The sequence below is a fragment of the Hypanus sabinus genome, chromosome 15 (assembly GCF_030144855.1).
Source record: "Hypanus sabinus isolate sHypSab1 chromosome 15, sHypSab1.hap1, whole genome shotgun sequence".
NCBI classification, from domain to species: domain Eukaryota; kingdom Metazoa; phylum Chordata; class Chondrichthyes; order Myliobatiformes; family Dasyatidae; genus Hypanus; species Hypanus sabinus.
In genome coordinates, this window is record NC_082720.1 from 55,085,646 (window position 1) to 55,229,824 (window position 144,179).

Genomic DNA, 144,179 nt, shown 5'->3' on the forward strand with positions numbered 1-144,179 from the left:
AAGAATTGTGTGGAAGTTCAGAAGATGGGCTAAGTTTGGAAAACATTGTTGATAAAATAACTCCTATGAAAGGAGCATGCAAAAGCCTATTCCACACTGGTAAGCAAGCTAACCACGTGGGAGTTAAATGGAAAAGGGGTGAGGGTTGACGGGATGCCACTTTAAATAACAGGATCCAGTTTTAAGGGATTTCGACAAAGCATGTAAGTAATAAAGACAACACCATGGAAAATTAACTGTTAAGTTTGAAAGTAAAATAAAGATTAGTATTTGCATAAACTTTTGTAATATACACGTAAGCTAAGATCAGAACTCTTTAGTTTTGTTTTGCTGAAGAAAAGGAATAAAAATAGGTGGTTATTAAATTGAAGTCTGATGCTACAGGAATTTATTAAGGTACAAGATCTTAAGATATTAAAGGAAGTGACAATATAATCGTTAACTGTTTAGATGCTGAATGGAATGTATAACTGTATTACTCTGTAGTGGGAGAAAAAACTCTTTTGTATTGTGTTAGATTCTGAAATCCTGTAAGACTCTGTATTAGTTAATTTTTACCTGTGGTAAAAATCCTTAGGAGGATGGGGGTGTTACGAATGTGGAGCAACTCTGATGGGCCAAAGGGTGCAAAGCCGCCCCTCCTTTTTGAGAATCGCAAGATCACTATTATTTCGGTTCTGAGACCCAGGAAATGAGAGAGATACACAGCATGTCAGGAAATGAGAGAAAGAGACGCAGAATACACAACAAGGTGGAATGTCTCCAAACAAAGTGGAACGGAACCATTGATTACTGCTATTGTCTCTTGGAGAAGGAATTGTGTATTGAGTACTGTACTATTCCTTGAAACCCCTCGGGACAACCAGAGTGGTCTGGTTGAGGGATTGCATCATCCCAACCTGATTGACATCTGAGACCCAGTGAGTGAGGATAAAAGTCGGGTCTGGGGAACACACCTCAGACACACCAGGAGGAACGTACGAGACCGGTGAGGGGCTTGTGTGTGTGTCCATCCTTGCCTGGGTGGCGAGTCCTCCATGGAACGGTCTAGCTAAAGGACGGATATGGATCAAGAATTGTAACAAGGAAAGTCGGCAAGTTTTTCTCTTTCTCTCTCTCTCTCCCACAGCAACAAACAAACGATGGCAGCCTGTGTGAACTGAAACGAACTTTATATTTCCATCGGACAATTCATTATCCCCTAGACAACGATAGAGCTTATTTCTTATTGATTATTATTATACCCGCACTTTTAGGTTTAGTATTGATGACGTATATTATCTGTATATTTGCATTGATATTATTTTTGTGTATTTTTGCTAATAAATACTGTTAAAAGTAGTACCACCAGACTCCAACGGACGAGTCTATCTTTGCTGGTAGGTAACCCAGTTACGGGGTTTGTAACAATAAAGATACTCATTTTCTTCGCTCAGTATTCCAATTTCACTACCCAGCTTTTGAATATTATGGCCACAAGTCAGTAACATGCAGAGTTCTGATGCAGAGTTTCGATTTGAAACATTAGCAATTCTCCCATAGATGCTGATTGATTCACTGAGTTCCTCTGGCAGATTGCTTGTTGCTCCAGATTCCAGCATCTGCTGACTCTTGTGCCCCACATATTTTTCTACCCTTCCCTTCACCTGTAGCTTTATGCATTTCTCTGCACCAGAGGAACCTGAAATGAGATCTGACAGAAGTTCATAAGAGGAAAGGCATAGTTTGTTCGTTCATTATGTGCTGTGTTGTATGACATGGATGATCATGGTCTTTCATTCTATTAGGTGAAATCTAACATAAACGGCTGTGATACTTCACTCCAGATGAGCTCAGAGTCTTTTAGCACACTTTGAAAGGGAGAATAAAACTACAGCTATGAAGATTCCTGCAGCACCCAGTGACACTGATCTCCATTTCAGAGTCTGATGTCAAGCTATCTTCCAAGAGGGTGAACTTTGAAAGGCGTAAGGCCCTGATGCTGTACCTGTTGGGCACTGAAAACCTGTGCCAACTAACTGGCAGGATTGTTCAAAGACTTCAATCTCTTACTGCTCCAATCAGAGGTTCCCACCTGCTTCAAAAGGGTGGCAATCATACCATTTTCCAAAAAGAGCAGGGTAGACCTGATTCTGATTTTGTTATTGGCCTGCTTTTTATAACTGCAAACTTGTGTTTTAAAGTTTAATGACTAGTGTTCCTGTTCTCCAGGGTCCCTTAGTGGGGTTGAGGGGCATAATAAATCAGCCGTGATGGAATGGTGGAATCGTCTTGATGAACTGAATGGCCTAATTCTGCTCCTATGTCTTATGGTGAGTGGAGATTCATCTCTACCAAAAGGAGTTAATGTGCTCCTTTCTGTGGCTAGCCTGCAGGTCACCCTTGGGCAAAGTGTAGCCCCTCCCCTGGATCAGGGTCATGTGAAACCATGGGAGCAGGTGGTGGATGGTCATATTGGATGGTGCACATCACAAATCCTGGTTATGTGACTACTGATGCCAGACAGACAGTCTCTGAAAAATACTGATAATGACTGGGGTCACCTGTCTTGTCAAGACACTGCCCAGAAGAAGGCAATGGCAAATCGTTTCTGTAGGAAAGATTTGCCAAGAACAATCATGGTCATGGAGACCATGATCACCTACATCATAGGACATGGCTCAATAAATTAATTAATACATCATATTTTTAATTCATCGGTTCCTTGTAGTCTAAGTAATCAGTGACCATTTTATTCCCAGTAAAGGTCAGCACAACATTCACACTGCCCACTACCACTACTTCACCACAGTCACCTTGTCTACAGACACTTCTGTGTCCAGTATCACTTTATGGACGTACAGGGAGAAAACAGGAGAATGAGACTGAGACAGAAATGAATCAACCATGATGAAATATTGGAGCAGACTCAATGGGCTGAATGGCCTAGTTCAGCTCTTGTGTCTTATGGTCTTTTTGAACAACTTGTTTAAATTCAAAGGTCAAAGTAAATTTTTAGCAAAGTAAATACATGTAGAGTACTGTGCCAAAGTCTGGGATAGAAATATATACTATATATAAAAATATATATACCTAATATCAAGACATTTGCACAGTATTTGTGGAGCAGAGAGCAAGTTTGTAAATCAGGCAGGGAGCAAAGGATGTTGGGAATGGTGAGGGCGGAATGCTCGGGAGGGGTGTGGGACAGGTGACAGAGGAGTGTGGCTGCAGACACACCTAGCCCTGAGACACCAGACAAGGGCATTTAATCCCAAAGAATTAGCTTATTGATCATTGCAGAATATCTCTCTGGCATTTCTCCTAACCTTCCCTCTCTCTTCCTCTTTCCCCAACCATAATTCCCCTGTCTCTGTTCCCTTCCCACTCTCGATCCACAACAGAGACCCATATCAGAATTAGATTTATGAACACTCACATATGTCATGAAATTTGTGGGGGTTTTTTGCACCAGCAGTACAGTGTAATAGGTATATAAAATTACTACAGTAATGTGAAACAGTCTTAGTCACCCTAGCTGCATAGTACAGTGTAGGGTAGTGCACAGTATTGAACATTCTCTATGCAATTTATAGATTTTAACATATTGCAAAGCAACAAATTTCAAGACACATGTCAGTGATATTAAACTTGATTCTGATTTCTGAATTGAATGTTTAAATTAATGCAATTAATTAAATATGCAGCCAGATGGGACTACTCAGCTGTGATTGGCAGCTTATCAAGGAGAAGAAAAACTTCATCACAAACCACTGCCTTGCAGCGATACCCACTCATGGGGAAGGCTTCGGTAGTAAAGCCTGAGGAAAAGTCCTAGGGCAGTTGAACATTGAGTTCAACGCTGACTGGCAACTCCTGCAATGCTGCTGGTGCCAAACTGTCAGTCTCTGCCATTCCTTTGGATTCATCAGCTGAGTAGAGAGGGGGAGCCTGCTGCATGGGCAACAGCTTATGAGAATGGAGTGGAACGTTAAGGCTGTGAGGTAGACGGTTTGTAAATTATATCTATTTATTGAGATACAGCACAGCCCAGCGCTGAACAGCGATCCCCTGATTTAACCCTAGCCTAATCACCCAGGACAATTTACAATGACCAATTAATCTACTAACTGAAACCTCTCTCGTCTGTGGGAGGAACAGCACGCAATCATGGGTAGAATGTACAAAATCCTTACAGAGCAGGAAATTGAACCTGGTTTGCCTGTACTGTAAAGCATTGTGCTAACCACTACACTACTGTGTTACATTCAAATTTAACTTGTTTAACCAGAAACAGATTTAAAATTGACGACAGAGATTCTTCTCTTGTAACTAAAGGGTTTCAAAGCAAATATTTTGTGGAATATTTCAAGGTATTTTAACTGTGGCCCTTTAACTTCCTTTCCCCACACTGGGTTAAAAAAAAACTGATTAGCTTTGCTGCATCGCAACAGTTTTAAAGAAAAGTTCAATGTAAATTTATTTTCAAAGCACATATACGTCACCATATACAAACCTGAGGTTCATTTTCTTGTAGGTGCTCACAGTAAATACAGGAAACACAATAGAATTAATGAAAGACTGTTCCCAGTTTGTCCTCCTTCCCTACCCCCACCTTATTATTCTCATGTCTTTTCTCTCTCCTTTCTAGATGCTGCCTGACCCCCAGCATTTTGTGTGTGTTGCTCTGAATTTCCAGCAGCTGCAGAATCTCTTGTGTTTAAGAATGTTTCTTTTCTCCTCTGCTTCATCTTAAGTTTCACAGAATAGACCAGGGTAAAACATCTTTAGAGAGTGCAGAGGAGACTTACCAGGATGCTGCCTAGACTATGTCTTACGAGGATATAACCTGTGGTATTCTTTGTCACAGATGGCCATACAGGCCAAATTATTGTGAATATGTAAGAAGGAGGTTGATAGATTTCATGATTAATCAGGATGTCAAAGGTTATAGAGAGAAGGCAGGAGAGTGGGGTTGAAGGGGATGATAATCAACATAGTGGAATGGTGGAGCAGACTTGATGGGCTGATTGGCCTAATTCTGCTCCTGTGTCTCACAAGATGGACAAACAACCATTGTGCAAATGACAATAAACTGGATAAATACAAAAAGAAACAATAAATATCGAGAACATGAGATTAAAAACTCCTTGAAAGTGAATCTATAGGTTGTGGAAACAGTTTAGTGATGGGACAAGTGAAGTCATCCTTTCTAGTTCAAGAGTCTGATGGATAAGGGGTAATAACTGTTACTGAACCTGGTGGTATGAGGCCTGATGCTCCCGTTTCTACCAGGCAGCAGTGAGAAGACAGCATGACCTGGGTGGTGGGCATCTCTGATGATGGATGCTGCTTTCTTGAAACAGTGCTCAGTGCAGATGTGCTCAATGGTTGGGAGGATGAAGGACTGGGCTGTCTCCACTACTTCTGTAGGATTTTCCCTTCAAGGGCATTGGTGTTTCCATACCAGGCTGTGATGCCCCAGTCAATATAGACAATAGGTGCAGGAGTAGGCCATTCGGCCCTTCGAGCCAGCACCGCCATTCACTGTGATCATGGCTGATCATCCACAATCAGTACCCCATTCCTGCCCTCTCCCCATATCCCTTGACTCTGCTATCTTTAATATACTCTCGATCACACATCTATAGAACTTTTCAAAGTTTTAGATGACGCGCCAAATCTTCGCAAACTTCTAAGAAAGTAGGGAAGGAGAGAGTAGTGTAAGAGTTTGTTGGGACCTTGCTGTGCATACTCTTAATGGGTTCTACCCCATTACAAATGTTCTCCCACTGATGTGGGAGGACAGAGATTTTGGCCTTGAAGAACGAGTTGCTTCCAAGTCTCCCGGGAGGTAGATCTGTGTTTCAAGGGACAAAATTTCCTGGTTTGTGTCCTATCTGCCTCACAGTATCTGATCCAATTTGGAGCGTTTGAATTTTTTTGCAAACATAGTCACCGATTTTGTTTGACAGCCCATCAAGACAGTGTGAAGATTCACTCACACCTGGAGGGGTCACTCCGAGAAGTACCCTATTGCTTCGATGCCCCACCCACCCTCGGCACGAAGGCAGATTCCCTCTTCCCCCTCACGCCCACCTCTTCCCTCCTCCCCCCCTCACCCCCATCTCCCAACCTTCATCTCTCCCTCACCCCCATCTCCCAACCTTCATCTCTCCCTCACCCCCATCTCCCAACCTTCATCTCTCCCTCACCCCCATCTCCCAACCTTCATCTCTCCCTCACCCCCATCTCACACCTGCTCCCCTCCTCCTTCCCTCTCCAACGCACCGTCTCCCCTGGGTGGGACCAGTACTGACCAATAGACCGTGGGTATACGGGGAGACACGCGGCTTTAAAGGGATGAGGGGTGTGGCTGCAGACCCCTCCCATCGCTGGGCGAATTCCTCGGCCCTGGAGCGGAGAAACTCGCTGCAGGGAGAAGGTCGTGGTTCCTTTCGGACGGTCCGGTAGGCGGGTTGACGATCACTCGTGGCGACACCCGAGTTTCTAACGTTATGAGATGTCTGCCCATGGCACAGACGACGCGCCGCGCTCCTGTCTGTGTTCGTCGTGTCTCTCATTGCGACCCAGTTCAGTGCGCTGGGCTGGGGCGGCGCCAGGGGAAGGGTTTTGAACCACCTGTTGAAGTTATTCGGGATTCCCTCAGAAACGGTATACAGGGCCGCCAAATGAGAGCAGGTAGAGATAGAAGAGGTTGGAGTAGATAAATAGTGGTCGAAAACAAGCGGAGAAGGGAGATACTGAGCGAGATAAAAAAAAAGTGAGAGGGAGGGAGAGTCAGACAGACCTCGGTGGGAGGGACTGGAATGGTGAGATAAAGATTTCAAGATTGTTTAATGTCATTTCCAGTACACAAGTTTTTTAAGGAGAACGAAATAATTGTTACTCTGGATCCGATGCAGCATCAAATAAAAACACAAAAATAAGAAAAATACAACAAACATAAATACATAAAGTAGTGAGTATAAAATAGTGAGTACATGAGGTCATAAGACGACCCTGATGATAAAGTCGTGGCGGTTGGAGGTGTTGATCAGCTCACTGGGGAAAGTTGTTTTTTCAGTCTTGTGGCCCTGGGGTGGATGTTAGGTAGCCCCCTCCCTAATGGGAGTGGGACAAACAGGCCATGAGCAGGGTGGGTGGTATTCTTTATGATGATAGTGGCCCTTTTCTGGTACCTTTCTATTTTGCAGTACTGCACACATTGAGAGTATGTCGATAAAGTGACACTAGGAACAGGAGTGTCTGTACATTTAATTACTGACATGAAATGATGTAGTGGTGGTTGGAGAGGTGGATTAGTAGGTGGAGTTGTTGATCAGGCTTGCTGTCTGGGGAAAGTATCTGTTTTTTAGTCTTGTGGTGAACAGGGAATTGGAATTGGTTTATTATTGTGTACTGTTCCTTCAGATCAATTCATTACACAGTGCATTGAGGTAGAACTAGGGAAAACAACAGAATGCAGAATGAAGTGTTTCAGTTACAGAGAAAGTGCAGTGCACGCAGACAGTAGATGTAAGGTCATAAATGAGGATTGCGAGGACACAAAATGCTGGAGGAACAGGTCAGGCAGCATCTATGGAGGGGGGATAAACAGCTGGCGTTTTATTCCTCTCCAAAGATACTGCCTGATTTGCTGAGCTCCTCCAGCATTTTGTGTGTGTTGTCCCAGATTTCTAGCATCTGCAGAATCTTTCTTGTCTCTTAAGATTGTGAGGTCAAAAATCATACGAGGGAACCATTCCATCCTCCAGGTTCATTCGGCTACTGGATGTGCAGGGTCTGAGTCAGGTGGGGAAGCCCCCTCAAAAATCTAAAGGGTGGATCATTCTGCGTGCCAATGATGCTGAAGATGTTTTTAAAAAGTATATAAGTTTGAATTTAGAGATACAGCTCGGTTACAGGCCTTTCGGGCCCAATGAGTCCATGCTATCTAATTAGACCCATGTGACCAATTAACCACTAACCTGTACATCTTTAGAATCCGGAGCACCTGGAGAAAACCCTCACTGTTACAGGGAGAATATATGAACTCCTTTCAAACAGCGGCGGGAGTTGAACCCAGGTTGCTAGTGCTGTAAAGCGTTGTGCCCACCATTATGCTACCATGCTGTTTCAGTATAAACCAATGGTTTCCAAGGGGCAGTATCACCCCCTTTGGTGGAGGTGGGAGCTTTAACTGGGGGCATGCCATCTTCTCATTAGTACCTTCAGGGAGGAGGTACAAGAGCCTGAAGACACACACTCAATGTTTCAAGAACGGCTTCTTCCCCTCCACCATCAGATTTCTGAATGGATAATGAACCTATGAACACTGCATAATTTAATATATATGTCCTCCACCATCAATGCTGCCCTCAACTGCGTCTCTTCCATTTCGTGCATGTCTGTGCTCACCCCATCCTCCGGCAGGGATAGGGTTCCTTTTGTCTTCACCTACCACTCCACCAGCCTTTGGTACAGCACATAATTCTCTATAACTTCTGCCGTACCCAAGGGGATCCCACCACCAACTTATCCCCCCCCCCCTGACTTTCTGCTTTCCACAGGCATCGCTCTCTACGCGAGCCACTTGTCCACTTGTACCTCCCCACTAATTTCCCACCTAGCACTTGTCCTTGCAAGCAGAACAAGTAATACACCTGCCCCTGCACCTCCTCCCTCACTACCCTCAGGGCCCCAAACAGTCGGTCCAGGTGAGGTGCCACTTCCTCTGTGAGTCTGTTGGGGTCAGCTATTGTACGCAGTGCTCCAGTGTAGCCTCCTGCATATCGTTACCATAGGTTGGGAGCCTGCTTCACCGAGCACCTATGCTTAGTCTGCTGGAAAAAGCGGGATTTCCCATTGGCCACCGATTTTAATTCCACTTCCCATTCTCATTCCGACATGTCAATCCATGGCCGCCTCTAATGTTGTGACATGGCAGCACAGGTTGGAGAAGCACCACCTTGTATTCCGTTCCAGTGGCCTCCAACCTGATGCTGTGAACATCGATTTCTTGAACTTCTGGTAATGAATGCACTCCCCATTCCCTTCTCCCTCTCTCACTTTACCTTCTTACCTGCCATCACCTCCCTGTGGCATTCCTCCCCCTTTTCTTTCTGCCATGGCTTCCTGTCTTCTATCAGCTTCCCCCTTCTCCAGCCTTTTATCTCTTTCACCAATCAACCTCCCAGCTCTTTACTTCACCTCTCTTCCCCTCCCGGCTTTACCTTGTGTTTCTCCCTCCCTCCCCCATCACCCTCTAGCTCTGACTCCCCACTTATTTTCCCCTCCAGTCCTGACGAAGGGTCTTGGCCTGAAACGTCGACTGTACTCTTCCTGGCATACTGAGTTCCTCCATTTTGTGTGCATTGCTCAGATTTCCAGCATCTGCAGATTTTCTCTTCTTTGTAACTTACAGCTTTTTACTTATTGCAACAAATGACTGCTGCTGCAAAACAACAGGGGTCACGATGTATAAGGTAAAACAGTAACAGAATTCAGAATAAAGTGTTACAGTTGCAGAGAGAGCACAGAGCAGGTAGACAGTAACATACAAGTCATAATCAAGATAGATAAGGTCAAGAGGTCATTGTCTGAATAAAATTGAAGTATGAGGTTTGTCCTTTGCTTCTGGCTGGAAACAATCCTGGCATTTGCATCAAGTGACAGAAGAGCTGTGCCCTGAACCTCCCCAACATGGTAATTGAGCTTTTGGCTTCAGAAACAATTGATTTTCTTTGACGTGTCGAGGTGTAAATGGAAAGAGATAGGTGTTTCAAACTCTCTCAACAAAGCGGAGAGCATCATGGTGCTTCAAAGGAGCCCTAACAATTAGAAATAAAGATTAAAGACTAGCTTTATTAGTCACATGTATAGCTTCCATCATCAGGAACCCCACCTCCCAGCATATGCTCTCTTCTCACTGCTGCCATCAGAAAGAAGGTACAGGAGCCTCAGGACTGCATGAGGTTCAGGAAGTCATTACTCCTATGTCAGGATGCAACAATAGCTCAGCATTTAACACCATCATTCCCAAATTCCTGATTGATAAGTTACAGAACCTTGGGCCTCTGTACCTCCCTCTGCAATTGGATCCTCGACTTCCTAACTGGAAGACCACAATCTGTGTGGATTGATGATAATATTTCCTCCTCGCTGACAATCAACATTGGCGCACCTCAGGGGTGTGTGCTTAGCCCACTGCTCTACTCTCTCTAAATCCACAACTGTGTGGCTAGGCATAGCTCAAATACCATCTGATGACACAACCATTGTTGGTAGAATCTCAGATGGTGATGAGAGGGCGTACGGGAACGAGGTATACCAACTGGTGGAGTGGTGTTGCAGCAACAACCTTGCACTCAACGTCAATAAGACTAAAGAGCTGATTGTGGACTTCAGGAAGGATAAGATGAAGGAACACATAACAATCCTCAGAGAGGGATCAGAAGTGGAGAGAGTGAGCATTTTCAAGTTCCTGGGTGTCAAGATCTCTGAGGTCCTAACCTGGTCTCAACATATCGAGGCAGCTATATTTCATTAGGAGTTTGGTATATCAACAAAAACACACAAAATCCTCTCTAGGTGTACAGTGGGGAGCATTCTGGTATGGGGGGGGGGGGGGGGAGATGGCTACTGCACAGGACTGAAAGAAGCTGCAGAGAGCACATTGACTCACCAAATTCCTCCTCCAGCACAAAAAAATTAGCAAAATGGACCCCCAAATCCCAACCCCCCACAAAAAAACGAACAAAAATGGGACACATCGACCCCTGAATCCCTCTTCCCTGCAAAAAAACCAAACAAAATGAGCATCTTGACCATCATGACTGTCCTCTCATGTTCTCTATTTATTGTGTAATAATTATTACTATTTTGCTTTTTTGTTTCTCTCTGTTTACTGTGAATGCACATAAAATGAATCTTGGGGTTTATATGGTGACATGCATGTACTTGTCTGTCCATGGCCTCCTCTACTGTCAAGATGAGGCCACACGCAGGTCGATGGAGCAATACCTTATCTCCTGCCTAGGTAGCCTCCTACTTGCTGGCATGAATATTCAACTCACAGACCTCCGTTGATACCCCTGCCCCCCCCTTACCCCATCCCTATCTATAATTTTAGTCTGGTTCTCTTTCTCTCTCTTTTTTCCCCTCACTATAATCCCCCCAGCCCGACCTTTCTCTTTTATTTCCCATAATTCTCCACCTTCCCCCTAGCCCTTTTCCCTCCAGCCTATCACTTCTTGGCTCTCTACTTCATCCCTCCTCCCACTTCTTATCCCCCCTCAACCATCCCATGTTACTTCACTCCTGATGAAGGGTTTCGGCCCAAAACGCCATCAATACCTCCTCCCATAGATGCTGTCTGGCCTGCTGAGTTCTGCCAGCAAATTGTGTTTTTATTTATTTCCAGCATCTGCAGATTCACTTGTGTTACTTTGATAATAAACTTACTTTGAGCTTTGTAGATCAAAACATACAGTGAAATCTCTTGTTTGCATCAAATCATTTCAGTAAGGATTATTCTGGGGGGTGGGGGGGGGTAGCCTGTCAGTGGCTACCCCCGACACCTGCATAACGTGCCCACAATTTACTTACCCTAATCAGGGTAAAATTACCCTAACCCTAATTTACTTACCCTAATCTGTATGTCTTTGGAGTGTGGGAGAAAAGCAGAGTACCCAGAGGAAACCCACATGGTAACGGGGAGAATGTACAAACTCCACACAGACAGCAGTGGGAATCAAACCCTGATCTTCAGCTAGCACTGTAGTAACTAATCACTATGCCACTGTGTCGCCTGCTGTGTTCAGCAAAAGTTGTTGCTGAACCACAAGGAGATATCAGGATATAAAGAACCAAGCAAATGGAAGCAGAGGTGTCAAACATTAAAACACTTGGAAGTTCAGGGTTTAGGCTTTGACACTTAAAGGCATAGCCTTTAAAGTTGCAGAGGTCATGAGGAAAATCGGAGGGCGATTTAGAAGAGTGTAGAGTTATTTAATAGTTGCAGGTTGAAGGTTCTGGAGAACTGTGGAGCAATTCAAAAACAAGGATGAGAGTTTTTGAACATGACATTCTACAAATGCTGGAAATCTTGAGGAACACACACAACATACTGGAGGATTAAAACTTTGATAAACTTCAATAGATGTGAGGTGGATAATCACAGCCTGGTATGGAAACACCAATACCTTTGAACAGAAAATCCTACGAAGAGTAGTGGACTTTGAACTTTGGGCTCAGCAGGTCAGGAATAAAGAGTTGATGCCTCGTACCTTCAATGTTGAAATTCTACATGTTAACTGTGCTAAATATGCTGCATTATTATTTTGCAGACGTGATGGCAAGCATCTTGTTGAACTCTGCTAATAAACTGGCACTTGAGGCCTGGATGGCAGAAACGGGCATTGACCTTGTCCAGGTCAATGGCCAACGTAAGTTTGGCGGACCCCCTCCAGGTTAGTCGTGAGAACAATGTCCAGTTTGTGTACTAAAGAGATCAACTTTATTTGTCACATACACAGTGGAACATAGTGAAATGTGTCATTTGCATCAATAGCCAACACAATCTGAGGAGCAGCCCAGAAGTATCACTACACTTCTGGCACCAACATAGCATGCCCATAACATAGAGATGGTAGTGGGAATTGAAACCTGATCACAATTGCTGGCACAGTAAAGCATTATGCTTGCAACTACTCTGCCCTACCACTCATGCTGTTTGGTGTCCAAGTGATGTTTCACTTTCCAATGTACTTCCTTTATTTCCAAATCTTTTGTGATGAGGATGCAAGCAGACGGCTTCAGAGTTCAAAATAAATTTATTACAAAGTACTCGTACGTCGTAGTGGAGCTACGTTTCCATCAAAGAAGGTGTAAAGAGGTCCTTCCTTGGGCAGGGTGTAACACTGGCCTGGACCCCCGATATAGGAGCAGGTGGTGGATGGCTGTATGAGCAGCTGGTACATATCACAAGTCCTGGTTATGGGACCACTGATGCCAAGCCGACAATCCCAGAAGAAGATTGATAATGTCGGGGGCATTATCATTATCTGTAGACTTCCTTGGGTTTCTTCACCTTGTCTGCTAAGGAATGTCATGCCTTCTTCTAACCCACCTGATTTCTTTATCAAGTGTTGGCTTGTGCTGCTTGTACTCCATAAGCACCTCATTTGTTCCTACCTGGTAAAACGTGCAATGCATCTCCAAGGCATTTCTTATCCAAGGGCTCTATCGCATGAAAACCAAGGTTCCCTACACACGTTATCGCTTTCTTTTATTCTTATGGCACAGACAAGTATTGCACTCTTAAAATTTCACTTTTGAAGGCCTCCCACTTGCCATGTACTCCTTGGTCAGAAAACAGCCTGTCCCAATCATGCCTACCTGATCCCTCCTGATACCATTAAAATGGCCCTTTCTCCAATTTAGAATCTCAACCTACAGACCCGACCTATATTTACTTTGAAACTAATGATATTGTGATCACTGGATGGAGAAGTTTTGGGCTGCGATCCTTCATCAGGAATAAATTCATCTCTCATCAGATCCTTCATGGAAAGAAAGGGGGCAGAATCCAGAAATAAGTAGTGGGGGGGGGGGAATGGGAAGGAGTACAAGATGGCAAGTGATAGGTGAGACCAGATGAGGGGGAAAGTGAGGGAGGGGATGAAGTGAGACACTGGGAAGTGACAGGTGAGACCAGGTGAGGGGCAAGGTGTGTGGGTGAGGGAGGGGGATGAAGTGAGAAGCTGGGTGGTGATAGGTGGAAGAGGTAAACGATGAAGAAGAAAGAATCAGACAGGTGAGGAGAGTGAACGATGGGAGAAAGGGAAGGAAGAGCAGCACCAGAAGGAGGTGATGGACAATTGAGGAGAAGAGAAGAGGACAGAGGACAACAGAATGGGGATTGAAAAAAGAGAGAAGGAGTGAGGGGAGAAAAATACCAGAAGTTGGAGGAATCGATGTTCATGCCATTGAGTTGGAGGCCACCCAGACAGAATATTTATTTATTTATTTATTGAGATACATCACAGAATAGGCCCTTCTGGCCCTTCCAGCTGCACTGCATGACAATCCCCTAATTTAACCCTAGCCTGCTCACACAGGATAATTTACAATAACCAATTAACCTACTAACTGGTACCTCACTGGTCTGTGGGAGAAAATTGGAGGAAACCCACGCAATCACAGTTAGAACGTACAAACTCATTACAGACAGCATTGGGAAGTTAAACCTGGTTTGCTTGTACTGTAAAGTGTTGTGTTAACCACTACTCAACCATATTGCATTCAAATTTAACTTGTTTAAATTTAAATTTGTTGTTTAAATTTAGATTTAAATTTGATGAATGGAGATTCTTGTAACTAAAGGGTTTCAAAGCAAATATTCTGTGGAATATTTCAAGGTACTGTACTTTAACTGTAGCCCTTTAATTTCCTTTCCCCACACTGGGTTAAAAAAACTAATTAGCTTTGCTGAATCACAGCAGTCTTAAAGAAAAGTTAGACCATAAGGCCATAAGATATAGGAGCAGAAATAGGCCATTCATCCCATCGAGTCTGCTCTGCCATTCAACCGTGGGCTGATACAATTCTTCCAGTCATCCCCGGACCCTTTGATGCCCTGGCTAATCGAGACCGATCTATCGCTGCCTTAATTACACCCAATGACTTGGCCTCCACAGCTGCTCATGGCAACAAATTCCACAGATTTACCACCCTCTGACTAAAGTAATTTCTCTGCATCTCTGTTCTAAATGGACGTCCTTCATCCTGAACTTCTGCCCTCTTATCCGAGACTCCCCTACCATGGGAAATAACTTCGCCACATCTAATCAGTTCAGTCCTTTTAACATTTGGAATGCTTCTATGAGATCCCCTTTCATTCTCCTGAACTCCAGGGAATACAGCCCAAGGGCTGCCAGACGTTCCTTGTGTGGTAACCCTTTAATTCCTGGAATCATTCTCTTGAATCTTCTCTGAACCCTCTCCAGTGTCAGTATAATCTTTCTAAAACTGCACATAATACTCCCAAGTGTGGTCTCACAGGTGCCTTATAGAGCCTCAACATCACATCCATGCTCTTATATTCTGTACCTCTAGAAATGAATGCCAACATTGCATTTGCCTTCTTCACCAACAACTCAACCTGGAGGTTAACCTTTAAGGTATCCTGCACAAGGACTCACAAGTCCCTTTGGACTCTGCATTTTGAATTCTCTCTCCTGCCCATTTATTTCTTCCACCTTTCATTTGCCACTTCTTTGCCCATTCCCCTAAACTATCTAAGTCTCTCTGCAGGCTCTGTTTCCTCAACACTACCCGCTCCTCCACCTATCTTTGTAATATCGGCAAATTTAGCCTCAAATCCATTAACCCCATAGTCCTGATCATTGACGTACATCGTAAAAAGCAGCGGTCCCAACACTGACCTTGTGGAACTCCACTGGTAATTGGCAGCCAGTCAGAATAGGATCAAATACCAGAATAAGATTCAATGTAAATTTATTTTCAAAGTGTATATATATGTCACCATATACAAACCTGAGGTTCATTTCCTTGCGAGCATTCACAGTAAATACAAGAAACACAATAGACTTAATGGAAGACTGTTCCCAGCTTGTCCTCTTTCCCTACCCCCACCTTATTATTCTGGTGTCTTTTCCCCCTGCTCTCTAGATGCTGCCTGACCCCCAGCATTTTGTGTGTGTTGCTCTGAATTTCCAGCAGCTGCAGAATCTCTTGTGTTTAAGAATGTTTCTTTTCTCCTCTGCTTCATCTTAAGTTTCACAGAATAGACCGGAGAGTGCAGAGGAGACTTACCAGAATGCTGCTTAGACCATATCTTTTGAGGATACAGTCTGTGGTACTCTTTATCACAGATGGTTGTAGAGGCCAAATTATTGGGTATATTTGAGATGGAGGTTGATAGGTTTGTGATTAATCAGGATGTCAAAGGTTATGGGGAGAAAGCAGGAGAATGGGGTTGAAAAGGATACTAAGTTAGCTTAATGGAATGGTGGAACAGATGTAATGGGCTGAATGGCCTAATCTGCTCCTAGGTTTATGTTCCACAGAATGAACAACCATTGTGCAAATGACAACAAACTGTGCAAATACAAAAAAAACAAACAATATTGATAAATACTCCTTGAAAGGGAGTCCATATGTTGGAGGAAGAGTTTAATGATGGGATGAGTAAAGCTGAGTGAAGATCTCCCCTCTAGTTTGAGAGCCTGATGGTTGAGCCTGACCATTCCTGCACCTGGTGATGTGGGTCCTGTAGCTCCTGCTCTTTCCCCCAATGGCAGCGGCGAGAAGAGAGCAGAAATGACCCGGGCAGTGGGTGTCACTGATGATGGATGCTGCTTTCCTGCAACATTGCTCCACGTGGATGTGCTCAGTGTTGGGGAAGATGATGGACTGGGCTGTCTCCACTACTTTTTGAGAGATTTTCCCTTCAAGATGAGATGTTTCTCCTCTAAACCTGCATTTGGTCTCAGGTTGATGATCCCCTGAACATTGATTTCTCTTAACTTCCAGTAATTTCTCCCCTCTCCACTTTTCCTTTTCCACTCGCCATTCTGGTTTCCCTCTTGCCTCTTCTTCTCACCTGCCTACCTCCACCCTCTGGTTCCCCGCCTCTGCTTTCTTCCATGGTCCACTGTCCTCTTCTATCAGATTCCTTCTTCAGCCGCTTATTTCTTCCACCTAACCCCTCCCAGTGTCAAACCTCCCCCCCCATCCACCCACTTTGCCCCTTATGTGGTCTCACCTATCACCTGCCAGATTGTACTCCTTCCCCACCGTCCCCCTCTATCATATTCTGGCATCTCCCTGCTCCCCCTTCCTTTCCAGCCCTGATGTCGAGTCTCCAGCCTGAGACATCAACTGTTTATTCCTCTCCATAGATCAGGGGTTCCCAACCTTTTTAATGCCATGCACCAATACCATTAAGCAAAGGGTCTGTGTTTGCCAGGTTGGAAAGCCCTGGTATAGATGCTACCCGAGTTCCTCCAGCATTTCTCCTCTCTTCCCTATCTTTTCCTGGCTTCTTCTCCCTTTCTTCCCAGTCCTGATGAAAAGTTTTGGCCCAAAATGCCGACAGTTTATTTCCCTCCTAACCTGATAAGTTCCTCCAACATATTCTGAATTTTCAAAGTGAAATTTATTATCAGAGTATATACACATCACTGCATACAACCCTGAGATTATTTCTCTTGCGTGCATACTCAGCAAATCTATAAAATAGTAACTGTAAACAGGATCAGTGAAAGATCAAGTAGAGCATGGAAGACAACAAACTCTGCAAATGCAAATGTAAATAAATAGCAAGGACATGAAATAACAAGATAAGGAGTCAATAAAGTGAGATTATTGATTGTGGGAACATCTTAATAGATGAGTGTGGTTAACCTCTTGTGATTGTTGAGGCATAGTAACTGTTCTTGAACCTGTGCTGTGAGTCCTGAGGCTCTTGTGCCTTGTACCTCATGGTAGAAGCAAGAAAAGAGCATGGCCTGGATGGTGAGACTCTTTGATGCTGCTCTTTTACAACAGCATTTCATGTCTATGTGCACAGTGGTTAGGGGGCTTGGCCAGTGATGTACTGGGCCAAATCCATGTTCTCTATGTTGCTCAAGATTTCCGGCTTCTGCAGAACCTCTTGTGTTTCTAGCTTTTCCGAGTGATTTTGGCTGGAGCTGTTCTTTCGTTCTGCAGGTTGGACAGGACCCCCACCCCTGAGTGGCACTGAAGTGTTCATTGGAAAGTTACCCCAGGATCTGTACGAGGACACACTGATTCCGCTGTTTCAGTCTGCCGGCACGCTGTACGAGTTCCGCCTCATGATGACGTTCAGTGGGGAGAACCGTGGCTTTGCCTACGCCAAGTTCGCCAACCGCTGCTATGCCCAGTGCGCCATCGCCATGTTCAATGGTTACCGGATTAGGGACGGCCGTCCCATCCTGGTATGCTGGAGCACCGAGAAGGACCAGCTTTGCGTTGGAGGCATTCCGTTGTGCAGGAACAGGGAGGAGGTGCTGGGCGTGCTGAGGGAGCTGACCGAGGGAGTGTCAGATTTATCACTGCACCTGAGCCCAGATCGGAAGAAGGAGATGACCAAGTTTGCCGTGGTCAAGTATGAGAGTCACCGGGCCGCAGCGTTGGCGAAGAAGAAACTGGTAGAAGGTACTGTTGGATCCTGATGTTTTAATCCAAGGTTCTTTTAGGAAAGAGGGACAAAACTTGTCACTTCACAATTATTTTACTAAGAGTTGATAGAACAAAGGTAATAGGAACAGAATGGTGATATGGGGGGGTGGGGTGTGTGTGCGTGTGTGACACACACACACACATCACGCCACACATGCACACACAGAGACACACAGTCCCTAACATAGGACAGCTATTTTTATACTACAGACAAGAAAAATTCCAATCAAATTTGTGGATGAGAGACAACCAGTTAGAAAGTACATATTTGAATACTGCAGTATCAAGTTGACCAATGAGAAAACACTTATTCAAATAATGTAGAACAAAGAAACTTGCCGCTCAACCATCAGGCCCTTGAATCGCTGTGGATAACTTCATTCACCTCAACACTGAACTGATTCCACAACCTACAGACTCACTGTCAAGGACTTTACAACTAATATCCTTGATGTTGATTACTTCAAGATCATTGCACCATACATGAATACCCATGAATACAGCCAAACAGAATGACATTATTCCAGGGCCAAGGTGCAAACCAGAATACCAGCAGTTGTACACAGCACAGGCACATATAGCACGTAAGCCAGCAGTAAACATATAGGCAAACAAAAAAAAACACAAAACATATAATAATATAGGCTAAGTCCCTGAGTGTCATTGCTTGTAGATTGTTTGTGCATGTGATGTTGTTGGCACACCCTGAGACACCAGTCCACCAGGCAAGGTTGTTTGATTCCAAACAATTGGTTTATTGATCATTACAAAATGCCTCTAGTGCTTCTTGCTCCCTCCTCTCTCTCTTCCCAGTTTCTCAACCATGATTCCCCTCTCCCTATCCCCTTCCCACTCTCAGTCCATAACAGAAACCCATATCAGAATCTGGTTTGTCATCACTCACATATATCATGGAATTTCTTCATTTTTGTGTGTGGCAGCAGAACAGTGCAATACATAAAGTTACTACAGTACTGTGCAAAAGTCTTAGGCACCCTAGATATATGTATGTGCCTAAGACTTTTGCACATTTACTGTATTTCTCATCTTTTGCATCTTGGTAGTTTGACTGTCTTTGTGTGTAGTTTTCATTGATTCGATTGTGTTTTCTATATCCACTCTTGAGTGCCTGCAAGAACATGAATCTCGGGTAGTATACGGTGATGTATATATTCTTTGATGATAAATTTACTTTCAGCTTTGAACTTATTCAGTGTGTGTTTTTTACCCTTCCAGACTGTATTGAACTCTGGGGTCAACCCATTGAAGTTAATTGGGTGAAACCAGATAGAGTGCACAAGCGTCTGTCCGACCCATCACCCAGCCTCTCGCTGCCCGTGTTGCCAGGGATGGCTGGAGAGCTTTGCTTGCCGCCAATGTGTTGTGCACCCAGCCCTTCCGCTTCCACGGTAAAGAGGGGTAAGTTGCCCCAGCAACCAGAGTCAGAGGAAAGCTCGGCTCCACTGAATGAGGGCTGTGGTCTCGTCAGCCTCCTAAACGCCTACTGCACAAAGAAGCGGCTGGGGGTCCCGAAATATCATGTGCAGCCTCTGGGATTGGATGAGCATTGCTTCTTGGTTAAGGTCTTCTTGCCAGGTCTTGATGCCCATTTCAGTTGGACAGTGATGCTCACCCCAGGAGATCGGGCCTTGGCCCAGGATGTCCTGAGGGAAGAGGCTGCCCGTCAGGTCCTGATGTTCTTGGGTGAGTGATGTTACAACTTTATAAATTTCTGGTTAATCCACATCTGGAGTATTACGTATAGTTCTGGTCACTCCATTATAGGAAGGATGTTGAGGCTTTGGAGAGGGTGCAGGAGAGGTTCATCAGGATGCTGCCTGGTTTAGAGGGCACTTGTTGTAAGGAGAGGTTAGACAAACTTGGGTTGTTTTCTTTGGAGCAGTGGAGGCTGAGGGGAGATCTGATAGAGGTTTATAAGATTATGAAAGGGATAGATAAAGTAGACAGACGGTGTCTTTTCCAGGGTAGAAATGTCTAATATCAGAGGGCATACATTGAAGTTGAGGCCAGGTAGCTTTAAGAAGGATGTGAGGGGTAAGTTTTTACTCAGAGGGTGGTGGATGCCTGCAATTCACTGCCTGGTATGGTGGTAGAGGCAAACATGCTGGAGGCTTTTAAGAAATGTTTGGATAGTCACAAGTGTGTAAGGAAGATTGAGGGATATAGACACGGTCTAGGTAGGAGGGATTAGTGTTTGGGTGTATGACTTGCTTTTTAACTGGTATGACAACAACATTGTGGGCTGAAAGGCCTTTTCTAGTGCTGGACTCTTCCAAGTTCTATCTGCAGTCTTCTTCGTCTGAGTGAATGACAGGGCACTGGGGAGTATCGGACAACAGAGATATCTGGAATTCTGGACCATAATTATGTGAAAGTGGCATCACAGGTAGGTAGTGTCGTAAAGAGAGCATTTAGCACGTTGGCCTTCATAAGACATAGACCATAAGACCATAGGATCTGAATTGGGCCATTTGGATTATGGTTTTGATAGAGGATTTGATAGAGGTATTCAAAATTATAAGGGTAAACGCAACAGGCTTTTTCCACCGAGGTTGGGTGAGACTAGAAACCAGAGGTCATAGGTAAAGGGTGAAAAGTGAAATATTTAAGTGGAACCTGAGGGGGATCTACTTCGGGGGATGTTGAGTGTGTGGAGGTGGTGGCTGTGAGTTTGATTGGAAAATTTAAGAGAAGTTCTGAAGGGCCTGTTTCTGTGCTATAGTACTCTACAATGAGCTCAATACACTGTGTAATAATGATGTTGTCTCTATCACTCTATCTGTCTCACCAGATTGCAGGTTTTATACCATCTGAAGTCTATAATGGGTAGATTTCTGATGCCCTCTGTATGGAAGAGCAGTGTGTCAGATCTCAATACAGTATTTCCTGACCCCAGTTTTAAACTCTACTCCTTCTTGACTTTCCCCACTGGAGAGATTTATTGTCCGTGACTATGTGTATGTCAAATAATGAAAGGTCTAGATAGAGTGGATGAGGAAAGGATATTTCCTATAGAAATGGTGTCTAGGACCAGAGGGCACAGCCTCAAATTAGGATGCCCATTTAGAACAGAGATGAAAAGGAATTTCTTTAGCTAGAGGGTGGTGAGACTGTGGCCACTGGTGGCTGTGGAGGCCAAGTCATCGATGATTAGGGGCATAAATTAAGTGGACAGCAGAAACTTTTTCTCAGTGGTAGGAATGGCTAATCCAAAGGGTATAATTTTAAAGTGATTGGAGGAAAGCATAAGGGAGAAGTCAGAAGTTGTTTTTTTTATATACAGAATGGTGTGTGTGGAACATGCTGCCGGGGGTGGTGGTAGAAGCAGATACATAGGGGTAATAAATCTCAAGGTAGTGTATAGTACTTTGACAATAAATGAACTTTGACACCTGCACATTAGTGTAGTAATGTGACTGCACAAATCCTCATGTTAATGCTGAGTCTATCACATCCCCATTCTTGGCAAAACTCCTCAAACCTTCCTGTGGTTCTGTCCATAAAGTATAACCCTCTTTCTTATTACCTCTCAACCTTCAGGTTCCTGAGCCAGCACGGACGTCTTTACTCACAACTCTAAACTGATTCCACAACCTATAGACCCTCTTTGAAGGACTCTACACTTTCAGGACTCTACACATGAAGGAACATGCTGTTAGGGGTCGTGGCAGAGGCAGATACATTAGGGACATTTAAGAAGCTCTTAGATAGGCACATGGATGATAGAAAAGTGTGTGGTTATGTGGGAGGGAAGGGTTAGATTGACCTTAGGGTAGGTTGAAAGATCATCCCAACATTGTGTGCAACATTGGGTAATATTCTGTGTTCTATACCGAGGCATAGTACCATCCTGTAATATTTTCTTAGTTTCTTATTTAACTAGTTCTTTATATAATCTAGCGACTTCTTATTTTATTGTTACTTATTTTGGAGCTACTGTAACAGGCCCATTCCGGGCCAATGAGCTCACTCCGCTCAATGTGACCAATTAACCTATTAAGCCGTAAGTCTGTTGGATGTGGGAGGAAACCCAAGCAGTCACGAGGAGAACGTCCAAACTCCTTACCTACAGTAGTGGGAATTGAACGCGAGTCACTGGTGCAGTAACGTTACGCTAACTGCTAATCTAGCGTGCCACCCCAATAGTAAAAAAACAGCACAAATGGGTCCTTTGGCTCCTTACTAACTAACCCTACATTAACTCCACTTCCCTTTAATTCTCTCCAGAATCCACCATTCAGCTCAACACTGGGGAATTTACAGTGGCATGTTAACCATTCAGTATTAGTTACATTACTTATGATGTATTGGATCGAATAATCACTGCAGTGCTTTTTATAAGTTTTCTGGTATGGCAACTTTTCTGTTAAAATAGATCAGCTGCCGTTGTTACTCTATGCACCATTTCAAGATTGTTTAATATTCAAGACAGTTTAATGTCATTTCCAGTATACAAGTGTAAAGGGGAATGAAGTAATTGGTACTCTGGATCCTCCGATGCTGCACAAAAATATCTCAATCGGAATCAGGTTTAATATCACCTGCATATGCTATGAAATTTGTTGTTATGTGGCCACAGTACATTGTAATATATAATAAAGATTATGAATTATTTATATATATATGTTAAATAACTAGTTAAGAAAAGAACACAGTAATAATAAAAACACGCTATAAATATAAATACAAAAGATAACTTTTGTCTGCAGATTGTACATAAGGTGACTCCAACAGAAAATGGAAGTAGTGGTGGTTGGGGGTGTGGAGGGGTGGGTTGGTGGGTGAAGGTGTTGATTGACCTTATTGCTTGGGGAAGGTAACTGTTTTTGAATCTGGTGATCCTGGGGTGGATGCTATGTAGCCTCCTCCCTGATAGGAGTGGGACAAACAGCAGGGTGGGTAGGATCCTTCAGGCTGTTACTGGCCCTTTTCCGTCACCTTTCTGTATGTATATCCTTGATGGCGGGTAGGCTTTCACATCTTTCTCTGCCTCTGCATCTGTTGTTAATGGGGTCACATTCCCCCTTTCAATCTTCTCTTGAAGCTTTTATACTCTAGGCTTTTGCTATCCATGCTCATCATTTTCCCTTATGATTTTTCTCTCTCTTTGTTGCTTTTGTTCCCCAGTTAGCTTGACTTTAGCTGTTCCTTGCATTTGTCTAAAAGCTTTTAGACCTAGTTGCATTTAAATCCTTGGGGCTGCTTATAATGGGGCTGTTTTATCCAGGGAACAGTTACATTTTCCTCTTAAGTTTCAGCATAACCCATTTGTATGGATTTGGGTCAACAATAGTTGTATCTTTTAAGCCTCATGCACTTGGGACAGAATACATTGAGTATGCTTCATACTGCTAACATGTTTTTCATTTTTGTTACAGGGTTTTGATGGCTTTAATCCGCCCCCCCCAATACTCGAGAGAGCTGAACCTGAATGACTGGTTTCTCTGAGCTACATATTTCCTGAATGCAAACTTTTGTTTTAAAGTTTTTTTGCACAAGTTTATTTATCACTGTTTAAAAATAAGTAATATAAAGATTTTAAGTTTAGTTACCATTAGTTTTCTCGAAGTTGCTTTTTGTTTTAAACACTTAAGCAGTAGTTAGTAAATTTTTTCAATTTACGTTTTTTGAGGCTCTTTATACTAGCCTCTGAATTGATCTCTGTGTCTATCTACAGTTTTACATTGTGAAGTCATAGAAAACGTTCAGCCAGAGTTAAGAGTTCGATAGTTTAGGCAATGATTTTAAAGAAAATGTTTGAGTAGGATCTTTTTTGAAGAATTTCTCATTGAAGCCTTCAGATCTAAATTAAACTCTTTGTATGTACCTAATTGTACAACTTTGGTAAGGGTAATGACTTTCAAGAACTTACAATGACTTGGAATGTCTCCCCCAACATGCAAAATACTTAATTACAGTTTATATGAACATTGTTGAATTAATAATTCCTGAAGAGCCAAAATGCTGGAGTTCTGTAGAAACACACAAAATGCTCGAGGAACTCAGCAGGCTGGGCAGCATCTATGGAGGAAAATGGAGAGTTGGTGTTCAAGACCGAGACCTGTCATCAGGACAAGGAAGGGAGATGGCCAGTATAAAAAGGTCAAGGGTGCAAATACTGATGGAAAAATCGCGACTGTCCATTTCTCTCCATAGCTGCTGCCTGATCTGCTGAGTCCCAGCATTGTGTATGTTGTCTTTGTTTTTAGTATTGTTACTTTATTGAAAGAAGTTTTTTTGGATGATTTTTGTGAAACCAGGCAACTTGCTAAATGTTCCAACTGCAAGTTTTCTTGGACATCCAAACATTGACACAGATATTGAATTGGGAATGAAAGCACACACAGGAGCAGAATTGGGCCATTCGGTTTCGACGGAAACTGTGGTACCATGCAGGAAAATACTGGTCTTGTTAGAGTCCTAATTAATCTGTTAGCTCCCATCTTGCTAATCAATAGTTTGATATGATAGACTTTCAAGTCAGGAGAGAGAATGTCTGGTTAGTATTTTGTTGAACCACTTTATACTCCAGCCCGACCGAGGTAATTACATTGGGGTAAAAGAGTTGTCTGTGAATTTTTGATATCTGAATGCCACAGTAGCATAGAGGTTATTACAATTCAGTGTTGGAATTTGCAGTTCAGTTCCAATGTCATTTGTAGTTAGTCTGTACAAACCTCCCCAGTGGAATGTATGAGTTTCCTCAGGTGCTCTGGTTTCCTCTCACAGTCTGAAGATGTACGGGTTGGTAGCTTACTTGGCTAATGTAAGTTGTGCTGTTATTTGGCTGGTGTTAAATCGGGGGTTGCTGGGCTGGTGTGGCTCGAAGGGTCTGAATAGCCTCTTCCGTGCTGTATCTCTAGATACAACAAATAACTGCCCATCAGCCTTTGCCAATTCTCCCACAATTTGATAATCTCTTCTGTTGTTTAGACCTTTGCAACCGAGAGGCAATGGTTTGCAGTCGCAACATGCATTTGCCTTTCAGGATTTCTTGCTGAGTAAATGCTCAGACTTCCCTGCCCTCACCAACACCCAGACTCTGCAGCCTTGTTTCTATGCTCTTCCTCTGGACATGTGCAGGTTATTCTGTCCCGTGTGCCAATCCTGTTTCTCCTGTTAATGACCCAATTCTGTTCCCACATAGAAACCACTTGTTGGGCTGAGAAAATTCAGCAGGCAAGTGACTTCTTTATCATTTGACCAACACCTCTACATCTTAATACATTTAATACATGGCATACACAAAATGTATTGAACGTCATCCCAATTAGTTGCCGCTCTAGTTCTTTCCAGCTTTGTGAAACTGTGAGTTGATTTTATTTGCAAATTCCGTTTTCCTGTTTTTTACCATATTTTTGGTATTGTCTTTATTTGCAATGCTATAAGGTGAAGATTGAGGTTTGAATGTTCTAGTTAATTTTTTTTCTTTTGTGAAATTTTGTTTAGAAGAATGTTTCCTTTTAATTTATTAAAAGAATGTTTCAGAGATGACGGGTTTCGTATGTGTGTGTCCACTTGAGTCTCTTATGTTTTTGTACCAGCAGGACGTTGTGTATTAGTGTCTATGAATTAAGAGGAAATGGAGAAGATAGCGGAGTAGCCAGCATGGTGGCTCAGTATTGTCACCCTCAGTCTCTCGGTTCTCACTATTTTTGTCCCATCTTCAGTTGCCTCCTAAATTTGACCGTAAAGCATCGGTACAGAACTGGGGTGTTCGGACTCTCGAGTTTGCTCCACCATTCCATCTTGGCTGATTTATTATCCCTCTCAACCCCATCCTCCTGCCTTATCCCTGTACCCTTTGACATCCTGACCAGTCAAGAACCTATCCACCTCCTTGTTAAATATGCCCAATAACTTGGCCTTCACAGCCTTCTGTGGCAGCGAATTCCACAGATTCTCCACCCTCTGGCTAAAGAAATTCCTCCTCATCTCTGTTCCAAAGGGACGTCCTTGTATTCTGAGATTGTGCCCTCTGATCCTGGACTCCCCCACTATAGGAAACACCCTCTCCACATGCATTCTGTCTAGGCCTTGGTTTCAATGTGATCTCCCACTCCAGTGAGTATGGGTCCAGAGCCATCAAACGCTCTTGTGTAGGTCGGCTCCAGGCCAGAAGGGAATCTAAATAATGCAAAAACATGAATCCCTCATTTGCCTCTAAAGAATCTGGGCGGGGAGGGATCTGGGAGTAGGCAGGTTTTGCTAGAGCTATTGGGGAGGGTTTAGACTAAATTGGCAGGGGAATGGGAGCCAGAGTGATAGGGCTGAGGATAGGGCAATCGCTATACAAGAGGATGCAGTGTGTAGTGAGACTGTGAGGATGGACAGAATCAAAATCGGGTTTCGTATCACTGGCATATGTCATGAAACTTGTTGTCTTTGCAGCTGCAATATCATACAATACATAATAGAAAAAATGTGAATTACAGTAAGTATATATTAAATAGATAATTAAGTAGTGCAAAATAAAAACTTAGTGAGGTTGTGTTCGCGGGTTCAATGTCCATTCAGAAATTGGATGGCAGAGAGGAAGAAGCAGTTCCTGAATCATTGGGTGTGTGTCTTCAGGCTCCTGTACCATCTCCCTGATGGTAGCAATGAGAAGAGGGCATGTCCTGGGAAATGGGGGTCCTTAATGACAGATGCCACCCTTTTGAGACATTGCTCCTTGAAGGTGTCCTGGATACTATGGAGGCTAGTGTCCATGATGGAGCTGACTAATTTTACCTCTTTCTGCAGTTTACTTTGATCCTGTGCAGTAGCTCCACCTCCCCCGCCCCCCCCCCATACCAGATGGTGATTCAGCCTGTCAGATTGCTCTTCATGGTATATCTGGAGGCATTTTAAAGTGTTTTTGGTGACAAACTAAATCTCTTCAAACTCCCAATGAAATTTTATAGCTGCATCGATATGCTGGGACCAGGTTAGATCCTCAGAGATCTTGACACCCAGGAAATTGAAGTTGCTCACTCTCTCCACTTCTGATCCCTCTGAGGATTGGTATGTGTTCCTTCATCTTGCTCTTCCTGAAGTCCACAATTAGTTCTTTGGTCTAACTGACGTTGAGTGCAAGGTTGTTGCTGTAATACCACTCAACGAGCTTGTGTATCTCACTCCTGCACACACTCTCACCACCACCTGAGATTCTACCAACAATGGTTGTATCAGCAGCAAATTTATAGTTGGTATTTGAGCTGTGCCTAGCCACACAGTCATGGGTATAGAGAGAGTAGATCAGTGGGCTAAGCACACACCCCTGAGGTGCACCAGTGTTGATAGTCAGCAAGGTGGAGATGTTATTACCAATCCGCACTGATTGTGGTCTTCCGGTTAGAAAGTCGATGCTCCAGTTGCAGAGAGATGTACAGAGGCCCTGGATCTGTAGCTTTTTGATCAGGACTGTAGGGATGATGGTGTTAAATGCTGAGCTACTGTAAAGTTAATAAACAGTATCTTAACATTTCTACATCTGCAGAAATTTGCGAGTGCCTTTGGTGATAACAAATTAACTAAGTTAACAAATTTCACATCACATGCCAGTGATAATAGACCTCATTCTGAATCTGATTCTGATATACCTAATCTCCTCAAACTCTTAATCAAGTATAGCTGCTGTCATGTCTTCTTTGTAGCTGCATTAATATATTGGGCCCAGGGTAGATCCTCAGAGATGTTGACTCTCGGGAATGGGATAGGCAGATGACAGGGAAAATTGCTGATAGTGGAATGAGGTGAAGTGCAACATGGGGTAAAATTGAAAAGGGTGATGAATACAGGATTGAAGGAGTTATATTTCAATGCATGCCTTGTATGGAGTAAGGTAGATGGTCTTGTAGCACAATTAGAGATTGTAGGTATGACACTGTGGGCACCACTGAGACGTGGCTGAAAGAAGATCATAGTTGGGAGCTTTACATCCAAGGATACACCTTGCGTCTAAAGGACAGGCAGGTAGATAGAGGGGGTGGGGTGGCTTTGTTGTTTAAAAAAATGAATTCAGATCCTGAGAAAGAATTGACAAAGGGTTGGAGAAAGTAGAACCCTTGTGGGTAGAGTTAAGTAACTGCAAGGGTAAAAAGGTTTTGATGGGAATTATATGCCAGGATGTGGAATACAAATTTCAATGGGAGATAGAAAAGGCATGTAATATGGGCAATGTTACAATCGTCATGGGAGATTTCAATATGCAGGTAGATTGGGGACAATCAAACTGGTGGTGGATCACAAGAAAGCGAATTGGTAGTGAAACCCCCTTTTACTGGGCGTCTCTGGAAATGTGGCTCATTAGCCCTCGCTAACTGCCACTGGACTTCATGGCGAGAAACCCACCTTTCTCAGGCTTAATATGTCTAGAGTGTATATGACTTTGGTCCCACCAAATCTGTGAGGTTGGCATGTCTTACCCACCCAAAGCCCAGTCTGTGTGAATACTGTGTGATTTACTACCCCTGGTAATTGCCCATTAGCAAGAACTAACAGACTGTACACTGCATACAATTAATCAGAAATATATCTAAGAATGTTAACTTAAGCAAATGGTTATTTAAGGAAAGAAAGAAAAACAAGAAGGACCCATTATACTTAAGCAGTCACATGGTGGAGCTCAAATCTTGAACTTGCCTGTAACTCATGCACTGGACCTTCTGTCTGTGTGAAAGCATGCACCACCTTCTGAAAGGTTCCTCAAAATCTATCTCAAACAAACGGGTCTCCCACGGCAGTATTGGTCCTTTCTCCTCAAAGCCATTCATCTGCACTTTGAGCACCTTGTGTGACAGGGGCAGCATCCTCCTCCATCTTCCCTCCTGTCCTCTCCCGGCTCCTGCCAATGAAGACCTCTCTGCCTAGCGTTCTCTAGAACCTTCTCCCAATTCTACCATCCTGATTGGCTGACACCACATTCCTAAGTTGAACAACAAAGCCCCTTATCTCAGCTCAAGTCCAAATAAGCTGAAAGCAGAACAGACTGTTCTTACAGAACTGCTAAAATGAAATACCTAGAGCACACCAGTAAAAATCTTAACCAGGGTGTTACAGTAGAATTCCTACAAAATGGGTTTTACAGCAACTGGTTAAACCCACTATGGAAAAGGCAATTCTGTTTTGGGTGATGTGTAATGAACCAGATTTTATTAGGAAGCTTAAGATAAAGGAACCCTTGGGAGAAGGTGATCATAATATTTTAGAATTCATGCTGATAAAGTCAGATCTATCAGTATTAAGGTGGAGTAAAAGGAATTACAGAGGCATGAGAGAAGAGCTGGCCAAAGTTGATTGGAAGGGAACACTGGCAGGAATTTCTGGGGTCAATTAGGAAGGTGCAGGATAGATAGGTTCCAAAGATGAAAAAGTATTCTAAAGCCAGGATGATACAAAGGTGTTTGACAAGGGAAGACAAAGCTAACATAAAAGCAAAGGAGAGGGCTTATAATATAGCAGAAATTAACGGAGAGGATTAGGAAGATTTTAAAAAACCAACAGAAGCAACTGAACAAAAGCGTAAGGGGAGAAAAGATGAAATATGAAGGTAAATGAGCAAAAAACATCAGGATACCAAAAGTATTTACAGATTAATAAAGAGTAAAAGAGAGGCAAGAATAGATACTTACCACTGGAACATGCTGCTAGAGAGGTAGTAATGGGGGACAAACTTAATAAATATTTTGCATCAGTCTTTACTGTGGGAGATATTAATAGTATGCCAGAAATTCATGATTGTCAGGGCAGAAGTGAGTGTAGCTGCTATTAGTAATGAGAAGGTGCTTGGGAAGCTGAAAGGTCTGAAGGTAGATGAGTCACCTGGAAGAGATGGACTACACCCCAGAGTCATGAAAGAGATAGCTGAAGAGATGGTGGAGGCATTGGTAATGACCATTCAAGAATTGCTAGATTCTGGACGACTGGAAAATTGCAAATGTCAGTCCACTCTTTAAGGAGGAAGGGAAGCAGAGGAAAGAAATTGTAGGCTAATTAGCCTCTGACTTCAGTGGTTGGGAAAATATTGGGAGTCCATTATTAAGGATGAGGTTTCAGGGTACTTGGAGGTACATAGTAAAATGGACCAAAATCAGCATGGTTTCAAACACAGGAAATCCCTCCTGACAATTCTGTTGGAATTATTTGAGGAAATAACGGGCAGGATTGACAAAGGAGAATTGGTGGATGTTATGTACTTGGATTTTCAGAAGGTCTTTGACAAGATGCTGCACATGAGGCTGCGTAACAAGGTAAGACCCCATGGTATTATAGGAAAGATACTAACATGGATAGTTTAGCTGATTGGCAGGGGGCAAAGATGGAGAATAAAGAGAGCCTTTTCTGGTTGGCTGCCAGTGAAGTGGTGTTCTGCAGGGGTCCGTATTGGGACCGTTTCTTTTCACGGTACTTTCAACAATTTATATGACAAAATTGATGACTTTGTGGCCAGGTTTGTGGAGATGGGTGGAGGGACAGGTAGTGTTGAGGAAGCAGGGAGTCTGCAGAAGGACTTGGACAGATTGGGAGAATGGGCATTAGGGTTATGCCCTAAAGACCATCAGTCTTACACTGTCTCCAGTGGTCATATAGTGGCCACTTTATTAGGTACACTTGCTCATTAATCAGTCAATCGTGTGGTGGCAACTCAGTGCATAAAACCATGCAGACGTGGTCAGGAGATTCAGCTGTTGTTCAGAACAAGCATCGGAATGTGGAGGAAATGTGAACCCAGTGACTTTGACTGTGGAATGATTGCTGGTTCCAGATGGGGTGGTTTGAGTATCTCAGAAACTGCTGAACTCCTCAATTTTCATGCACAGCAGTCTATAATGGTACAAAAAACAGTGATTGGTAGTTCTGTAGGCAAAAACTCCTTGTTAATGAGAGGGCAGAGGAGAATGGCCAGAATTAACAGTAACTCAAATAACCATGTGTTACAACAGTGGTGTGGGAAGAGGATCTCTCAAGGCACAACATATCGAACCTTGAAGTGGATGAAGACCATGAACGTGTACCAGTGGCCACTTTATTAGACAGAGGAGATTTCTGAAAAGGTGCCACTGAGTGTGATTCTGATTTTGACTTGGGGCCTCTGCTGTCTTGATATGGAAATTCCTCAAAGCTGCCAAACATCCTAGAGGAATTTTCTTCTAGTTTGTATTTTAAATGTCTAACCACCTTATCCTGCTTTGAGATTTTGCTGACTGAAATATTCTCAGAGCATCAAGGGAGTATCTAATGTCCTTGTATTTCTCACATAAGAGGTGAATAAACAAGATGAATTTTTAATGCAGAATTTTGCAATTTAATTACTCATTATTGGTGCGATCTTTTTATTGCATTCTAGATTGTAATTAAATTTTCCAAAATATAATGAGTTTAAAAGTTACAGTACTTTTCAACATTCTTAGGCACATATAAAGGGAGTTTCTAAGACTTTGGCACAGTATTTGTCAATGCGGAGCAGAGAGTGAGTTTGTAAATCTGGTGGAAGCAAAGGATGTTGAGAAGTGTGAGGGTGGAGAGCCACAGGAGGAGTGTGGGACAAGTGGCAGAGAAGGAGTGCCAGAGGCGGTGTGTGGAGCAGGTTCAAACACACCCAAGACACCAGGCAAGGTTATTTGATTCCAAGCAAACACGAGGCTGACGAAGGGTCTCGGCCCGAAACGTCGACATTGCTTCTCCCTTTAGATGCTGCCGGGCCTGCTGTGTTCCACCAGCATTTTGTGTGTGTTGCTTGATTCCAAGCAATTGGTTTACTGATCATTACAGAATGTCTCTCTGGTGCTTCCTACTCCCTCCCCTCTCCCTTCCTCTTTTCCCAACCTTGATTCCCCTCTTCCTGCCCCCTTCCCACTCTCAGTCCACAATAGACACCCATATCAAAATTAGGTTTATCATCACTCACCTATGTTGTAATTTTTTTGTAAAATGAGTACAGTACTGTGCAAAAATCTTAGGCACCCTAGCTGTATAGATGTGCCTAAGACTTTTGCACACAAAGAAACTTCCGGCTGCGTGACAGCAAAAGCGATGTGCGCAGGAGCATTTCAGCTACTGCACGACCGTACAGCAGCACCGCTTGGTGATTAGAAAACCGATCTTCATACCATTAGATTAGAAACTACCAAGAATGAATATAAAGGGTGGATCCTCCAAACTGGGTCCGGCCTTAACCAGACAGTAGAGGAGGCCATGAGCAGGCGATTCAGTGTGGGAATGGGAAGTGGTATGGTTGGCCATCATGAGATCCTGGCTGTGGTGGCGGATGGGGGTGAAGGCGTTTGATGAAACTGCCCCTCATCTGAAGTAGGTCTCACTGATGTAGAGAGGGCTGCACAGGATACAGTGAATGACACAAATGGATTTGCATGGAATGTGAAATGCTTTTGTAGCACCCATCATCAGAGATCCCCACCACCCAGGCCGTGCTCTTATTTCTCCGACGCCATCAGGTAGAAAGTATATGAGCCTGAGGACTTGAACCATCAGGTGCTCAACCATTGTCCGTCAGGCTCTTGAACAAAAGGGGATAACTACAACCACTTGCCCATCCATTGAGATGTTTCTGCAACCAATGATCTCACTTTAAGGACCCTTATTTCATTCTTGTATTTATTTATATTTGCATTTACACAGTTTGTTGTATTCTGCACTCTGATCTTTCACTGATCCTGTTATAGTTACTATTCAAAAGATTTGCCGAGTATACCCACATGAAAATTAATCTTGGGGTTTACTGTATATGGAAGAACAAGAAGTTGCCAGGTGATAGCTGAAACTGGGAGGGGTGACAGGTGAAGTAAAGAGCAGGGAATCTAATCACAAATGAAAGAAAATCTGTATATGCTGGAAATCCAGAGCATCACATAAAAAATGCTGGAGGAACTCAGCAGGTCAGGCAGCATCCATGGAAAAAACTAGTCAACATTTCAGGCTGAAACCCTGAAGCAGGTCTGGAGAAAAAACGCTGAGTAGATTTGAAAGGTGGGGTTGGGGGTTGGAGGGAGAAACACAAGGTGATACGTGAAACTGGGAGGGAGGGAGTGAAGTAAAGAGCTGGGAAGTTGGTGAAAGAGATACAGGGCTGGAGAAGGGGGAGCTAATAGGAGAGGACAGAAAGACATGGAAGAAAGAAAAGGGGGAGGAGCACCAGAGGGAGGCGATGAGCAAGCAAGGAGGTTAAGGTAGAGCGGGAAAAGGGGATGGGGAATGGTGAAGGGGGGCATTACCGGAAGTTCGAAAAATGAAGGTTCATGCCTTCAGGTTGGAAGCTACCCAGACGGAATATAAGAGTTGTTCCTCCAACCTGAGTGTGGCCCCATCACGACAGTGGAGGACACCGTGGATGGACATAGTGGAATGGGAAGTGGAATTAAAACTGGAGATCCTGCTTCTTCAGGTGCTCGGCTAAACGGTCTCCCAATCGGATCACCGATATACCGGAGGCCACACTGGGATCTCCGGTCGCAGTAGATGATGCCAACAGACTCACAGGTGAAGTGTCGCCTCAGTAACAGAGGATGCCAGCAAGGGAAAAGAATGCAGAAGAAAGGAGTAACACACACAAAATGCTGGAGGAACTCAGCGGGCCAAGCAGCAACTATGGAAAGAAGTACAGTCGACGTTTCGGGCCGAGATCGTGGCGCAAGAAAGGAGTGTAGAGACAATGGGACGAGGCTCAAATGGAGTATAAATAACTTTCGAGGCTGAATCGATTGCTTCTTTGCAAAGTCATTGACCACACACTGCATGCCTTGAGATAATTTCAGTATCCAGAGACCCATTTCCAAGGTGCCCGATGCCACGACGTGTATATGATTTAGGCATCGTCTCAAAATAAATATAAATAATATATGCAGACTGCCGCTGGCGGAGCAGTTTCGCTTTGATTGACGGCGGGGTCGAGAGCAGAGTCAGCCGCTCCTGCAGGTGGCGCTGCGCCACCCCATCTCCCGCCCGCTCCCTTTCGTCGCTTTACGGCGGAAGGGCTGGCGCGGCGCGACGGTTTTACGGCAGGTCGGCGAGGTGGTGGAGCCAGGATGGCGTCGGGGAGCGGGGTGAGTGGCGGCAGCGACAATGTAGGGACAGGGTCTGAAGTGAATGCCCTGATGAGACAGCTGTAGTAGTGATAGTGGTAGTGATGTAGAGTTTCCTTTGTGTGAATTTAGGAGGGCTATTGTTAGTGTAGGTCATCAGACATCTCCAAGATAGGATGATTAATGCTATTGTATGTTTAAACGTATGACTGACAACTCTCTCAAGGAATTATTAAAATTATTGAACCGCATTTGGAGGTTAGGCCATCTTCCCTCCTCATGGAAAATAGCAGTAGTAGTGCGTATTCTAAAACTTGGAGACCCCCGTTGGATCCTTTTAGTTATAGACCAAAATCATTAACGTCCCATTTGTGTAAAGTTACGAAACGTATAGTAATGGAGCTTTTGAATTACATTTTGGAAGAAAGAGGTGCCATAGCGTTTTATCAGAGCGGATTTTGGAAGGGTAGAAAGATATTGAATTAATTTTAACATTTGGAAGATGATATTAGGAAGGCACAGGTAAGTGAAGTTGTAATAGCAGAACTTTTTGATATTGAAAAGACGTGATATGTTATGGAAGGAAGGTCATTTGATTAAATTATGGAAAGTAGGAGTGAGGGAAGGCTATATAATTTCTTTTATTTGGACGGCCTATGCAAGTAAAGTTGGTAAGGTATATTTGGGCTTCTATGCTATAGAGAATGGGACCCCACAAGGTCGTATTTGTAGCCCTTTATTGTTTAATATTATGATTAATTGTATTTTCTCTGAGATAGGGTGCTGGAGTGGGTAAATCACTATATGCACATGATGGAGCTTTATGGATTAGAGGTAGAAATGTCAATTTTACTTTATATAGGATGCAGTTAGCAATAAAGTTGAACAGTGGACAAATAGATGAGGATTTAAACTTTCAGTAGCTAAAGCTCAAGTTATGTGTTTTATGAAGAGGGTCAATAGACCTACACTTGATTTGGAATGATATGGTTTAACTTTTAGAGAAGTGTCAGTGGTAAGATTTCTTGGCATATGGCTGGATAATAAGCTGCCTTGAAAGCGCCATATCAGTGAAATAATATACAAATGTAAAGGGACATGAAGTTCTCTAAGGTGTCTATGTGGGTATTCACAAATATATTTGACCATTTCTATTTGTTTGATTAGATCTTTGCTTGATTATGGCTGTATGGCTTCTGGATCAGCTTCATCTTCACATTTAAATATTTGGATGAGATACAAGAACAAGCTTTAAGACTGTGTTGTGATGCATTAGGACTGTCTTGAGCTTTACTGGTTGAAATGGGACAATTACTCTTACAATTGCAGAGGTTGAAGTTAATTTCAGGGGGCAAAGAAATGATTGTTTAAGGTGTGTCAGAGGACTGTTGGGAACATCATAAGAAGAACGTTTTTAGTTTGGGGTGTCTGGGTTCTTACCATGGGTTTGCTGGATTATGCAATATGTCCCACTGTAGCTTTCTCGGTAACCCCACCTTGGTTTTTCCCAATGATTTTAGGTTGCATGATTTGATGAAGTCCGAGGATCCTGATATGCCTGAGGGTCTGTTGGTTCATCAGTATGTTTAAAAAAAATTGTGATGTGTTAACCATTTTTACTGATGGATCAAAAGATAATTTAACTGGGTATGTGGGTGTGGCTGTTTTTGTGCCTGAATTACAGGTAACAATAAAGAAACATCTTATTAACCATTTAACAGCTTATACAGCAGAATTGGTTGCCATCATTTTGGGCATACTGTGGGTGGATGAAATTGTCCTTGCAAAGTGGTAATCTGTTCTGATACTTCTTTGGTTTTGATGAGTCTTAAAGCAGGTCATTCTAGCAGTAGGTCATATTTAGTGTTAGAAACCCTTCAGATTTATATCATTCAAAGTATTGGTTTGCATGTTTTCTTCTTATGGGACCCTGTACATAGGTGTCGATGGGAATGAGCAGGTTGATTGCTAAAAAACTATTAGAAGTTTACATTTGAATAAAGAGCCTTCACTTAGCAATTAAGAAGCTATGATGTTGGCAAGGTTAAGAATTAGGGGGTTATGGCAAGACTTGCGGGATAATAGGCATAAGGGGAGAACCTTTACAGAATACATAAAACTATTGGATTAATGGGAGAAGGGGTTAAAACAAGGAGGGAAGGAATTATGAGCAACACACACAAAATGCTGGAGGAACTCAGCAGGCTAAGCAGCATCTGGGAAAAACCCTTTGGCAGGACTGGAGAAAAAAAGATGAAGGGTAGATTTAATAGGTGGGGAGAGGGGAAGAGAGAAACACAAGGTGACAGGTGAAACCTGGAGGGAGAAGGATGAAGTAAAGAGCTGGGAAGTTGATTGGTGAAAGAGATAGCAGGCCATGGAAGAAAGAAAAGGAGGGAGGAGCACCAGAAGGAGGCGATGGACGGGTAAGGAGATAAGGTGAGAGACGGAAAAGGAGATGGGAAATGGTGAAGGGGGGTGGCATTTCTGGAAGTTTGAGAAATTGATGTTCATGCCATCAGGTTAGAGGCTAACCAAACAGAATACAAGATGTTGTTCCTCCAACCTAAGTGTGGCCTCATCATGACAGTGGAGGAGCCCATGGATGGATATGTTGGAAACAAGAGAAAATCTGCAGATGCTGGAAATTAGAGCAATGCATGCAAAATGCTGGAGGAACTCTGCAGGCCTGGCAGCATCTATAGCAGGAGAAAAGGACAGTTGACGTTTGGGGCCGAAATGTCGACTGTCCTTTTTTCCATAGATGCTGCCTGGCTTGCTGAGTTCCTCCAGCATTTTGGAATGAGAAGTGGAACTAAAATGGATGGACACTGGGAGATCCCGCTTGTTCTGGTGGACGGAGCATAGGTGCTTGGCGAATCGGTCTCCCAATCTGCATCACGTCTCATCAATATACAGGAGGACACGCTGGAAGAACTAGACACAGTAGGTGACCCCAACAGACTCACAAGGTGAAGTGTCACCTCACCTGGAAGGATTGTTTAGGGCCCTTCATGAGGAGGAAGTGTAGCAGTTGTTCCACTTGTAAGGATAAGTGGCAGGAGGAAGATCAGTGGGGAGGAACAAATGGCAAGGGAGTCGCGTAGGGAGTGATCCCTACAAAAAGCAGCAAGTTGGGAAGGGGCAGGGAAATATGTGTTTGGTGGTGGAATCTTGTTGGAGGTGGTGAAAATTTCAGAGAATTATGCGCTGGACGTGGACGCTGGTGGAGTGGTAGGTGAGGACAAGGAGAATCCTATCACTGGTAGTGTGGCGGGAGGATGGGGTAAGAGCAGGCGTGCATGAAATGGAAGAGATGTGGTTGACGCTCCGTCCACCAGAACAAGCGGGATCTCCCAGTGTCCATCCATTTTAGTTCCACTTCTCATTCCAAAATGCTGGAGGAACTCAGCAAGCCAGGCAGCATCTATGGAAAAAAGGACAGTCGACATTTCGGCCCCAAACGTAAATGAATTATTTATGGTTTTATATTGCTATATTTCTTCACTATTCTTGATGCGGCTGTAATGAAACCCAATTTCCCTCGGGATCAATAAAGTATGTTTGTCTTTCTTTCTGTCTGAGGGCAGCGTTGATAATATATTGACTTGACTTGGAATTGGGCATACTATGCTTAATTATTCCTTGTATCTTGTTGGAAAACAACACTCTTGGTGTCTAAGTAAAAAACACAAAAGCTGGCAGAACTCAGCAGGCCAGACAGCATCTATGGGAGGAGGTATTCGTGTTTCGTGTTTCGGCCTGAAACGTCGTATTACCTCCTCCCATAGATGCTGTCTGGCCTGCTGAGTTCTGCCAGCATTTTGTGTTTTTTATTTATTTCCAGCATCTGCAGATTCACTCCTGTTACTCATGGTGTCTGTAGGTTTTTGTCATCATGAAACAGATGAAGACATTCTTTCACAATGTGAAGCATACAAGTTTGAAAGAAAGCAAAAGCAGGCTGCACTGCTAGCTTTGGGGGTTGATAGTTTTTATTTAAAAACTTTACTCAGTAATGGAAGTGATTTTAATTTAATTCACAATATTGTCTTTCAGGGCTCTTTGGGGTAATTTAGTTTTCATTTGATAAAGAACTAGTAGGGGTTTTATTTGCCATTTCTCTACACCACACTTCAGTCCAGTGGTGGTGATAATCCACAACTGCCATTAAAAGTAAGAAGAGGTGGCTGCCCGGGCATATGTATGGTCGGGGCCAGGCTGGGGTAACAATTCATGGGGTACATAGACAGTGTGGTGGCTGGACTGAGAGTGGGGGATGAAGCTGTCACAGAGAAAATAGTAGTCACAAGGAGGGTGGCGAGGGGCATATAGGGAAATGGCATGGGTCAGAGGTCCCCAGAGGGGATGTTCAGGGCAAATAGGGGTAGGGGTAAGGGTGAGGGTCATAGGAGAATGGTTGAACTATATAGGAAAGGGTCAGAGGTCACAAGGGGTTTCGGGGTATATAGGGAGGCGGCAGGCATGTGGGGGCATGGTAAACTTGGAAACCACAGGCTGATGATTTCAACTTGTGCGAGGCAGATTGCTGGAGTCAACTCAGGAGCAGTATAAACCTAATTTCAGGATTAATTTTGATTAATAAAGTAAATCATATATATCTAAAGGGAAGGTCATGGCTGATTAACTTGGTAATTTGGTTTATTAGTGTCACATCTGAGGTACAATGGAAAACTTACTTTGCTTGTTTTAGCCTGATGTCATGAACTCTATACAGATTACGTGAGGAGGAGGTGTTTGCTCTCTTGAGGCAATTTAGGGTAGCTAAATTCCCAGGACCTGACAGGATGTTTCCTTGGACCCTGTGAGAGGCTAGTACAAAAATTGTAGGGGCCCTAACAGATACTCAAAGCATCCTTACCCGTAGGTGAGGTGCTGGAGGATAGCTAATGCTTAAGAAAGGCTCTAAAAATAAGCCAGCAGATTATAGGCCATTGAACCTGATATCAAAAGTTGGAAATTTATTTAAAGGAATTCTAAGGGACTGGATTTATAAGTATTTGGACATTCAAGTACTGATTAGGGATAGTCAACATGTCTTTGCTTGTGGTAGGCCATGCTAACCAGTCTTGCAGAGTTGCTAAAGCAATTTATCAGGAAAGTTGATGAAGATAGGCAGTGGATGTTATCGCTATGGACTTTAGCAAAGCCTTTGACAAAAGGTCCTGCATGGGAGGCCAGTCAAGATGGTCTATTTGCTTGGCATTCAAGATAAGGTAGTAAATTGGATTAGATATTGAAGCCCGAAAGTGATAGTAGATGGTTGCCTCTGTGACTAGTGTGTTGCAGGGATCGGTGCAGGGTCAGTTTTTGTTCGTCACCTATATCAACGACCTGGAGGCTAATGTGATAAATTAGATCAGCAAATTAGAATCTTAGAATTATAAAGTCATAGAAAAGTACAGCACAGCAATAGGTCCTTAGGCCCATCTAGTCCGTGCTGAACCATTCAGTCAGCCTACTCTTATTGACCTGCTCTGGGACCATAACCCTTTGTTGCCCCACCATCCATGTGCCTATCCAAACTTCTCTTTAAATATTGAAATCAAGCTTGCTTGTACCACTTGTGCTGCAGCTTGTTCTACACTCTCATGTCCCTCTGATTAAAGAAGTTTCCCTTAAACTTTTCAGCTTTCACCCTTAACCCATGACCTCTAGTGGAAAAAACCTGCTTGCACTTATCCTATCTATACCCCTTATAATTTTGTATACATTCATCAAATATCCATAGGATATCATAGATATAGGAGCAGAATTAAGCTATTTGTCCTCTTGAGCTTGCTCTGCCATTTCATCATGCCAGATCCTTTTTACCTTTCAGCCCCATTCTTTTGCCTTCTCCCCATATCCCTTCATGCCCTGATCAATCAAGAATCTATCAATCTCTGCCTTAAATATAAAGGCTTGGCCTCCACAGCTGCCTGTGGTAAAGAATTCCACAGATTCATCACCCTGTGGCTTAAGAAATTCTTCCTCATCTCTTATAAAAGGACACCCCTCTATTCTGAGGCTGTGTCCTCTTGTCTTAGACACTCCCACCATAGGAAACATTCTCTTCACATCCACTCTATCATGGCCTTTCATCATTCGATATATTGCAATGAGGTCACCCCTCATTTTTCTGAATTCTGGGTAATACAGACCTAGAGCCATCACGTGTTCTTCATATGACAAGCCATTTAATCCTGGAATCATTTTCATTAACCTCCTTTGAACTCTCAGGAGCACATCCTTTCGAAGATAAGGGGCCCAAACCGGCTCAGAATACTGCAAGTGAGGTCTCACCAGTGCTTAATAAAGTTTCAGCATTATATCCTTGCTTTTACATTCTAGTCCTCTTGAAATGAATACTAACATTGCATTTGCCTTCCTCACCACAGACTCAATCTGCAAATTAACCTTCAGGGAATCCTGCACATGGACTCCCAAATCCTCAGTATTTTGTATTTGTTCTCCATTTAGAATATTGTCAGTCCTTTCAAATCTCCTTGCAATCTTCTACGTTCTAAGGGGTAAAGTCCTAACCTATTCAAAACTTTACTCATAACTAGTGTCCTTCAGACCCGGCAACATCCTTGCAGATTTTCTCTGTACTCTTTCAACCTTATTTACATTTTTCCTGTAGGTGACCAAAAAGTTTGCAGATGACAACAGTTTGTGAGTGCAGTGGACAGTGAAGTAGATTATTAAAGTTTATAGTGGGATCTGGACCAGTTGAAAAAATGGGCTGAAAAATGGCAGATGGAATTTAATGCAGACAAGTGTGAGGTGTTGCACTTTGGGAGGACACACCAGGATAGGACTTACACAGTGAATGGTCAGGCACTGAAGAGTGTGGTGGAATAGAGGGATCAGGGAATACAGATCCTTAATTCCTTAAAAATAGTATCACAGTTAGATAGAATCCTGAAGAAAGCTTTTGGCTCACTGGCCTTCATAAATCAATATATTGAGTACAGGGATTGGGATGTTCTGTTGAAGCTAGATAAGACATTGGTGACGCCTTATTTGGAGTATTGTGTGCAATTTTTGTCACCTATCTCGTGAAAAGATGTAAATAGGATTGAAAGAGCACAGAGAAAATTTATAAGGACTTGAGGATCTGAGTTGTTGTATTTCTTTGTTCTACTGTGAATCTTGGGGTAGTGTTATGGTGACACCTACATACTTTGATAATACACTCGTCCCCCCCCATCCCTTCCCACCGATCTCCCTCCTGGCACTTATCCTTGTAAACGGAACAAGTGCTACACCTGCCCTTACACTTCCTCCCTCACCACCATTCAGGGCCCCAGACAGTCCTTCCAGGTGAGACAGCTCTTCACCTGTGAGTTGGCTGGTGTGGTATACTGCGTCCGGTGCTTCTGGTGTGGCCTTTTATATATTGGCAAGACCCGACGCAGACTGGGAGACCGTTTCGTGGAACATCTACGCTCGGTCCGCCAGAAAAAGCAGGATCTCCCAGTGGCCACACATTTTAATTCCACATCCCATTCCCATTCTGATATGTCTATCCATGGCCTCGTCTATTGTCAAAATGAATCCAAACTCAGGTTGGAGGAACAACACCTTATATGCCTCCAACCTGATGGCATGAACATTGACTTCTCTAACCTCCGTTAATGCTCCTCCTCCCCTTCTTACCCCATCCCTGACATATTTAGTTGTTTGCCTGTTCTCCATCTCCCTCTGGTGCTCCCCCCCCCCCTTCTTTCTCCTGAGGCCTCCTGTCCCATGATCCTTTCCCTTCTCCAGCTCTGTATCACTTTCGCCAATCACCTTTCCAGCTCTTAGCTTCATCCCACCCCCTCCAGTTTACTCCTATCATTTCACATTTCCACCTCCCCCCTCTACTTTCAAATCTCTTTCTATCTTTCTTTTCGGTTACTCCTGACGAAGGGTCTCAGCCTGAAACGTCGACATCGCTTCTCCCTATAGATGCTGCCTAGCCTGCTGTGTTCTGCCAGCATTTTGTGTGTGTTGTACTTTGATAATACGTTTGCTTTGAACTTTCAAAGTTCAAAGATCAATCTAACCCTCCCCTCCCACATAGCACTCCATTTTTCTTTCACCAATGTGCCTATTGAAGTCTCTTAAATATCCGTAACGTATCTGCTGATCCTGATACTTTTGTGATCCAGAGGTTCTTTGGAAGTCAAGAATAAACCATAAAACTTATTGTTCAGCCATCTTATTAAGTGTTGCAAGAATGACCAAAGAAAGAGGAGTCGAGAGAACAAAAACAAGGCGAGAGACAGGAGATAACAAAATTCCAGTGATAACAATTAATCTATAAAATAGCCAGGTTCAAGTGGTGTGACACCTGCTTCTGAAAACTTAAAAGTTTCTAGAAAAATACAGAAGCAATAGTACTGTAATTACTTCACTGAACAATTACATGTGTATAGATGATTATATAAAAGCACAGTGGATGTCAGTTATTTGGGCCATTGGTTAAATGGGGCCACCATTTACTTAGGACAACTCTTCAAAATAACAAAAACTAATTGAGAATTCCCTTAATTTATTTGGGACATTATGCCTTTTAATTGGGACGTGATATGGTTGCTGAACAGTTTCTTACTAGTGTCAGTTGTGTGCACATCATTTTGCCTTTATTAGACACTAAACCATGAGAGGGAACAGTTTTCAAATAGTGTCAGTTGCATATGTTTGTGTTCAAAAAGCAGTGATTTTTTTGTCACTGATAGTTGGTGAGAAATAAGCAGCAAGACAATTCAAAACTTTTGCTCACTGCAATTTCAAGCATTCAGGCTTGGAGATGCCAGAAATGGCCAGGAGTGAAATGGAGTAAATTCACTACTTAAACATGTTAGGAACTAAGAATAATTTGAAGGTATCGACATATTACAATGAAAATGAAGATTTAGAGTATGCTAACATTGAAATTGATTTTGTTCATTTACAGTCAATCAAAACACGTCAGTGTACACTGGATGAATTCCTCTGATTACCATTAGGAAATAATACACAGTTTTATAGTACTGTAGTAGTATTGGTGTTCTAATTTGTTTTGTATTTCATTTAAATACATGATTTGTTACTCAGTTAAACAATAGTTTATATTTTTTACACCTTTTCAACTATTTCCATGAAACTTCGGAACTGGAGCAGCTGCTTAGTTGGGCCAAAATGTACTGGCCCTGATGTGTCAATTAACTAGAATCCACTGTACAAGCAAGCATAGTGAATTTAAACTTCAGGCCACGGTAGTGTAGTAGTTAGCATAACACTATTACAGTTCGAAGTGTTGAAGGAATACTCCTGATAGAATGTGTGTGTTTTCTCGCGGTGCTCTAGTTTTCTCCCACAATCCAAAGACATACCAGGTTGGATAAATTGTAAATTGTCCCATGATTAGGTTAGGGTTAAATTGGTGTTATTGGGGGTAACAAGGGCGATGTAGTTTGAAGGGTAGAAAGGCCGTATTCCGAGCAGTATCTCTAAATAAATAAACTACAAGGTAAATGTAAGAAAAACAATGATTCTGCATTCTAATGCAATGCTGTTTTCTAAACCCCTTGGCAGTGCTTTCCACACACCCACCATTCTCTTTAAACCTACCTCTGACATCCTTAAGGTTGTTTTAATGAGATTCTGCTTGACAGGCTGGTAAGATATGTAAAGATGCAGGCAAAAATGACAAGCTGGCTCCAAAGTTAACTGCGAGGAAGAATGGTGTCAAGATTGGCAGGTGATATTGTGACCAGGAGGATGTTTCACAAGGCCTGGCCGCTTGCATTTTGTAAAATATATTAATGATTTTTTTTCCACCTATATTTGAAGATGTCTGCAGAGGAAATTAAATTTGACAGGCCGCAGGATTGGTTAAGTCTTGTCGTTTGTGCAGGAAAATGGCAAGTGGAATTTAATCCAGAGAAATGAGGTGTTTTAGTTTGAGAGGTAAAATAAAGTGGGAGGAATATATGGTAAACGGTAGGATGCAGTGAAGGAACAGGTACCTTGTGTATGTCCCCTGATCCTTAAAGGGAGTGGGACACATCAATATTGGATAGATACATGTATGGGCTTTGGAAGGATATGGTCCCACTGCAGGTCGATGGGAGTAGTCATTTTAAACAATTCAGTATGGACTAGATGGGTCAAAGGGCCTGTTTTTGTGCTGTACTTTTCTATGACTGTATGAAGTGTTGAAAAGGCTCAGAGGATGCTTTTCTTTATTTACCAGGGCGTAGAATATAAGAGACAGAGGGTGGTATACTAAACCACCTCTATTTGCATCTATAGAATAAGAAAAGATTAATATTATTGTGTGCCACAGTAGTATAGTGGTTAGAGTGATGCTATTAAAGTTCGGGGCATTTCAGAGTTCAGTTCTGGCACTGTCTTTAAGGAGTTTGTACATTCTCAAACTGACAGACATACTTTATTGATCCCAATGGAAATTGGGTGCATGAGTACTCCATGTACTCCTCGTGAGTGCATGGGTTTCTTCTGGGTGCTCCAGTTTTTTCCCCTCAGTCCAAAGATGTACCAGTTAGTAGGCTAACTGGTCATTGTAAATTGACCTGTGATCTGGTCTTAAGTAGGTGGGTTGCTGAGTGGTCTTGTTTTGTTTCATGCTGTATTGCTAAAGAAGATTTAAAAAATAAATAAAATTTCAGATTGTAGAGCCTTTGTCACCATATACAGACCTGAGATTCATTGTCTTGCAGGCATACTCAATAAATCCATAGAATAATAACCATAACAGAATCAGTGGAAAAACTGCACCAGCTTGGGCATTCAACCAGTGTGTCAAAGCCAACAAAATTGCAAGTACAAAAATAAATAAATAATATAAATAAGCTATAAATATTGAGAACAAGTAAACAACAAATATCCAGAACATGAGATACAGAGTCCATAGTTTATGGGAACAGTTCAGTGTCGGAGTAAGTGAAGTTGAGCGAAGTTTTCCTTTTTGGTTCAAGAGCCAAGAGTTGAGGGTTAATAACTGTTCCTGAACCAGGTGGTGTGAGTCCTTCTTCCTGATAGCAGTACCAAGAAGAGAGCATATCCTCGGTGGTGGGGTTCCTGATGATTAATACTATACATGTGACAAATAAAGCTACTCTTTTATTTTTATCTCTGACTGTTAATGCTTCTAATAGAAGAAGGTACAGGAGCTCCAGACTGAAAGGAATATGGACGGCTAAGCAGGAGGGAAGCTTTAAGATTGATCTTTGGGTAGGTTTAAAGGTGGGCAGAACATGGGCCGAAGGTTCTGTACTGTACTGTATTGTAATGTATGTCGGTAGTACAGGAAAAGTTGAGTATGCTGGAGTTGGTCTCATTGGAACAGAGAAGCCGAGCGCATAGATAATTGGGATTTATAAAATTATGTTTGGGCTTCAAGTGGGATAATTCTGAAATAAAAACAGTGTGTTCATAATACTGAGCAGTTAAGTCATTATCTGTGGAGAGAGAAACAATCAATATTCCAGATTAATAATCCTTTATCAGAATGACCATCAGCCTCAAATGTTCAGAATCTCAATCAGGTTTAATATCACTGAGTGTATGTTGAGAATTGTGTTGTTTTGTGGCAGCAGTACAGTGTAATAGATAAAAAAAATACTATAAATTACAATAAAGAATAAACGGGAGATTGGGGCTAAGAGGGAAATGGATCAGCCTTGATGAGATGGTGGAGCATACTTGATGGGCCAAATGGCCTACTTGTGCGCCTTTTGCTTATCTTATAAGTGTGTGTGTATGTATCTCTCTCCCTCTTGTGTGTGTGTGTATGTGTGTGTGTGTATGTATCTCTCTCCCTCTTGTGGGTGTGTGTGTGTGTGTGAGGGTTATCACTAATATATAACTATCAGGGTTATAATCATATAAGATAATCAAGTTTATCAAAGATTTTAAGTACATTTATTATCAAAGTACGTATACAGTTCTGGAACCACGAGTTTGTCCTTAGACACAGCAAAGGCGCCAGATCACTCAGTAGGTTCAAAACCACATTATCAAAATGTAATTTACAAGCTCCAATTGCATCCAGATTTGTAGTAGTGTAGCGGTGTGCTACATGCAGCGCTAAAAGAACGACACGGAGTCGGTAAACTGCAGTCAAAGATAATTTTATTCGAACTTCACAGCCTTGCTTTTAAAACCTCCCTCAATCCGCCCTCCCCGGGCGCGGACGCTCCAAGAGACATGTACTCACAAACCCCCCCCCCCAGGCTTTTCACCCTTTGTTGCGGACCTGGCCTTTGTGCCCACATGCTGGCTAATTGTGAGCCGGATCGAGTGTGCTAGGAAGTGGGTCGCCACATACCCCCCCCCCCCCCCAGAACCGGCAATACACCCCCCAATGTCCACAGTCTGGGCCGGACCCTGTTTGGGAGGTTGGCCTCTGCGCCGCGGTGCCAGAAACTCGACCGGTGCGCCAGGTCCACATGGGCCAGTTTGAGTCGGTCCACCGTGAAAATCTCCTCTCTCCCCCCAACGTCCAGCACGAACGTGGACCCGTTGTTCTGGAGCACCGTAAACGGCCCCTTGGAGGGCCGTTGCAGTGGTGGCCGATGCCCGCCCCTGCGTACAAACACAAATTTACAGTTCTGCAGGTCTTTGGGTACGCAGGTCAGGTTCTGCCCATGCTGCGAAGTGGGTATGGGGGCCAGGTCACTGAGCCGCTCGTGTAGTCTGCCCAGGACTGCTGCGGGTTCTTCCTCTGGCCCCCTTGGGGCTGGTATGAGCTCCCCGGGAACGACCAGGGGTGCGCTGTACACCAACTTGGTTGACGAGGCGTGCAGATCATCTTTGGGTGCCGTGCGGATGCCGAGAAGGACCCAGGGAAGCTCGTCCGCCAGTTAGTTCCTCGCAGGTGGGCCATGAGAGCCGACTTTAGGTGACTGTGGAAACGTTCCACTAGTCCGTTCGACTGTGGGTGGTAGGCAGTGGTGTGGTGCAGCTGAGTCCCCAAAAGGCTGGTCATAGCTGACCACAGGCTGGAGGTGAACTGGGTGCCTCTGTCGGAGGTAATGTGGGCCGGTACACCAAAGCGGGACACCCAGGTGGCGATCAGTGCCCGGGCGCAAGATTCGGAGGTGGTGTCGGTGAGCGGGATCACCTCTGGCCATCTTGTGAACCGGTCCACGATAGTCAGGAGGTGCCGCGCTCCGCACGACACTGACAGGGGGCCCACGATATCCACATGAATGTGGTCGAAACGCCGGTCGGTGGGGTGGAACTGCTGCGGCAGAGCTTTGGTGTGTCGCTGCACCTTGGCAGTTTGGCAGTGCATGCACGTTCTGGCCCATTCACTGACCTGCTTGCGGAGTCCATGCCAGACAAACCTGCTGGAGACAGGATGCGCCAAGTTATGAATGGAGTCGAAAACACGTCGCCGCCAAGGTGCCGGGACGACGGGACAGGGCTGGCTGGTGGTGAAGTCACAGAGTAGGGTCCTCTCACCTGGGCCTACGGGGAGGTCCTGGAGCTGCAAAGTCCTGAATGTGCGGCACAGGGTAGCGGTCCGGTGTGGTAGCCTTGTTCAGCCTGTGGTAGTTGCCGCATGGTCTCCAGCCCCCTGTCGCTTTGGGGACCATGTGCAGGGGGGAGGCCCATGGGCTGTCGGACCGCTGGATGATCCCCAATTCCTCCATCCTCTTGAACTCCTCCTTTGCCAGTTGGAGCTTGTCCAGGGGAAGCCGCCGAGCATGGGCGTGGAGGTCCCTGGGTCGGGATGTGGTGCTGTACGCCGTGTCAGGGCATGGCTGTCGTGAACTGCGGTGCCAAAACCGATGGGAAATCCGCCAGGACCCTGGTGAAGTCGTTGTCGGACAGCGTGATGGAGTCGAGGTGAGGGGCTGGCAACTGGGCTGCACCCAGGGAGAACATCTGAAAGGTCTCGGCGTGGACCAGTCTCTTCCTGGGCAGGTCGACCAGTCGGCTGTGAGACCGCAAAAAATCCGCACCGAGAAGTGGTTGGGCTACGGCGGTCAGTGTGAAGTTCCATGTGAACTGGCTGGAGCTGAACTGTAGTTACACCTGACGGGTGCCATAGGTCCTTACTGTGCTGCCGTTCACGGCCCTCAGGGGGGGACCCGGTGCCCTGTTGCGGGTGTCGTAACTCGTCGGAGGTAAGACGCTGATCTTGGCACCGGTGTCGACCAAAAAAATGGCGTCCTGACTGCTGGTCCCACACATACAGGAGGCTATCCCGAAGGCCAGCCGCCGTAGCCTTCAGCGGCGGCTGGCCCTGGCGTTTCCTGGGAACTGGCAGGGCGGACGACAATGGCGGGCTTCTGCGCCCCACCGCTGGTGGTAGAAACACCATTGTTCGTTGGGTTCCTCACCCCTGCCTCTGGGGTTAGCGGGCTCTGCGGCCGGGCCTGGACCGGTTTGCTGCTGGGAGTGTGGCCGGGTGATCTGTGCAGTGGACGCCCCACTCACCTTCTTGGCGTTCCACAGCAAGTCCGCCCGGGTTGCCACCTTCCGGGGGTCACTGAAATCCGCGTCGGACAGCAGCAGGCCTATGTCCTCGGGCAGCTGCTCTAGGAATGCCTGCTCAAACATGAGGCAGGGTGTGTGTCCGTCAGCCAGAGGCAACATCTCATTCATTAAAGCCGATGGCGGTCTGTCTCCCAAGCCATCCAGGTGCAGTAAACGGGCAGCTCGCTCGCGCCGTGAGAGTCCGAAAGTCCTTAGGAGCAGGGCTTTGAATTCCGTGTACTTGCCGTCTGCCGGGGGAGACTGTACGAACTCCACAACCTGGGCCGCTGTGTCCTGGTCGAGGGAGCTTACCACGTAGTAGTAACGGGTGTCCTCTGAGGTTATCTGGCGAACGTGGAATTGGCCGTCTGCTTGCTGGAACCATAGGTGAGGTTGCAGCATCCGGAAGCTTGGCAGTTTCAACGAAACCGCATGAACAGATGTGGCGTCGGTCATCTCCGGTCCAAAAATCGTTTGGACCGTCGGGGTCACCAATTGTAGCGGTGTGCTACACGCAGCGCTAAAATAACGACACGGAGTCAGTAAACTGCAGTCAAAGATAATTTTATTCGAACTTCACAGCCTTGCTTTTAAAGCCTCCCTCAACCCGCCCTCCCCGGGCGCGGACGCTCCAAGAGACACGTACTCACAAACCCCCCAGGCTTTTCACCCTTTGTTGCGGACCTGGCCTTTGTGCCCACATGCTGGCTAATTGTGAGCCGGTTCGAGTGTGCTAGGAAGTGGGTTGCCACAGTAGAACAATATTTGAAAGAAGAAATAGTTTTGTGAGCCATCTGTAGGACGTTGCCATTAGTTGTTGGCGCCATCTTGCAATTGTCATAGAGTCAAAGAGAAGTACAGCACAGACCCAGCCCTTAAGCCAATCTAGTCCATGCCAAAACCATTTAAGCTGTCCACTCCCATCAACCTGTACTGGGACCCTAGCACTCCATATCCCTACTATCCATGTACCTATCCAAACTTCTCTTAAGCATTGAAATCAAGCTGGCATGTGCCACTTGCACTGGCAGCTCATTCCACACGCTCATGAACTCAGTGAAAATGTTTCTTCTCATCTTCCCTTCAAACTTCTCACCTTTCATCCTTAACCCATGACTTCTAGTTGTAGTCCCACCCAAGCTCAGGGAGAAGAGTGCATTGCCTAGTTCAAGTTTGTTGTCATTCAACTGTACACATATACTGTGCATCTAAACAAAGCAATGCTCCTCAGGTCATCTACGATGGATGCTGCTTTCCTGGAGCAGTGCACCATTTAAATGTGCTCGGTGGTGGGGGATGGGCTGAATCATTTTCACCATTTTTTGTAGGTATTTCTATTCTTGCATATTGATGTTTCTAGCCTAGGCTGTGATGCAACCAGCTAAGATGCTTTCCACTGTGCACCATAGAAGTTTGTCAAAGTTTTTGATGACTTGGCAGATCTACTCAAATTTCTTTGTAATGGCATATACAAACTGGTTGTCTCACACAGAGCCTTGGATATAGAACATGTGTAACCCTCTCACCATGGTTCATAACAAATTAGGCTCTGACTAACAGCCATGTGACTCAACAATGCTTGGGTAATAGTGAGCCAGCCATTTCCAATAAGCAATGTGTCTAGGGTCGATATGATTCGGGTTAATCACAAATGGGGAAAATTGGAATGTTCCATTAACGGAACGAATGTTATGGTGAATGCTGTTTAAATACTGTCCTGTGCAAAAGTTATGCTTTGCCAGGAAATAATGGGACTTGTATCAGCATAAACTTAAAGTGGAAGTATATTTACAAATATTTCAACTTTAATAAACAGTTAACAGAAGGTATTGAGGCCTAGGACTTGAAAACTTACTAATTATTTTGAGGGGATGATATTATTGAATGCAGATCTGTACTCAATGAAGAGTATCCTGTTGTATGCATCTTCACTATCCAAATGTTCCAGTGTTGAGTAAGGAATTGGCTTCTGCTGTTGACCTGTTGTGACAGTTAGCAAATTGGAGCAGATCCAAGTTGCTTCTCAGACAGGAGCTGGTATGTTTTATTACCAAGCGCTCTAAGCTCTTCATTACAGTGGATGTAGGTGCTACTGGATGGTAGTCATTGAGGCAGGTTGCCATGTTCTGCTCAGTCACCAGTACAATTGAAGCCTACTTGAAGCAAGTGGGTACCTCAGATTGCTGAGGCAATAGGTTAAAGCTATCAGTGCGATACCAGCCAGTTAATCAGCACAGGTCTTTAGTACTCAGCCAGGTACCCCATCTGGGCTGAATACTTTCCATGGGTTCACCTTCCTGAAGATGTTTTCAACATTTGTCTCAGAGACTGAAACCAAGAGGGTCATTGGGGGTCTGGCATATGATGCCATGGTGCCATTTTTAAGAAGTACAGGGAAGTACAGACTAGAAACATACAAACGTGCTGGAGGAGCTCAGCATTTCAAGCAGCATCTGTGGACAGAAATAAACAGTTGACGTTTCAGGCTGAGACCCTTTATCAGGACTAGAAAGGAAGAGGGGCAGCAGCCAGAATGAGGAAGTGGGAGGAGGGGGAGGAGTACAAGCTGGAAAGTGATATGTGTGACCAAGTGAGAGGGAAGGTGAATGGGTGAGGGGGAATGAAGTGAGAAGCTGGGACTTGATGGGTGCAAGAAGTAGGCTGCAGAAGGACTTTGATTAGGAGAATGGGTAAGACGGTGGCCAATGAAATATAATGTTGTAAAATGCACTTTATTACAAGAAATAAATGTGCAGTCTCTTTTCTAAATGTGGAGAAAATCCAAAAATCTGAGATGCAAAGGGACTTGGGAGTCCTCGTGTACAACACCCTAAAGTTTACTTGCATGTAAAGTTGGTGGTGAGGAAGGCAAATGTAGTGTTAGCATTCATTTCAAGAGGTCTAGAATACAAGAGCAGGAATTTGATGCTGTGGCTTTGTAAGGCATTTATGGCTTTATGGGATTCTCATTTAAGAAAGGATGTGGTGGCATTGGAGTGGGTTCAGAGTAAGATTCCAGGAATGAAAGGGTTATTGTTCGAGGGACATGGCTCTGGGCCTGTACTCACCGGAATTTAAAAGGATGGGGGTTGGGGGGGATCTCATTGAAACCTTTTGAATGTTGAAAGATAGAGTAGATGTGAAAAGTATGTTTCCCATGGTGGTGGAGTCTTGGACAAGAGAGCACAACCTCAGGATTGAGGAGTGTCCATTTAAAATAGAGGTGTGGAGAAATTTCTTTAGCCAAAGGGTGGTGAATTTCTGGTATTTATTCCCACAGGCAGCTGTGGAGGCCAGGTCATTGGGTGTATTTTAGGCAGAGCTTGACTGGTTCTTGATTGGACGTGACATCAAAGGTTACAGGGGGAAGGCTGGTGAATGGGGCTGAGGAGGGAAAACAAGGATCAGCCATGATTGAATGGTGGAGCAGACTCAATAGGCCAAATGGCCTAATTCTGCTTCTATGTCTTGTGGTAAAGGGATGAAGTAGAATAATGGAAGAGTGGAGAAAGGCAAGGAGGAGGGGAACCAGAGGGAGGAGTTGGGCAAGTGAGGAGTAGAGAAGGGGGCGAAGAGAACCCAAATGGAGAATGGAAGAAGAAGTAATTACTTGGGCGAAATTACCAGAAGCTAGCAGGTACTGGTTGTACCATTGCCATTTATGTGTGGAGACTGGCTTCCATATTTCCATATCACAGTAAGTTCTGCATGCATGATAGAACTTAACTGAAGTTAAAGAACTTTGGTGTCATCTAAGGTTGAAAATTGAGCTTCCTCTTGTACACTCACTTGGACGTGACAATGTGGAGACACAGGTATATCTGTGGGCAGCAGGTGCTCCAGTTTCTCCTTTTAATCCAGATTTTGTTTATCCTGCAGATGAAAAGTATGGACTTCCGCAAGAAGTGGGACAAGGATGAGTATGAGAAATTGGCACAGAAACGGTTACAGGAAGAAAGGGAGAAACGAGATGGTGAGTGGATGTCGTTGAATAGAGAATTTCTCTTCCTTTAAAATCAAAGGTTTCAAGGGTTTCAAAGGTACATTTAATGTCAGAGAAGTATTTATGATATACATCCTGAAATGCTTTTTCTTCACAACCATCCACAAAAACAGAGGAGTGCCCCAAAGAATGAACGGCAGTTAAATGTTAGAACCCCAAAGTCTCACCCCCCCAGCTCCCCTCCCTCCTGCGCGTAAGCGACAGCAAGGAACAATGATCCCCACCCACTCAAGCATGAGCAAGGCAACAGCAAAGACACAGACTTGCAGTACTCCAAAGACTACATTGTTCACTTGGCATTCAGCATACCACAGGCTCGCTCTCTCTCCCTAATAAGGGAGAAAGAGGTGTCTCTGTTTCACAGCGAGAGGGGAGACATAACAAACAACTCACTGGTTTATGATGTTAAAAATCCGCTGCATTGCTTTTTTCGAGCTTTGTGCCCAAAGATTTCAGGTCTCTGGGCACACAGCCAAAGATGTTCCAGCTCTCACAACACACCAGTCCGGGACACCAACCATCGATCCTGCCTGTCTCCAGAGCCCTGGGATCTCAGGCCTCCAAAGTCGAGCCATACTCTTAAACTGAGCCCTAGGCATGCTGAACAACAGCCAGTTGTGAAACCCTGAGAGCGGGTCCCATTCCCGCAAAGAACTCCAGGTCAGGGTCTTCAAAAAAATCCTAAAAGGGGAAAACAGAGATATTAAAGATGAAAATAGAGCTGTTTCCGAAGATGCAAGCAAAGGAGTTGCCGTTTAGTGCCATCACCACTTCGCTCCACCCCTCGAAGTCATGTAGATGCAATTCTGATGCTTCATAAGACATTATCTTAAATGTTGCAATTGGGACTTCCGGTTATGGCATCGTGCTGAGCAGACGTGTGTCAGAGCCCCTATGAAAAGTTTTGAAATTACGCAGCTAAACAACTTTGAAACACCTGAACAGTTCCAGTTTGATCTGATTGGAAATCAAAGGAAAGCCAAAATGCCACCGAAGGCAACAAAGCAGACGCAAAAGTCTCCGAAATTGGGCTCCTCTTGTAGCTACGCGGTGCAGACCACCGACAATATCGGTGAGGAGAAGGCTTTAACAGGTCAAAGCCAAATCCTAAACGCCATTCAAGTAATGAAGGATGACTTTGTGTCGAGATTTGAAGGGCTACTGAGCGCAATACAAGGAATACAAGCGGATTTGAAAGCTGTTACAGGGCACATTTCAGAAGCCGAAGGGAGAATTAACACCAATCAGGACGATATCGCCTCTTTACGTACTCAGAATACTACTTTGAAAGCAGCTTTGGAGGCGTTAGTGCTTAAACTGGACAATTTGGAAAGCAGTAGCCGCCGCTCGAACCTTCGCTTGGTGGGACTTCCAGAGAGGGTGGAAGGGCCAGATATGGTCTATTTTTGGAAAAATGGATTCCCGAGGTTCTGTGTGCTGAAAACTTCCCTGGGCCCTTGCTAATTGAGAGAGCACACAGAATAGGCAGGACAAACAAAACTGAAACAAAGTCAGCCAAGCAACCCAGGGTAGTGATAATGAAGTTTTTTAACTACGCCAATAAAATTCAGGTTATGAAGACAGCCAGACTGAAAGAATCTGTACCTTTTGATAATCAAAGAATCAGGTTTCTCCCCGTCGTCTCTGCCGAAATACTTAAGCGAAGGCGTGTATTCGATTCAGTGAAGAAAGAGTTGGCCTCGTTCTTGATCTCGGACTTATGATATGGTCTAATTTATCCTGCTACACTGCTGGTAACTCATAAAAGAAAACGCTACACCTTTGACAATGCACCGGCAGCGGAGAAATTTCTGCAGGAGTTGAAGAACTATAATTTGGAGGCTGCGGACAAATAATACAGCAGGTTTCTCTTTAAATTTTTGCTTAAATAGGCATGTTCATAGTGCCTAAGGGACGTAAATGAAAGCTAACGAACGTTAGCGGTGTGTTTATTATTTAGGCTAATGAATTTGCATCGGTTCTCACCTTCTACAGTGGCAATGTAACTACAATTAGGTTAAATCTGATAAAGTCTCTTGGTATAATATAGTTGTAAGATTTTCTACTACTGATAACGTGGGGGCTCTGACCTGGTTGCTGGTTATGCTGTTCCTCAACATGATAACATGGGAGGACCAGTTAAGCTCCATAATTAGGCCCTTCCTCGGGGCCGTCAGGAAGCTTTCATTATGGGGTGGGTGGGTGTATTTCAGTTTGGGAAATACACTCAGTTATGTTCACATTTTTCTATTTACCTTTCACGGTTTTTTATCTATTTTTCTTTTTTTTGTCACGTTGTTATCCTAGTTAGCAGTCATTCTAAATCAATTCAGCTCAACATGATTGAAATTATAACTAATAGTCTATGTCCTGCGGACTTCAGTTTACCTCTTGGAATGTAAGAGGATTAAATAAACTTGTCAAGTTAAAGCAAGTAATGAGTAGGATAAGACAGTTAAAAGCCAAAATAGTTTTTCTGCAGGAGACGCACTTAACCCCTGAAGATATAGTTAGAGTAAGGAAGAGATGGCCGAGACAGGTTTTTTCAGCATCTTTTAACTCCCACTCGGGGGGTGGGGGGGGGGTAATTACCCTTTTACATAAGTTGGTGCCTTTTCACCTTGTTAATGTTACTGAAGCTCTACCTGGCAGATACCTTATTATTCAATGTGAAATTTTCTCAACCAGGTTCAATTTGGTCAATGTGTATGGGACAAATGATGACAATCCAGCTTTTTTCAGACACCTGTTTTTATCATTAGCTGCTCTGCTGGGCTACCTTATTATAGGTGGTGATTTTAATTGTGCACTTCAACTTGAACTAGACAGATCTAAGGGGAAAGATACCTCTCACAATCAAACAAGAAAAGAGTTATTGCAATGTGTTAAAGACTTTGATTTCGTTGATGTGTGGAGAAGGAAATACCCGGATAAATTAGCATTTTCTTGCTACTCTAGCACTTGCGAGACCTTTTCCAGAATTGATTATTACTTAGTTTCAGCTACCTTAAAATCTACAATTTCAAGCTGCTGGTATGACAGCATATTAATTTCGGATCATGCTCCAGTTTCGTTTACTTGGAACCAGCCTAACGCGTTACATTACTCCCCAAGGTGGCGGCTTCAAAATATTTGGCTTAGGGATCCAGAATTTATAAAGTTTATTGGAGAACAGATAGACTACTATTTTGGAATTAATACAGACCAGACATCTGCGGCTATAAGATGGGAAGCCTTTAAAGCTTTTCTAAGAGGTCAGATGATTAGCTTCATCAGCTTTAAGCAGAAATCTTTTAGATTTGAAATAGAACAGCTCGAGAAAAGAATAAAAGAGACTGAATCTGAAATTTTTCAAAATCCCTCTCAGCAGCTATTTGCAGAACTTAACGAACAAGAGATAATGTATTGTCCATTAATAAGGCAACAAAAAGTTTGATGAGATTGAAGCAATCCTATTATGAGCAGGGTGAAAAGGCTAGTAAACTCCTGGCCTGGCATATCAAACAGATACAAACAGAAAGGACAATAAACTCCCTACAATCAGATGAGGAGGTGACAACTGCTGACCCAAAAGAAATAAATAATATCTTTTTGAGATTTTAGCAAAATTTGTATACATCAGAATATTCGGATTCAACTCCACAAATACAAAAGGAATTTCTGGATTTGCTAGAATTTACACCCCTGGATGAAACATCCTTGACCTTGCTGGAGTATAACTTAGAGGATAAAGAATTGTCTGAAGCCATAACTAATATGAAGGGAGGGAAAAGTCCTGGACCTGATGGCATTCCCATTGAAATATATAAAATCTTTAAAACTAAATTAATCCCACCTTTGCTTGATATGTATCCGGAGTCATTTGATACTGGATCCCTTCTCCCCCCCCCCCCCCTTAATACGGCAATAATTACACTACTACTAAAATCTGGAAAATCACAGTCCCTATGTGGATCTTATAGACCAATTTCACTTCTGAATAATGATCTCAAAATTCTTTGTAAGGTATTAGCTAGGAGGCTGGAGCCACTCTTGCCAAAGATGGTCCACCCTGACCAAAGTGGTTTTGTTAAGGGAAGACAGGGCTTCCACACCATCCGAAGAGTGCTTGATATACTCTACGAAAAGTCTGGAAGCTCTGATAGTGCTATACTGTCACTGGATGCAGAGAAAGCTTTTGATAGAGTGGAATGGCAATATTTGTTTAAAGTTTTAGAAAGATTCGGTATGGGGGGTAATTTTTATGATGGATACAGCTTCTTTATTCTAACCCACAGGCTGAAATTTTAACTAATGGGCTTTTTTCGGCACCATTCAAACTCCAAAGGGGAACAAGACAGGGCTGTCCCCTATCTCCCCTCCTGCTTATCCTGGCCATTGAGCCGCTTGCTATGGCAATTCGAAAAGAGGCTACCATAGCAGGAATAACTATAGGAGATAGAGAACATCGCATAGCCCTGTACGTGGATGACGTAATTTTGTTTTGTTCTAACTTGAAACAAACATTACCTGCCTTAACTGACCTGATAAGTACTTTTGATACTTTTGCAGGCTATAAAATAAACAACAATAAATCTGTAATATTATTCATGGATAAAGATGAGAGACTTAATCCCTTATTTCAAACTCCATTCATGGTGTCAGTACAGGGTTTTACTTATTTCAGTGTTAAAATAACTCCTACTATTGATGAAATTATCCCAACTAATTATAATCCCCTCACAGACTCAGTTATTCAACTTATAAACAGATGGTCGAAATTGCCTATATCTCTGATTGGACGCATAAACATTCTAAAAATGTCAATTTTACTGAAGTTCCTGTACCTTTTTCAATCTATCCCACTTTCTCCTCCATCATCTTTCTTTTATTTATTAAAGAAGGTTTTTTCTAACTTTATCTGGAATAATTGACATCCAAGACTCAGGCTTTCTCTATTATATTTGCCGTATGATAGAGGCGACCTACAGCTACCAAATCTTATATGGTATTTTTGGGCGGCCCAAGTTAGAGCAGGAATGTTCTACTTTGTTAAGGATCACCCCCCTACTTGGATCTCAATGGAATCCCAGTCGATCAATATCCCTCTAGATCTTTATTTGTATTCAGCAGATAAGAAAAAACTGATTAAACAAACTAAAAATCCTTTTAAAAAAAAATACAATTATTTGGCATGATGCTGTTGCATATTTGGGAGAGACATCACAGTTATCCCAGTTTACCCCCATCTTTGGTAATGATGGCTTTAGGCCCGGCAGAGCAGACCCTGGTTTCAAAACTTGGGTGACCCGAGGCAAAGCAAAGGTGTCTGATCTTTATAAGGGCAATACATTTATGTCATTTGAAGAACTCAAGGCCACATATGGAATTCCAACAAAACACTTTTTTAAATACCTTCAGTTGCGAAGTTTTATTATGTCCAGGCAAGGCAACAGTTTGAAACTCCCTCCTTTATCTACCCTAGAGGACATCACTCTGAACGTATCTAAAGCTAGGGGACATGTTTCTATACTATATAATTTATTTGCAAGCAAATGCAAAAAGTCATCAAGCAACATACTTCAAGCATGGAGAATTGATTTGAATGAGAATCTATCTCAAAAAGAAGCTTGTTCCTTAGCTCAAACCCAATCAGTGAACACCCACTCTAAATTATTACAATATAAATGGATAACCAGACGGTACATTACTCCAGTCAGATTGCATCATTTTAACCCCAACATTCCAGACACACGCATTAAATATAACCATTAAAAGGGATCTCTGTTTCATTGTATGTGGGAGTGCCCCCGGATAATTTGTTTCTGGGAGAAGGTGCTGGATTTGATTAGTCAGATTATTGGGAAAAAGGTGCCCCTCAATCTTAAATTATGTATTCTGAATATTTATCCAAATGATTTTGTAACCTCCAAAAATGTAAGGTCTCTGCTTAACATTTGTTTTTTGGAAGCTAAATGCTGCATAGCCTATTCATGGAAGAAACCATCAACCAGTGGACTCTCACAATGGTTGAAAGGAATGACTTCTTATCTTGCTCTGGAAAAGATAAGCTACATTACAAAAAACAAACTTGACAATTTCGAAAAATATGGAACATTTTTTACACGTTCCTGGAGGATAATGTTCAAGATGTTGAAAGTAATGAACTGAATTGACTGCTTTTTTATTCACAGTGGGATGGTTGTGTTTTTTAAATATTTTTTTTTCTTTTGTTTTCCAATTTTTTTTCTTTTAACTGGTGGTGGGTAAATTAAATTAAATTAATGGAAAGTATTCTTAGAGATAGTATTTATAATTATCTGGATAGACGGGATCTGATTAGAAGTAGCCAGCATGGATTTGTGCGTGGAAGGTCATGTTTGACAAACCTTATGAATTTTTTGAAGAAGTTATGAGGAATGTTGACGAGGGTAAGGTAGTGGATGTAGTCTATATGGACTTCAGCAAAGCCTTTGACAAAGTTCCACATGGAAGGTTAGTTAAGAAGGTTCAGTCGTTAGGTATTAATGCTGGAGTAATAAAATGGATTCAACAGTGGCTAGATGGGAGATGCCAGAGAGTAGTGGTGGATAATTGTTTATCGGGATGGAGGCCGGTGACTAGCAGGGTGCCTCAGGGATCTGTTTTGGGCCCAGTGTTGTTTGTAATATACATAAATGATCTGGATGATGGGGTGGTAAATTGGATTAGTAAGTATGCCAATGATACTAAGGTAGGAGGTGTTGTGGATAATGAGGTGGATTTTCAAAGCTTGCAGGGAGATTTATGCCAGTTAGAAGAATGGGCAGAACGTTGGCAGATGGAGTTTAATGCTGAGAAGTGTGAGGTTCTACATTTTGGCAGGAATAATCCAAATAGAACATACAGAGTAAATGGTAGGGCATTGAGGAATGCAGAGGAACAGAGAGATCTAGGAATAACTGTGCATAGTTCCCTGAAAGTGGAGTCTCATGTAGATAGGGTGGTAAAGAGGGCTTTTGGAACGCTGGCCTTTATAAATCAAAGCATTGAGTACAGAAGTTGGGATGTAATGCTAAAGTTGTACAAGGCATTGGTAAGGCCAAATTTGGAATATTGTGTGCAGTTCTGGTCACCGAATTATAGGAAAGATATCAATAAATTAGAGAGAGTGCAGAGACGATTTACTAGGATGTTACCTGGGTTTCAGCAATTAAGTTACAGAGAAAGGTTGAACAAGTTAGGTCTCTATTCATTAGAGCGTAGAAGGTTGAGGGGGGATTTGATCGAGGTATTTAAAATTTTGAGAGGGATAGATAGAGTTGACGTGAACAGGCTGTTTCCATTGAGAGTAGGGGAGATTCAAACGAGAGGACATGATTTGAGAGTTAGGGGGCAAAAGTTTAAGGGAAACACGAGGGGGTATTTCTTTACTCAGAGAGTGATAGCTGTGTGGAATGAGCTTCCTGTAGAAGTAGTAGAGGCCAGTTCAGTTGTGTCATTTAAGGTAAAATTGGATAGGTATATGGACAGGAAAGGAGTGGAGGGTTATGGGCTGAGTGCGGGTAGGTGGGACTAGGTGAGATTAAGAGTTCGGCACGGACTAGGAGGGCCAAGATGGCCTGTTTCCGTGCTGTGATTGTTATATGGTTATATGGTTAACTTTGTTATATTTTCAACTTATGATATATATTGTTTTTTTTTTCCTTTTTATTCAGTAAAAACAATAAAGAGATGTTTAAAAAAAATAATGTTGCAATTCAATCCTCATCTACCACTTCCACTAGTAGCTCATTTCACACTCTCACTATCCACTGAGTGAAGAAGTTCCCTTGAGGTTCCCCTTTCACCTTCCACGGGTCTAATGGTAGTGTAACGGTTAGCATGATGCTATTACAGCTTCAGCTGTTGGAGTTCTGATTTTCAATTCCACCTGTAAGGAGTTTGTATGTCTTCTCCGTGAATGCATTGGTTTTCTCCCACAGTCCAAAGATGTACTGGTTATTTGGTTAATTGGTCATTGTCAATTGTCCTGTGATTAAGTAGGTGGGTTGCAGGACGTTGCTGCTCCTTGGTTTGGAACTGCCTGTTCTATACTCTATTTCTAAATCAAGTAAAATAAATTCACCTTTAACTCATGACCCCTAGTTTTAGTCACTCACATAAATCCTGCACACATTTACCCTGTCTTGAACTCGGGATGGACTGGGTAGATTTAGTGGAGACATGGTCTTTGCAGCGTACTGCAGTAGCATTTGGCATATTTATCTATGAAACTTTTAAGATGTTTCAACATCTTGAACATTGTTTTTCTCTGTTTATTCTCTCAAGTTTTCAAAGTCCCAATTTTTTATCTATATATTCCCCAGTTCCTTCATTAGGATGTTTGGACAATATGGGCCTCAGAGGCAGTGAACCATTCATTAGCTCATAATGAGTTGTTCTTGCAGAAGCATGGCTCCAGGACAACATCCCATGCACCATCAATCTACAGGCCATGACACTAAGGGACTTGGACTATTTTTTTTTGTGTGACTCTGTTTCTCTGGTTATATGTGCTGTGTGACTGTTGGAACTGTGTTTTGCATCTTGGCTCTAGAGGAATGCTGTTTCATTTGGCTGTATTCATGTGTATGGTTGAATAACAATTAAATTTGAACTTGATGACTGCAGGGTGTGGGATAATGTGAAGTTGAAGTGGGTGTGGACAAGGTGATTGAGGCAGTGTTTTGCAGACTTCCCTGAAGCAAGCAGTTCTGTGATTGAATGGGAACTGAAAGCTTACTGTGTGGGCAAAACTACATTTTAATGATTGATTGCTGAGCGCTGATGGTGAGAAAACCGAAGAGGTTGGGAAAAGTGACAGAATTTCAAAATAAGATCATTACTCAATGCAGGGGCAGTATACCTGTTGATGGGTTAACTTGCGACAAAAGAATACGACAGCATGTATGATTAAAACAAGATTTAAAACTCGGCCAATAAACCACTGGTTAGGATTTATTGTCAAGTAATTATTTTGTAACTAGTATCCTTGGGAGTCCTTATCAGAGATAATGATTTGGAGCAGGAATATGTCGAATTTTTTGAGGTTTGGTCTGGATAAAAAGGCCTAAATAGAGTGAATGTGGAGAGGGTTTTTCCAAAAGTGGGGAGTCTAGGTCCTGAGGGCACAGCCTCAGAAAGATGTCCCTTTAGACAGAGATGAGGAGGAACACACACAGCATACTGAAGGAACTCAGCAGCTCAGGCAGATGATGTTTTGAGCTGAGACCCTTCATCAGGATTTTCTTCAGCTGGATGGTGGTGAATCTGTGGAATTCATTGCCACTGATGGCTGTGAAGGCCAGATCATTGGGTATATTTAAAGCAGAGGTTAATGTTGAGGGAGATAAATCAGCTATGATGGATTGACAGAGCAGACTTGATGGGCCGTTACAGACAGTGTGGTCAGGTACGCCATCAGTAAGTGGATTTGCTGCTTTTTGTTTCAATGACCTTTTGACTGCCCAGCAGAGGAAAGTTGGTTCAGCGTTCCTGCTTCTAATTTGCTACCATAGGAGAGCATGTGGGGGGAGAGGGGGTGGGGCCAGCAAGTAAAGATTTTGGATCCATGTAGTACTGTGGGTTTTGGTGACTTATAGCCAGGAATGTGAGGCTATAATAGTCTTATTACTGAAGTTTGTTTGTACTTCCATTAATGATGCCTCCCAGCTATGCTATTCTCTCTCTCAGTTTTAAGTAGTGCCTTTAACTTGGCATATATAATACAGTGCAGGCCTTTCACCCACAATATCTATCCCAACCATGATGCCAAATGAAATTAATTGCATCTGCCTGCACATAAACCATTTCCCTTCATATGCATGTCTGTCCAAGTGGTTCTTAATCACTATTGTGTCTGCTCTTCCATCACCCCGGCCGTGCGTTCCAAGCACCTTACACTCCATGTAAAAAAAACTTTTCCTACACATCTCCCTTAAACTCTTCCTCCTCTTGCCTTAAAGCTATGGTCCATTATATTTTATATATTTTACAAAGCATCTCTGACTAATCAAACTAAACATGATATTGAACTAAATAAGATATTAGAACAGCTGATCAAAGTTATATCAGAAGTTTCAAAGTGTGAAGCAGAGAGGTGGTGATTGAGGGAGAATTCCGGAGAATCCCAGAATTCAAGATTAAGATTAAAAATATAAAGTTTAGCTTTATTTATCATGTGTACCGACATAAAAGAATCGAAATACAGTGAAATGCATCGGTTACGACCAACTAAGTCCAAGAATGTGTTTGAGACAGCCTGCAAGTGTCACAGTGCTTCCAGTGCCAACATTACATGCCCACAACTGCTTTACTCTAACCTGTACGATTTGTGAATGTGGGAGGAAACCGGAGCACTAGCAGGAAACCCACATGGTCTTGGGGAGAATGTACAAGCTCCTTACAGACAGCGGTGGGAATTGAACCTGGGTCCCTGGCTCTATAAAGTGTTACATTATCCATTACGTTACCATGCAGCTTTCTATATTGAATTGATAAAAATTGTTTTGGGTTGATGGGGTCGATCTGAATTCCTGAGGAAGTAGAGGTGTTAGTGAACTTTCTTGATCACACCGTCAAAGTGGTTAGATCAGAAAAGGCTATGGGTGATGTTCACTCATAGAACAGGAACAGGCCCTTGGGCCCACAGTGTTCTCCCAAACCAAATAAATCAGTAATCAAGTGACCGATAGGAGCTTAAGACTCAATGCTCTCCACCTCAACAAGGGGACTGAGAGAGAGGAGTTTACTTGAAATTGATGGTCAATTTTCATCCTATTGTCATCAAATTAATTATCGTTGTGAAGTTCCAATCCCTTACTTCAGTGCTGTGGATAAATTCAGAGCTTATTATAAGAATGACTTTCATTGAAGAAAGTTGAGTGCATTTTTTTTAACAGTCCAACTATTTCACGTTAAGAAATTTGTATTGAATGGTAAAACACGATTTGTATTTCCTTTACCATTTAAAAAATGCCACCTGTATCAGCTTTATTGTTGTCCAAATTGTCTTAAGTTACATCTTGATGTTTTTCTTTAGCGAAGCCACCAGTACCAATCAAGCGGGAACTCCTGCGTCACAGAGACTACAAAGTGGATTTGGAATCGAAGTTGGGGAAAACGATCGTTATCACAAAGACAACCCCCCAGTCTGAAATGGGAGGGTGAGTGTAGTGTTTCTCTCTTTCAGGTTTCTTTTGCTCCTCCCAGACATGTTTTCTCTACCCAGCTGAATAACTGGCCAACTCGGTGTTTGATGGCTCTGAGCCTGTCCTCACTGGAATTTAGAAGAAATGAGGGAGGGGATCATATTGAAAGGCCTTGATAGAGTGGATGTGGAGAAGATGTTTTCTATAGTGGGGCAGTCTTGGACCAGAAGGCACAGCCTCAGAATAGAGGGACATCCATTTAAAACGGAAATGCAGGAGAATACCTTCAGTTAGAGGGTAGTGAATCTGTGAAATTCATTGCCACAGATGGCTGAGGAGGCCAAGCCATTGGGTATATTTAAAACAGAGGTTGATGGGTTCTTGATTTGTCAGGGTGTCAAAGCTTATGGGGAGAGGGCAGGCGAGTGGGGTTGAGAGGGATAATAAAACAGCGACAATGGAATGGCGGAGCAGACTCGGTAGGCCGAACAGCCTAATTCTGTTCCTATGACCTTTAGTTTAACTCATGCCAGCCTGCCAGTTTGACATGATACTCATCGCGGGTGGTTGTGATTCACTTGCAGGTTTGTAAGTGTCGTAGTCATATTGTCTCATTTATCCTGTTGTTTTATTAACTTAAAGATTGGAATAGTTTTGCATGACACACGTACATTGAAGCATCAAAACATACAGTGAAATGTGTTGCTTGTGTCAACGATTAACACAGTCCAAGGATGTGATGGGGCAGTCTATGAACGTTGCCACACTTCTGGTGCCAACCCGTGTTCACAGCATATGAACTCTTACCAACCTGTACTCCTTTAGAATGTAGGAGGAAACAGGAGCATCCGGAGGAAACTCATGCAGTACATGAGGAATGTACAAACATCTTTCAGACATTGGTGGAATTGAACCCAGGTTGCTGGTGCTATAGAAGCATTATGCTAACCACTACACTGTTGTGCCATCCTAACTTGTAGAGTGGAAACTATCACGTTGGCTCAGGTTAATTATTGACTGTATGGACAACACTCTCAACTCAATAATTGGTTCAAATCAGTAACTGAAGTAAATTTATTATCAAAGTACAATTGTGGATGTCACCATATACAACCCTGAGGTTTATTTCCTTGTGGGTATTGATAGTAAATAAAATGAAGCACAATAGAATAAATGCAAAAAATACACAAGACGTGGACAAACATCCAATGTGCAAAAAACAAGCTGTACAAATACAAAGAGAAAAATAATAATAAGTAACTAAACAATTAATATTGAGAACACAAGTTGTAGACTTATAATCGGTTTATTATTGTCACATGTACTGTACCAAGATACAGACAAAATCTTTGTTTTACATGTCACCCACACAGATTATTGGAAAACACAAGTACGTAGAGGTAGTACAAAGGTTAAAGTTATAACAGAATACAGAATAATGTTACTGTTATAGAGAAAATGCATTGTGTAGCAGACAAATAAGATGCAAAGACTACAGTGAGGCAGGCAGGGAGATCAAGGGTTCATTTTTATTGTGGAGTGCAACCTGGATTAGGGTGCAGGTGTAATAACGAAAGATTAGACAAACGAGTTGTTTTCTCTAGAGCGAAGGTTGAGAGGAGATCTGATGAGAAGTTTATAGGATTATGAGAGGCATAGACCGAGTAGGCAATATATTTTTCCCAGGGTTGAAATGTCTAATACCAGGGGGCATGCATTGAAGGTGAGAGGGGGCAAGTTCAAAAGAGATGTGAGTGGCAAGTTTTATTACAGAGTTGTGAGTGTTTGGAATGTCAGAATTGGATTTATTATCACGGGTATGTGACATGAAATTTGTTAACTTAGCAGCAGCAGTTCAATGCAATATATAATCTAGCAGAGAAATATAATAACAATAAATAAAATAAAATAATAAATAAACAAGTAAATCAATTACGTATAATGAGTAGATTTTTAAAAAAATGCAAAAATGGAAATACTGTATATTAAAAAAAGTGAGGTAGTGTTCAAAGATTCAATGTCCATTTACGAATCGGATGGCAGAGGGGGAGAAGCTGTTCCTGAATCGCTGAGTGTGTGCCTTCAGGCTTCTGTATCTCCTACCTGATGGTAACAGTGAGAAAAGGGCATGCCCTGAGTGCTGGAGGTCCCTAATAATGGACGCTGCCTTTCTGAGACACTGCTCCCTAAAGATGTCCTGGATACTTTTTAGGCTAGTATCCAAGATGGAGCTGACTAGATTTACAACCTTCTGCAGCATCTTTTGGCCCTGTGCAGTAGCCCCTCCATACCAGACAGTGATGCAGCCTGTCAGAATACTCTCCACTGTACAACTATAGAAGTTTTTGAGTGTATTTGTTGACATGCCAAATATCTTCAAACTCCTAATTAAGTATAGCTGCTGTTTTGCCTTCTTTATAACTATATGATATGTTAATATGATATGTTGGGACCAGGTTAGATCCTCCAAGATCTGCCTACTGTTCTTCCTGGAGTGGTGGTAGAGGCAGATGCATCAGGGACTTATAAGCGGGATTTAGATTGGCACAGGAAGTGAGGGAAATAGAAGGATATGGACGTTGTGTAGGTAGAGGGGATTAACTAGGTTGCAGATTTGATTACTAATTTAGTTGGATTGGCATAGCATTGTGGCCAAAGGGCCTATTCCTGTCCTGTAATGTTCTAGAACTTACAGAATTAATGTATAATAACTTAAATGGCGGGATAGAGGCTGTCCTTTTCAAACTTCTGTCAGAGCAGAGTGACTGGGATGAAAGGAGTCTTTGATTCTGTTTCCTGTTTTCCCGAATAAGCAAGGAAAATAGACAGACTATGGAGGTGAGGTTGGACAAGTAAATGCATTATTGGCTTAGAAGGTCATTCACCAAATGCTGTCAATTTGGGTTAGTTTGGATGGTGCAGACCATTTGGGCTGAAGGGCCTGTTTTCATGCTGTGTAACTCTATGATAATAAAAAGTTTTATTTTGAGATACCGCGTGGTAATGGGCCCTTCCAGTGTAATGAGCCCGCGCCGCCCAATTACATTAACATGACCAATTAACCTACTAACCCATATGTCTTTGGAATGTGTGAGGAAACCGGACGAAAACCACGCAAGTTATGGGGAGAACATAATAAACTCTTTATAGACGCTGGTGGAAATTGAACCGGGGTCGCTGGCGTTAAAATAGTGTTACACTAACTGCGACGCTACCACATCTAAAGCATTTCAGTGAAGGAGTGATCCATCCCCATTCACTTTTTATTCTCTGTAGAATTACTGAAACATATAGCATGCAAGATGAACAAAGAGCAATGTAGCTGATCCTGTTTAATAGTTACTTATTCAAAGTAAGTTTATTATCAAAGTACATATATGTACATATATGTCACCATTAACAGCCTTGAAGTTCATTTTCTTGCTGGCATTCACAGTAAATACATTGAAAAACCATACACAAAAAATTGACAAACAGCCAATGTACAAAAGACAACAAACTGCCAATACAAAAAGAAATTTAAGCCCTCCCTTCTCAAAAAAAGCAAGCAATAAATATTGAGTACATGAGTTAAAGAGTTCCATAGATTGTGGGAACAGTTCAGTGCTGGGTTGAGTGAAGTTATCTCATTTGCTTCAATAGCCTGATGGCTGAGGGATAATAGCTGTTTGTGAACCTAGTAGTGTGGATCCTGAGGCTCCTGTATCTCCTTCCTGATGATAGCATGGAAAAGAGCATGGCCTGGGTGATAGGGGTCCTCAATTGATGTTGCTTTTCTGTGACAACCCTCCTTGTAAATGTTTCAGTGGTGGGAAGGACTTTACCTGTGATGGACTGGGCTGTATCCACTACTATTTAAAGGCCTTTCCATTTATGGGCACTGGTGTTTCCATACCAGGCCCTGATGCAACCAATTAGGATGCTCTCCACTACACATCTATAGAAGTTTGTCAAAGTTTTAATTGACACCCTGAATCTTCGCAAACTTCTAAGAAAGCGGAGGTGCTGTTGTGCCTTGACTTTGAAAGGTGCTTGACCTCGTTGGTTATGACACATCAAGAGTTTACCTGGGTATGTGTTTTAAATGTTGTGAGGGTGTTCACTTTCACCACTGTCTCACGTAATTCCAAACTCGGGTTGAAAATGTTTTCCTGAATGTAGTCCATGTTTCTGAGTCATTAGACTGTATACTAGAGGAATTGTTGTATCCTGTTTATCTTGAACAGCCTACAGAGGTATGGCCCAGTCCATCACAGGAAAAGCCCTCCCCACCTGAGTACATTTACAAGGAGTACTGCCACAAGAAAGTTGCATCCATCATCAAGGACCACCACCATCCAGGTCATGCTCTTTTCTTGCTTCTGCCATTGGGAAGAAGGTACAGGAACATTAGGACTTAAATTATCAGGTTATTACCTTTTAAACATCAGGGTTCTGAACTAGCATGGATAACTTCACTCATCTCAATGTTGAACTGATTCCACAATATACGGACTTACTTTCAGGGATTCTATAACTCATATTCTCAGTTTTATCTCTCTACCTGTATCTACCTCTACCTATCTATTATCTATCTTGTATTTGCACAGTTGTTGTCTTTTACACATTGGTTATTTGTCAGTCTTTGTGTATAGTTTTTCGTAGATTCTGTTATTTTTCTGTGCCAGTGAGTAATGGTGTTCAGCAGGGGTTGGTGTTGAAACCGCTTCTTTTTATGTTGTATGTCTATGATTTAGATGATGGAATAGGTGGCTTTGTCGCCAAGTTTGCAGATGATACAAAGATTGGTGGAGGGGCAGGTCGTGTTGGGGAAGCAGGTAGGCTGCAGAAGGACTTAAGACAGATTAGGAGAATGAATGAAATACCATGTTGGAAAATGCATGGTCATGCACTTCAGTAGAAGAAATAAATGTACAGACTATTTTCTAACTTGGGAGAGAATACAAATATCTGAAATGCGAAGGAACTTAGCAGTCATTGTGCAGACCACCCTAAAAGTTAACTTGTAGGTAGAGTCGGTGGTGAGGAAGGCAAATCCAATAATAGCATTCTTTTCAAGAGGCCTAGAATACAAGAGTAGGGAAGTGATGCTGTGACTTTATAAGGCACTGGTGAGGCCTCACCTTGAGTATTGTGAACAGTTTTGGGCTCATTATCTAAGAAAAGATGTATTGGCATTGGAGAGGGTTCAGAGGCAGTTCACAAGGGCGATTCTGGGAATGAAAGGATTATCATATGAGGAATATTGTACTCACTGGAATTTAGAATTTAGAATGGGGTAAGTGGATCTCACTGAAATCTTGAATGTTGAGAGGCCTAGACAGAGTAGATGTGAAAAGGATGTTTCCCATGCTGGGGGAGTCTAGGACAAGAGAGCACAGCCTCAGGAGAGAGGGGTGTCCATTTAAAATAGAGATGTGGACAATTTCTTTTAGCCAGAGGGTGGTGAATTGTAGAATTGGTTATCACAGGCAGCTGTGGAGCCCAGGTCATTGGGTGTATTTAAAGTGGAGATTGATCGGTTCTTGATTGACCACGACCTCAAAGGTTATGGTGAGAAGGCCGGGGAGTGGGGCTAAGGAGGGGAAAAAATGATCAGCCATAATTGAATGGTGGAGCAGACTTGATGGGCCAAATGGCCTAATTCTGTTCCTATGTCTTGTGGCCTACTGAATGCCTGCAAGAAAGGGTAGCATTTGGGTACGTGCTTCGATAATAACTTTATCTTGAACATTGAACTTTGTCCAGATTGCTTTTAATTTTAGACACCTGGATTACATATCCCCTTATCTTCCTCCATTCAAAAAAATATCAACCCTATTATAGTGGACTTACTTTGTCTGTATTTCTCTCGACAGATATTACTGCAATGTTTGTGACTGTGTTGTGAAGGACTCCATCAATTTCCTGGATCATATAAATGGCAAAAAACGTAAGTATCCAGAATGGGTAGCAAGTGGCAGGGATGCATACAAAACTGTGAGATGCTGTTCAGTATAACCTGTCCCTTACACGGTTAGACAAAAAATTGTTCAAGATTGTTTATTATCAGTCCAGTAAACAATTGCAAAGAAGAACTAGATCTGATGCAGCACAAAAAACACAATATGATAAAAAAAACAATATGACAAAAAATATACAATATACAAAAAACACAATATGATAAAAAAAAAGGATAGCTTATATACAGAGATTGAGTGTAATTACATACATAAAGTGACACTAGGTACAGGAGTGTTTATACATAAGGTGACTGACAGGAAATGGTGGTGGGGGATGTGGAGGTGTGGGTCTATGCATGGAGGTATTGATCAGCCTTACTGGTTGGGGAAAGTAACTGTTTTTGAGTCTAGTGGTCCTGGCATGGATGCTACTAGATTATGTAGTACCTATAAAAAGTATTCACCATCTTCTCCCCCCCACCAAGAAGTATTCATGTTTTATTGTTTTACAACATTGAATCACAATTGATTTAATTTAGCTTTTTTGACACTGATCAACAGAAAAAGACTTGTGTCAAATTGAAAACGTATTTCTACAAAGTGATCTAAATTAATTACAAATATAAAACACAAAATAATTGATTACATAAATATTCACTCCCTCCCTTTAATATGACACACTAAATCATCACTGGTGCAGCCAATTTGGTTTTAGAAGTCACAAAATTAGTTAAATGGAGATCTGTGTTTGGAGACTTGTGTGCAGTTAAGGTCTGGAAGATCCAGCTGCTGGTGAGTCAGTATCCTGGCAAAAACTGCACCATGCAACACCACAAAAAGGTTATTGAAAAGCATAAGTCGAGATGGATACAAGAAAATTTCCAAGTCACTGAATATCCCTTGAAGAAGTTAAGTCAATCATCATGAAATGGAAATAATATGGCACAGCTATGAATCTGTCTGGAGCAGGCCGTCCTCAAACTGAGTGACTGTGCAAGAAGGGGTCTTGTGAGGAAGGTCACCAAGAGAACTATATCAACTCTGCGGTTATGAGCTTCAGTGGCTGAGATGGGAGAGTTTGGAACGAGGGGGAAAGTGCGTTGCACCTGGTTTACACAAACATCCCCGATGCGTACGGGAAGGAGCCCCCACCTCGGTTACTCAGACCACATCTTCGTTATGCTAATCCCAGCATACATACCGCTCGTCAGGCACTCCAGACCAGTTCAGAAGCAGGTGAAAGCCTGGCCAGCAGGAGCCATCTCTGCTCTTCAAGACTGCTTTGAGCACACTGACTGGCACACGTTTGTGGAAGCGGATTAAGAGTAGGAAGGGGAAGCATCTCTGGTGAACGACAACATGTGTCCATTCTGGGGGAGCCCATTCACTTTTGGTCCCCAACAAACACTCAGCTCTCACCTGTGGCTCCAGGTAGCTGTTTGCATGCGATGTTGGCCCTGGTACACCACTTCGACGGGTGAGGCTGAGAGTAGCCAGTGGGCCTCGTACCCTGTTGAGTTAGGGACATGCCTGTCTTAGCATGTGAAGCCAGCTGCAGTGGCTGCACTGATGAGATCCAATGGCCAGGAAGGCGGTTTAGCCACTCTCAGTGGAGAGCGAAAGGCGTGACAAGGCACAGACAAAGTCAAGGTCCTCCATTCCTGCCAAGGAAGACCCCAGTTTGTGAAGACTACTCATATTCCTGGACCTGAGGTCCAGAGAGTGGAGGTGCCCCGGTGCAACAGCTTTTACACTTTTAAAACTGCCACACAGCCTTACCTGTCATTTGTCAGATATGATAGACAATCACTATGGCTGTATTAGCCCATTGTGAATGTGAGGAACTGTACCCAATATTCCATCTGGGCAACTTGCAGCTTTCCAGACTCAATATCAGATCTTACAATGAATGCTGGAATCTGGAGCAAAAACTGCTGGAGAGTCAGGCAGCATCTATGGAGGGGAAAGTGACAGTTGAAGAAATCCACCTTGACCATCCCTCTGTGCCTCTATCAATTAGAGGTGACTCAATAGAGCTGTACAAGATAATGAGAGGCATAGATCTAGAGGACATCTAGAGACATTTCCCTGGGGTAGAAATGACTAATACGAACCAGAACAATTGAGTGCTTGATGATCAGCACAGTCTCAATGGGCCAACTTTGACTCCATAAGAAGAATGAGATGAAACTTTTTTCGTAACAGGTAGCTATGACCTGGAATCTGCTGTCTGAAAGGGCATTGAAAGGGAATTCAATTATGGCTTTCAAAAGCGAATTTATTGTTCAAAGTTCAAAGTAAGTGTATTATCAAAGTACATTTAGGTCACAGTACGCTACCCTGAGATTCATTTTCTTGCTGGCATTCACAGGAAGTACAATTGATTAAATGAATAACTGCACAGCAACAATTACAAACAGCCGATGTGCAAATGCAAAAATAAACAAAAAAGGTAGTAATAATAAATAATAAGTAGAATTAGAATTGAATTTATTTAAATCTTACATCCTTCCCACAACGTGAGGGAGTAAAAATCTTTTCGTTACGACTCCGTCACAATATACAGACATATGAATTTGTAAGTGTAATGGCTTGTAGAAAGAAGCTGTCCCGTAGCCTGTTGGGCCTGGCTTTAATGTGGAGATACGGTTTGCCTGACGGAAGCAGATGAAAGAGTTTATGCTTGGGGTGACTGCTGTCCCCCAATGATCTTCCAGACCTTCTTTCTGCACCTACTGTTACAAATGTCCTCAACGGAGGGAAGTTTATGTCCACAGATGCGTTGGGCTGTCCATACCACTCTTCCGAGTGATCAAGGTTGGTGTTGTTACAGCCGGTCAGTATGTTCTCAATGGTGCCCCTGTAGAAAGTCTTGAGGATTTGGGGGTCCAAGCCAAACTACTTTGGTTGCCTAATGTGGAAGAGATGCTGTTGTGCTTTTATTGCCACCAAGCCGGTGTGTACAGTCCAGGTGAGATCATCGGTGATGTGTATACCGAGGAACTTGAAACTACTTTCCCTCTCAACTGCAGGCCCATTGATGTTGATTAGGGCGAGCTTGTCTTCATTCTTCCTGTAATCCATAATCAGCTGTTTTGTTTTTTGGACGTTGAGGAAGAGGTTGTTATCTTGGCACCACTGTGTTAGGGTGTCAACTTCACTTCTGTAGGTGTCTCATTACCACTAGAAAAAAGCCAGCCAAAGTTTTGTCATTTGCGAATTTGATCAGATCGGAGCTGTGTGTGGCAGTACAGTTGTGAGTGTAAAGGGAGTAGAGTAGGTGACTCGGAACACAACCCTGGGTGGTACCTGTGTTGAAGGTCAGAGGCACAGAGGTGAGGGAGCCTATCCTTACCACTTATCGGTGATCTGATAGGAAGTCTAGAATCCATCTGCACAAGGTGTTACAGAGTCCTTAAAAGTGAGTCCATAGGTTGTGGGATCAATTTAGTCTTAGATAGTTGAAGTTATTCCTTCTGGTTCACATTGCTCTGTTGCAAGAAAGCAGAATCCATCATTAAGGAGCCCCACCATCCAGGCCATGCTCTCTTCTGGCTGCTGCCATCAGGAAGAAAGTACAAGAGCCTCAGGACCCACACCACCAGGTTCAGGAACAGTTATTGTCACTCAGTTGTCAGGCACATGAACCAGAGGGATAACTTCACTCAACTTCACTTGTTCCATCACTGAACTGGACTCACTTTCAAGGACTCTTCATCTCATATTTGCAGTATTTATTGCTTATTTATTTTTATTATTATTTGTTTTCTTTGCATATTGGCTGTTGTCCATCCTGTTGGGCATGGTCTTTCATTGATTCTATTGTTTCTTGTACTGAGTGTGATTGCCTTTTAAAAAAAAGAATCACGGGTTTGTGTATGATGACATCAATGTACTTTAATAGTAACTTTTCTTTGAACTTTGAACCTAACATACTGAAAAACAAATTGCGAGTCTTTCGGAAAGGATCTGGGAAATGATATTGACTGGATTCCTCTTAACGTGAAGCCAGCGTGAGACCAATGGGCCAATGGACATCCTGCTGCCTTATAATCACTTTATGATTCACATTGTGGAGTCGACTCTAGTGAGTTGCTGTGCTGTATTTATCTGACTTTAAATGAAGCAGTTCATCCCTGCATGCAGCAAGACCCAGGCACGGCTGGTGAGTAATATTAATGGTAGAATAGGCTAGGAAATGATCGCCTACAAACCAGCAGGAACTTCGTTTTGTTTAGCTGTATACATGTGACAATAAACTTGAAGTTGAGGAGTTAATGATTCTTGAGTTTGAGGTTGGTGGGGGTTGAATTATCTTTTGTGAAATAGTTACAAGACTAGAAAAGTGTACAAACCTGCACACTCGAGTTTAGAAAGTGAGAGATATGAGATGGCACGGTACTGCAGTGATTAGCATAACGCTTTACAGTGCTGGTGATCGGGGGTTCAATTCCCACTGCTTGTTAGTAAGAGCTTCGTACATTCTCTTCATCTGTCCAGCAATCTATTTGACCCCTTACCATCTGGCAGGAGGTACCAAAGCATTAGGACAAGAACTGTTAGGATGGGAAATAGCTTCTTCTCCCAAGGTCGTAGCCCTATTGAAACCCGTCTATCACCCAGGTCTCATCACTCGTTAAGTGTTAATAGAGTTGTAGTATACTACATTACAGAAAAAGGCCTTTCGGCCCATGTATTAATCTGCCTAATCCCATCGCCCTGCACCTGGACCATAGCCCTCCATTCTTCTCCCATCCATGTACCTAACCAAATTTCTCTTAAATGTTGAAATTGGACCCACATCCACCACTTGGGCGGGCAGCTTGTTCCATTCTCACCACCCTCTGAGTGATTGTAAGGCAGCAGGATGTCCATAGGCCCATTGGTCTCATGCTCCCCTTAAACATTTCACCTTTCACTTTTAATCCTTAATCTCTAGTTCTAGTCTTGGCAACCTCAGTGGAAAAAGCCTGCTTGCACTTACCCTATCTATACCCCTCATAATTTTGTATACCTCTATTTTGAATCTCCCCTCAATCTTCTATATTCTCAGGAATAAGGTCCTGACCATTCCTCATGATTCTGGTCCTCAGGTACCAACAATGTCCTTGTAAATTTTTTCTGCACTCTTTCAATTTTATTTGCATCTTTCCTGTAGAGAGGTGACCAGAGCTGCACACAATACTCCAAATTAGGCTTCACCAACATCTTATACAATTTTAACATAACATCCTAACTCCTATACTCAGTACATTGATTTCGAAGGCCACTGTGCCAAAAGCTTTCTTTACAACTCTATTTACCTGTGACGTCACTTTCATACACATATCCTCCTACTTTTCCTTGTTTATTCATTCTGGGATGCAGGCAAGGCAAGGCATTCAGTTACTGTTTGTTCTGAATTGAGAGATTGGCTTTATTTGTCAGATGTATCTCAAAATGATATGTATTGTTTTGTGTCAATGACCAACACAGTCTGCGATGTGCTGTAGGCAGCCTGCAAGTGTCGCCATGCTCCCAGAGCCAATGTAGCAAGACAGCAACTTACTAACCTGAACCTTTGGAATGTGGGAGGAAATTTGCTAATGCTACGATTTCAGAATGTGGGAGAAAAGCGGAGCAGCTGGAGGAAGCCCACATTATCATGGGGATAAAACCTTCTGCACAGATTCCTTACAGACAGCAGCAAGAATTGAACCCAGGTTGCTGGCGCTGTAAAGTGTTGTGCTAACTGATACACTACCGTGCCTCCTGTTAAGATTTTGAATCAAACCGGCCTCTGGTTTGTGGTAGATGAGAATTCTCCCAGTAAAGCACCAATGCTAGCCTAATGCCTATAAAATAATTGGAATTTTGAAAGTCAGATTTAGTATAGACAGTAGATTTTCTTTCTAAGAATTTCGGGAACTAGGTATTTTTGCATTCACCATTACTAATAGCCTCATAACTGATGACTTTATTTAATTAACTGCATTAATAGACCCACTTGGAATTTAAAGTTGTCTGTGCGTTAGTAGTTCAGTCATGCAGCCGTTATATACAATCCGTTATCCCTTGTGTGCTTAGCTTGCTTCCTTTAAGTGCATCAACGCTTTTTGCCTCAATGACTCCATGTGGTAATGAGCTTCTTTCTTGGCCAGAGTGCAGAGAGCAGGTTTTCCCCTGAATTCTCTATCGAATTTATTAGTGACTATCAAATATTTATGGTCCTCTTGGTTCCGGTCTGCAAGTGGAAGCATATTCTGTACATTTGCTCTACCCAGGCCCATCATAATCTTGGAGGTAATTGATATTTCCTTTTGCCAAGGGTTTTATAAAAATTCCTATTCACTCCCACCACCACAAACTTAAGGGGAAGGTCATCTAGTCAGAACTCAATTTCCATTCTGGCATCAGCATGCATTTCAGCTCTTACATGTTTAAAAAAAAAGGTTTGGAAAATTTATGGAAGAATTAATAAGAGTTCTGAAGACTCTGGGCTCTGAGTCTTCCATTTAATTTTAAATAGAAGAACAAATCTTTGTCCTTCTGTAGTTTTTCTTATAAGTTGACTGAATCTGAGGAAACACTGAAGAAATAGTTTCAATTTGCAAACATTAGTGCTGATGGACAAAGCAGAATCATGTTTATAATTACTGACATACACTCAATGTCCACTTTGTCAGGTACAGAAGTGGAACCTGGTGTGGTCTTCTGCTGCTGTAGCCCATCCACTTTAAGGCTTGAGATGATCTGCATACCACTGTTGTGATGTTCATTTGTTATGTGCCATGTAATATGACATGGGTGATCATGGTCTTTCCATGACCATGACGGCTCTTGGCAAATTTTTCTACAGAAGTGGTTTGCCATTACCTTCTTTTGGACAGTTTCTTTACAAGGTGGGTGACCTCAGAGCCTGTCTGCCTGACGTTAGTGGTTGCATAACCAGCACTTAGGATATGCACCAGTATGACCATCCACCACTTACTCCCATGGGTTCATGTGACCCTGATTGGAGGGGGGTGGGGGGAGTCTCAGTAGGTGCTACACCTTGCCCACCTTGGCAGGCTAGCGGAGGGAAGGTGTGTCTTACATCTGCTTTGGTGGAGATGTATCTCCACCCCACCACCCACATTCACAGTAGAACAAAGAAATACAATATAATCAATGAAAATCTACGCACAAATTCTGGTAAACAACCAATGTGCAAAAGAAGACAAACTGTGCAAATATAAAAAAATGTAAATAGTACTTAGTATGAGAGCTGTAGAGTCTTTGAAAGTGAGTCTATAGGCAGTGGAATCAGTTCAGTGTCAGGGTGAGTGAAGTTATCCACACTAGTGTAGGAGCCTGATGGCTAAAGGGTAATAACTGAGATACTATGGAAAAAACTTACCGTCCATGCAGATAATTTCTTTACAGTAGTACATTGAGCTAGTACAGGGGAACAAGCAATAACAGAATGCAGTGTTAAAGATACAGTGTTTGTGCAGTACCTGATGCAGGGTTTCAGCCCGAAACATTGATAACTTCTTTCCACCCACAGATGTTGTTCGACCTGCTAAGTTCCTCTAGCAGATTGTTTGCTACTCTTGATTCCAGCCTGTGCTGTCTTTTGTGCCTCCATATTTACACAACCTCCCGCAAGATTAATCTCTTTCAGTTTCTGTTTTTGTTATTGGCCATCTGTATTGATATTTAGATACAGCTTAGGACATTTGACTCATGGAGTGTGCTCCATCATTCAATCAATATACCAAGTCACAGCTGTCAGATTCTAATGTTTTTAATCCAAGGCTCTTTCAGAAGTCAAGAACAAGGCATAAAACTTATTGCTTCATGATTGCTTTATTAAGTGCTAATAGAACAAAGAGAATTGGAAGTGGATATAGTAAAAGTAGTCTTGGTAGGGGAAGGGAAAAAGAAATAAAGACCAAAAAAAAAGAATAAAGAAGGTAAGCTTATGTGTTCAGTTCTTTTTATACCATAGATAAGAACCATTTCATTCAAATTTGTAGATAAAAGTTAACCAATCAGAGAGCCCCTTCTCAAATAAGGCAACACCATAGAAGCTTTCAGAAGCATAACAAAGAACTGTAACCACTGGTGGGCACAATGAACAACTGCATATACGTACTGTGACTCCTAGGAAACATACTAAACAGCTACATGTATATAAGTAGTTATATAAAACATGAGCAAGCATAAATTGTTAAACTGCACTGAAAATAAGTCTAATCCAACACAGCCTTTTTTGTGGTAACAGATTGCACAAATTCACTGTATTCTGAAGAAATTTCCCCTTATCTCAGTTGCAAAAAAAGATCCCTTTATATTGAGGCCCTACGCTCAGATCCTAAACATCTCTATTAAAGGAAATATCCTCTCCACTTCTACTGTATCCAGGCCTTTCAGAATCTGGTAGCTTTCAATGAGATTCTCCCCCCCCCACCCCCACCCCCATCCCCACCACAATCTACTGAACTCCAGAGATCTTCCCTCTGCTCCATTTCTGGTTACCAACCTTTTTCATTCCTATCCCCGTTCCCATTCCAACATGTTGGTCGGCCTCCTTTTCTGCCACGATTAGGCCACTCTTAGGGTGGAGGAGCAACACCTCATATTTTATCTCAGTAGCCTCCAACTTGATGGCATGAACATCGATTTCTCCAACTTCCGATAATTTTTAACACTTCTCCCTCCCTCTTCAATTCCTAATTCCGACCTCTTACCTCATCATGTCACCTCCCTGTCACCCACCCCTGGTGTCCTTTTTCCTTCACTTTCTCCCTAAGTCGACTCTCCTCTCCCACTGGATTTCCTGTTATCCTGCCCTTGAACTTTTCCACCTATCACCTGCCAGCTTCTCACTTCATTCCCCATCCCCCCATCCCCACTCACCTGGCTTCATCTATTACCTTTTAGCTTGTCCTCCTGCCCGTCCCCCATCTTCTTATTCTAGTATCCTTCCCCTTCCTTTCCAGTCCTGACTTGAAACATTGACTGTCTATGCTTTTGCCTGGATGCTGCCTGAGTTCCTCCAGCATGTTGTATGTGTTGTTTTGAATTTACAGCATCTGCAGAATTTACAGCATCTGCAGAATCTCTTGTGTTTAAAACTTTCTCAATCTTCATATTGCACTCTCTTCAAGGCCAAACTATTCTTCTGAATTTCAAAATGGTACTGGTCAAACTGGGGGTTAATCAACATATATTGTTAACTCGAGATTTTGCAGATGCTAAAAAATCTTGAACAATACATGCATAAAATCCTGGAGGAACTCAACAAATCAGGTAGCACATACAGAGGGGATTAAGCAGTTGATGTTTTGTGCCGAGACCCTTCATCAGGATTGGAAAGGAAGGGGGAAGCAGCTGGAGTAAGAAGGTGGGGGAGGGGGAAAAGTACAAGCTGGCAGGTGATAGGTGAGACCAGCTGAGTGGGGGGAGTTGGGTTGGGAGAGGGGATGAAGTAAGAAGCTGGGAGGTGATCGATGGAAGAGTTGAAGGGCTGAAGGAGGAATCTGATAGGAGGGGAGAGTGGACTATGAGAGCAAGGCAAGTGGGAATAGAACCAGAGGAATGTGATGTGCAGGTGAGGAGAGGAGAGGGTGGCCAGACTGATGTATGAGGAAAGGGAGAAGGGAAGGAGGGAGAGATTACCAGAAGTTAGAGAAATCAGTGTTCATACCATCAGGTTAGAGGCTAGTTGTATCCTAGGGGAATGGGGTTCAGAGGGATAATAAATCAGCCATGATGAATGAAGGAAGAGAATCAATGGGTTGAGTGGCCTAATTCTATGTCTTCTGGTCAAATGGGTCCTCGTTTTGCTTCCTTTCCCACTGTTCAATGATTTATTTGTTGCGATTGTAAATGATCAAGGTTCAAAGTAAATTTATTATCAAAGTACATACTGTATCTATCACCGTAAACTATCCTGTGATTCATTTCCTTGTGGGCATTTATAGTATATACAAAGAAAAGATAGAATTAATAAAAGATCACACATAGCAAAACAAACAACCAATATTCAAAGGATTTACAAACAGTGCAAATACAAAAAGAAAAGATAAATAGGCAATAAATATGAGAACATGAGTTACAATGTTCTTGAAAATGAGTTGTTTTAAAAGTAATGCCAATTTATAGAGGCATTCTCTTTTTGCAACAAGTTGGGTAATAATGTTTCTGTTTTGCTTGACAGACCAGAGGAACCTGGGTATGTCCATGAAGGTGGAGCGCTCAACATTGGACCAAGTAAAGAAACGCTTTGAAATCAATAAAAAGAAAATTGAGGAAAAACAAAAGGAGTATGACTTTGAGGAACGCATGAAGGAGCTGCGGGAAGAAGTGAGTTACAGAAGAAGGAATTACGGGCGTTGGGGATAGGAGTGCTTGATTTGGTGTGGATTTGATGCTTGCTCCTAACATGTTTATATCATGTAGTATTAACAACATGGAAGCCTGAACAAGCTACAGAATACAAAGACATCTCTTTAGAACTGAGATGGAATGCTGGAGAAACTCATCAGGTCAGGTAGCATCTGTGGAAAGGAATAAAGAGATGTTTGTACCAAGACCAAGATTAGAAAGGAAGGAGACAATAGCAAGAATAAGATGGTGGAGGAGAGGGGAAGGAGTCGATGATTCTGTTCCAGCTCCTTCATCAGGACTTCGACTGATTATTCCTGTCCATAGATGCTGTCTGACCTGCTGAGCTTCTCCAGCATTTTGTGTGTGTTACCCTGGATTTCCAGCATCTGCAGAATCTCTTGTGTTTATGTTAGTGATGATAAGGAATTTCTTTAGCTAGAGGGTGGTGAATCTGTGGAAATGATAAAGTAGTGGTGGGACATGATGGGAGTGGGACATGAGTAGGGTGGGTGGATCCTTCATGATGCTGCTGGCCCTTTCCAGCACCTTTCTTTATGTACAGTATTGTGCAAGACTTTTGCATAAAATTGTATTTGTCAATGTGGAGCAGAGACTGAATTTGTAAAATCAGGTGGGAACAAACGATGTTGGCAATGGTGAGGGTGGAGTACAATGGGAGGGGTGTAGGGCACGTTGCAAAATAGTAAGGGTGGAGTGCCAGGGGAGGGAGGTTTGTGTGGGTGCAGGCACACCCAACCCTGAGACACCAGGCAGGGTCATTTGATTCCAAACAATTGGTTTATTGATCATTAGAGAAGTTCTCTCTGGTGCTTCCCGTTTCCCTACCTTCCCCTTTTTCCAACCATGATTCCCTCTCCCTTCCGCCTTCCCACTGTCAGTCCACAATAGAGACTGATATCAAAATTAGGTTTATCATCACTCACAAATGTCATGAAATTTGTTGTCTTTACGGCAGCAGTTCAATGCAATACATAATAATAAAGAAAAATGTGAATTACAGTAAGTGTGTGTGTATATATATATATAAAAAATTAAAATGTATTATGTATATTATATGCAGTATGTAATAGTTAAAGTAGTGCAATGATTAAAATAAGAAAAGTAGTGAGGTAGTGTTTATTGTCCATTCAGAAATCAGATGGTGGTGGGGAAGAAGTTTGTTCCTGAATTGTTGAGTGTGTGCCTTCACTCTCTGTACCTCCTCCCTAATGGTACCAGTGAGATCAAGACAGTGACCTAAGGGCTGGGGGCCCATAATGATGAATGCCACTTTTTTGAGGCATTGCTCCTTGAAAATGTCCTTGATACTTTGGAGGGTAGTGCCCATGATGTAGCTGACTAAGTTCACAATTTTCTGCTGCTGCTTTGAGAAGACTGAGAGTTTTTCAGGAAACAGCAGTGGGAAACTGTAAAACTAATTAAGAAGGACAAAACTGATTACAAGAATTAGCTGGCAAGTAACATGAAAATGAACAGCAAGGGCATCAGTGAATAAAAAGAGAGTAGATAATGTTAAATGTGCGAGACCTGGAAAGACATGCTGAGGAATTAATGAGGAAGAAGGACTGGAAGGCAATTTGAAATGAATTCTTTACAGCAGTTCTCTCAATGGAGGGCACTGCAGATATCCCAAGTAAGGCTGGGGGTGTTGTGGATAGTGTGGTGGACTGTCAGAGGTTACAGCAGGACATTGATAGGATGCAAAACTGGGCTGAGAAGTGGCAGGTGGACTTCAACCCAAGTAAGTGGGAAGTGGTTCATTTTGATAGGTCAAATGTGAAGACAGAACATTATATTAATAGTTCGACTCTTGGCAGTGTGGAGGATCTGAGAGATCTTGGGTTCCGAGTCCACAGGACACCCAAAGCAACTGCACAGGTTGATAGTGTTGTAAGGAGTATGGTGTGTTGGCATTCATCAGCTGTGGGACTGAGTTCAAGAGCCGTGAGGTAATGTTACAGCGATACAAGACCTTGGTCAGATCCCATTTGGAGTACTATGCTCAGTTCTAGTCACCTCACTACAGGAAGGATGCGGATACTATAGAGAGAGTGCAGAGGAGATTTACAAAGATATTGCCTGGATTGGAGGGTGCACCTTATGAGAATAGGTTGAGTGAACTTGGCCTTTTCTCCTCGGAGTGACAGAGGATGAGAGGTGACCTGATAGAGGTGTGTAAGATGATGAGGGGCATTGATTGTGTGATAGCCAGAGGCTTTTTCCAGGACTGAATTGGCTAACATGAGGGGGCATAGTTTTAAGGTGCTTGGAAATAGGTACTGAAGAGATGTTGGGTTAAGTTTTTCCACACGAGAGTGGTGGGTGCGAAGAATGCACTGCCAGCAGTGGTACTGGAAGCAGATTCAATAGGGTCTTTTAAGAGCCTCTTAAGCTAGGTACACGGAGCTTAAAAAAATAGAGGACTATGTGCTAGGAAAATCCTAGGCAGTTTTTGGAGTAGGTTACATGGTCCGCACAACATTGTGGGCTGAAGGGCCTGTAATGTGCTGTAGATTTCTATGTTCTACAACAGTGGGCTAGTTTCAAATAGAAGGGTAGAACATTAACAATCCCTTTTGCATGGGGTATTGGAAAAAGTTCTGAGTGAGCAGTCTGAATAACTGCTAACGTGACCCTGTTATCTAAGATGGGTAGGAAGCAAAAAAACACAAGACTACTGGACTTTCAGATTAACATCTGTGGTTGGGATAATGCTGGAGTCAAGGAAGACATAGTCATTTACAGAGCTTAATGTGTTAAACTATGCTAACATGGGAGGGATGAACAGGAGACATGGTAACCTTGTGCTTAGTGTAACACTTCACAGTGCCAGCACCCTGGATTCAATTCCCACCTTGTACATCTCCATTGTGGCCATGTGGGTCTTCTCCCACATTCTAAGGATGTATCAGTTAGTAGGTTAATTGGTCACAGGTTAATTGGGTGGTGTTTGGTTGTTGGGCCAGTTTGGTTACTGTGCTGCATCTCTAAGTAAGGAGTGCAACTCATGATAAAAAGAAAAATGGTGGTCCTGTCAGGTTTATGAATGCCCAGCATGCAACTGTAAATGCAAGTATTTAGGAAATCGGTGGAGTGGGATTTTCAGGATAGTTGTGGGGCTATAGGCACATTTTGCTGTGTGGGATATTGGATCATGGCCGCATTTCTGACTTGCAAACTGTCTGAGTTGCAAAGAATTCTTAGAAATGGAAGCCAGCCATAACTTGGAGAGGACCTATAATCCACTTGATAGGTACCCATGCACTGTGACAAACCTCCACTTTTCATCATTGGCATGCAATGATTGCATTGTGCATCAGTGACAATCTGCACCCCGTTTACTAGGAGACTCTACTGACAATCCCTGTCAGAATCATGTTTAACATCACTGAAATATGTCATTCTCTGCCACATGTTGCTATTACAGCTTGGGGTATTCTGAGGTTCGGAGTTCAATTCTGGTGTCGTCTGTAAGGAGTTTGTACATTCTGCCTGTGAACCATGTGGGTGTCCTCTGAGTGATCCAGTTTCCTCCCACAGTTCAAAGACATACTGGTTAATAGCTCTTAGTAAATTGTACTGCGATTCAGCTAGTGCTAAACTGTTGGGTTGCTAGGTGTGTGTCTTGTTGGGCTGGGGTGGCCTGTTCTGCACTGCACCTCTAAATAAAAATAAAAAAATTATATGAAATCTGTTCTTTTGCAGCAGCAGTACAGTGCAGTAAATAAAAAACCTATAACTTATGATAAGCAATATAGACAGTTAAGTAAGTAGTGCAAAGGGAGAGTAAAATAGTGATGTAGTGTTCATGGGTTGCTTCATTGTCCATTCAGAAAACTGATGGTGGTGGGGAACTATTAGCTGTTCCTAATAGTTTGAGTTTGTGTCTTGAGGTTGTTTTTTTATCACTCGAATAACAAGGGCATTTTAAACCATCCTTTGCAGATTCCTCTTTCAAATTGTGTAATTTCCTGCTTTAGAAATGTATTACCATTTCTTTACATCACAGATTTTTAAATAGAGGAATTCACTCCCCTACAGTCCTGTGGACCACCTTCACCAGAGCATTGGAGTCCATAGAAATAGGAACAGAATTAGGCCGTTCAGCCCATCAAGTCTGCTCCGCCATTTCATCATGGCTGATCCATTTCCCTCTCAACCCCATTCTCCTGCCTTCTCCCCGTAACCTTTCACGCACTGACTAACCAAGAACCTATCAACTTCTGCCTTAAATGTACCCAGCGACCTAGCTTCCACAGATTCACCACCCCCTTGCTAAAGAAGTTCCTCCTTATCTCTGTTCTAAATGGACATCCCTCTATTTTGAGGCTGTGCCCACTGGTCATTCAAGAAGGTAGCTTGCTATCACTTGAATGAAATAATCCTGCCACCGATTATACGGAAGTTCTGAGGGCGACATGGTGGCATACCGGTAAGCACCAGTGATCTTGTGATCATGATCGGTGTTCTCGGTAAAGAAGGTTTAACGTACAAGGTGCGTCTGATGGCTCTGGGCCTGTACTTGCTGAAGTTTAGAAGAATGGGTGGGGGGGGGGGGGATCTCATTGAAGCCTATTGAATATTGAAAGGCCCAGAAAGAGTGGATGTGGAGAGGATATTTCCTGTAGTGGTGGGGGTGGGGGTCTAGGACTAGGAGGGAAAGAAACAGAATATCAGGATTTCCCTTTAGAATAGAGATGAGGAATTTCTTTAGCCAGAGGGTGGTGTGAGTCTATGGAATTCATTGCCATAGGTGGCTGTGGAGCAAAATTTGTATATATACTTAAGGCAGAGGCTGATAGCTTCTTGATCATTAAGGGTGTCAACGGTTCTGGGGAGAAGGCAGGAGAATGGGGTGCAGAGGGATAATAACTCAACCATGATGGGCTGAATGGCCTAATTCTGCTCAATGCCTAATTCTATGTATATGTTCTTAAGGAGTTTTTACATTCTTCCCGTGAGCACCTGGATTTCATCCGGAATCTGTGGTTTCTTCCTGTATACTAAAGATATATGTGTTAGTGAGTTGTGGGCAAGCTGTATTGGCGCCAGAAGCAGAGTGACATTTGGGGGGAGGGGCTGCCTCTAGCACATCCTCAGACTGTCTTGGTCGATGATGCAAATGGCTCATTTTGCTCTGTTTTGATGATTAGATGTACCTGTGACAAATAAAGCTAATCTTTAAACTTCAAACTGTAAATGGGTGAGGAAAAAATGTACAAACATTGCAGCAGAAAAGCTGGATTAATGTGTCCAAATGGAGAATCCCCGAATATGAATCTGAATCAGATTTATTATATGTCCTGATTTTTGTTGTTTTACAGCAGTAGTACATGGCAATTCCTAATAAAAATTATGTTATAATAAGAAACAAAACATTAAATAAGTAGAAATATGTAACATATATAGTATAAATATATACAATTAAATGTGTAAATGCTCCCAGTGAAGCAGTTACTTTTCTTTCTCATTTCTGTTTACCTATTCTATATTTCCAGTCGAATTTATTCCAGACTTGTGGAATTTTGCCTTCGTTTTTTTAAAATCCACTGCAAGTTTATCCTTGCAGGAACATAAGCTAGGCGTCAAATGCAAGGCAGCCACTAATAAACCCAACAGGGAATTCAGGAGGAACCTTTTTACCCAGAGTAGTGAATCAGTGGGACTCATTCCCTCAGGAACTGTTTGAGACAATTGGTTGAAATGTTTTTAAAGAAAAAAAATCGGAATAATTATGATGGAGATAGGAATCGAGAGATGCTTGTATGGGAAGAGAGGAGACTTGTGCAGTGCAATTTCATTGTGAATCTTTAGCCTGAGTTCCTCTGAACTATATTCTTTTCAGTCTCTAATAGACAAACTCCATTCACTCCCTGGCACCAGTTCTGTACCAAGGGTTTGGGTTCAAGAGTACTATGTGCAACACTACATCAATGAGTAAACTCTGACATCTGAGGTTCCAAAGTACCAAATAAAATTTATTATCAAAGTACGTACAGTATATATTACCTCTGAGTTTTATTTTCTGGCAAGATTCACAACAGGATCGATGTAAAACCACAGAAGGTGGACAAACAACTAATGTACAAAAAGACAAACTGTTCCAATACAAAAAGAAAAAAAGACAAGATATTAATGATAAATAAGCAATAAATATCAAGAACATGAGATGAAGAGTCCTTGAACATGAGCACATGGGTTGCGGTAACAGTTCAGTGATGGAGCGAGTGAGGTTGAGTGAAGTTATCCCCGCTGGTTCAGGAGCCTGATGTTTGAGGGGTAATAATTGTTCCTGAACCTGGTGGTGAGCCCTGAGACTCCTGTGCCTTCTTCCTGATAGCAGCAGCGAGAAGAGAGCACGGCCTGAGTGGCGGGGGTCCTTGATGGATGCACCTTTTAAGTGTGTTTAATGGTGCTCTGAATTTATTTGGCACTGATGTTTAAGTTCAAGTTTAATTGTCATTGAACTGGACATTAATACCCATGAATGCAGCTAAATGAAACAGCCTTACTCCAGGGCCAAGGTGCAAAGCATATTTGCAACACACACACAGCACAGGCACATATAGCATGTATAAGATAGTAAGCTCATATCAGTAAAATACAGTCACACAAAAATATAGTCCAAACCCTTAGTCCATGACAGCAGTCTGCTTGACTTCTGCTGAGTGAACACTGGAGGAGGGCAGCACAGACTCCGACATGTCTCTCGTGGGCAACTATAAACAGGTGATACCATGGCTTGAGGCCTAGTCTTCGTTGTACCCGAGGCCACACAGCTCCTCCCACTGTTGGCCACCGCCGCCGGCCAATAAATCAGTGAATCAGACTTGCAGCATTCCATATTAACAATGTCCAACAGGGTTTTGTGATCACAAGAAAAGGGACTAAGACAATCACTCACTGTTAGACTGCACAGCACCTTTGCACACTAATGCTTCTCTGAAGTGGGCAGTAGCATGATCTACACAAAGTCCAGTTCCTTCAGTTCCTCCACCCACTGATAGGATTTACCTGCATTACATTAAGTGCTTAATGTCTAGCAGGTTCTTGTGATTGTAAAAAAATGTTTACTACAAAAGACTAAGACGTCTGGTTGATCCCACAGAAGCTGCTGTGATTGTCTCAGTAAAGACAAAAACATTTTTTATTTCATTTGTCATTTCAGTTGGAGGCTTTGAATATCTATTAAATCCTTAAGGTTATCATAGCCATGGGTGGGGATGGGGATAAGCTCCCACTACCTATCAAATGCTCCCAATGGCATGTGTCTCAAATAGCCCCTGACAACCCAGTCCAGTTCTTGGCCTTCACGTGTGGCTTAGCTACTAACAGTTTCTACTGACAGGAGAAGGGACAAAAGAGGGTTACTGGTGCCTTAAAACCAGTCACTTTGGGCAGATTGGGCTAGTCAGCCATGGTTGGCAGCTCACCTAGGAGAAGGAAAACTCTGACCTCAAGCTTCTGCTAGATTGCGGCTATACCCACTCATGGGGAAGTCTTTGGGAGTAAACTCCAAGGGAAAAATCCAGAACTGAAGTCTCTAAGGCAGTCCTATGTTGAGTTCACACTGACTGGCAACTCTTCAAATGCTGATAGGTATCAGTCTCTGCCTTTCCTTTGGATTCATCAGCTGTGTGGAGAGGGGAGCTTGCTGCATGGGCTTGCTCTCCATATCATACTGCCCTGGCTTGCATAGAATATAGACAGTTAGGACGCAACATCCATTGTCACCCATGACCAGTGGAGGGCTTCATAAAAGCTATTGAATCAATCCAGTCTATGGCACTGGCATAGTATAGACCATGAGTTGGTCCTCCATTTAACATGGTATACTGCAGTCAATAAATATAGAATAGTGAAGGCCCTTCAGCCCATGATCTTGTGCCAACCATTTCATCAGCTGCAAGATCAATCTAACCGTTATCTCCCACATAACCCTCCATTTCATCTGTATGCCTTTCTAAGAGTCGCTTAAATGTCTCTAATGTATCTACCACTACCACACACCAGTGCTTTTAAAAAATATTACCTCTGACATCCACCCTATACTTTGCTCTAATCACCTTAACATTGCTCCCCCGGTATTAGCCATTTCCACCCTGGGAAAATGTCTCTGGCTGACCACTCGATCTATGCCTCTTGTCACCTCATCCTCTTCGCTCCAAAAAGAAAAGTACTAGCTCACTCAACCTGCCTCAAAAAATATGCTCTCTAATCCAGGCAGCATCCTGATAAATCTCCTCTGCACTCTCTCTAAAGCTTCCACATATTTCCTATAATGAGGTAATCAGAACTGAACACAATATTCAAAATGTGGTCTAACCAGGATTTTAATATCTCCTTCTGTGTCCTTAATGTCAAAATTTTATTTAATTCTGCTCTGGTGAACCACCTTATGGGGGATATTACGTTAAAGGAACTAAACTCAATAGTCACCTGTACCCAATAAAGTGTATGTTCTTGGTTTCTGCTGCTATAGTAAATGCACTTCAAGGTTTGACATGTTTGAACATCCTTTCAGAGATGTACTTCTGCATACCTGTTGCCTTTCTGTCAGCTTGAACCAGTCTGGCCATTCTCCTCTGAGCTCTCTTATTAACAATATGTTTTCCCCCACAGAAGTGTTTTTTTTTTTAAACACCATTCTCTGTAAACACTAAAGACTGTTGTGTGTAAAAATTCCATAAGATCAGCAGTTTCTGAGATACTCAAACCACCCTGTCTGGCACCAACAATTATTCCACAGCCAGTCACTTGGATCACATTTGTTCCCCATTCTGATGTTTGGTCTGAACATGACTGAATGATTTTATGCATTGAGTTGCTGCCCCATGGTTGGCTGATTAGATATTCCAGATTATTTAATGTCATTTCCAGTACACAAGTGTAAAGAGAACAAAATAAGTGTCACTCCTGATAACACAATACAGTAATAAAAAAACGCAATAAATATAAATTCGTAAAATAACTTATGTATGTAGATTCAGTGTATGGACATAAGGTGAGTCTGACCGGAAATGATAAAGTAGTGGGTTAGTGGGAAGAGGAGGTGATCAGCCTTGCTACTGCTTTTGAGTTTGGTGGTCCAGGCATGGATGCCACATAACCTCCTCCTTGATGGGAGTGTGACATGAGCAGGGTGGATGCGATTTTACATGATGTTACTGGCCTTTCTCTGGTACCTTTCTGTATTTGCATTCACGAGTGGGTGTACAGGTATACCTAGTAAAGTGGCAACTATATGTTTTCTGTTGTTACAGGAAGAAAAAGCAAAGGCATATAGGAAGGAGAAACTGAAGGAGAAGAAACGAAAAGCAGAAGAGGAGCTGACGTTCGAGGAAGATGATGAGATGGCAGCGGTGATGGGATTCTCCGGCTTTGGATCATCAAAGAAGAGCAGCTGACCGAGCCACCACTTGGACATCGGACATCCTTTCTGTGACTTTCCTCCTCCCTCTTTCTTTCTCTCCCTTGCCTCCTTAGTCCCATTTAAAATGGTGTTGCGTGTAGTGTGAATGAAGGTGTTTATTAATAAAGGATTTTTTAAAAAAAAGAAAAGTTATCCCTTCCTCAGCCTTTCAATGAAAGATGCTTTTGGATTCAGTTACTTAGTTTTATTCACAAGCAGGGGGAGATCTTTCTGTCTCTTTGAACATTCGGTTAGATCCCGGCTGACCTGGAGGTGTTTTCCTTTGTGCTGAAGTACTGTAGTTTGCGATGGTTTCCCCAGCTTTCCCCATTCTCCTTCTCCTGAGTGAGATGGTGACCAGAGGGCAATGAATCTGTGGAATTCATTGCCACAGACCGCCAAGTCCTTGGGTATATTTAAAACAGAGATATGTTCCTGATTAGTCAGGGCATCAAAGGTTATGGGGAGAAGGAGAATGGAGTTGAGACGGATAATTAAATCAGTCATGATGGAATTGTGAAAAAGACTCAATGGCCTAATTCTGCTCCTAACAGTCTGTTAACTTGCCTGCAGGGAAGGAACCCTCTGGTTCAATTTCTGCCTCATACCAGAACTGATGATCAAAATCAGCACAAGTTTGGGGTTGTTACAATTGGTTTTGCTTCTTTTGTGAAAGAGGATGCTGGACGGCGGATTCCAATGAATAGTTATTAAGTAGCATTTTTTTGCTTAAGTTGTCCAAAGTATTAGAAGCAGCTGCGATGGCCCTGTCGTCGTCTTAAGTCCATCACCCCTACTGGGACATAGGTCGCTGATATCAGCTTGCCAGATTCCTCTACCCTGAGTCTGTGGCTTCTGCTTTCATCATGACTTCGTATGTCTTCCAGGCAGTCTCCCAGTGATGAGGTCTTCAGAGCTTCTGTTGGTGTTTCTGTAGCTGTGGGTTTTTATAGGATGGGGTTGCTAGCCCTATGCCCAACCCTCCTCCTTTTGCAGCCGGGCTGGGGACTGTCCATGGCGGAACATGACGTCCCTGTAGCCGAGTATGTTCTGTTGCATATTGAATAGTTGTGATTCTAGAGTGTTCCTCATCATTGGAGTCAGTACACTGCCAGTAAATCATAAAGAGCTTAAAAAATGGTCACATACTTGATTTTTGTTAAACTTTCTCTGGTTCTAATCTAGATGTACAATACAAATCCTTTATTAAGCATCTTTTGATTGACTGTCAAAGACAATTCAGGCCCTTGAAAAATTCTTTTGACTGAGAACTGTGTTGTGTGCAGCATGAGGGGGGAGTGCATGTCACTGAGGGGTTTAAACTGCCAAAACTACACACAACATTGTCCTTTTGAACTGCAAGCATTTTTCTGGGCCTCTTGACTTATTTCTCACCTTTTTATGTACAAGCCTTTAATTAATACATCTCATTACTTTAATGAATATTGCTTGTGGCCCAGTGAGTCGCTAGGTGTATGAATGGTTCCACAATCTATACTGAACTTTGACTTAAAGTTCAAAGTATATTTATTATCAAAGTACGTATACCGTATGTCACTAAATACTACCCTGAGTTTCATTTTCTTGTGGGCATTCATTGAATGAAGTAATACGATAGAATCAATGAAAAGATACACACAAAGACTGACAAACAACCAATAATGCAAACAATAAATAAGTAAATAAATAATATTGAGAACATGAGTTGTAGAGTCTTTGAAAGAGAGTCCGTAGATTGTGGAATCAGTATTGAGGTGGGTGAAGTTATCCACACTGGGTCAAGAGCCTGGTGATAAAGGGCAGTATCTGTTCCTGAACTTGGTGGTGTGGGATCAGAGAATCCTGTACCTCTTTCATGATAGTAGCAACGAGAAGGGAGCTTAGCCTGGGGGGTAGGGGGTCCTCGGTAATGAATGCCTTCCCAATGAGTGGGCCAGTCTTCAAGTGTGAGCTGAAGGAAATCAGACTGGGTTCCTGCTCCCCAGTGTGAATGGATCTCTACCCACTTTCTGTCCATGGACCTGCAGGCTTCTCTTCTCAAATATTCATCCGCCTCTCTGTGTGCTTTGTGCATAGTACATTCCAGATCACAATTGCTAGCATTAAAACTATTTTAAATAAATAGTTTGTTTTTGGATTAGTGAATGAGAGAACAATTAGAACAGACCAAGAATGTTGCCAGGACCTGAGGGAAAGGTTAGAACTTTATTCCCGGGCGCATACAAGATTGAGGGGAGATTTGCTAAAGCCGTACAAAATGAAGAGGGGTATAGATGGGGTTAATGCAAGCAGGCTTTTCCCACTGTGGTTGGGTGAGACTAGAACTAGAGATCATGGGCTATGTGTGAAAGGTGAAATGTTTAAGGAAAACCTGAAGGGGAACTTCACTCAGAAGGTGTTCAGAGTGAAACGAGCTGCCAGTGGGAAATGGTAGATGTGAATTTGATTTCAACATTTAAGAGAAGTTTGGATAGGCACATGGATGGGAGGGATATGGAGGGTTATGGTCCTGGTGCAGGTTGATGGAACTAGGCAGATTAAGTGATCGGCATGGACTAGATGGGCTGTAGGGCCTATTTCTTTGCTGTAGTATTTTATGACAAACAGTTGCCCTTTCTAAAAAAGGTGTAATAAGATGGGAGAGGTGCAATGTTAAACAATATCACCTCTATTACTTGTATTTCTAAAAGAAAATCTGCATATTGAAATTAAAAAATCTAAAAATCACAACATGTTCAATCATTTGCAAGGAATTCTCTTTTGCTGGGCAAAAGCCTAATGTATGTACACTAGTGACCTGAATGTAAATGGTGAATCCATGGAAAAGAGTAAACAGTTGATATTCCAGTCCTGATGATGGATCTTGGCCCAAAACATTGACTGTTCTCTTTTCCATAGATGCTGCCTGACCTGCTGAGTTCCTCCAGCATTTTGTGTGTGTTGCTTTGGATTTCTAGCATCTGCAGATTTTCTCTTGTTTGTAAATGGTGAATGATCTGAGAAATAATCTGAATGTAAGTCAATCTTCCTCTGTGTCAGGTTTCCCTCCGTGTCATGTGTACTGTGTTCTGACTAGTCTTCTTTTTCTCTTCCAGTTGACATTTTCTAATGCAAAGGTTTTCTTTCTGTATTCGTCTGTGACTTCCGAGCAGCATCTGTGACCCTTTGTTTTTTAATTAAAGGTAAACAGAATTTTTCTTTTTTGAATCATGGTTTTTTTTCTCTGATAAACACTTAGTGGCCATTTCATTAGGTACACTAGTACATGTTTGTAAATACAAATATCAAATCAGCCAATCATGTGGCAGCAACTCAATGTAGGAAAGACATGATCAAGAGTTTCAGTTGTTGTTCAGACCAAACATCAGAATGGGGAAGAAATTGATCTAAGTGACTTTGACCATGGAATGATTGTTGGTGCCAGACGGGGTGGTTTGAGTACCTCGGTAACTGCTGATCTCCTAGGATTTTTACACATAAGCCTGTAGAGTTTACAGAGAGAAACAAAAATAAAACATCCAGTGAGTGGCAATTCTGTGGGGGACAACACCCTGTGAATGAGAGAGGTCAGAGGTGGATGGCCAGATTGGCTCAAGGTGACGGTAACTTAAATAACCATGCATTACAACTGTGGTGTGCAGAAGAGCATCTCTGAATGAACAACATGTCGAACTTTGAAGTGGATGGGTTACAGCAGCAGGAGACCACAAATATACACTCAGTGACCTCTTTATTAGGTGCAAGAGATATCCACCCTTGGATAGGAGCAAAATTAACCCAGTCCTATCTCACCCCATTGAAAATAAATCTGACCTATCCCTCTAACAGTCTTCTCCCTCTTTCTTTTAACCTCATGCAGTATTTTTTCAGGATGTCCTGAAGTACTGTGAAGCTAATCAAGGCCAGTTGTCATAGTTTGTAGGAAATGTAGAAGATTGATGCGATCTGTGTGAATCTGTGATTTTTGAGCTTGAGTTCCTTGTATCTGGTTGGCTTAGCTAGTTGGGATGTCACTGTGCAGAAGGAAAAGTGTAAAGTAATGCCCAACGCTGGCCCCCTAAACCTCAGTCGACGTAGTAGTATTAATGCAAAAAGAGGGCAAAAATCTTAAGCAAGTGTTCTTGGGTTCATGAACTGTTCAAAAAAATCTGATGGTGGAGAGCAAGAAACTTTTCTTAAACCATAGAGTGTGTATCTTCAGGAGCTTGTAATCCCTAATAGTAATGAAAAGAGGGAGTGTCTGAATGGTGGGAGACCTTAATGATGGATGCTGTATTTTTGAGGCATTACCTGTTGAAGATGTCCTCTATGATGGGAGGCTGGTATTCATAAGGCCAGCCTTGTCTTTAGGTCCTACTGCAATCACTTTGCTTCCTCAGCTTTACCTACCCTTCCACCTATCTTCATATCATCTGCAAACTTTGCCACAAAGCCATCAATTCCATTATCCAAGTCTTTGACAAACAAAGTGAAAAGTAGTGGTTGCAATACTGACCCCTGAGCAACACCACTAGTCACTGGCAGCCAACCAGAAAAGGCCCCCTCATTCCCACTTGCTGCCTCCTGTCTGTCAGCCAGCCCTGTATCCATGCTTGTACCTTTCTTTTAATGCCAGTGGATTGTATCTTGTTAAGCAGCCTTGTGCGACACCTTATTAAATGCCTTTTGAAAATCCAAGTAAATGACATCCACTGCCTCTCCTTCAACCACGCTGCATGTTACTTTCTCGAAAAACTCCAGCAGATTTGGCAGGCAAGATTTTCCTTCACAGAAACCATGCTGACTTTGACTTATTTTACCATTAGTCTCTAAGTACCCCAAAACCTCATCCTTAATAATAGACTGCAACACTTTCCTAACCACTGAGGTTAGGCTAACTGGCCTATAATTTACTTTCTTTTGCCTTCCTCCTTTTTTTTTATGCTTACACCCCCATAAAGTTTTTTTTTTATTTACAGCGTTACAGAACAAGAACAGCTTTTCTTTTTTTTAGTATAAAAGTATGGAAAAAAATGTATATTACCCATGCCCCCTCCCCTTAACCCCTCCCCCCTAGCATCCCTATAAAGAAAAAAACAAAATACCCCCCTACTAATGTTGTGAAAAAAAACACAACACAACATTACCCCCCTCTGTTGTACGGGTCATGGCGATCGCCATGATTACACACGTGAATCCCGCAGAAACCGGTCCAAAGCTCTCCAGCCCCCCCGCAACATAAAAAAGTATATACATAAGAAGAAAAAAATACTATTCTCAATTAGTGTTTCTAAAATTTTGCTTTTCTCCCCATATTATCCTTAAATGTCCATCACTTCTGTTCACTGTCTCTATCTTCATCTTTAATCCATTACGTTTGGAAGTCTCTATGTATAATTAGCCACTAGATGGAAGTTCTTGTGCAAACACCTCCGCTTCTCAATAATCGGAAAAAAATCTTCTTTTTCCCTCCTTCAAAAAAATTATCAATGCTGCTGGGTGACGCAGTATAAATTTATAACCTTTTTCCCATAAGGCTTTTTTCGCTGGGTTAAATTCCTTCTTTCTCTTCAAAAGGTTATAATTTATATCAGGATAAAAAAGAACTGGTTTCCCTGCGATCATCAATGGCCCGTTTCTATTTTTGGCACTTTGGGCAGCCGCCTTCAGGATCTTTTCTTTATCTTGGTATCTTAAGCATTTTATCAAAATTGATCGTGGATTTTGATCAGGTTGAGGTCTTGACCTTAAGGTTTTGTGAGCCCTTTCTATCTCAATTGGAGTTTCTCCTTCCATTTCCAATTTTTCAGGGATCCATTTTTGAAAAAAACTTATTGGATCATCACCTTCTTCATCTTCTTTAAGTCCAACAATTTTAATATTGTTTCGTCTACTAAAATTTTCAAGCTTATCAATTTTTTCCATAAATTGTTTTCTTTCTGATGTCCAAGCAGTATTCTCATTTTCCATTTTGTTCATTCTTTCAACCATGTCTTCTGTTGTAATTTCCAAGTCTATAATTCTCTTTTCCATTTTTCCTGTCTCTTTGTCATCTTATCAAACATAATCTCCATATTTATCATTTTTTCTTTGATTTCTTTTTGATTACTTTTAATGTGCCTAATTTATGCACCTTCCTCTCTTCTTAAAGAGTGGAGTGACATTTGCAATCTTCCAGTCCTCCAGGACCATGCCAGTGATTCTTGAAAGGTCATGACCAATGCATCCGTTATCTTTTCAGCAACCTCTCTCAGGACTCTGGGACATAGTCCATCTGGTCCAGTTGACTAATCAACCTTAAGAGCTTTGAGTTTGCCTAGCACTTTTTCCTTCCATGTCCTTACTAAGCAAGAGAGTATCAGGCTCTGCTATAAATATGGCCAATGATTTGGCTTCCACAGCTATTTGCACCAATGAATTCCACAGTTTCACCACCCTCTGGCAAAAGAAGTTAGAACATAAAACATTATAGCACAGTACAGGCCCTTTGGCCCACAATGTTGTGCCAACCTTTTAATCTACTCTAAGGTCAGTTATCCTCTCCCTCCCACATAGCTCTCCATTTATCTGTCTGTACTTCCACCCCGGCAGGGTATTCTATGCACCCACCACTCTCTGTGTAAAGAACTTACCTCTGACATTCCACCCCCTATACTTCCCTCAAATCACCTTAACATTACCCCCCCCCTTGAATTAGCTAATTCCTCCTCATATCTGTTTTCAAGGGATATCCTTGTACTCTGAGGTGGTGCCCTCTGACTCCAGACCCTCCCACTATATGAAACATTCTCTCTACGTCCACTCTACAAGAGATTTAGACAAAGTGAATAGGAAGAGCTGAGTTTCTTCAATAAAAATAATAAATAATAAGCAGATCAGGCAACATCTATGAAAAGAGTGAAATGGTCAATGCTTCAGGATGAGACCCTTCAGGACTGCGAAGGAAGGGGGAAGATAGCTGAATAAGTCAAGTCACTTTTTATTGTCATTTTGACCATAACTGTTACCTGGGTTTCAGCACCTAAGTTACAGGGAAAGGTTGAACAAGTTAGGCCTTTATTCTTTGGAGCGTAGAAGGACTTGATAGAGGTATTTAAAATTATGAGGGGGATAGATAGAGTTGACGTGGATAGCTTTTTCCATTGAGACTAGGGGAGATTCAAACAAGAGGACATGAGTTGAGAGTTAGGGGGCAAAAGTTTAAGGGTAACACGAGGGGGAGTTTCTTTACTCAGAGAGTGGTAGCTGTGTGGAATGAGCTTCCAGTAGAAGTGGTAGAGGCAGGTTCGGTATTGTCATTTAAAGTAAAATCAGATAGGTATATGGACAGGAAAGGAATGGAGGGCTATGGGCTGAGTACGGGTCAGTGGGACTAGGTGAGAGTAAGCATTCAGCACGGACTAGAAGGGCCGAGATGGCTTGTTTCCATGCTGTAATTGTTATATGGTTATAACTGCTGGTACAGTACACAGTAAAAATGAGACAATGTTTTTCAGGATCATGGTGCTACATGAAGCAGTACAAAAATTACATTGAACTATGTAAAAACAACACAGAAAAAACTACACTAGAGTACAGACTTACCCAGGACTGCATAAAGTGCACAAAACAGTGCAGGCATTACAATAAATAATAAACAAGAAAATAGGCACAGTAGAGGGCTGTCAGTCCAGACTCTGGATATTGAGGAGTCTGATGGCTTAGGGGAAGAAACTGTTACATAGTCTGGTCATGCCTTTTCCTAGATGGCAGCAGGGAGAAGAGTTTGTATGAGGGGTGTGTGGGGTCCTTCATAATGCTGTTTGCTTTGTGGATGCAGCATGCGGCGTAAATGTAATGGCAGGAAGAGAGACCCTGATGATCTTCTCAGCTGACCTTACTATCTGCTGCAGGGTCTTGCAATCTGAGATGGTGCAATTTCCGTACCAGGCAGTGATGCAGCTGGTTAAATGGTGGAAGGAGAAGGAGGTTAACTTGATAGGTGAAGCCAGGTGGGTGGGAAGAATAAAGTGCTGGAGCAGAAAGAATCTGACAGGAGAGGAGAGTGGATCATGGGAGAAAGGAAAGCAGGAGAGACCCAGAGGGAAGTAATAGGCAGGTGGGAAGAAGTGGGGAATAGAGGTGGGGGGAGCTTGTTCCCCAGGAGAAATCGTTGCTCATGCCAACAGGTTGGAGGGTACCCAGACAGAATATAAGATGGTGCTGCTCTAATCTGAGGGAGGTCTTATCTTGGCATATGTGGAGGCCATGGATTGACAGGTCAGAATGAAAATGGGAATCAGAATTAAAATGTTTTGCCACCAGGAAGTCCCACGTGTGGCGGATGTGCAAAAAGGCTTGATGGAGCAGTCTCCCAATTTTCAATGGGAATCACCAATCAGGAACACCGGCCACAATAGACGACCCCAGCAAATTCGCAGGTGAAGTGTTGTTTCACCTGGAAGGACTGTTTGGGGCCATGAATGGAGCAGAGGGAGGAGGTGGCTGGGCAAGTGTAGCTCTTGGGCTGTTTGGAAGGGTCAGTGTGGGGAGAGACAAATGGACAATGAAATTGTGGAGTGAGTGATTCCTGTGGAAAGCAGATGGGGGTTGGTTGGTGATAGAGATAAAGATATGTTTTGTGGTGAACCCTTTTGGAGGTGGTGAAAGTTGCAGAGGAAAATTTAACTCCCTCCCACCCCCTCCACAGAGTAGTCTGGGAGGAGTTTGAATCCAAACCAGTGCAATGCATGGTTGAATCAGAAAAGGCTGCAAAAAGTTGTACGTTCAGCTGGTTCCATCTTGGGCACTACCCTCCCCAGCATTGCGAACATCTTCAGAATGTGATGCCTCAGGACATGCCCTCTTCTTATTGCTACTATCAAGGAGGAGGTACAGGAGTCCAAAGACAGACACTCAATGACTTAGGAACAGCTTCTTCCCCACCACCATGAGACCACCATGAATAGACAATGAACTTTACCTCACTATTTTCTCTTTTTCTACTACTTTTTCAATATATATTTCTTATTGTAATGAAGTAAATAATAAATTTCACAACATAGAGTACTATGCAAAAGTCTTAGGCACATATGGATAGCTTGTTGGGCAGGTGCGGCTCGTCAGCCTGCCTAGGAGAAGGAAAACTCTGATTTTAAACTTCCACTGTCTTGCTGCCATACCCACCCATGAGAAAGGCTTTCGGAGTAAACCCCGAGGAAGAAATCTGGAGCTGAGGTCCCTAAGGCAGTTTGATGTTGTTTTCAGAGCTGTAGATTATTGGAAGTTATTTGACCTATTTCGAAGCCAGTGTCTTGAAAGGATATTTGCCGAAGGCCTGTAGATCACCTTTGCCTAATGCCTTACAGTTTCTCTTCCACCACAGTGATCTGTCTGGTTGCATTTTGAGCAATCCTTTTGTCTTTTTGTAAAGTATAAAATACTGCGGTAGTTTTAAAAAGCAGAGAACAAAATAAGTGTTTCTAGTTGATGACCCTTCACCAGTCATTAGGTTCTTATCACTGAAATATATTGTTGTGGAGCAGCAGAGTAGTGCATTACATAAAAATTATTCTAAGTTACAATCAGAAATATATAAAAAGTGAAATGTGAATCAGTGAGAATAATAGTGGTCATGAGTTCATTGTTCAGAGCTTTGATGGCGGAGGGGAAGGAGTTGTTCCTAAAATGTTGAGTGCATGCCTTTAGGTACTAATTGGCTGATGTTAGTAATGAGAAGATGGTATGCTCTCAGAGGTGAGGGGTTCTTAATGATGGAAGCCACCTTTTTGACGTGCCACTTTTTGAAGCTGTCCTTGTGTGGTGAACTACATATACCCCTCTGGACATGCCCCCTGCTGACTGCTCCTGTGGCTCCTCCCACAGACCCCTGTATAAAGGTGATCAAGGCCTGAGCCCGGCCTCTCAGTCTCCAGGATGTAGTATGGTGGTCACTCACTGCTTGTTCCTTCTTCCAGTCAATAAAAGCCGATATCTCGCCTTTACGTCTCAGAGTGAGTTATTGATGGTGCATCACCTTGATGCTGGGGAGGCTAGCGGCCATGATGAAGCTGGCTGAGTTTGCAAACCTCTGCGGCCTTTTCCGATCCTGTGCAGCAGAGCCTGCACACCAGATGGTGATGTAACCAATCAGCATACTTTCTGTGGTACATCTTTGCTTTATCTTTGAAGATAAAGTGACACTAACATGAGTAAATAGCAGGAGTACGCCACTCAGCCCCTCAAGCCTGCCCTGCTGTTCGATATGACACAGTCACAGGGACTATCGCAGTGGTAACACACAGAGAATGCTAGTGAAATGCAGCAGGTCAGGCAGCGTCTATGGAGGAGAATAAACAGTCAACATGTTGGACTGAGATCCTTCATCAGAATTAGAAAGGAAGGGGAAGAAGCCAGAATAAGAAGGTGGGGGAGGGGGAAGGTGATCGGTGGAGCAAGATTGGTGAGGGAGGGATGATGAAGTAAGAAACTGGGAGGTGATAGGTGGAAAAGGCAAAGGGTTGAAGAAGGAGGATTCTGATAAGAGGGGAGAGTAAACCCCTCCTTACTTGTAGGAGGAGGGTTACCGGGGGAGGTGGTCAGCTGGAGAGAAGAAGTGATGAGAGGCCAGAGTGGGGAAGAGGGAAGGGAGAGGGGAAATACTGGTAGGAGAAATCAATGTTCATGCCATCAGGTTGGAGGCTACCTATGTGGAATTTGAGGTGATGCTCCTCCAACCTGAGAGTGGCCTCATCGTGGCAGAGGAGGAGGTCACTGACTACAATATCGGAACAGGAATGGGGATAGGAATTAAATGGTTGGCCATCGGGTTCACCCATCTGCTATGTGAAGTCTGCAGCCTGGGTTTTCTAAAGAAAAGAACACATTCACAGGAAAAGTCACAGTGGTTTTATAAGGAAGCAAAGGGAAATCTGTTTAGATGCAAGAACAGAACTTTGAGGTTATTTCTGGAGGAGTGGCAGTGAAATAACTACTAATTCAAAGGCAATTATATTGTGGATATAAATTTAATTTTAGTTCTGATTCTCAGCATCTGTGGTAAGTTTTGTTTTGCATCTCTAGGTCTGCTCTGAAGTTTCATGCAGGAAGACATTGCCTGTAGGAGGCAGCAGCGAGCAGTAGGGAGCCTCTCACAAAATAGAAAGTGGTGTCAAAAAGATTGTTCATGATTGTTTAATTTCATTTTCAGTACACAGGCTAAAGCAGAAAGAGTGTCTGTACATAAGGTGACTGACAGGAAGTGATAAAGTCGTCCTGGGGAGTTAGTGGGTGGAGGTGCCTTACTGCTTGGGGAGTGTCAAGTTGGATTTTTTTTTCTTCTTTGAACATGTGCAGCATCCCCACTTGAAAGAGATTGAATGTGTCTACCAGAAGGTTTTTTTTGGATTCCACTCAATGACCAAACAGCTTTTCCTTTATCCTCCTTTCAAGTGCGGCAGTTTGATAGTTCCATTAGTTCCATCAACCGTTAGTCATTAGGTGACTAATAAGTGCACTGAAAGACTTACCTGCAACACCATCACAAGCAAAAGGTTCTTTTGTGACCATTCTCACCGATACCATTATCCACAGTTGCCGCATTAGATGGGGCTCAAAACAGACCCGAGGTTGTAAAGGCCAGTTTCTCCCCTCAGACTGCAGGAGTTAGTGTTTCTGTAAATGTGGGGAATATGAATATTGGATATCATTAACTATTGTCCTGTTAACAGACTTGGGGGTGGACTAACAGCACTGACCTCAGCAACAGAGGAATCCAAAGCTTGTAAATCAATTGGAGTTTACTATGTGATATGACCATGACAAACATACACATATACAGTATGTGATGTGTAATCCAAGGGATATTCAGTGACTTGGAAATTTTCTTATATCCATCTCCTGACTTGTGCTTTTCAATAACCTTTTTGCAGAGTTGCATAGTGTAGTCTTTGTCAGGATACTGACTCACCAGCAGTTGGAACTTCCAGACTGAACATAGGTCTCCAAAAACAGATCTCCATTTGACTAATTTTGTGACTTCTAAAACCAATGGCTACACCAGTGATGATTTGCTGTGTCATTTTAAAGGGGGGGGGGGTGAATACTTACGCAATCAATTATTTTGCCTAATTTAGATCACTTTGTAGAGACCTGTTACACTTTGACAGAAAAGTCTTTTTCTGTTGAACAATGTCAAAAAAGCCAAATTAAATCCATTGTGATTCAATGTTGTAAAACAATAAAACATGAAAATTTCCAAGGGGTTGAATATTTTTATAGGCGCTTTATATGCATCTGTGCATTACACGCAGAAAAGTTCTGGGGAGAAAAAGCCAGCAATATCAGACCATAAGATGGAACAGAATTAAGGGATTCAGCCCATCGAGTCTGCTCTACCATTCCATCATGGTTGATTAATTCTCAACTCCTTTCTTCTCCTTGTAGTCTTTGATGCCCTGACAAATCAAAAACCTATCAACCTCTGCTGTGAATACATCAGAAGCAGGTCTACTATCGCTGACAATTGCCGCAAAATTTTTGCAGCGGTGGTACAGAGCCATACATAAAAATTACTATAAATCACTAATCTATAGTACTGTCTTACCCAATGACTTGGCCTCCACAGCTTTCTGTGGCAATGAATTCCACAGATTCACCACTCTCTGGCTAAAGAAATTCCTCATCATCTATGTTCTAAAGGGACATAATCCAGGAAACATCCTCTGCACATCCGCTCTATCGCAGCCTTTCAATGTCATGAAGGGTCGTTTGTCCCACTTCCAACAGGGAGGTAGTTACACAGCATGCGAGCTAGGACCTCTAGACCCAAAACAGTTACTTCCCTAAAGCTGTCAGGCTGATCAACACTTCCCATTAACCCCCCACCATTACATACCTACACATCACCTAGTATCACTTTATGTCCCTACAATCAATCTCTGTCTATAAAAGTTCTACATTGTTTTTGATAGGATTGATTTTGTTTTTTTCTTAATTGTGTTCTTTGTGCTTGTCAGTTTCTTTTTGTGCTGCACAGGATCCAGAGTAACAATCATTTTGTCATCTTTACACTTATTTATTTATTGAGATTCAGCATGGAACAGCTCCTTACAGTCCTTCGGGCCACACTCCGGCGATCCCCCAATTTCATCCTAGCCTAGTCACAAGACAATTTACGATGATCTATTCACCTACCAACTTTGGACTGTGGGGAGGGTGGGTACTGAAGCGCCCAGAAGGCGCGCACCTATCATTGGGAGAACGTACAAACTCCTTACAGGCCGCGATGGGAATTGCATCCGGGTTGCTAGTACTGTAAAGCATTGTGCTAACCACTACGCTAGCATGCTGCCCCGGTGTACTTCAGATTGACACCAAATGCAGAGATTCTGCAGTGCAGGGAATCAGGTTTAGTATCATCGTCATGTCATGAAATGTGTTGTTTTGCTGCAGTTGTACATTGTAATACATAACTATATACTGTACTGTCTTGTATTGCAATAAGAAAAATATACAGTACTGTGCAGAAGTGTGTGTATATATAGCTGGCTCAGGTGCCAAAGACTTTTGCACAATACCGAAACTTCAATTTACAGCTTACAATTTACATTAAGAACTGAAGACTGTTTTTTGTTTGAATTAATATCTGCTATATTCACTTAACTCAAGAATACTCCCGAACAACAAGCATAAGAGGCTTCGTGCTCATCAGGGAATGAACCTCATTGCCATTTACAGATCTGTGCAAAAGTCTCAGGTGCCCTATATTAGGTGCCCTAACACTTTTGCAGTACTATTTCGGAGGCCCTCATCCTAGCCGTGTATGTGATACGCAAGCCAGGGCAGTACGATACGGAGTGTATTGGAGTATAAAAGTTGCATTATTTGCTGTGTAACCAAAACTATGTAGTCAGCTTTGAAACTTGCTATTTGCTATGCATGTACCCAATTTAGTAGGAGAATGAAATCTTAAGAATGTAGAAGACAATGGTGTGTTAATGAGAGGTAGCTAAGAGATGTAGATTAGAACATGATTAAGTCAATGGGTAGAAACAATAGTGGCAGATGTACTTGTGATACGCAACTATAGACCGATTGGATATGCTAATGCAACTAAACCAGGAGATTGCTATAAAACATGCTATGTCCAAGGATCGGTGGGCAATCAGCGACTAGCTCACTGACTGTCTCAGCTTTGATTTGCAATTTAAAGTTTAATACTTCTTGAAGAATCTTCTGCGTCTCCTGGTCATTTGTGGGGCACGAGAAACCATAACAAAATTGGCGACCGCGGCAGGACCGGAAAGAGACCCGCGGAAAGGAAACGGCAGATTGGGGGACGCTTCCCAGTCCTCTTGACAATTTGGACTAAGATTTCTGTTGGCTTTGGGGAGGTCTTGGAGTCTCAGAAGTGTGGAACCACTGCCGAAGGGTCTCTCCGGTCCAAAGAATCTGGCAGAATTGGGGGTTAACAGGAGGCTCAGAGGATTGACCAAGAACACTGCAGTGAGGGTAAGTACAAATAAGTTAATAAAAAGTTAAGTTAAGAAAAATTCCACGTGGTGTTGGTAAGTCCCTGTGGATACCGCTTCGTATGAAACGAAGGTCTGAATGGGCAGGGCTGGTAGATAGACTAGGCATAGAATTGGAGGAAATCCCTGTGGATAACGCTTCGTATGAATCGAAGGTCTGAACGGGCAGGGAAAGGAAAAACAGAAAAAATCCTCGTGGATACCGCCTTAAGAGATAAGGGTCTGAATAGATGAGGTGCAAAGAGAAAGTTCTGCGGGTACCACTCTGAATAGAGGTCTGTACGGACAGAACAGAATAGGAAACAAGGACAGTCCAATACATAGTTTAAGGAGCTGGTAGTTAGACAATAGACTAGGCATAGAATTAGAGTAAATAATATTATCCAGTAAACGAACTGTGAATCTCTGAAATACCTTAAAAAGAGAGAATAACATGACAGGTAAAGGAAAGGCAGTAGAGATTCTGAGCAAAAAATTCCCGATAAATAAAAATGAGATCACAAAAACTTCAGAAAAATGGGAAAAGAGAACCAAAAACCTGGTCACAAAATGGCCAAGAGAAGGAATGTTTGATGTAAGCTTTTGCGAAGAAATGGAGGCACTAATTAAAAATTACAAGCCAAAAGATAAATCTAAGAAAAGAGGGCAAAAAAGAGAAAGAGAAATGGAAGTGCTAAAACTCTTCAGAACGGAGGGAGAAAGGCTGAGGAGGACAGGTAGAATATTGACTACAAGCGAGGAAGACACTAAGGTGCTGGAGAAACAGCCTGTTAGAGAGGAGGGTACGGTGAGAAGCTGGCTTCAGCTCCGTACCCGGATGCGAAAGAAACAGAAAAGCCCCCTCCCTATAATGAGGAAGAAACCCCTAAGCAGTGCCCCCTGCTGATGGGAACAGTAAACATGCAGGGAGAAGTACAAGTTTGGGATAATGAGGAGGAACAAAGACAATACGGGAAGGAAAAAGCGGCGATATGGAAGGAGATACAGGCAGAAAGGATAAAGGTGGAACAGGCAAAGAGAGAAATGAAAGAAGAGATTGAACGGATGAAATACTTGAGAGAAGAAAAGGAGTATGAGGAGTATCGGTTATACTATAGAAATAAACAGAGTAGAAAAGAAAGCGGCTGATCAGGGCAGGAAGAGATGAGGCATTCAAGAAGAAGTGGAAAAAGATAGGAGATGAGAGTCTTGGAGAAACACAAGAGAGAAGGGAATCAAGCACGAGTAAGGATCATGAAGAGTCCCTGCCACAAGTGTACAGACACGGACAGGAAGAAAGAGAAGGTGACTCATTGGAGGAGCAAGAGTTAAGTGGAGAGAGAGAGGATGCGAGAATTTGTGGGGAAGAGGTAGGAGGCAGAAGCCTAGAAGAGCAGGAGGCGGCGGTAGGGGAGTGACTTGCAGAAGTAGAGAGTGAGCTAGATAAGTTACTGAGAGGGGATTGCCAGAGGAGATGCGAAAAATACTCCCAAGGGCCAACCAAATATTGAATCAAGACAGAAAGGAAGGACTCCACAAGGAGACCGAGGGAAGAAGAGAACCCCGGAGACATTTGCGTGGGAGGCAGTAAAGACATATCCTGAGACAGATGGGGACTCAGGCCAGGAGGAGAGCCAGGGCAGGTGGGAAGAAGGAGGAAGAATGATGCCGTTGTTAGTTAAAGGATCAGGTCAAGTGCAGTACATCCCATGGGGATCCCAGGACCTAGAAGGGCTGCAAAACACTCTGCCCAATCTGCATGAAGGAGCAGGGAAATGGATTAGAGCCTTTGAAGAAGAAACGGCGGGACGATTATTGGCTATGGGAGATTTGAAGGCACTATTGATAAGGTTGATGGGAACCTCCAAATTTAATGAACTAATGGAAATGGCTGGCATAGTAAACTCGAACGACCCAAGAACTGATGGAGGCGGGTTTGACAGAGTGAGGCAGAGGGTACAGCAGGCCCCCAGGAAGCTTTATCCACCCAAAATGGACCCCAAAGCCTTAAAGGGGGATCCACTGGGAGATGCTGAAAACCCAGCAGCTTAAGTAGAAAACCAGTTGAAAAGGTGGAGACTGGAGACTGAGCAAGAGGTGGAAAATAGCTTATTTATCACCACACTGTTCTGACATAGCACTTTGGATGCAATGCCTCTGCAAGTAAAATCCAAACTGGAGGAAGTGGTTGGGTTAATGTCAAAGACCCCACAAGACTTTAGAGACCACATAGTCCATGCGGTTGAGAAATACCGGAAAGACAAACAAAGGTTGGCTGAGCAGCAGGAAGAGGTGCAAAGAAAGTTAATACAAATGCAGCTCGAAGAGCTCAAAAAGAAGGAAAAAGAGAAAAGCAAAAAGATGCTGCCAGCAACCACCGGTCCGAGTACAGCCATCGAACTGGATGAAGCACCGCTATATGGAGGAACTGATAATACTGTAAGACAAGGCCTGGAAAACCCCATGCCAATAATCAACGTCTTTGGAGGAGCATTCCCACAAATGCCCTATCAGGAACAGAATAAATTCAAACAGCCCAGACAGAACTGGAAGTCCCAAGGAGGAGGACAGAGGAGCTATGGGCAGAGGGGACCAGTGAGGAAACAGGGGGAAAGAGGTAGAGAGATTGTGCTGGGGATGTAATCAGCCAGGTCACATGAGAAGAGACTATCCGTTTACACCATGGCCTGTCACACACCAGCAGGAACCGACAAGAAGGGAACTAAAGTTTAGCCAAGGACCAGCCTCCACAGGCCCAAGTGGACCTGTGAACCCCTATGCGAGGTATTAGGGGTGCCCCGAGAACTCAAGTGGGAAGGGACATTACCCAATGATAACAAGGGAGGCAGACGAGGAACCTATGGTTCAGGTTATGTTAGCAGGGCAACTGATACCAATGATGATAGATACTGGAGCCACGTACACTTGTGTACAGCCACAGTCTGCCCTTCACCTTCCCATGTCAGGAAAGTTTATTAAGATGATAGGGTTCTCGGGGGGAAAAAACAGTGCACGGCTCCAGTGCGGTTGAGAATGGGAAATAAAGGAATTGTTTTGCCGGTGCTAGCATTTAAAGGAACTCCGATTAATTTGTTTGGCAGAGATGCCTTATTGAAACTGGAATTAAAATTAGAATGCACCAGAAATGGGCTGAGTGTGGAAAGAGCAGGGGCTCAATTGATAGTGCGAGAAGACGAGAAAGCTAATGTCTTTTGGATAGGAGACATCACAGATCAGATTCAGGAAACCTGGGAAAAATGGAAAAAGGGCTGTAATGCCCAAATCTGAGCTACATTGTACAGTGATTTTTGACAAGTCTCAGAACAGGGAGTTAGAGGAGAGATGGCACCTGGAGGTATGTACCCAAGAGCACCTGGAAGGGGAGGCTGTGATAACTGGAAAGCAAGGGGCAGCTTTACAAGTTAAGTGGAATACCTTTTTAGAAAAATGGTACAGGATACCGGAGGCTGTGCCCCACGTAACGTTGTTGGTAAACAAGGGATGTCAGTTTAAAGACTTAGGACCCTTAGTTAAGAGTGCTGAAACCATAACAGTGTGGAGGAAAATCACGCCAGAGGTGCGGATATCAGAAGACAACAATTGCATTAAAATAATGGTAAGTGTAGATACGGTAGGGACAGTGAGAGAGGTCAAAATAACTCCCCAGCCACACATGCCATTGCTGGGAAAGGAAAGAGGCCAGCAGAAAGATAGAAGGTTAGATGAGTTGCCATCTATTCTGTGGTCACAGCATGACACGGACGTAGGGAAAATACTAACAGCCAGTCCGGTGGAAATAAGGCTGAAAAAAGGAGCAATTCCACCCAGGAGACCACAATACCCTCTAAGACCAGAAGCAGAAGAGGGAATAGCATCGACAGTGCAGGGGTTGCTTGAAATAGGAGTGCTTAAAAGAACAAACAGTCCATGCAATACCCCGTTGCTGCCGGTCTTAAAAGCAGATAAATCTAAGTGGAGATTGGTGCATGATTTGCGAGCAGTAAATGATGTGGTAGAGGACTGGCCAGTGGTAGTCCCCAACCCACACACGCTTTTGACTAATGTTCCACCAGAAGCAAGTTACTTTTCAGTGATTGATTTGTGTTTGGCTTTCTTCAGCATTCCTCTAGCCGATCAGTGTCAGTATCTGTTTGCATTTACTTACAGAGGTGCTCAGTATACCTATACCAGAATGCTGCAAGGGTTTAAACATTCACCACATGTTTTTAATCAGGTGTTGAAGGCAGACCTAGAGGGCATACCATTGGAAAGTACATTGTTACAGTATGTGGATGACCTGTTGATTTGCTCCCACAATAAGGAACAGTGTGAGCAGGACACGATAACTCTGTTAGAGAAGCTGGCGCACGGAGGACATAAAGTATCCAAAAAGAAACTGTAATTTTGCACGCAGCAAGTGGAATACTTAGGCAGGGTAATATCCAAGGAGTGAAGGCGATAGCACCAGATAAGATTGAGGCAATAACTAAGGCCCCAAAACCCCAGACTGTAGGGCAGATGATGACGTTTTTGGGAATGGCAGGGTACAGCTCAGATTGGATAGGAGAATATGCTGAGATTGTGGCACCTTTGGCAGCATTAAGAAGAGGAACGCCTCACGTCTTAATCTGGTAAGGAAGGCGGGCTCTGTCGTGGGCACAGAACTGGAGAGTATGACATCGGTGGCAGAGCGGAGGGCGCTGAGTAGGTTACGGTCAATCATGGAAAACCCTGAACATCCTCTGCACAACACCATCCAGAGACAGAGAAGCAGCTTCAGCGGAAGGTTGCTGTCAATGCAATGCTCCTCAGACAGGATGAAGAGATCATTACTCCCCAATGCCATTCGGCTCTACAATTCAACCACCAGGGGCAAGACATGTTAAGTGCTGGGGTTAGGACTGAGCTTAAGTTACCACTCAATGCACTTTAGTAAACTATTTAAGTACTTTTTAAAAGCTATTTATTAATGCTTTTTGGGAGGGTGATTTTAGATGCATATCATATTTACACTGAGTTAAATACTGTATGTAATTAGTTTTGCTACAATAAGTGTATGGGACAATGGAAAAATGTTGAATTTCCCCTTGGGGATGAATAAAGTATCTATCTATCTATCTAAGAAGCAGGACATACAAATTTGAAGAACGGCTTACAGTGGAATGGAGAGGCGGAGATAGCTTTCAATACTATTAAGCGGGAATTGCAGTCAGCACCAGCATTAGCTTTGCCTGACTACGAGAAGGTTTTTCATTTGTATGTATCCAACCGACAGGGGGGTTATGTCACAGCGGTTCTAACACAAGAGACAGGCACAGGAAAAGCAAAGCAGCCGATAGCATACTACAGTACGAGACTAGATGAGGTGGCTCAGGGGTATCCACCCTGTTATCAGGGATTGGCAGCGCTGTACTATGCATATGGAAAGGCATCATCTGTAACCCTGGGCTATCCTGTGACTCTGTACACACACCACAAAGTAGCAGAATCGCTGGAAAGAGGGAAATTTGTGATGACACCAGCCAGGATAGCAGCGTATCAGATGCTATTGACATTTCCAGATATAACTATACAGAGATGCACTACCAGTAATATAGCCGATTTTGTCCCTTTGGGCTATGAAGGAGAACCCCATGATTGTGTAGGGAAGACGATGGCATTTGCCATATTGAGAGCAGATTTACGGTCAGATACCACTAGAGGATGCAGATAAAAAGGTTCTGTTCGTAGATGGCTCTTGTTATAGGGACTATGATGGAAATCATGCAGGGTTCTCAGTAGTGCAGCAGGATCAGTCGAGCTATAAGATTATTAGGATGGAGTCCTGTCCCCAACCGTGTTCCGCCCAACTAGCGGAAATCAAAGCCCTGACAGCTGTGTGTGAAATGATGGAAGGTGAGAAAGTAGTACTGATTCAGCATATGCCCATGGAGTATGCCATTTGTTTGGGGCAGTGTGGAAACAGAGAGGTTTTAAAAAAAAGTAGTGGAGATCCCATACAACATTGTCAGCGAATTCTAGACTTAATAAAAGCCATGATGAAACCTAAAGCATTGGCTATAGTAAAATGCCAGGCACATAAAAAGGGAAATGATGTAATAACAAAGGGAAATCAAGCTGCGGACGAGGCAGCCAGAAAAGCGTCTGGATGTACAACAGCTGTCATTGCCCCCACGTAAGCCTAGCTCCAGAACCTGTGGTAGAGGACCTAACTGAAATACAAGGTAAGGCAACTTTGGCAGAACAGACAATGTGGAGACGAAGGGGGGCCAAGCAGAACCCGGAAGGCTTGTGGAGCATGGAAGACGGTTTGTTGGTAGTGCCCACCCCTCTACTGATGATTCTGATTTCAGAAACGCATGGGATTGACCATTGTGCAAGGGGGGAAGTGATAAAGAAAATAAAGAAGGATGGTTTTTGGTCACCTTATTTACAGGCTTCAGTGGACTTTGTCTTGTCACAGTGCAAGGTATGCGCACAGAATGCAGGGTTCGGACATCAGTTATTTGACTGGTTAGAAAGTAGACTCAGAGGATGGGGAGCATGGCTGACTAAAATAGCAATAACTGTCAGTATTGTATTGTTGAGCTGTGCGCTTGTGCTGTGCTGTTTTCTTCCTTGTCTCAAGTCTCTTGTAGTGCATGCTGCAACCAAACAATTTCCGATGCTCGTGGCAATTACTGAAGCAAGCTTAGTAGAGAAAGAAACACCGAAAATGTATCGTTACAGCCTGCAACATCTGCAGGATGAACAAGTGCAAAACGACAGTGTGGGAGTAGATTGTAAGGGCTTCTGAGTCTTTTTCCCTGTCTCAGGTACAAAGGGACAGGTTTTTGGCTCAGCAGTCCAGGGTAACAGGAAGAGAATACTTTGAGGTCTTGGCGCAGAAAATTATAGTTTAACCCGAGATTTAGGAATAAGTGCTTGAGTTTATTGGGGCTGGGGGATATATTGTATAAAAGTTACATTATTTGCTGTGTAACCAAAACTATGTAGTCAGCTTTGAAACTTGCTATTTGCTATGCATGTATCCAAAATGAAATCTTAAGAATGTAGAAGACAATGGTGTGTTAATGAGAGGAAGCTAAGAGATGTAGATTATGTAGTCTGAGTTTGCTATTTGCTATGCATATACCCAATTTAGTAGGAGAATGAAATCTTAAGAATGTAGAAGACAATGGTGTGTTAATGAGAGGTAGCTAAGAGATGTAGATTAGAACATGATCAAGTCAATAGGTAGAAACAATAGTGGCGGATGTACTTGTGATATGCAACTATAGACCGATTGGATATGCTAATGCAACTAAACCAGGAGATTGCTATAAAACATGCTATGTCCAAGGATCGGTGGGCAATCAGCGACTAGCTCAATGACTGTCTCAGCTTTGATTTGCAAATTAAAGTTTAATACTTCTTGAAGAATCTTCTGCGTCTCCTGGTCGTTTGTGGGGCACGAGAAACCACAAGAGCAAGCTCCCCCTCTCCACACATCTGATGAACCCAAATGAACGGCAGAGCCTGATGCAGCAGCATCGCAGGAGCTGCCAGTCAGCGTTGAACTGAACGTATAACTGCCTTAGGGACTCCAGCTCTGGATTTTTCCTCAGGTTTTACTCCTGAAGCCCCGTGAGTGGTTATATCCGCAAGGCAGTGGAGGTTTGACATCACTTCTCCCGGATGAGCTGCCAATTTACGGCTGACGAGCCCCATCTGCCCGAAGCGACTGATTTTAAGGCACGGTTCCACTGGGCTTAGTAGCTAAGCCATACAGGAAGGCCAGGAGTTGAACTTGATTGATAGATAGTAATTAAATAAGTAGTCCCAAAAGAGAGCAGGTCGAGTTCATGGACCATTCAGAAATCTGATGATGGACAGGAAGATGCTTTTCTTAAAATCGCTGAGAGTGTGTCTTCAGACTGCTATATCGCATCCTCGATGGTAGCAATGAGAAGAGGTCATATGCTGGATGATGGGGGTTCTTGTGGCGTCGCCTTTTGAAGGTGCTCTCCATGCTGGGGAGTCTGGTGACCATGGTGGAGCTAGCTAAAAGTTTGCAGCTTTTTCCAATCCTGTGCAGACTGCCCCCACCACCTTTCAGACAGTGATGCAACCAATTAGAATGCTCTCCAAGGCCAATCATGTGATGTTACCATGTTAACACGAGGAAATCTGCAGATGCTGGAAATTCAAACAACACACACACAATGCTGGTGGAACACAGCAGGCCAGGCAGCATCTATAGGGAGAAGCTCTGCCAACGTTTCCGGCCGACAATTTTCGTCTGGACTAACTGAAAGGAGAGATACTAAGAGATTTGAAAGTAGTTGGGGGAGGGGGAAATGCGAAATGATAGGAGTAGACCGGAGGGGTGGGATGAAGCTAAGAGCTGGAAAGGAGATTGGCAAAAGTGATACAGAGCTGGAGAAGGGAAAGGATCATGGGACGGGAGGCCTCAGGAGAAAGAAGGGGGGGGTGAGCACTAGAGGGAGTTGGAGAACAGGCAAACAACTAAATATGTCACGGATGGGGTGAGAAGGGGAGGAGGGGCATTAACGGAAGTTAGAGAAGTCAATGTTCATGCCATCAGGTTAGAGGCTACCCGGCCGGTGTATAAGGTGTTGTTCCTTCAACCTGAGTTTGGATTCATCTTGACAGTAGAGGAGGCCATGGATAGACATATCAGAATGGGAATGGGATGTGGAATTAAAATGTGTGGCCACTGGGAGATCCTGCTTTCTCCGGCGGACCGAGCGTCGGTGTTCCAGTCTGCGTCGGGTCTCACCAATATATAAAAGGCCACACCGGGAGCACTGGACACAGTATACCACACCAGCCAACTCACAGGTGAAGTGTCGCCTCACCTGGAAGGACTGTCTGGGGCGCTGAATGGTGGTGAGGGGGGAAGTGTAAAGGCAGGTGTAGCACTTGTTCCGCTTGCAAGGATAAGTGCCAGGAGGGAGATCGGTGGGGGGGGGGGGGGAACGGACGAGTGGACAAGGAAGTCGCGCAGGGAGCGATCCCTGGGGAAAACAGACAAGGGGGAGGGAGGGGGAGGGAAAGATGTGCTCAGTGGTGGGATCTCATTGGAGGTGGCGGAAGTTACGGAGAATTATACGTTGGACCTGGAGGCTGGTGGGGTGGTAGGTGAGGACAAGGGGAACCCTATCCCGAGTGGGGTGGCGGGCGGATGGGGTGAGGGCAGATGTGTGGGAAATGGGAGAGATGCGTTTGAGAGCAGAGTTGATGGTGGAAGAAGGGAAGCCTCTTTGTTTAAAAAAGAAAGACATCTCCTTCGTCCTGGAATGAAAAGCCTCATCCTGAGATGTTATGATGTTATGTTGACAAAACTCACCTTTTGAACTTCCTGATACTTTAATATATCTTTCAGCAAAAGAAAATATTTATATCCTTTTTTTCCACATCCTCTATTTACCTGATTTGAATTTAAAACAAGGACTTGTTAATGGAATTAGTTCCGCCACGTCACCTGACGCATCAGAAAGCCCTCGATAACATTAGCCTGTGGATTTAATAGAGCACCTGCAATCGCTGTGGATTCTGGGATACTATAGACGCCATAGCGAGGTCTTCATTTCCATTGTGGAAGGGGGCAACAAGCTGGAAGCACAGAACTTTAGCAAGGGACGAATAAACAAGTGTAAGAACTCGATAAGTTATATTTTGAGGACAGCTAATCTCTATTTTACATTTTAAGTGATTATCTTAAGTCATTAAAATTATGTCACTCTTTAAATACGTTATAAGTGATTAGCATAATCAATGTCGGGTTCAGCTCAGGCGTGACTTCGCAGAGTTTGAAATTCATTCAATGGCGAGTTCGCAGCTCGCCCACCACGGGCGCTGTCTGACGTTTTTTTTTAGTTAACATTTTTTAGTAATTTAAAACCTTGGCGGAATAATGTGTTTTGTGGGATCGGCAAACCAGGAAATAACTATTTTTGTGTTTTAAAAAAAATGAGGGTGAGGTGAGTGGCTTTTGTAAGCCATTCTCTCTGGGTGCATCAGATCACGGCATGGTATGGCAAATGGATGAATGAAATGTGCACTTCAGGAAGGGGACGTTGAGCGAACGTTCATCGAGAGATCAGAAGTGGAAAAGGTGAACAGTTACAAGTTCCTGGGTGTCAACATCTCTGAAGATCTATTCAAACAAGTATTGCAAAAAGAGAGCAAACTGGTTTTCATAGGTTAGACCTGTATAAACAGTATGAAAGCTAAGCTTTTTGTGTGTGTTTCTCAAGGTTTCCAGCATCTGCAGAGTCCAAAGTTCAAAGTAAATTTATTATCAAAGTACATGCATGTCACCATTTACAACCCTGAGATTTATTTTCATGTGAGCATACTCAATGAATCCAATAATCATAATAGAATAAATGAAAGACAGCACTCAGCATGGCAGACAACCAGTGTGCAAAAGACAGCAAACTGTGCAAATACAAAAGAAAGAAAAATGTCAAGAGGTTATGCTACAACCTTATAAAACTCTGGTTGCACCACGTCTGGAGTATTGCATACAATTCTGGTCATCTCACTATATGAAGGATATTGAAGTTTTAGAGAGGGTGCAGAAGAGGCTTACCAGGATGCTGTCTGGTTTAGAGGGCGCGTGCTATAAGGAGAGGCTAGATAACCTTGGGTTGTTTTCTTTGGAGGCTGATGGGAGATCTGATAGAGGTTTATAAGATTATGAAAGGCATAGATAGAGTGGACAGACAATACCTTCTTCCCAGGATTGAAATGTCTAATACCAGGTTATGTATTGAAGCTGAGAGGGATGGGTTCAAAGGGGATGTGATTAGTAAGTTTTTTTACTCAGAATAGTAGATACCTGGTAAGGTGGTAGAGACAAATACATTTGATTTACTTTTGAGCTGGTTCAGCACAACATTGTGGGCTGAAAGGCCGGTTCATGTGCTGTACTGTTCTATGTTTTTTTTTAAAAAACTTCATAAACTGCAAGTACAAAAATAAAGAAAAGAAATAATAATAAATAAATAGGTAATAAATATTGAGAACATGAGGGGAAGATTACTTGAAAACGAGTCCATAGATTGTGGGAGCCGTTCAGTGATGGGGTGAGTGAAGTTATCCCCACCGGTTCTGGAGCCTGAATCCCTTGTAACAGGTTGATAGCTGGAATGTGCTGCCAGAGAAGGTGGTGTAATTATATATAATTACCACGTTAATGAAATGCAAGGATAGAAGGGTGCAGGCACGTGGGATTTGTAGATGGGCATCAAAAGGTCAGTAGGCATGTGTTGGATCAAAGGGCCTGTTTCAGTGCTGTCCATCCCTGTGACTCTTCTCACTGCAGCCTTCAGGTAGGAGGTGCAGGAGCCTCATATCCCACACCACAATGTTCAGGAACAGTTAGTACCCTTCAACCAGCAGGCTCCTGAACCAACATGGACAACTTCACTCACCTCACTATTACTACTTTATTCATTATTATTATTGTTAGTTGTTGTTTTTATTTGTACTTCACAGTTTGTCTCTTTTGCACATGGTTTGGTTGTTTGTCTTTCTGTGTTGTTTTTCAATGATTCTATGTAATTTTTTTCTACTGTGAATGCTGCAAGAAACTGACTCTCAAGGAAGTATATGGTTACATATTAATACTCTGATAATAAATTTACTTTGAACTTTGACTCTCTGAATAGTTTTATATTTGCACGTGGTTGTTCATCAGTCTTTGCTTATGTATAGTTTTATTTTGTATTTTACTTTCTGCTACAGAACCACATTGTCTTTGGTCTCCCCCATTTCCTCCATCCTTCACAGGTCCAATGAGGTGTTGTCTTGATGATGGAGTTGGCCTCTCTTCTCATCAGGTGCCCAAGTATTTCCTCATGATGATTGTGGCCATGTCCTCTTGGTGACACTGCAGTGTAGGTGTGGCTGGAGATCTTTCTTGGCCAGAAAACGATGGAGGATCTTCTGGAGGCTCATAGTGGAGAATGATGGCTTTCTCTCATGTCCCAGCATTCTGACCCGTACAAGAGTGTGGACAGAACAGCTCTGGTTCAGCTTCACCTTGGCATGGAAACTGTACTCAGCTGGTCCCCATATATTGCTCTTGGTTCTGAAGACATTTCTAGCTTTGCTGAGTCTGCACTGGATGCCATCCTTGGTCCCATCACCCTGCCAAATGATGCTGCCCAGGTAGGTGAATCTGCTGGTACTGGGTAAGTTGACACCATATGCCTTGACAGGAGGAGGCGACCCTACAGTCGTGGTCTCAGTCTTTCTCTGACTGATTCTGTAAATGAATCCCAAGGTAGTATTATGTGGCACGCAAAATGCTGGAGGAACTCAGTAGGTAATGCAGCATCGATGACAATGTTTCAGGCCAAGACCCTTGGAAAGAAAGAGGGGAATTCAGAGTAAGAAGGCGGGGTGAGGGGAGGAAGAAATAGAAGGTTGTAGGTGATAGGTGAAACCTGGAGAGTAATACTACTGTATATGTGCTTTGATAATAAATTTTACTTTGACATTGACTTTGCATTATTGCCAACTAATGGCTGAATTGAAATTGAAAGCTAATTTGATTTAATTTCCAATCAATTTATTTATTTGGAGATACAGTGTGGAACAGGCCCTTTCAGCCCAATGAGCCAAGCTGGCCAGCTGCCCACCAATTTCACCCTCGCCTAATCACAGGACAATTTATAAAGACCAATTAACCTACTAAGTGGTACCTTTTTGGACTGTGAGAGGAAACTGGAGCCCCTGGAGAAAACCCACATGCTGACGAGGCTCCTTCCTGTAGTGCCACCCATGGTTATCTGATATAGAGTTCACCATAGTGGTGTAATCTGCAAACTTGCAAATTCAGTTAGAGCAGGATAGGGAGCAGCATTCCCTCTAATACTTTTTACAGCCGAGTAGACCAACTGTTGCTTTGAGTAGGAATTTTTTATATGGCCTGAGAACTGCATAGCACTTTAATTTTTTTTGTTATATGCACATCAAACAAGCACAAAGCACAATACACAACACAAGTAAACAATGCCAGGCTATTAAAACAATTGGCTGGCACAATTTCAAAAGTAAAATGTTTTGACTAGATGGTGTCAATGCTCAGCAGGCTGGTGGATTATTAGCAATGAGCTACTGACTTCCATTCTGTGTTTATTGTTACAATTTGTCACAGTGTTGTAATGTGAAACACTAATAAATACATTGAAGGTCTAAAATGCTGCAAAGTAAATGTTGCGGTACATTTATTATTTAGAAAATTTATGGATTATATTCATTAACACATAATAGATATTAGCCTGTGGAAGAAGCCGGAGTGCAGTAATTGATAGTTGCCACTCTGACTGGAGTCCTGTGACTGGTGGAGTGCCACAGGGGTCATTGCTGGGTCCTTTGTTGTTTGTCATTCATATCAATGATCTGGATGATAATGTAGTTAAATGGATCAGCAAATTTACGGATGTCACCAAGACTGGGGTGTTGTGGACAGTGAGGAAGGCTATCAAAGCTTGCAGTGGAATCTGGACCAGCTGGAAAAATGGGCTGAAAAATGGCAAATGGAATTTAATGTAGACAAGTGTGAGGTGTTGCCCTTCGGTAAGACTAACAAGGGTAAATCTTACACAGTTGAACAGTAGGGCACTGAGGGGTGTGGAAGAACAAAGAGATTGAGGAATACAGGTACATAATTCATTGAAAGTGCGTCACAAGTACACAGGTTCATAAAGAAAGCTTTTGGTTCACTGGCCTTCAAAACCAAATATATTGAGTACAGGAGATGGAATGTTATGTTGAAGTTGTGTAAGAGGGCGAGGCCTAGTTTGGAGTATTGAGTACAGTTTTAGTCACCTACCGAAGTAAAGATGTAAATAAAGTTGAAAGAGTACAGAGAAAATTTACAAATATGTTGTTAGGACTGGAGGAGTGGAGTTATAAGGGAAGGTTGATTAGGTTAGGACTTTATTCCTTGGAGTGTAGAAGACTGAGGGGAGATTTGATAGAGATATGTAGAAGTATGAGGGTATAGATAGGGGTTCCTGAACCTGGTGGTGTAGGTCCTGAGACTCCTGTACCGTCTTCCTGATGGCAGAAGCGAGAAAAGAGCATGACCTGGGTGGCGGGGGTCCCTGATGATGGATGCCCCTTGCTGATGTGACTGCCAGTTGGGCCGTCTCTCTGGAAGACTGATATTGTGTCTGCAACGGTTTCAATGAATCAGCATCAGAACGTCCCACACATGTTTTATTTCCTGAAAACTACTTCTAAACTAAATTAATATCTGCTGACCACAATTTTATAACTCCACAAAAACTCAACACTCACAAAAATGGAACTTTATCTTTTGCCTTTCATAGTATTAATTTAAGAACGTGTTCGAATTGCACTCCCGTCCTTCAATATTGTACCACGAGGTGGCAGTGTTGAGTCAGCAGGCGGCAGCAGTTTATTCTATTCAGCGTCGACGGTAACATTAAAGTTAATATCAGAATCGGTTTTATTATCACTGACATACTGTATGTCGTGAAATATGTTGTTTTGTGACAGCAGTGCAATACTTAAAATGCTGGGGAAGCTCATGCCCATGATGGAGTTGGCTGAATTTATTACATTCTTGCGCTTCCCATCCTGTGCAGTGGCCCTTCCATACCAGATGGTGATCCAGCCTCCATGGTACATCTGTAGAACTTCGCGAGTGTCATTGGTGACTTATCAATTGTCCTCAAACTCCTAATAAAATATAACCACTATCGTGCCTTCCTTGTAGCTGCATCAATAGATTGTGCCAGGATTGATCTTCAGAGATGTTGATACCAAGGAATTTGAAACTGCTCACCCCTTTCCACTGCTGATCCCTCAGTGAGGAATGGAGTGTGTTCCCTCGACTCACCCTTCCTGAAGTCCACAATCAATTCCTTGTTATTGCTGGTGGTGTTGTGACACTACTTTGATTCGTTAGACATTTAATTGCCAGTTAATTTAGTTTGGCACAATATTGTGGGCCAAAGGGTCTGTTACTGTGGGTGCACAGCTGTATGACATCAGTGACTCTTCTCATTGCTACCCTCCGGGAAGACGTACAAGAGCCTGGAGACACACAACTCAGCGTTTCAGGGACAACGTGAAATGACTCGTCTAGCTCCGTCACAGGCATAAATCTCTCCACCACTGAGGACATCTTCAAAGGTGATATCTCAAGCAGGACCCCCATCATCCAGACATGCTCTCTTCTCACTACTAGCAATTCAGAGAAGATATCAAAGACTCAACATTTCAGGAACAGCTTCTTCCCCTCCGCCATTAGATGGCTGAACGGTCCATTAACACTACCTCATCATTGTTATTTTTTGCAACTTCATATTTTTCAAATATCTCTTATTAGAAATAAACATTTATATATTCCACTATACTGTGTAAAAGAATAAATTTCATGACATGTGAAAGTTCAAAGTAAATTTCTTACTGAAGTACATATACTGTATGTCATTGTATACAACCCAGAGATTAATTTTCTTGCGGGTATTCACAGTAGAACAAAGAAACACAATAGAATCAATGAAAAGCTACACACAAACAAAAACTGACAAACATCCAATGTGCAAAAGGTTCAAACTGTTCAAATACAACAAAACAGTAATAACTAACTAAATGATACTAAGAACACGAGTTAGAGACCTGAAAGGTGAGTCCATAGGTTGTGTTTGCTGACATACTGTGGGGAGTGAAATTATTCACGCTGGTTTAGGAGCCTGATTTTTGAAGGGTTACAACTGTTCCTGAACCTGGCTGTGTGGATCCTGAAGCTCCTGCAGTGAGAAGTGAGAGATGATCATAAGACATAGGAGCAAAATTAGGCCATTCAGTCCATCGAGTCCACTCCACCATTTTGTTATGGCTGATTCCAGATCCCATTCAATCCCATACACCTGCCCTCTCAACATATCCCTCGATGTCCCGACCAATCAGGAATCTATCAACTTCCGCTTTAAATATCCACACAGATTTGGCCTCCACTGCAGTCTGTGGCATTCCACAGATTCACTACTCTTTGGCTAAAAAAAATTCTCTTCACTTTTGTTCTAAGAGGTCACCCCTCAATTCTGAAGCTGTGCCCTCTGGTTCTGGATGCCCCCACCAGAGGAAACATCCACTCCACATCCACCTTATCTAGTCCTTTCATAATTCGTTAGGTTTCATTGAGATCCCCCTGCATTCTTCTAAATTCCAGTGAGTACAGGCTCAAAGCTGCCAAATGCTTCTCATATGTTAACCTCTTCATTCCCAGAATCATCCTCGTGACCCTCCTCTGGACTCTGTCCAATGACATCCTTTCTAAAACCGTTGACAATACTCCAAGTGCGACCTGACTAGTTCTTATAAAGGGGGGGGGGGGGATCCTTTGTGACGGGTGCTGCTTTCTTGATGCAGACCCCTTGCAGATGTGCTCAGTGATGTGGGGGGGGGGGTGCTTTTCTTGTGATGAACTGGGTTGTATCCACTACTTTTCGTTGGCCTTTCATTTCTTATTGTAACTTAAACAGTGCACTGTCGGCTGCCACGAAACCACAAATTTCAGAACCGATGTCAATAAATCTGATTCTGAGCCTGAATTTATTTTAATTCAATGACTCAGACCAATTGTTTATCTTTTGTGCGGATGGAATTACTGTTGAAGTCATTCAGTATCACAAATCAACCACTCGTTTATAGTTGTATGGATAAATAATTATCTGTGAAATGATCGTTTTAAGACCAGCAGAGTGCTGGAACACGGCAGTGGACTGACTGCCTGAGCCCAGGCTTCCATTGTTTGACAACCTTGCCATTTGTATGAATCCCTCACTGTCACACTGAGGCAGCATTGGACACGCAGACTATACTGGGATTAAATTCTTCAAAGTGCTGTACAAGCAGAGATTCTCCGCTTTATCTCCCAGACCCTGCTGCGTATGCATTGTGTTTGATCGTGTGACTGTCTTGCATTCTGAACACTTCCTGCTGCTTATCTGATTATTTTAATTGCAAAAGAATTGTTTGATCTCCTAGTCAGTTTCTGCAGATTGGTATTAGTCTCTGAATCTGATTCCTCCTCTTAGCCCCCCTCGCCGCACACCCGACATCTGCCCATCCGATCGTTTAAACCCCTTCCCCGGTACGCGGGCCCCAGAATCTCACCGAGTCCAAGCCGTCCCTCCGTTAGAAAACTTTAACCCTGTGCCCACGCCAGACAGGATGCCCAGGGCAGATGTTCCCAGCGAGGGCTGCGCATTCTGAATCAAAATCACATCAATATTCGAGATCCTAGATTGCAGACTGTTTAATGTGATTTCCAGAACACACTAGGCACAGGAGTGTCTTCTACCTTGGGCCACGAACTTATCACTCACCCCTGCTGTGGACACTTTCTGGAGGTCCAAGATCCGTATGCTCCACGACAGCTGGACTAAGTGTGTAAATGTAGGAGGGGACTATGTTGAAAAATAAATGTCCTAGGTTTTCTAAAATTGCCTCCTTCTACCTTAGGCCACGAACTTATCAGTCACCCCTGGTATTATCCCTGACATACATTGTGAAATATGTTATTTTGCAGGATCACTGCAGCGCAATGCCAAAAATTACTAGAAATTACAATAGGAATATATTTAAAAAACAAATAGTGCATAAGGAGAGGAAACTAGTGAGGTTGAGCTCACGGGTTCCTTGGCCATTCAGATTGGAGAGGAGAAGAAGCTATTCCTAAAGCATGGAATGTGGGTCTTCCGGCTCCTGTACCTGCTCTTTTCTTGGTCGCAATGAAAAGAGGCCATATTCTGGTTAGTTAAGGTTCTTAATGAAGGATGCTGCCTTTTTGAATCCAAATCAGATTAAATATCATTGGTATATGCGGTGAAATTTGTTGTTTTGTGGCAGCAGTACATTGCAATACATAATAAAAACTAGAGATTACAGAAGGAAATGTATTTAAATTAAATAACCGTGGATGAACCAGGAGGTATGCTGTCTGCTGAAGGCTGGATCTCTGGCATTCGAGTCTGGTGACCCAGCTCTGCACCAGAAAACCAGGTATGATTTGCGGAGACCTATTTCAAGGGCGAAGAGAAAATTTTGAACAAGGTTGGAGGCAGCATTGGATGTTGCAACTCTGGCAGGGTTTGTAGAACATTACTTCCTACAAAGCGAAACCCAATAGCATGAATGGCAGCGATGCTTCACTACCAGATGAACTATGTCCGCTTTGAAAGGGAGAATATAACTGCAGCTAAGATCCCTGCTGCACCAGATGACCCTGTGATCTCTGTCTCAGAGGCCGATGTTAGGCTGTCTTTAAAAAAGGTGAACCCTTGCAAGGCGGAAGGGCCTGACGGAGTACCAGGTAAGGCTCTGAAAACCTGTGCCAACTAACTGACGGGAGTATTCAAGGACATTTTCAACCTCTCACTGCTATGGGTGGAAGTTCCCACTTGCTTCAAAATGGCAAGAATTATACCAGTGCCTAAGAAGAATAATGTGAGCTGCCTTAATGACTATCACCCGGTAGCACTCACATCAGCAGTGATGAAATGCTTTGAGAGGTTGGTCATGACTAGACTGAACTCCTGCCTCAGCAAAGACCTGGACCCATTGCAATTTGTCTATTGCCACAATAGGTCAATGGCAGACACAATCTCAATGGCTTTTCACATGGCCTTAGACCACCTGAACAACACAAACACCTACATCAGGATGCTGTTCATCGACTATAGCTCAGCATTTAATACCATCATTCCCACAATCCTGATTGAGAAGTTGCAGACTCTGGGCCTCTGTACCTCCCTCTGCAATCGGATCCTCGACTTCCTAACTGGAAGGCCCCAGTCTGTACAGATTGGTGGTAACATCTCTTCCTCGCTGACGATCAATACTGGCGCACTTTGGGTGTGTGCTTAGCCCACTGCTCTACTCTCTATATACTCACAACTGTGTGGCTAGGCATAGCTCAAATACCATCTATAAATTTACTGATGATACAACCATTGTTGGTAGAATCTCAGATGGAGATGAGAGGTCGTACAGGAGTGAGATATACTAACTAGTAGAGTGGTATTGCAGCAACAACCTTGTACTCAACGTCGGTAAGATGAAAGAGCTGATTTTGGACTTCAGAAAGGGTAAGATGAAGGAACACGTACCAATCCTCATAGAGAGATCAGAAGTGGAGAGAGTGAGCAGCTTCAAGTTCCTGGGTGTCAAGATCTCTGAGGATCTAACCTGATCTCAACATATCAAAGTAGTTATAAAGAAGGCAAAACAGCGACTATACATCATTAGGAGTTTGAAGAGATTTGGTATGTTAACAAAGACACTGAAAAACTTCTATAGTTGTACCATGGAGAGCATTCTGACAGACAGCATCACTGTCTGCTATTGGGAGGGGGGTCTACTGCACAGGACTGAAAGAAGCTGCAGAGGGTTGTAAATTTAGTCGGCTCCATCTTGGGTACTAGCCTACAAAGTACCCAAGACATCTTCAAGGAGTAGTGTCTCAGAAAGGCAGCGTCCATTATTAAAAACCTCCAGCACCCGGGGCATGTCCTTTTCTCACTGTTACTATCAAGTAGGAGGTACAGAAGCCTGAAGGCACACACTCTGTGATTCAGGAATAGCTTCTTCCCCTCTGCCATTCGATTCCTTTGAGGGCATCTGATAGTTTCGTGAGACGATGGATCTGTGTCCTCTCCAGGGCGCAGGCCTGGGTAAGGTTGTATGGAAGACTGGCAGTTGCCCATGCACCAAGTCTCCCCTCTCCATGCCACCGATGTTGTCTAAGGGAAGGGCAAGGGCCGATACAGCTTGGCACCAGTGTCGTCACAGGAGTTGCCAGAAAGAGGTTGAAGACAACGTCGGACTGTCTTAGGGACTCCAGCTCCCGATTTGTCCTCAGGGTTTACTGCCGAAGTTTTTCCCATGAGTGGGTGTGACCGCAAGGCAGCGGAGGTTTGAACTCAGAGTTTTCCCTCGCTTAGATGGACTGCCTTCCCAGGCTGGAGCTCCAACTACCAGAAGCACTCGTTTTAGGCACCAGGACCCGCCTTCGCCCCTTCTCCTGTCAGTAGAAACAGTTCCACCAGGCTTAGAGGCTAAGCCACACGAGAAGGCCAGGAGTTGGACTTGGTTGTCAGAGGCTATTTGAAGTGCACGCCGTGAGGAGCACTTTTAGGTAGTGGGAGCTTGTCCCCACTACCACTCCTCGAATTGACAACCTTGGAACGATTCCTAAATAGATGTTAAACCCGTGAACACTACCTCACTTTTTTAATATTTATTATTTCTGTGTTTTGCACAATTGTTAATCTATGCAGTATATGTACACTGTGATTTAATTATTTATTCTTATTATTTTACAACTTTGTTTCTTCTTCTATATTATGTATTGCATTGAACTGCTGCTGTTCAGTTAAAAATTTTCACGATTCAGGTGAAAATAAACTTGATTGTGATTCTAAATAAATAGTGCAAAAAGAGAGCAAAATAAAAGGAAAAAATAGTGAGGTAGTATTCATGTGCTCATCGTCCATTCAGAAATCTGGTGACAATAGATGTCCTTGATGCTGGGAAGCTATGTACCCATGATGGAGCTGGCTGAGTTTACAACTTTCTGCAGATCTTCCTGATCCTGTGCAGAGTGGCTCCTCTGTACCAGATGGTGATGTAACCAGTTAGAATGCATTTGAAGAAATTTGCTAGAGTACTTGGAGACATACCAGATCCCCTCAGTTACCTGATGAAGTATAGCCACTGATGTTTCTTCTTGGTAATTGCATCAATGTGTTGAGCTAGGATATATCTACTCTATAATACAGTGTATTAATGCTTTGGTAAGCGCCAAGCTGATTTGGAAAGATCAAGCATGGCTGTGGTCATAGTCTGGGCAATGAAGCCTAGGCCCAGAGAGCAAGGCTGCAGGCCTGAATGGTGTCAGCCTCAGGGTGCTCAAAGCCTGTGCCCCCAGGCTATGTGGAATACTTCACCATGTCTTCAACCTGAGCCTAAGTCTCCAGAGAGTTCTTGTGCTGTGGAAGGTTTCCTGCCTCGTTCCTATACCAAAGATGCCACACCCCAGTGGCTCCAATGTCTGCAGACTGGTGGCATTGACCTCCCACATCATGAAAACCCTGGAGATACTTGTTTTAGAGCAGCTCCGGCCTATGGTTAGGCCACACTTAGACCCCCTCCAGTTCACCTATCAGCCCCAACTAGGAGCTGAGGATGCCATCATCTACCTGCTGAACCGTGTCTACGCCCACCTGGACAAGCCGGCGAGCACTGTGAGGGTCATGTTTTTTGACTTCTTCAGTGCGTTCAACACCAACCGCCCCGCTCTGCTGGGTGAGAAGCTGACAGTGATGCAGGTGGATGCTTCCCTGGTGTCATGGATTATTGATTACCTGACTGGCAGACCACAGTATGTGCGCTTGCAACACTGTGTGTCAGACAGAGTGGTCAGCAGCACTGGGGCTCCACAGGGGACTGTCCTGTCTCCCTTTCTCTTCACCATCTACACCTCGGACTTCAACTACTGCACAGAGTCTTGCCATCTTCAGAAGTTTTCTGATGACTCTGCCTTAGTTGGATGCATCAGCAAGGGAGATGAGGCGGAGTACAGGGCTACGGTGGGAAACTTTGTCACATGGTGTGAGCAGAATCATCACAGAATTAATGTGAAAAAGACTAAGGAGCTGGTGGTGGACCTGAGGAGGGTTAAGGCACCGGTGACCCCTGTTTCCATCCAAGGGGTCAGTGTGGACATGGTGGAGGTTTACAAATACCTGCGGATATGAATGGACAATAAACTGGACTGATCACAGAACACTGAGGCTGTCTACAAGAAGGGTCAGAGCCGTCTCTTCTTCCTGAGGAGACTGAGGTCCTTTAACATCTGCCAGATGATGCTGAGGATGTTCTACGAGTCTGTGGTGGCCAGTGCTATCATGTTTGCTGTTGTGTGCTGGGGCAGCAGGCTGAGGGTAGCAGACACCAACAGAATCAACAGACTCATTCGTAAGGCCAGTGATGTTGTGGGGGTGGAACTGGACTCTCTGACGGTGGTGTTTGAAAAGAGGATGCTGTCCAAGTTGCATGCCATCTTGGACAATGACTCCCATCCACTCCATAATGTACTGGTTTGGCACAGGAGTACATTCAGCCAGAGACTCATTCCACCGAGATGCAACACTGAGCGTCATAGGAAGTCATTCCTACCTGTGGCCATCAAACTTTACAACTCCTCCCTCCGAGTGTCAGACACCCTGAGCCAATAGGCTGGTTCTGGACTTATTTCCACTTGGCATGATTAACTTATTATTATTTAATTATTTATGGTTTTATATTGTTATATTTCTACACTATTCTTGGTTGGTGCGACTGTAACAAAACCCAATTTCCCTCGGGATCAATAAAGTATGTCTGTCTGGCTGCCTTTTGCTGCAGTGGGGCCTGGGCCCAGTGTTTGAATGATTTAAACGCCAGCCCAGATAGACTGTTAAAGCAGGGCGTTGGGACCGTAGGCCAGGATCAGGCCGATTCCCCTCACTCTGCAGCAATGTTTACTCCTCTCTCCGTGGCGCTGAGGTCGTGTCACTGCTCCAGCTGCTGTACACGTCACGTCCACGAGCTTCGTGGCAATTTGCCACTCTGTGCTGAACTGAGACTGAAGATGTAGGCCTACTCTAGCTGCTCTGGGCTCCGGGTTTATGGACTCAATATGGCACTGAATGCTGTTGCTTGCTTTTATTTTTTGCATGATTTGTGTTTTCTCCCTCTCTCTCTGTGCCCCGGGTGTTGGCCGAGTTTTAAAAATTGGGTTCCTTTGCATTTCTTTCTTTCTTCCTGTAAGGAAATGAATCTCAATTTGTATAATTTATGCATATTTTGATAATAAATATTCTTTGAACTTTGTACTGCAGTGTATCAACACTATACGTACTGCTTTAGTGGAAGCTGCTAGTGATTCAAGGTGACAGCTCACCTCCATCTTCTAAAGGGCTATTTGTTCGTTATGTGTCTTGTCATATAACGTGGGTGAACGTGGTCTTTCCATGACTATGATTGTTCTCGGTAAATTTTTCTACAGAAGTGGTTTGCCATTGCCTTCTATTGGGCAGGGTCTTTACAAGACGGGTTATCCCAGCCATTGTCTGCCTGGCATCAGTGGTCGCAAGACCAGGACTTGTGGTATGCACCAGCTGCTCATACGGCCATCCACCACCTGCTCCCATGCCACCCTGATTGGGGGCTAAGCAGGTGCTGAACCTTGCCCAGGGGTGATCTGCAGGCTAGTGGAGGGAAGGAGCACCTCACACCTCCTTGGGTAGAGACGTATCTCCCAAAGACTATTAGAGATTGGAAATAAATGCAAGCCTTGCTGTGATATCCAGATGCCAAAAAAGATCTGACAAAATCTGAGATATGTAAAACACCGGTGGATTGGTGGGTGGGTGCAGGTGCTGTTATTGCGTCTACAATATAATTGCTTCTGATTCCTGGAGCGTAGGAGAATGTGTGGAGATTTGATAGCGGTATTGAAAAATATGAGGAGTATAAATAGGGTAAATGCAAGCAGGCTTTTCTCACTGACTTTGGGTGAGACCACAACTAGAGGTCATAGGTTAATGGTAAAAGGTGAAATATTTAAGGGCACCTGAGGGGAAACATATTCATTTGGAAGCTGGTGTGAGTGTGGACTGAGTCTGCCAGCAGAAGTGGTGAATGTGGATTCAATTTCAACATATATAAAAGTTATTTATAATATATGCATTATGTATTAAGGTGTATCTGTTCTCAGAGGGAATGCTGGGTCCCAATGCTCTTGGAGTAGTTCCTGAAATTCTGAGATTTATGAATTGGACTATTGGTCATATTGGCCTTTTTCAGTTCTATGTTTTTTTTTGTTCTTGTCCTTCCTTTCTTGTTGCCGAATGGTGGGCTGGGGATGTGGGGGTTCTGTTAGTTTTTGTGTGAGGGAGGGCGGAGTGGCTCGGGGGGGCTGTTTGGGGTTTGCGAGTTTTTGTTTATTTTTCTTTCCGTGGGTGGGGGAGGTTGATGTCTTTCTTTCAGCCACATTTATAGTTTTCTGATTTCTGTGGCTATCTGGAGAAGACAAATCTCAGAGTTGTATTCTGCATATGTAGTTCGATAATAAAATGAATGTTTGAACCTTTATATGTAATATATATTTGTTATCGTAATTTAAAAAATTTAAATGAACTAAATACTGTGAAAAGAGAGCAAAGATCAGGAGGTAGTTTTCATCGCTTTACTGTTCCCCGAATAATGACTGTCAATGCACCATATGTCTTCTTAACCACCCAATCAACTTGTGCACAACTTTAAGGGATCTATGTACATGGACCCCAAAATCACTCTTTTCTTCCACATTGCTAAGAATCCTTCCATTATCCCTGTACACAGTTTCAAATTTGACCTCTGAAAGTGATATTCTGTTTTCAAATCTCTTCACACTTCTCCGATTTGAAACCTCTTCTAAACATTTTCGCTGATTAAGATCAGTGCAGCATTCTCCCTTTCACACTCTCCCCCTCATATCCCTGTGGAATTTCTGCAACTGAGGCAGTTTCCAATATCCCAATTATACCTTTCCCAGATCCAGAGTGGATGTCCTATGTCACTGCTTTGCCCTTTTGCTAAATCTCTTTGTTCATCCAATGGAGCCCTTTCCACATGGCAGACAATGCCTCTCAGCTTTGTGTCCTGAGTGAGTGGCTCTTCACCCATTTTCTAATTCATTGGTCTGGGCAGTGAATAGCTGAGGTCCCAACATGGCGGATGATAAAGGTGCTTAAAAGGCTCAGGATCACTATTTTGTTATTTTTATTATTTAAAGATATAACACAGAGCAGATCCTTCCATCTCCAGGAGCTGGACCTCCCAGCAACTCACCTATTTAATTGTAGCCGGATCATGGGACAATTTACAATGACCAATTAACTGTTAACTGGTATGTCTTTGGACTGTGGTGGGAAATGGGAGCTCCCAGAGGAAACACATGTGGCTCATGGGGAGAAAATACAAGCTCCTCAAAGACGATGTTGTAATTGAACTCCAAACTCCAATGTCCCATGCTGCAAAAGATAGTGGAGTCGGCCTAGTACATCACGGATAAAGCCCTCCCCACCATTGAGCACATCTACATGAAACACTGTTGTAGGAAAGCAGCATCCATCATCAGAGATCCTCACCACCCAGGCCATGCTCTCTTCTCACTGCTGCCATCAGTTTGAAAGTATAAGAGCCTCAGGACTCACACAAACAGGTTCAAGAACAGTTACTACCCCACAACCATCAGGCTCTTGAACCAAAGAGGATAATTACACTCATCTAAATTGAGATGCTCCCACAACCAATGATTTCACTTTATCTTGTTCTTTCATGTTCTTGTTATTTATTTATATTTGCATTTGCACAGTTTGTTATGCTATACTTGATCTTTCATTGATCCTGTTTACTGTTACCATTCTATAGATTTGCTGAGTGTGCCCACCAGAGGAATAATCTCAGGGTTGTATGTGATGACATGTGTATACGCTGATAATAAAGTTTACTTTGCACTCTAGTAGAGTTGCACTAATCAGTACACGACTGGGCAGCCTATGTGCAGAGAACGCTAGGATATGAACTGCAGGCAGAAGGGATTCATCTAGTTAGTCACTTCATTACTGGTTTAAGTACTTTGGCACAACACCTCTATTTTTTGCTCCTCAGATCATTTTCTTCATCTGGTTAATAACTTGCTGAACATTTTTCATGTCCTTTCTGTCACCCTTTGCACTTTCCTCTTCATAACACTTTTGTACATCACCTGTTCTTGCCACCTATTTGCTGTCATTCCATGTCAGAACGTAGGGGGAAACTGGAGCACTTGCAGGAAATCGATGCGGTCGTGGGGAGAATGTGCGGACTCCTTACAGGGAGTGTCTTGCACTGATGTGTTGGGTGCTGAGGAGGGTCAAGTAGTTGAGTTTGTAGAGGAATCGGGGGACTATTGTTGGCCGTGGAAGAGAATAGATTATAGTGAATGAGTGTGAGCATGATGGAAATTGGATTGCTGTGAAAGCTAGCACAGACTCAGTGGGCCGAATTACCTCTCTTCGTATTTTAATTTGCTGTAAGATGTGTGAGGAGGTTGGATGATGTACAGTACATAGAGATAAAGTTAAACTCAAAGTAAAGTTCATTATCAAATGTCACCATATATTACCTTGAGATTCATTTTCTTGTTGGAATTTATTTATCTATTTATTTATTGAGCTACAGCACAGAATAGGCCCTTCCAGCCCAACGAACCATGCCGCCCAGCAATCCCCTGATTTAATCCCAGCCTAATCATGGGACATTTATAACGACCATTTAATCTACCAACCGGTATGTCTTTGGACTTTGGAAGGAAACGTCCATTGTGCGCTGCATGCCGATAATCAACCCAACCTTTTGGGCCCAGGAGAGTATGGAACTCCCAGTCTTACGATGACAGCAACAAACTGAAGTTCCAATAGCTTTATCCCAGTCTCTCTCTCTCTCTCTCTCTCTCTGTATGTTTTTAAGTCTGCAGCAGGAAACTTTGGGAGTATTTTGTGACGTACCAGCACGAGAGATTATTCACTGAGTCGGGTTTTAATGTTAACACCACTATCTTTATTAGTATCTACTTAAATTATAGTAACTTAAACAAGATGAACAAAAGTGGTGTGTGTGTGTGTGTGTGTGTGTTCGTCTTCCAAACTATCAAGCTTAGGAACAGTTATTAAAGTCTGAAGATGGCAAGTTAATAAGATTCAGTAATCTACAGAATAAATGATGTGAGAGAGATTTGTAATCCACATAGAAGTATGTAGAGAGAGGGCGATACGAAGAATTGCAGGTTCCACGCTGGTAAAATGAAATAACAGTCGTTGAAGATCTTATCCGTCGAGCCGTTCCGAAATTCACTAATAAATATCACCAGGCGACAGTCACAGGAATATCGTCTTCAAGTGGTTACCACAGAACACCTGATCCAGGTAAGGGCCAACAAAAGTGATACCGCAGGATACTCCAACAAGTCCACACATATGGATTATACGAAGTGACAGTCACATGTCCGTTGTGCACTGCGTGCTGATAATCAACCCAACCTTTTGGGCCCAGGAGAGTATGGAACTCCCAGTCTTACGATGACAGCAACAAACTGAAGTTCCAACAGCTTTATCCCAGTCTCTCTCTCTCTCCCTATGTTTTTAAGTCTGCAGCAGGTTGTGACTGACATCATAGACCCGCCTCACTCAGGCGAAACACACATAGTACAAGCCCGCGTTTCTCGTAACATCACGCAGTCACGGGGAGAATGTACAAACTCCTTACAGGTAGCGGTGGGAATTGAACAGAGGAAAAAGAAATACAATGGAACTTATGAAAAACTATACTAATCAAAAGCTGACAATCAAATAATGTCCAAATGAGGGTAAATTGTGACATTAAAAAACACTGAGAGCATGATGAAGTTGCTGAAGAGGAGTCTGAGCCTAAAATGTAGACTGTTTATTCATTTCCATCGATGCTGCCTGGCCTGGAAACTTCCTCCAGCATTTTGTGTGTGTTGCTCTGGATCTCCAGCATCTGCAGAATCTCCTGTGTTACTGAGAACATGAGTTAGAACATAGAAGAACACAGGGCCTTCAGCCCTCAATGTCGAGCTGACCCTTCAAGATCAATCTAACCCTTCCCTTCCACATAGACCTAGATTTTTCTTTCATCCTTGTGTCTATATAAGGAAGCATTAATTGTCCCTATGCATCTGTCTCTGCTATAACCCATGATAGCACATTTCACAAGAGGTGTAGGCCTAGAAAGAGGGTCTATAGGTTGTGGAATCAGTTTAGAGTTGTGGTGAGTGAAGATGTCTGTGCTGATTCAGGAACATGAAGGTTGAGAGGTAATAAGGAAGAGGGTTATACTTTATGGACAGAACCACAGGAAAGGTTGAGTTTTGCTAAGAATGGGGATGTGTTAGACTCAGCATTAACAGACAGACAGACATACTTTATTGATCCCGAGGGAAATTGGGTTTCATTGCAGTCACACCAACCAAGAATAGTGTAGAAATATAGCAATATAAAACCATAAATAATTACATAAAGTAAATAATGCCCAGTGGAAATTAGTCCAGAACCAGCCTATTGGCTCAGGGTGTCTGACACTCCGAGGGAGGAGTTGTAAAGTTTGATGGCCACAGGTAGGAATGACATCCTATGACGCTCAGTGTTGCATCTCGGTGGAATGAGTCTCTGGCTGAATGTACTCCTGTGCCTAACCAATACATTATGGAGAGGATGTGAGTCATTGTCCAAGATGGCATGCAACTTGGACAGATTGAGCATTTGTGCAGCCACATTACTACACTAACATGCAGGTGTCAAAGTTCATTTATTATCAAAGTACCATATACTACCTTGAGATGAATTTCCTTGTGATTCACCTGTGTTGATCGTGATTGTGGAGGACATCTTGTTGCCAGTCTGTACTGAACAGGAAGGTTTGGGAGCTCTTGCTGTAGAAAGGGGATGATCAAAGTTTAAAGCAAATTTATTATCAAGGTAAGTATACATCACCATACAGTACCCTGAGATTCTTGTGGGCATAAACAGTAAATACAAAGAAACACAATACAATTTCATTGAAACCGACCGTATATTGAAATGCCTAAGTGGAATGGATGTGGAGACATATTTCCAATAGTGGGGGAGTCTAGGACCAGGGGGCTCTGCCTCAGAATAGAGGGAAATCCATTTCGAACAGAGATGAGGAGGAATTTTGTTAGCCAGAGAGTGGTGAATCTGTGGAATTTATTGGCACAGTGGTGTGGATGCTGTCATTGGGTATTTTTAAGGGAAGTTTGATAGTTTCTTGATTAGTAAGGGTGTCAAAGGTTATGAGGACAAGGCGGGAGAATGGGGTTGAGGGGAATAATAAATCAGCCATGATGAAATGGAGTAGACTGGATGGGTCGAATAGCCTAATTCTACTCCTGTATCTTATGGTCTAAAAACTGCACCTAACTGGACCAACAACCAATGAGAAAATGCAAAAAGAAAAAATAAATAAGTAGTAAATATTGAGAACATGAGGAGTCTTTGAAAGTGTTTCCATAGGTTATGGGATTAGTGGAGGGTTGTGTTAAACGCTCTGCATTAACATAATAATTTGTGCAGCCACATTACCACACTAATGTGCAGGTGTCACGAGACATGAACAAAGTCTCTTCTAGTCTCTTGTTAATGATATGCAAGGGCTCATTGGAAAGCCTGATCTGTCCTCAATTATCCTTGAATAATTTCTCCTGTTAATTGCACACACTACAACTGGATTAACTAATCTTCTGACATTTAAGTGGTCCATTAGTTGCTTCTGAAAGACCAAAGCACCTTTACGGTGTTTACCCACGATATATTCTAGCAGAATTGCATCCTTACACCATATCTTAAAATGTGTTTTCAATAACCGTTAACTAAGCTTATGAAGCATGGTCTTGGATTGATTTTTTTTTGATTAAATAGGCTTTTGTTAACTAATTGACTACTTGGTGTCTAGATGATAAATATGTGGTGAGTTGCTTTTATTGAAACGTTGGCAATTGCTTTCTATTTTGCACTATCTGCTGTGAAGCACAGCTCAGTGGCTCAATATATGGAACAATGTTCATTCAATTGGGCCTGCAAAACAACAGGATAATTCATTGCTCATAAAGTTCATTGAGATGCCCACAGAGACAGGAAGGAGGGAGCACATTTCTTGTAACTGTGCAAGCTTCAACAGCTGCAGGTGTAAAATGCTTCTTCCTTTTCCCAGATAACATTAGAAAGTATTGGCTACATTCAAAAGTATTAATGTGTAGTCATCAGTGTGCTTATATGCAGCTGCTTGCATCTGTGATGGGTGGCCATAGTAGTGCAAGGATTATGCTCTACACTTTCAGAACTAAACACTACCTCCCAGTGGCACTGATGTCAATAATGGTGAAATGCTTTGAATGGCTGAATGGCAAAAACTCCATTCCTGCCCCATTGGACACTCATCAATATGCTTACCAACAGAACTGCTAAAGCATCTGTCATGCACCTGGTCCTGATCCACCTAGAAAACAAGGGCACTTATTTCAGAATGTTGTTTCTGGATTTCAGTTCGGCGTTCAACAGAGCTTGGTGTATGAACTCCTACTCCTCGGTCTAAGTACACCACTGCGCAACTGGGTTTGGATTTCCTAACCAACAGACCTCAGATTGTCAGGATGCACAACTGCTCCACCAGCCCCATCATCCTCAGCCCAGAGCTGTGTGCTGAGCCATGGCTGTACATTCTGCTCACACACGACTGTATGGCCAAACACCCGAGTAATCACATTGTCAAGTTTGCTGCTGACATGACAGTGGCGGGGCTCATAGCCCACAACAATGAGATGCCTATAGAGAGGAGGTGGAAAAGCTCAATGCCTGGTGCTAGACTAGTAACCTCTTCCTTAAAGTCAACAAGACAAACGAGATGTGTTCAAGAGAATTCACCAACTCATACTGCTGTTCATATCAGTGGCACAACAGAGGAAACCACCAACAGTCTCAAACTTCTGACAGTACACATCCTGCACAATCTCTCATAGTGCCAGAACAAATTCCACACAATCGGGAAAGCTCACCAATAACTCTACTTTCTGAGGGGGGTGAAGGGAGCTGGACTTTGAACATCTATACTCACATCATGTATAGTAGAGAGCATCCCAACAAGCTGCCTCACTGCATGGAATGGAGACTACACCATGTAGGACAGGAAGGCTCTGTAATGGGAAGTCCAAACCACATTGGTGGCAACAACCTACCTGCCAAAAAAGACATATATACAGAAAGGTGCAGGAAAATGTCCATTAACATCATGAAGGATCCCACCCACCCTGCTCATGGAATGTTCTTCCCATTCCCCTCAGAGAGGAGGCTACGTAGCATCTATACCAGGACCACCAGACTCAAAAAGATCTTTTTCCCAAGCAGTAAGGCTGATTAACACCTCCACCCACTAACTCACCCCCTTCACACCCGCAACCACCACTACTTTATCATCTCCTGCCAGTCAGAATATGTACAGATATTCCCATGCCTAGTGTCACTTTATGGACATATAATCAATCTGCGTATATAAGCTATCAAATGTATTTATAATTATTTTGTTGTTTTTAAATTGCGATCTTTATCTTACTGTGTTTTTTTGTGCTGCATCAGTTCGGGAGTAACAATCATTTTGTTCTCCTTTACACTTGTGTGCTGGAAATGACATTAAATAATGTTGAAACTAGAATCTTCTGATATTTAGTCTGAACAACAACTCAACCTCTTGATCAGTCTGCATACTTTTATGCATTGAATTGCTGCCGCTTGATGGGCTGATTAGATATTTGGATTAAAAAGCAGGTGTATCTAATAAAGTGGCCACTGGGTCTACATTACCACTGGAGACAGTGCATGACTGATAATCATAAATTCACAGGATTTGGGATAAATCCTTTCATCCAAAGACAGTTAATCTGAAGTAGATTATTGTTTATGTGATTACGTTAGCATTACACATGTTTAGAAGCAGGAATTAAAAATAAAGCAGAGGATATACTTGTAATTCCTGAATCATTGTGCAGAATGTAAGCCATGAGGTAATGTTGCTGCTCTATAAAATCCACACTTAGGTTAGACCACACTTGGAAATTTCTGTTTAATTCTGGTCACCTCATTATAGGAATGATATGGAAACTTTAGGGAGAGTGCAGGGATTTACAAGGATGCTACATGTCTGACATGGAAAGGTTGTGCAAGCTAGGGCTTTTCTCTTTGGAGCGAAGGAGGATGACAACTTCATGGAGGAGCACAACATGATCAGAGGCAGAGAGTGAGGGGCAGCCAGATACTTTTTTTCCCAGGGCAGAAATAGGTAATACAAGGGGGCAAAATTTTAAGGAGGAAAGTATAGTGGGAATGTTAGGAGTAAGTTTTTACACAGCGAGTGGTGGATGCTAGAGGTGGTGGTAGAGGCAGAAACATTAGGGACATTTAAGAGACTATTAGATTATAGAATAATGGAGGGCTATGTGGGACGGAAGGGTTAGATTGATTTTAGAGTAGGTTAAAAGGTCGGCCGAAGAGCTTACATAAAAACATAAGAAATAGGAACAGGAGTAGGCCATCTGGTCCATCGAGCCTGCCCCACCATTCAATAAGATCATGGCTCATCTGTCTGTAAACTGAACTCCATCAACCTGCCTTTTCTCCGTAACCCTTAATTCCCTTACTATGTAAAAACCTATCTAACTGTTTCTTAAATATATTTAGTGAGGAAGCCTCAACTGCTTCCCTGGGCAGAGAATTCCACAGATTCACCATTCTCTGGGAAAAACAGTTTCTCCTCATCTCCCTGAAATCTTCTACCCTGAACCTTGAGGCAATGTCCCCTAGTTCTAGACTCAACTACCAATGGAAACAACTTTCCAACTATTTTATCTATCTCTTTCAAAATTTTGCATGTTTCTATAAGATCCTCTCTCATTCTTCTGAATTCCAGAGAGTACAGACCCAGGCAACTCAATCTCTCTTCATAGGTTAACCCCTTCATTCCTGGAATCAACCTGGTGAACCTCCTTTGCTCTGTCTCCAAAGCCAGTATATCCTTCCTCAAGTATGGAGACCAAACTGCGCACAACACTCCAGGTGTGGCCTCACCAGTACCCTGTATAATTGCAGCATGATCTCCTTGTTCTTGAATTGAACCAGTCTAGCAATGAAGGCCAACATTCCATTTGCCTTCTTAATAACCTATTGTACCTGCAAGCCAACTTTTTGCTATTCATGCACAAGGTTCCCAAGTCCCTCTGCACAACAGCATGCTGCAATCTTTCACCATTTAAATACCAGCCTGCTCTCCTATTATTCCTTACAAAGTGGATGATCTCATGTTTACCAACATTGTATTCCATCTGCCAGACCTTGGCCCTCTCACTTAACCTATCTATATCCCTCTGCAGACTCTCCACATCCTCTGTACAATTTGCTTTTCCACTCAGTTTCGTGTCATCAGCAAATTTTGCTACACTACACTCAGTCCCCTCTTCCAAATCATCACTGTAAATGGTAAACAGCTTGTGTTGTGCTGTAACGTTGTATGTTCTATATGTATTCTATGTTCTACGTTACATGTTCTCTGTCTATGTTCTATTTCCCATTTCCCTCAGCCGCGCTGGTAACTGGTGCTGTCACACACAATATTCTGAAAGCACTTTAATCAGCTGTGGGCCCGCGTCCAGGTTAGATCTGTCAATATCTGACCTCAAGGCAAATTTTAAAAGATTTAAAATAAAACACTGATCCCATGCTGTACTTTAATCAGAATGTAGAATTACGGCACACCATCTGCTACGATTGCTGAAAAGAATATCTTTATCCGTGGCCCTGTGTTGGAGCAAGATGCTGATTAAAGAGATAGTTCACCGCTCTCGTTGTATTGGATTACAGCGGGGGGGCTTCTATGACTGGCGCTGTCTTTCAGCACCACCGCGTCCTCGCAAGTGTTCGCATCCCCCGCCTTGATGAGCTGGAGCCAGCGATGAATAATATAAGCGTCAAAGGAATTGCATTTAAAGGTAGCGGCGGATTGCCTCCTGGAGAGCGGAAGAGAACCGAAACTTGTGTATAAAAGCAACAGACTGTCATTGGGTCGGGGTTGTCAAAGCAATATCTTCATGCGCATCTGCGTGCGGCGGATTCAAAGCAACGCGTCTAAAGTTTGAACCCTGCGGCTACAGTTGCAACTCCTACGACAAGACACAACAATAATTAATGCAAACGTACAAAAGTTTATCTTTATTTAGAGATACAGCGCGGAACAGGCTCTTCCGGCCCAATGAGCCGCACTGCCCAGCGATCCACGGATTTAACCCAGGCCTAATTATAGGACAATTTACAATGACCAATTCATCTACTACACAATGCTAACTTCCTGTTTTTTTGCGTTGGCATCCACAGCACAGTAGAGTACAGAAATCTGGTAATTTGGAGCCGCAACTAGCCTTGATGGAACAGATCAGCGCCAGCGGTCCCTGGACTCTAAGCTTTCGGAGATTGCAGCTCCGGTAACCGGTGGAGTGTGCTTTGTAGAAAACCTTGACTCGGATGGCCGCCCGCAGGACGAGCCTGCGCTAAACCACACTTTTTGTACTATGGGAGGAAACTGGAGCGGCCGGAGGAAATCCACGCAGCCAAGGGGAGAACGTACAAACTCCTTACGGAGGTCGTCCATACTCTGACGCCCCAAGCCGTATCATCGTCGTACTTACCGCTACTTTACTGTGTGGTAGCAACAGACTTTCGCTACGAGGACTATCTTTTCAATACATTGGTAGGACATTGGTTTAATTTTGCGATTTATTTTAAATGCTAACCCGAAGTTGGAGGGTCGGTTTTGGCTTGGTTTGGCTTTAATTGGAATATTGAACATAGGACCGTGCTGCACAGGAACTTCAGCCCACCTAGTGCTGACCTACTGTAATTAAACTAGCAATTAATTGCCTAACTAAACTAATCCCTATGCCTACGCAAGTTCATATCCCTCCATTCACTGCACATCTGCAAACGTCTTAAATGCCTCTATTGTAGTTTCCTCCACTACCTCCTATGGTAGCTCGTTTTCCAGCCACCCACCACACTCTATACAAAAAAAGACTTGCCTGCACAAGAGAACTTGGGGAAGGGACACCACAGTGGTGTAGTGGTTAGCATGAAACTATTACAGCTCAAACTGTGGGAGACTGGAGTTCAATTGCGGTGCAATCTGTAAGGATTATGTATGTTCCTCCCCCTGAACGATGGGTTTCCTTTCACAGTCCAAAAAAGTACTGGTTAGTAGACTACTTGGTCATCATAAATTGTTCTGTGGTTAAGCTAGTGTTGCATAAGTGGGCTGCAAGGTGTTGGGGCTCATTGGGCCAGAAGGGCCCAATATATTACTAAATAAATAAACAGACATCTCTTTTGAACTTGCCTTAAACACATACCCTCTTGTATTAGATATCTTGACCATAGGAGAAATCAGCAGTCTATCTATGCATCTCACAATCATATATATCAGGTGTCCTCCCAAGCCAAATGTTGGGTTGGAGCCAAAATATTATGTGTGATGTTTTGTTATTGAATTGTGACTTTTGTGGACTTGGAACAGACATTTTTCACGTGTTTCAGCTGTAGGGAGTACATGAGACCACTTTCATCAGGTGCAATAATAGGTTTATAGAATTGGAATAAACACAAAAGGTCATTGATGCTGTCAGGAGGTCGGGTGCAAGAGTTGAAAATGGTGGAAGAGCTCAGCATCTCAGGTGGCATCTGTGGGGAATGAGAATGACTCCAGTGTGAGAAAGAGATACGGACAGTACCTTCCATGTGTATTTGCTGTAGAAACTGTCCTTGTTAGTCTTTCTTCAGTGAACTCCAAGGATGACAAAGAAGAACACTGAATATAGAACATTATAGTGCATGCAGACTCTTCGGCCCATGATTTGCTAACCTTTTAACCTCTGATTAATCCAACTCATCCCTTTCCATTTTCCATTATCCATTGCTTATCTAAGAGTCTTTTAAATGTCCCTAATGGATCTACCTCTACCATCCCTTCTGGCAACATGTTCAACACACCCACCACTCTCTGCATAAAAAAATTGTACAGTACCTGTGATATCCCCTCCAAACTTTCAAACAGTCATTCTAAAATTATGCCATTTCTGCTCTGGGAAAAAGTCTCTGGCCATCCATTTGGTCTATGCCTCTTATCACCTTGTACACCTCTATCAAGACTTCTTGCATCCTCCTTTTGTCCACAGAGAGAAATTTACTCAAACTTTCCTCATTAGACATGCTGTCTAATTGAGGCAGCATCCTGGTAAATCTCCTCTGCACCCTCTCTAAAGTTTCTACATTCTTTCTATAATGAGGTGACCAGAACTGAACACAATACTCCCAGTGTGAAAGGCCAGGTCATTTATTTTAATAATGTTAATGGAGGTGGGAAAGGGCTTGTTTTCCTGTTGTTGTCTTGTTTTGTTCCAGTATTGCTGTTTTGTTGTTGTTGTTGTTATTTGTGTTGCTCTGATTAACATTATGGACATGCTATGCTGGTGGTGCAATGTGTGGCCAATCTGTGGGCTGCCCACAGCTTAGCCATGGGTGTCCTGGTTCAATGAGACCATGAGACATAGAAGTAGAATTTGGCCATTGAGCTAGTCAAGTCTACTGTGCCATTCATGGCTGATCTATCATCTCTCTCAACCTCATTCTCCTGTGCTTTGACACCAATAGTAACCAAGAACCTATTAATCTCCACTTTAAGTATACCCAATGACACGGCTTCCACAACCATCTGTGACAATGAATTCCACAGATTCACCACCCTCTGGCTAAAGAGATTCCTCCTTATCTTTGTTCTAAAGGGATATCCTTGTAGAGTTATGTATGCTAATTGGTCATTGTGAGTGGTTCGGCTAGGGTTGAATAGATTGTTGCTGGCTGCAGGTCTAGTCAGACTGGAAGGGCCTACTCCACAGTCTATTGCTAAATAAATAAGTGAATAAATATTCTGAGGCTGGTGTCTCAGAAGGCTCCCCCACTATAGGAAAAATCCTCTCCACGTCCATTCTATCTAAGTCTTTCATTTAAAATTTAATAGGTTTCAATGAGAGACCCCTCCCCACAATGAGATATTCTTCTAAACTCCAGCAAGTACAGGTCCTGAGCCATCAAACACTCCTCATATGTTAACCCTTTCATTCCTGAGATAATTCTTGCACACCTTCTCTGGATCCTGAATGCAAACAGCAAATTTTGTATGTTTGATATACATGTGATAAATAAATCTTAATCTGGTGAATGAAGGTGTCTAGAAGATAGCACAGTCTTTCAGCTTCAAAAGTATTTTCTTTTAAGATGTGAGAGGACCGTTTAACAACTTTTCCGAAAGATGGTGCTTCCTTATGAATAAGCAGTGCCTGGTCTTTCAGTCTGAATCTTACTGTGAAACCTAAAACACTCAGCTGGTCAGGCAGCACCTATGCATGGAAGAAAATAAGGTTAGTTTTGGTGAAGGGTTTTGGACCTGAATCTGTCAGTCTGCCTCTCATTCCTGCACTGCCTGTGATTGCAAATTATATTATAAGCATAATATAAAGAGAAGTGGGCAACATGTGTGAACTTTTGTCAGAACTCTTGCCCTGTTTTATTTTTTTCCCCAGACTTTTCTGTTTTTATTTTGGAATTCCAACATCCAGTTTATTCCAACAAGAATTAATCTATAATTACTGTCATTGATTATGTTCTAATTATGCTTGCTTGTTAATATAGGTTGGTAATGTGGCTGTTAGCATAGCGCTTTACAGTGCCGTGGATTGGGGTGTGATTCTGCTGCTCTCTGTAAGGAGTTTCTACGTTCTTCCTGAAGAAAGCATGGTTTTTCTCTGGGTGCTCTGGTTTCCTCCTGCATTTCAAAGCTGGGTTAGTATGATGTGGCCATACTATATTGGGGCTGGAAGTGTGGTGACATTTGTGGGCTGCCCCCAGCACACCCTTGCTAATTGAATTTGATGAAAATGACGCATTTCACTGCATATTTAGATGTAACTGTGACAAATAAAGCTAATCTTTGTCTTATCTTTATAATGTTGAGCACTTGTTTGAGGTAAAGAATGTTGAATAGGACTTAATGATTATATTTGAACAAATGACACCATCTTTAATGAATTACAGTATGCTGTGTACAGCAGGGAACAGGGAAACTGGGATTGTTCTCAGAGTAAAGAAGTTCAATGGTTTAATATTTAATGGAGATATTTCTGAAATTAGTTGATGGGAAATCCTTTCCATTGGAAAGTGGGTCAGTAACAAGGGGACAGAGATTTAAATTAATTGGCAGAAGAAACAAAGAAATGATGTTGCAGATATATTTTTAATTGTTGTGTTGTTATTAATTGGAATTAATTTTATGAAAGGTTAGTGAAGAACATATTTTCGAAAGGGAATTAGAGAGTCATGGAGCATTACAATCAGAAACAGGCCCTTCAGCCCATCTAATCCATACTGAATTTATTCTGTCTGGTCTCATACATGTACCCATCTCTGAGAGGAAAAATGGCTCAGCCAGGATGAAATGGTGGAGCAGACTCAATGGGCCAAATGGCCTGATTCTGCTCTCTTATCTTCTGGTCTTAAGGTCTAAATGTTGTAATCAAACCACTAAAGGAATTACTTATAAAATTGAATAAGAAACTGCTGCTAATTGGTTAGCTCTTCTGAAAACTCTAGTATGAATATGATGGGCAGAATGGTGGTGCTGTATTATTTTATGATTGTCAATGGGATAGGAACTATTTTCAAGGGATGTGATTATATTGGGCGAGTGCAAATAAAGACAGCTGGACATCCAAATCTGAAAAAGATTTATTATCATTGGCACAAGAGATTTAGCAGATGCTGGAAATCCAGAACATAGTACACAAAATGCTGGAGGAACTCAACAGGTCAGGCAACATCTATGAAAATGAAAACAGTTGATGTTTCAAGCTGAGACCCTTCATCAGACTGACTTACTTGATGTGAAATTTGCTGTTTTGCAACACAGTCACCATCATTGTGTGCCATGATGTTTTACGTAGGTGATCATGGCCTTCCATCTATCTGTCTTTACTCTGACTCTTTTCTTTGTTCATGTTCTTAGTAAATTATTTTACAGAAGTGGTTAGCCATTGCCTTCTTCTGGGCAGTGTCTACACAAGACGGGTGACCTCAGCCATTATCAGTGACCTTTAGAGATTGTCTGCCTGGTGTCAGTGGTCGTATCACCAGGACTTGTGATCTGCACCAGCTGCTCATACGACCATCCACCACCTGCTCCCATGGCTTCACATAATCCTGATTGGGGTGCAGTACAGTGCAAAGACTTAAAAATGCTACAAATTACATAATAGTACAATATAGGAATATCAATGAGCTGGTATTGATGGGTTCATGAACAGTTTAGGAATCTGAATGTGGAGGGGAAGAAGCTGTTCCTGTGTTGTTGAGTGTGGGTCTTGTACTTTCTTCCTGACGGTAGATTTGAGAAGAGGACATGCCCCAAATGGTGAGCGTCCTTAGTGATGGATTCTACCTTCTTGAAGATATTCTGGATTGTGGGGAGCATTGTGCCTGTGATGGAGTTGAGTCTACAACCTCTCATTATAACCACCTTCTTCCCGCAGATTTGCTCAACAAATATTTACATTAATAATAGGCAAAGAGCTATTCAAATACAGTTTAATGGCTTTAGAGTTTGTCATTAATTAACTAGAAAAGAGAGTCAATTCCTTTTATTCACCCCGGCATTTATAAGAAGAATGTAAATGACAGATGCCCCAAATGACTTCACAATGAACTCAAAAATTCCTACCTCTGCCTGACAGGAGTGTGTATGTTTTCCCTGAGACCGTATGTGTTTCATCTGGGTGCTCTGGTTTCCTCCCACAGTCCAAAGATGTACTGGTTGGTAGGTTCATTGGTCCTTGTAAATTGTCCCACGATTAAGCTGGGATTAAATCAGTGGGGTTGCTTGCAGCAAGGCTTGAAGGGCCAGAAGGGCCTCTTCTGCACTGTATCTCAATAAATAAATGAGTGAACGAATGAATAAATAAATCATTCTCAATGATCAGAATTCAGAATCAGGTTTAATATCACCAAAATTACTCACTTATTTACTGCCTGTTACTCCTTTGGCATTTAGGGCAGCAACAAAGATCCTTCATCTCTGGTGGTGTACAGAGCTTCCTTCGTCATGGCAGTAGCTGCCTCTCTGTTTTCACTACTGTCTGCCATGAAAGGAGACTCAGGAATATCATCACACTCAGACGGATTACTCGTTGGCTGTTCCATAACAGTTTTGTTTGACCAGTCAGGGCTGTCAGTCCTGAGCTGAACCCCGGAAACCAGAGGATTGGTGGATCACTCAGTCTGACTTCTGC

At 42.9% G+C, this 144,179-nt stretch overlaps 2 protein-coding genes across 2 annotated transcripts; both read left to right on the top strand.

Moving 5' to 3' along the window:
* Positions 1–6,378: 6,378 nt before the first annotated feature.
* Positions 6,379–23,696, top strand: dnd1 (DND microRNA-mediated repression inhibitor 1). Its single transcript, XM_059989866.1, has 5 exons — positions 6,379–6,449; positions 12,330–12,452; positions 17,719–18,186; positions 19,447–19,914; positions 23,610–23,696. The coding sequence occupies exons 2-5, from the start codon at positions 12,335–12,337 to the stop codon at positions 23,615–23,617; spliced, it is 1,062 nt and encodes a 353-aa protein (XP_059845849.1). The 5' UTR covers positions 6,379–6,449; positions 12,330–12,334; the 3' UTR covers positions 23,618–23,696.
* A 10,489-nt stretch (positions 23,697–34,185) lies between these two features.
* On the top strand, positions 34,186–92,831 carry zmat2 (zinc finger, matrin-type 2). The gene is made up of 6 exons (XM_059990447.1): positions 34,186–34,274; positions 52,620–52,713; positions 63,785–63,908; positions 69,752–69,825; positions 80,022–80,167; positions 89,476–92,831. Exons 1-6 carry the CDS (start codon positions 34,257–34,259, stop codon positions 89,617–89,619), a joined length of 600 nt encoding a protein of 199 aa, XP_059846430.1. The 5' UTR covers positions 34,186–34,256; the 3' UTR covers positions 89,620–92,831.
* Positions 92,832–144,179: the final 51,348 nt, after the last annotated feature.

Bases quoted from the DNA above. Each gene is read 5' to 3' on its own strand.
- zmat2 (XM_059990447.1), top strand. The intron at 69,826-80,021 runs GTAAGTATCCAG...TTTGCTTGACAG, and splicing joins TCATATAAATGGCAAAAAAC to ACCAGAGGAACCTGGGTATG. The intron at 80,168-89,475 runs GTGAGTTACAGA...CTGTTGTTACAG, and splicing joins TGAAGGAGCTGCGGGAAGAA to GAAGAAAAAGCAAAGGCATA.
- dnd1 (XM_059989866.1), top strand. From the start codon at position 12,335: ATGGCAAGCATCTTGTTGAACTCTGCTAATAAACTGGCACTTGAGGCC. The intron at 12,453-17,718 runs GTTAGTCGTGAG...TTCGTTCTGCAG, and splicing joins GTTTGGCGGACCCCCTCCAG to GTTGGACAGGACCCCCACCC. The intron at 18,187-19,446 runs GTACTGTTGGAT...TTACCCTTCCAG, and splicing joins GAAGAAGAAACTGGTAGAAG to ACTGTATTGAACTCTGGGGT.